The sequence below is a fragment of the Nelumbo nucifera genome, chromosome 2 (genome assembly GCF_055504915.1).
Source record: "Nelumbo nucifera cultivar China Antique chromosome 2, China Antique-T2T, whole genome shotgun sequence".
Classification (NCBI taxonomy): Eukaryota; Viridiplantae; Streptophyta; class Magnoliopsida; order Proteales; family Nelumbonaceae; genus Nelumbo; species Nelumbo nucifera.
Window position 1 is genome coordinate 34,224,629 of NC_142650.1, and position 121,896 is coordinate 34,346,524.

General features: G+C 40.0%; 4 protein-coding genes and 1 pseudogene across 6 annotated transcripts; 4 read left to right on the forward strand and 1 right to left on the reverse strand.

Moving 5' to 3' along the window:
• Positions 1 to 16,571: 16,571 nt before the first annotated feature.
• LOC109115087 (putative membrane-associated kinase regulator 1) lies at positions 16,572 to 17,656 on the reverse strand (annotated as a pseudogene). The gene is made up of 2 exons (XR_002022996.2): positions 17,552 to 17,656; positions 16,572 to 17,371 (listed from the first exon to the last, which is right to left on the reverse strand). The product of XR_002022996.2 is annotated as a putative membrane-associated kinase regulator 1 (transcript).
• A 347-nt stretch (positions 17,657 to 18,003) lies between these two features.
• LOC104603227 (VQ motif-containing protein 11-like) lies at positions 18,004 to 19,001 on the forward strand. Its single transcript, XM_010267201.3, has one exon. The coding sequence runs from the start codon at positions 18,025 to 18,027 to the stop codon at positions 18,724 to 18,726; it is 702 nt and encodes a 233-aa protein (XP_010265503.1). The 5' UTR covers positions 18,004 to 18,024; the 3' UTR covers positions 18,727 to 19,001.
• A 42,031-nt stretch (positions 19,002 to 61,032) lies between these two features.
• On the forward strand, positions 61,033 to 90,483 carry LOC104589849 (monogalactosyldiacylglycerol synthase, chloroplastic-like). 2 transcript variants are annotated; one of them, XM_088898448.1, is made up of 8 exons: positions 61,089 to 61,970; positions 62,056 to 62,232; positions 71,691 to 71,848; positions 71,940 to 72,081; positions 73,260 to 73,484; positions 80,331 to 80,393; positions 80,477 to 80,551; positions 90,100 to 90,483. In XM_088898448.1, exons 1-8 carry the CDS (start codon positions 61,470 to 61,472, stop codon positions 90,337 to 90,339), a joined length of 1,581 nt encoding a protein of 526 aa, XP_088754574.1. In that variant the 5' UTR covers positions 61,089 to 61,469; the 3' UTR covers positions 90,340 to 90,483. The 2 variants fall into 2 exon arrangements, with proteins under 2 accessions (XP_088754575.1, XP_088754574.1); XM_088898449.1 differs by lacking the exons at positions 80,331 to 80,393; positions 80,477 to 80,551 and having other exon boundaries at positions 61,033 to 61,970.
• Positions 90,484 to 100,471: 9,988 nt separating this feature from the next.
• Positions 100,472 to 101,152, forward strand: LOC104589854 (F-box protein At1g52495-like). The gene has a single exon (XM_010248291.3). The coding sequence runs from the start codon at positions 100,472 to 100,474 to the stop codon at positions 101,150 to 101,152; it is 681 nt and encodes a 226-aa protein (XP_010246593.3).
• Positions 101,153 to 117,198: 16,046 nt separating this feature from the next.
• On the forward strand, positions 117,199 to 120,862 carry ADAP (ARIA-interacting double AP2 domain protein). The gene is made up of 7 exons (XM_088898627.1): positions 117,199 to 117,529; positions 117,613 to 117,695; positions 118,020 to 118,108; positions 118,746 to 118,819; positions 118,895 to 118,945; positions 119,304 to 119,380; positions 120,073 to 120,862. Exons 1-7 carry the CDS (start codon positions 117,372 to 117,374, stop codon positions 120,573 to 120,575), a joined length of 1,035 nt encoding a protein of 344 aa, XP_088754753.1. The 5' UTR covers positions 117,199 to 117,371; the 3' UTR covers positions 120,576 to 120,862.
• The last annotated feature ends 1,034 nt before the right edge of the window (positions 120,863 to 121,896 follow it).

Genomic DNA, 121,896 nt, shown 5'->3' on the forward strand with positions numbered 1-121,896 from the left:
ATGAAAGGCCTTTAGAGATGTCATCTTATGATATTCCCTATTAGGGGTGTCAATGGTATTTGAAAATCCGATTTCGAATTTGAGATTCAAAATAATCGAATCAAATTCAGATAATTCGAACATCTAACCAGTTGAATTCAGATATCCTATTCATACCGAATAGCTAATCGAATTCAAATTTGTATATAACCTGATTCAATTCGATAAATATTCAAATTTGACTGATTATTTAATTCTTATATATAATATATATAAATTTAAATGTTTTATATAATTTATATAGTAATTGAATTGCATAAATAGTTTATATATTTATATACTTTATATTAAATAAAATATTTATTTTATATATTTATTAATTACCTAAAATAATTAATTAGTCGAATTCGAATTGAATATTTGAATATTTAATCGGATTCGAATTCGAATATTAGTTTTCAATATCCATAGGATATCAAATCGAATTCTTGTGGCGTTCCCTTTTGGAAAGGAAACAAGATAAGGGCTTATTAAAAGGGAGATCATTCAATCATCCATGGTCATCATGGCAATGATGAGCATTCAGCCATGATGGGCGTAAATAGCCACAAAAAATCTTTGATTTGGCCAAGCACTTATGACCCATGTATGACTCACATTCACATAACACATCACACACAATTAATCAAGAATCAACTTAATTCTTGTAAATCCCATATCCATTTAAATTAACACATTATTATCTCATTAATGGACCCAATTATCTAATAAAACTTTATCTTGGTATATAAGCCTAATTGTAAAAAGCAGTTTGACACATATAGTTGTCCATGCTGAAATGAACTTATCTTTCTTTAATCTAAACCCAACTAGGTTTAACAAGTGTGGATTGAATTAGTCTATGCAATGACCCATCAAACCCTTGGCCTAAGTCTAAAATTGATCACTTAATTAGTGATCTGAGGGATTGTTAATAGTCCCCAAAGAACCCAAGGTTCGGTCCATGTAAAGTGGACCAAAACTAGGTCAAATTAGGCTATGGTTTGGTGCCCAAAACATGCATAAATTCACAATCAAATAAGAAACTAATCAACAACATAATAGAATTAAACTAGGGTTGATAGTGTGATGGTCTGAATTTAATCTGAACAAAACGTAGGAGAGCATCACTATGTTCTTCACATCGATCACTTTCTCCATCACTCTGCGATCTTCGGCGAACATTTCAATGAAAAAAAGGAAAAACCCTAATTTCTAATGCTTACATCATGAAAAAAAACCTTAAAGCATATTTTCTAGAATATAAAAAGAATTAATTACAGACCAATAAATCAATATTGCATGGTGTGCTTTAAACCTACCACGAATAAAGAATTCGATCTCCATCACACTTTCAGCTCAAGAATTCAAGAATTCATACCATGGTGTGCTTTAAACATAATTCGATCTCCACCAATAAACAAGCTGCTCCACCAGTTCGACAACATACTAGTGTGATCCTTGTCAAGATAAAATCACCAAGTCTATCCAATAGCCAAGAATATTCAAAACTAACACGAGTCTCATAAGTGTCCAGTTCAATGAGTATTTCACAGAAAGCATACCAATAAGAACATGAAACAATAATGTACTTTTTTCATTCATTGATAATTATTTACATACATTAATCTAATTGGAGCTAAGGCATACACTACCTAATGCCTCCCTCAAGACAACTTTCACAAACTGGTAAGCTCCTCAAAGCCAATGCTGACATATTTACTTGGTATGCTACTGATATGCTACGAATTGACCTTTCCGTCATTACTCACAGGTTGAGCATGGACCCGAGCTGTAAGTCGGTTCCGCGAAAGAAGAGGAACTTTACACCAAAGTGTTGGAAAGCGATTGGAGATGAGGTGGGTAAGTTACTCAATGCCAACTTCATCAAAGGGGTATAATATTCTATTTGCATTGATTTCATAGATCTCAATAGGGTTTGCCCCAAAGACAACTTTCCCTTACCAAGAATAGATCGTGTGGTTGATGCTGGCACATGATACAATCTCCTCAGCTTCATAGATGCCTTCCTTGGCTACAACCAAATTAGAATGCACCCTAGCGATGAAGAGAAAACGTCCTTCATCACCGAGTACAATACCTACTGCTACAAGGTTACACCTTTCAAATTGAAGAATGATGAGGCCATGTACAAGATTGGTGAATATAGTGGTAAAGAGCCTTAAGGCTAACCAACACATTATTGACCTCGACAAAAACTTTGGCATATTGAGAAAGTACCACATGAAGTTAAAACCCACAAAATGTGCCTTTGGGGTCACCTTAGGCAAATTCCTTGGCTTCGTATCACTCAATGGGGCACCGAGGTCAATTACGAGAAAATTTAGACCATCATCGACATGGAACCCCACGGTCAATCAAGGAAACTTAGAAGCTTACAAGCCACGTAACAACCCTTATCCAATTCATGTCCCCATCGGTCGATAAGTGCCTACCCTTCTTCCGAGCTATCATGAAATAAAAGATTTCCAATGGTTAGAAGACTGTCAAAAAGCCTTGGATGAAATAAAGGCATACTTGGCCTCACCATCGCTACTCAGTCAACCAAATCCAAGAGAGACCCTCTACCTGTACCTATTGATGGGGGACAAGGCGATTAGTTAGTACTGGTCTGAGAAGACGAGGGGTTACAAAAGCTAATGTACTACATCAACAAAGTTCTTCATGATGTCGATACTAGATATGCCGACATGGAAAAGATAGCCTCCACATTGGTTATCTTGGCCTGAAAGCTAAGACCATACTTTCATGCCTATACCATAATAGTCCTAACCAAAGACCTCTGGTAAGCTAACAAAGTGGGCTATAGAGTTTTCGGAGTTTGACATCCATTACTAGTCAAGACCTGCGATAAAAGCACAGACACTGACATATTTCTTGGTCAAATGCACCTTCAACTCTAACAACGCCCCGATTCTGGAAAAACCTCGGCCCACTTGGACTTTGTATGTGGACAAATCCTCCAACACAAGAGGAAGCAGAGTTGGCATCTTCGGTTCAGTTTTCTTGCCTCCAACAACAAAGCTGAATATGAAGCCTTCCTTGTCGACCTACATTTGGCTAAAGACCTCAGAGTTGAGCATATGAAAACCTTTAGCAACTCACAACTAGTCCTGGATCAGGTGAATGGGGAGTACGAGACTAGAAAACCCGGTATGACCAAGTATTTGAGCAAAGTCTAAGGGCTAATCAGACAATTCTCACAATTCACACTACATCAGATGCGACAATCGAAAAATGCCTGATCCAATGCCCTCTCTAAGCTAGCCAGCTCGTTGGGTTCAACTCTCGGCTACATAGTATACATAGAAGATTTTGCATGCCCGAGCATTGAAGAGAATCAGGTGTACCCAATTCAAAGCAAGCCTTGCTGGATGGATCCAATACTTGCCTACTTATATCATAAGCAACTACCACATGATAAAAATGAAGCACTACAAATCAGATGCCAATTGACTTGATACATGATATTGGAGGATAGGATGTACAGGAGATCCTTCACATTGCCATATCTTAAATGTCTATGCCTAGACGAGGGTGATTATGTTTTAAGAGAAATCCATGAACGTCTCTACGACAACCATCTAGGGAATAGGGCCCTCGCGCAAAAAGCACTCATACAAGGATATTTCTGGCCTTCCATACAAAAGGATGTGATTCATCTAGTCCAAAAATGTAATTGATGCCAACGACATTCCAACATATCCCATCGGTCTATCATGATCCTTTCAGCTCTCAGTAATCTCCCTATCCCTTTACCAAGTGGGGAATGGACATTATTGGCCATTTTCCTCTGGCTACGGGTAACAAAAGGCACCTCATCTTGGTGGTCGATTACAATAAGAGCCATACAATTTTTTTGGAAGAACATCATTTACCGCTTTGGCATTCCACACATGCTATTCATTGATAATGGCCAATAGTTTGATGACTCTAAGTTCAGAAATGGTGTGCAAACTTTGGGATCACACAATAATACACCTCGGTCGACTATCCTCGAACCAACGACTTGGCCAAGGTAACCAACAAGACCATCCTAGATGGACTGAAGACTAGACTTGATAGGGACAAAGGTTTATGGGCAAATGGATTACCTAATGTGTTGGGCCTATAGGAAGACACCTCAGACAATTTTAGGAAAAACCCCATTCAACCAGGCCTATGGAATGGAAGATGTCATCCCGGCAGAAATCAACAAGACGATGCTTCGAACAGAGGCATACAACGAGGTCAAGAATAGTGAAGAACTCTGAAATAACCTTGACCTAGTAGAAGGTGTCCGAGGACATGCCTAGATCAAAGTTGTTGCTTACCAACAAAGGATGGCATGATACAACTCTCGAGTTAGGGAATGTCACTTAAAGAAAGTTTGTCCTTGTCCTAAGCCCAATCATTACTTTTACACCGCCCGTGCATATTTTACTTTTTCTTCCATAGTTTTGAGTTCCTCCCTCGTGAATTCCACCGGAAAATCTCCCTACATAAATTTGAGATCAGGATTTGATCTAATCATAGTTAATTTTGATTTCTCTCTAGTCTCTAGGAATGTTTAGTTTCCCCTTACGTTCATGTTTTTAATTTGAACTTCCTTTTTCCCTTTTGATTTTGTTTCTTGATTAATCCCAAGTGCTTATTTCCTAGAGGGGCATCTGCAGTTTTTATGACTTGGACTTGGAGTTTTGAACATGCTAAACTAACCATCCCCAAGCTTGATTTGAGGTTCTTTTTCCAGAAAAGCAAGAGATTAGTTGGTTCAAGTTCTAGCATATTTATAATATGTTGCTAACAACATCATGGTAATCAGCAATTTTGATAATGGCCAACCTTAAGAGTCACATAAAAAAAGGACAGTATCCTCTACAATTTTAGTACCTGAAATTGGCAAGAGCATGTGGGTAACTATTTTGTGCATGGGTCCTGCTTTGTTATAGGCAGATGGTGGGAATGTTCAGTGTTTAAGGTCTAGTTAGCATTTAATGGCAATGTAAGCTCGTTTTCTGCAATGGAAAGAAATGTTGCATGGATATTTTTGGATACCTAAAGTTTCTTTGGTTGCACTGGAGATATTGAAATAGCTTGGGGCATTAACTGAGCAGAAGGGGGAAAAACTTAGGTTGAATATATCTCATTATTTAATATTACAAATTTATACTTAAATCATCGCAGGCCTTCCATTTAATTAGCTTGTGCTTAAAGACAACAGATGCTCATAGCCAATTCCCACCATCTGCAATAAAATGCCCAAACCAGGATGCAAATGATTCACCAAAACCCAACTCATATTTATTAATTATCATGATTCATGACACCGGATTGTGTCATTTGAAAATAGTTTCATGGACTTTAAACCAAAATAAGTAATTAAAAAATGCTTCACGAAACTTACAAGTTGTGTATCAAAAAACAAACTTACAAGTTGAATTAGGGACATAGCTTGGTGCAATGGTAAAATATCAGAATGAATGTAGATGGTGTCTCATAAGGACCTTTGGTGCAAAATAAATACCAATGGTAGGCCTTTATCCAGTTCACCCTATCTAAGGAAACACTCCACAAGACCACTATTGGTTATTTGGTTAAGACATCACTTTATATAATTTCTTTTTTTGATAAATCATCACCTTATATAATTTTCGAAGATTGAAGTTTATGTTCATCACTATTTAACTGTTTTTTTTTTTCTTTTGTTACAAAAGAAATCAAGTAAACAGTTTGTTTATCGATTCGTATACACTTTTTTTTATTGGAAAATTAGATTTTGTACACTTGGAAGTGAAAAAAGGTAAACAGTCCAGTATGTTACTCAAAATCAAGAAGATAATACAAAGCTCAAAAAGAAAAAAGAATATCTCAAGCATATAATTTTTTTGTCTATTTTTACTAAAAAGGATAGAAAAGGGTGTTTCAGTATTCCAGTTCATGGTTGAGTTCATCTCTTGTCTAGTTCTGAAGAACAAAACCCTCTTTTATCGTCTATTAGAATCACAAACTTTCCCATTTTGTAGATACTCCAAAATCTTATGGAAAATGTTTCACTAATCAATTCAAGATTTTTAGACAAGGTTGTTAGTAAATATAAATTGGCTGAGATTGGGCATGAATTGCTGAGAGAATGCTTCAAACCAACAAAAATAAAAAATAACAGCATCAAAGAAGAAATACCTTAAGAGCAGCCAAAAACACAACTCTGCAAGTGAACCACAACTCTTTTCTTGATTTCCCTATGTTTTGAAAACAGAAATCTCATCAGCATGCTCCATGGTACATGGAAATAACAAAAAATTAGAGAGAGACAGATTAAATATTTGCATAGAGTTGCAGAAAAAAGGAAAGAAGAAAGAAGTAAAAGAATGAGGAGTAGGAGGCATACCTAAATCATACCAATGTACCACCTATGCTGGTGGAAATGAAAGCTTTACTTCTCTGTGAATTGAGACAATGTGAGGTGGATGGAGATACAGACTTGCAGAATGAAAGCAAAAGAGTGAGAAATAAGTGAGATTCTTTGAACACTAAACCAGTAACACATGACCCATATAAAACCTGTAGATCAATTGGGCTGGTTTGGATGGCTTGGGAAGCATGGTTTTTCTTCAAAAAACTTATAACCAATCAACCGGCATCATAAGTGATAACCAATCTGATAGATTTCCATCAAAATTCACGGGTGTTTTGGTTGTTCAAAGCCTCCCCAATATCATATCTTTTGGACATCATAGATTTTTGGGTAAAAGACTTAAACCTCCCCTGAGGTTTGTCCTAAATACTGAAACCTCCCTCACTTTTCAAATTGGACTAAAACCTCCCCTTTTAAAATTATATCTAACAAAATCATCAAAAAATCTATTTTACCGTGGTTAATTCTTCAAATATCTTAGTTTTTGACTCCTTTGATACTTGACTGTCTGAAACAAGAGAGTTTGTCGACATGTTTGTTCCTACTGTTACCATGTCTCTCTACTATGAACCCAAGCATGTCACCAACCCCCTCAAAGTTGTAGATTCTGGAAAAGAGGTTGCAATGGCGTAGTATGCATTTGGTACTTTGGCAGCACTGTTATTTTTTCTTTTTCTTTTTTAATACAATTGAGAAAGAAAATCCTCATGGAGCATAGCATGCCTTGTGTTTGGTATTGTTGTCATGAGTAATCTTCTATCTTTATCTTAAGGGAAATGGTATATGGGTGTATGGGGCGGGGGCTAGTCAAGACTCTCCCTGTTTTTGATTGGTATGCCCCTAATGGGTATGGATGCTCTAAGGTTGAGCCATTGAGGAGAATCTCCATTAAATATATATATATATATATATATATGGAAATCTCTAGCATACTACTTCCATGGGTCTTAATTTAAAATTTTAAAAATTTATATGAGGGGCAAATTGTTAACTTCTACCAAAAGAAAGCTCCAGGAGGTTGGTTTTGTAGCAGGTGAAGAGATAGTAAAACAGTAAAGGGCAAAGTTGGATTTTTAAAAAAAAATAGCCAATACATATCGTCATGTTCAAAAGGGATCTGGATAGAGTGTTAAAGGAGGGGAGGATTTTGTGTAATGGCATCACCTTATAGGGGAGGTGTTGTCCAATTTAAAAAGAGAAGGGATGTTTTAGTATTTAAGAGAAACCTCAGAGGAGATTTAAGTCTTTTATCCTAGATTTTTCCTTTTTTTGATAGATAAATGTGAGAGTGAGGAAAACAACTCACTTGGGCTAGGTTTGAAGTCACCACCCATCAAGTGAATGAAATAGAGGTGATGGGACCTCCAAAAATGATTCTTAAAAATACTTTTGGTTTAATAGTGAATCCAAAGCCTGAGGCACCAACTAACCAGTCTAGGTAAGACTATGGGAGAGGGAAAGGGTTAGGCACCCCTCTCCCAGGTCTGATAGGTGGGGCCACACGAGACATCAACGAGCATAAGTACAAATAACAATTATTCAGTTGACTATGAGAATAATAAAACAAGTAAGAAACAAAACATCACAAAATTAAACATTCTGGATTAAGAGAACATGAACACATGCTGCACACACTTTAAGCATAGCAGTGATTATCAACATCAATTGATAAAGCTACACAGAATAAATGGAACAAAAAGATCTACTAGTATTCATCCTACTTGAAGGAATTAAGAAAAGTGTTTGCAAAAGATTTTAATTCCCGATATCCATCCGAGCAGAGAGTGTGACACTACACCTTGCAGTTAGGGGAGAGGTCATTCTCTCACGAGCAGTGTTTGATCATTATGGGTCGAGAGGTTAAGTCTAAGAGACCATTAAGGGTTGATTACCTGATAAGCTTTATCTTACTTAAGTCCATTATCCTTGGGTCTTCATAAGATGTCTGGATTCAATGATCATTTAAATATAAATGTTAAACCCATTTTGAGCCCAAAGTGATGAGCTCAGGGGTTCATTGCGTTTGGTAGTGAATTTGGCTAGGCCTTTTCACACAGGTTGGGCCAAACCCGTGTGGACTTATGTGTGATCATTGTGGGGTCCTATGCCATACAAATCAAACCTAAATTGGCCAAGCAACATTCTTGGGTTGGGAGTCATATAGCTATGGGCCTAAAGCCCATAATATGATTAATTAAAATGTCACATGACAGTTTAAGTTGTCATGTAACATGGGCGAATCTGGGTTTGGAAATGGGTATGGAACATCTATTCTCTAAAGAGGATAAGACACATCTCTTAATAGAGTCCAGATCCAAATAAAGATATGGATAATTTCCTAATTTGATTAGGAGAAGTGCTCCATAAAGAAATAAAAGAAGAAGAACGCAAACTGATCTGAACAACCTGAAAATTCTGCTCTCTCTCTCTCTTCTTCTCTTGTTGCCCAAGAAACCCTAGTTCGACTATAGTTTTTGGGACTGATAAAGACCAGTTCTTCCTATGATTTTTGCAAGAAAAATTCAGAGAAAATTCGTGCTCACCTCCCTAGTTCGATCCAAACAGTTGGACTGCACTTTTACTGAAAACTGTGTTGCTAAACTGACTTCAACATCAAGCTGCACCATCTTTAGTGGAAGCTGGTTTTAGGAACTGATTTGGGCGTGAACTTCCACCTTGGGAGCTACACTTGTGGTATCCGGTTTCAGTGCAAGATCGACCATAGAAAAATGCAATTTTTCGAATTGCATGGAATTCGATTCCTGAAAGATTAAGAAAATTTTTGAAATTTCACCCAATCATTTAGCATGGTTCGGCTATCTATATGATGGATCCTAACCTTCCTTCATGTGAAAATGGTCAAAAAGAAAGAATATAGAGATGGACAGATTTGGGATTTTAAAAAATTCAGAAATATGTGACATCATATGCAAACAGATTTGGGTGAAGTGTTAACCCAAGGGAGGTTTTTGTCTGATGACATCATCCTACAGGGTAAATCTTAGTCCAATTTGAAAATAGAAGGGAAGTCTTAATCCAATTTGAAAATAGAGGGGATGCTTCAGCGTTTACAAGAAATTTGAAGGGAGTTTAAGTCTTTTACCATACATTTTAAGTGTAGTTGTAGGCCAAAGATCAATTGATTTCTCGTTCATCAATGTCTTCAATTCATTAAATGCTTTAGGACTTGGGGCTAAAACATAGACTGGGTCATGTGTTATTATGATTTAAGCGACTAATAATCCTAATAATCTCATATTAGGGTCCTTCCAATGCATTAATTTCCCTCAAATAATACCTTATTAACTAAGCAAAATGATATTCTTCTTGACTAGCATTTAATTGCCAAAAGACCAGAGCCATTCCTAATATTATTCATGTTGACTACGGAAGCCATTGAGACACAGCTGGAGGAATTGTCCCAAATGTATCCCCACTTGGGTGTTAGAAGTACATCCACTACTTGTCTTGCTTGTTAGTTAGTTTTGTTGCTTCAAACCAAACAGTGCAATTTCAAGAACCCCGTGAACTGATGCACACTGAATTTTGATATATATATTTTTAATTTACTTTTTACTTATTTTTTGAGTCCACATTGACTTAGTATACTGTTGAACAGAAATAACCAAATCAACATCTTTCAGGGGGTTTTCTCAAGTGTGAATTGTTTTTCTTGTTGCGAGTCCCAGAAGCAAAAATCAAAATAATCTAATTTGAAAACAATTGATTCTTAAAACAAAAACACAGAAACCACAATCTTGGTTGTATATGTGGTTTTGTTTGCAAAACTAAAACCTAAAAATGTGTTCTTGAATAATATATATTTGGTTTAAAGAAAATGTTTTCCTGTGGTAATTGATTTCATGTTTTATGGATCATATGTTTGTACTCCAAAATTCATTTTTGTATAGAAACCATTATTTTGATGATTTCAAAACCATGGATTGCTTTTTTAAAACAAAACCAACTTATTCTTAATACTTCTCAAAAACATGAAAACAGAAACATTCGTGTTGTAGCAAGCCCCCCTGAATATCCATCCATTTCTTAACACTATACAACACAAAAGCTTCATTAATCGATGAAGTTACAATCATTCCCTGGATCAGAGAATCTTAAGTGGGAACTTCTACTTGTCAATGATCGGTGGTGGTTCCCACATTCCATTAAATTGTACTGTCCCAGTGGAAAAAAAAAAAAAAAGTAACGATGGCTTGTTCACTTTTAATGGTTTACCTTGCAAAGTTACTTGTACTTGAATATAGCTAGGATGTCAATTGGATTGGATTCCAATGTGTGTCCATTATAAATGGATCAGGTCCAATCCAGTTCAATGAATATTTTGTAGCATTTTGGATCGGTCCAATTCAATGTCTGGACCATTCAATCTGTTCAAGTTTATTTTCATTTAGATTGGTTTCAATCCAAACTTGGTTCATTGACACCTATATTCTTATCTTATATTAATGGATCAGATATTGACTTAATCCAACCCAATCCAATATAAATTTATTACAGACAGATCGGGTCCAATCCAATCTAATAAATATTTTGGATTGGATTGGTCCAATCCAATATATCTTATTGGTCTGTCCAATCCGTCAAAATTGATTTTGGACTAGACGGGGTCCAATTCAAAACCGGTCCATTGACACCCTTAAATATAGATAATGGGCATTTGATGAAGGAATTCCCCCACCCAATAAATAAATTAAATAAAACCCAAACCAAAGAAATACAAATAACTTTCTTGTTGATTATTAGAAGATGTTCTTCCACTCCTGGCAGAAATACAAAGATGCATCTATATCTTGTTTCCTTTTTCTTCTTCTGCTGTTGCAGTCTTATCAAGAAACCATGCGGCCGGGTTTGATTTAATTGGGATTCTCAATTATTGATCTAAGCAATCAATGCCCTAAATTTTCTTTTACATATATTCCTGCATAATCATATGAGTTTGAATTAATCGAGGACTTGGTAGTTAGAACTTATGGGCTGGACTTATTCTTCTCTGCTACATGAACTCAAGCACACTTCCAATTGCTAAACCCTTTGAACCAGAATGTAGGACATTTGATTCCTCAGTGACCTGAAATCAAAATGAGAAAAAGGAGATGCTTAATTAAGTTTGGACTGTGGACCTGGAATAAGCATCTACAGGAAAGTAAAGCCTTAATAATGAGATAGCTGTGGTTTTATATTGTAGTGGACAAGTTGAGTCTGAGTCATAAAAGGACTAATGCATATAGGCATTCTTGTCATTGAAGATCAGACCAATAATGCCTGAAAATGGGTATGAACTTTATCTCCAACTGATTCTCTTTTGAGATGCTGTCAGAGAAAAGGGAAATTTTTTCTAGAGGAAGTTGGAAAGTAGATGTAAGGCATGTCGGCTCTCAAATAAATGATTGCAGGTGAGACATACTGCAGCATGTCTAAAGCTTGGGTTCTCTGAATCAACTATTGATGTATGGAACCAGATTATGATATTTGACAAAACCAAGTAGCTAGGGAATATATTATTAGGATGGTAGACAAGGATCATCACATATACTTTTAGCACTACCATATATGTGTATTTGTGTGCTGATCACACCTGCGAGATGCCTCCTTACATGCTGCTACTCATGCATGTTGATGAAGGAAACCAAAGGGTTTCATCTGTTTATTCGAATTCAAATTTGATCTGGTTATAATTGTGCCCCATGTGGATCCATCAAAAAATCCACTCTGATAATTTTAAAATTTTTATACTTACATTTACCTTAAAATGCTGTTTATTTAATAAGAGCCACATGTTGTGTTTGTCTATAGTGTAAATCTGAACCAGAGGTGCAACTTTTTGCATCATAAAACCGGATGCAAAGTTTACACCACATCCCTCCTACATCAATTCTCTCTCATATGACTTCACATCATCTTGCTTATTACCTCACTTTGAAACAAATAAATAAATAAACAAATAAACAATCCTCCTATTGCTAATTAGTGGGAACTGGGAACACACATCAATTTACTTCTCACAAACAAATAATGCAAAGTCAAATCTAAAACAAAAGTAATTAAACCAAAATCTACACTCAACATGTTTGCACTTTCATGCATTTACACTAAACAAATTCGCAGTGCAAATAAAATGAGCCATTTAATCAAATGATCATTTGATTATTAACCTACAACATTACAGTCATTTCTAGTTCATTTCATTAATAAAATATAACATTCTAATCTTTTTAGGTTCCGTTCGCTTTTTGGTAGTTATTTATCTAGGTAAATGCAATTATCAGGGTAAGTTTTTCCTGAGAAACACTTAGGAGTGGCAAATAGGTGGATCGGGTATGTTGACCCACTAACCCACCATGACCCATCACCAAACCTTGTTAAAGGGTCATAGCCCACCCTAACCCTAACCCGCCCATATTGACCCACTTGACCCATCCATATTAACACTTAACCACCCTCACCCATACTAACTCACCTACCCACACTTATAAATACAAAAATGGGTCGGGACACTCCGTATACACAAAATAATAAATTTTGAGAGAATAATCTCTCTCAAGACTGCCACGTGACGAAAATGAATCGGGTCAAACCGTATACCCAAAAATACAAAAATTGTAGAAAAATGCAGAAAATGCAAGAAAATACCAAAAAATTGTAGAAAAATACAAAAACAAAAAACTAAAAAATTACAGAAATTTAGAACTTTTGTAGAAAAATCAGAAAATATGCAAAAAATACCAAAACAATTGTAGGAAATGCATGAAAAACACCAAAAAATGCAAAAATTATGCAGAAAAGCACCAAAAATTGTAAAAAATACAAAAAATACCAACAAATATAGAAAATGCACAAAAATACCAACAAATATAGAAAATGCAGAAAATAACAAAAAATTGTAGAAAATGCAAAAAATGCAAAACTTTTATAAAAGTGCTTTCGCAAAAGTACTTTTATGAAAGTACTTCTATAAAAGTGCTTTCATAAAAGTACTTCCATAAAATCACTTTTATAAAAGTGCTTTTATGCTTTCATAAAAGTTCTTTCGTTAAAGTACTTTTATAAAAGTGTTGTGTAAAAGTACTTTTGTAAACTTTTATGAAAGTGATTTTATGTTTCGTAAAAGTACTTTAACAAAAATGCTTTCGTATAAAAGTACTTTTGTAAAAGTGCTTTCATAAAAGTACTTTTATAAAAGTGCCTTTATGCTTTCATAAGTATTTTCGAAAAAGTACTTTCATAAAGTGCTTTTGTAAAAGTACTTTCATAAATGTACTTTTATAAAAGTGATGTCGTGTAAAAGTGCTTTCGTGTAAAAGTACTTTTATAAAAGTACTTCGTATAAAAGTAATTTTGTAAAAGTGCTTTTGTAAAAGTCCTTTTCATAAAATTGTTTTTGTGAAAGTGCTTTTGTATAAAATTGCATGTGAACACAAGAGTTAATAAAATCTATTTTATTTCACTTTTAAGTTTTAATCTCAAAATAAAATGTGGCATGGTGGTTTTGAAGTCTAATGAGATGTGGCCACAGTAGGAAGAGGCATTAGTTCGAAAGACTACAACTTCTAATTTTTGAGACTTGACAAGTATTGATAGAGTTGACTTTGACCCAACCCATCCTGACCCTAATGGGTATCCTCGACCCAACCCACCCTGACCCTTGTCCGCTAACACTAATGGGTTACTTGACTCACCAATAGATTGAGCGGGCTTAGGTGGATTGGGTGGGTCAAATGGGTTAGGGTCAAGATTGCCAGCCCTAGAAACACTTGTCTGGGTAAGTGCATTTACCCATGTTCTTTTATTTCCCAAGTAAATAAGGTAATGGCCATTTTAGGCATAAAAATCCATTATTAAGAGGGGCATTTTTATCTCATTCAAGTGTTAGCAACTTCCCCCCTAGGTGAGAAATTTATTTACCCACTTAGGAGATAGGTATCACTTACCTGAGTAAGTGGTACCTAGGAAAATAAATTTTCCTTGGTCCCCACATAAATCTGACAAATGAACATGGGATTCTTGGTCAATGGAAACCAAAATTCCATTGGCCAAGTTTCCCCCCTCTCAAAATCCAAAAAAAGAATACCCCCTTAGTTTAATTTATTAATAATATTCAATATCCTCGTCCAAACAAGTTGAATGATTTATATTAAGGATCAAAATGATCAAATGGCAACTAATAACAAATTTGAAATACAATACTCTCTCTACTAGAGGCCCTTATGGAAATTGCTTTTGGTTTAATCTAATAATATATTTGGAATATTGAGCCAGTTATAACTAAACCTACCAAGAAGAAGATGATACTAATATAATTCTTTTCATGATGAGGTTGATTATTTAAAAGAAGGATATTAATATCAAATACTATATTACTTAAACAAATTTTTAATATTAAAGGCTTGTCCACCGTTGCTAGGCAACAATCATCATCTTCATCAAAATCATTATTCCAATTATATAGGGTTGGTTACATGGATCCTATTCTTTGGTTTTGATTAACGCCACATATGTTCATTGTTAAATTACAGACACTTCAAGCATTTCTTATTGTTTCGACCCATGTACTTTTGTCTAACCCTAATTCTTCTATCTCCTTTAAATTACAACATATCACTTATTCTTATGGGTGCTTTTAATGAAGTCTTTGCAAGTGACCAAAGCATCTTAGTCTATTTTTTTTGGGAAAATTCCTGATCTATACTTTTGCTTGAGTGACAATTTGGTCCCCAAACTTAAAAGGCGACAATCCAATACCTGAATTTTCAAAATGTGACAATCCAGTACTTGTCGTTAACAAATTCGTTCATCAGCCGTTAAGTGACATTTGAAAAGTCAAAAGTACCCTAAGAATGCAATCTAATTCTCTTTATCAACCATCCAAACATTGACGATAAAATGAACAGTCCCAAATTCTAGATTCTTCTATATAGTCATCAACCTTTTTGAATAGAAGAGGCTAGGATTTGGGACTGTTCAGTTTTTTTCAACGTTTGGATGATTGATGAAGAAAATTAGATGGCATTCGAAGGGCATTTTTTACTTTTCAAATGTCACTTTATGGATTATTAACGGATTTGTTAACGACAAGTAATGGATTGTCACATTTTAAAAGTTTGGGTACTGGATTGTCACATTTTGAAAGTTCAGATATTGGATTGTTGCATTTTAAAGTTTAGGGACCAAATTGTCACTCAAGCCAAAATATAGGGTACATCGGGAATTTTCCCATTTTTTCTTTTTTTTTTCATTTTATCACCTATTGTTGCAATGCTCCTCCTAGATTCCTTGGAAGAAGGGAATTCACATCTGCACCCCACAAATGCCCCACTAGGGAGATGTTTCCAATGTACTATGAGATGTGCATGTGGGGCATTTGTGGGGCGTAGATGTGGTCTGAGAAAGAGGGAGACAACAAACATCCCAAAGTAGAGATAGATAAATAGGTAGACAAAGATAGATAGATAGATAGATAGATAGAGCACAACCTTCCTAATACAATATTAGCAACCATCATTATTATTAGGGTAAATTACAAAGGACCCCCCTGTACTATGGGGTCTGTGACAAAGGCCCCCTTCTACTTTGTTTTGCGACAAAGACCCCCCTGTACTATGACCATGAGACAAAGACCCCCTTCTGTTAGCCTTTCTCCATAAAGGCATTATAATATTTTTTAATCCCTATATTACCCTTGTAATAACTATTTGGACAAGAGAGAAAACACTGTTCATCTTCCCGATTTCACAATCCTCATCCCTGTTTCTTCCTCCAACTTTTGCTTCATTTCATGCACTCGAGTCCCCTTGAAAATGAACGAAGAACCTTCAATGGCATCGGGAACATTTCAATTCTCATCCATAACAGGGAAGTAGATCCGTAAACGTAGATTGTCAGAAACGTCGAATACCCATTAAGCCAAATAAATTCAGAGCCCAAGAGCCCAGATCCGTATACGTAGATTGTCAAGCCAAACCAAGAGAAAATCGAGATAGGTTTCTCGTAGTAATCATCATCTAATAGTAGAAGAGATTTAGGTACATTCTTTTCTAAGAGACATCTGGTTTTAAGTTCTTGAGATTAGAAAGGAACAAAAATTAAACAGATTTAGATACATTCTTTTTGAGCAAAATTAACACTAACTTTCAGATCTAATTATTACTCACTAGCGTTTTGTTCTGATTTCTGAAGAAACACAGTATTTCCTTCGTGGGTATTTCAGGTTTCCAGAGAATACACTGTTGTTCTCTTTCCTCGTACTTGAAGCAGAGATTTCTTTGTTTTTCCCGGACTTCTCTGTCCTCATCGCCAACGAAGCCACTGTTACTATCGTCGCCGTCTTCTGTTGCTGCTGCTGCTTCTGTGATAACTTCTCGTATAAACATTTCACCTTTTTCAAATACTTCCTTATCACGTCCTTGGCCGACGCGCTCATCCGCTTCACAGAAGAAGGACCCTATACATTCTCTTGGTCTCTATGCTTGTTGTTGTCTTTGCGAAACACAGAATAGAACCTCGCCAGAGAGAAGTACTTGGATTTCTTGATCTATGGGCTCTGATGGTGATGATTGTGGTTGAGACGCTTAAACTTGTCTTCCTCGGTCACCGAGCTCGGCTGCGACGAATCACACTCAGTGAACAAGACGAGATCACCGGAAAAAGAGGAGCTGGAGTCATTGGAGCTGCAGGTCGAGTCTCGAGAAGCGGTGGTAGTGCAGTTGGAGCAAGATGAAGGGCTGGACGAGGCTAGCAGAGGAGTTCGAACCATGGAGAGGCGGGGGAAGATGGAGAGGGAGAAGCTGGCCCTTGTAAAAGAGCTTGTCGGCTGGACAGAGATTGGAGGAGGCCATTCGAGGGGATAGAAAGATGGTGAACTCGAAGTCCGACGAAGAGGTACTTCTCGTGGTGGCTTTGTGGAAAATTTCCATTACTCTGATACCAACAGAAAAAAGAAATGATTAGAATAGAGTAGAATAGAGTGTGCGTGAGATCTTATATATGATGACGATGAATAATAGAGAGAGAGAAATAACATAAAAGAAATTCAGACTTTTCAAGTTCTATTCTGGTCTCTTCTATTTATGAATTGACTGCAAGGCAGAAGAGGCATACCAAATGGGATCAAAGAAAGAGCAGAGATACACTCCTCAAAATAGGATAGAGAGAAATGAGCAGAATAAAAAATAACAATATATATAAAATCTGTATCTAGGCTTCGTCGCCTGAATCGAATCAGTAAGTGAATAAATTAAATAGGTTTTAAGTGAAAAAGGGCAAAAAAAAAAAAGAAAATAAAAAAAGTTTAGTAAAATATTTTAGTAATTTAAGATATTTCTCATCTAATTTAACGGTCAAGGAGGTCTTTGTCTCACGGTCATATTATAGGAAGGTATTTGTCCAAAACAAATTATAGGGGTCTTTGTCATAGACCGGGTCTTTGTAATTTACCCTCATTATAACTTTCTTTCTGAAACCTGATACCAACTTCTTCCCAACTCTTCTTCCGCTTGAAATCCCCAAACCACTCTTGTCCCCACTCTCTCTCTCTCTCCAAATCATCACCTTCTTCCTTTCTATATAAACAAATGGTCTTGTGTTTATTTCTTTCAGAAAGACTTGATAACGCAGCCCTGAAAATTCTCTGGTTTCCATTCACTGACCCATCACCACAGATCTCTCTCTCTCCCACACCCACACACAGGGAACGGTTTTTTTCCTGTCTTCTCTTCATCTCTCTTACACACATGGACAAGCACATATATAATATAGGGTCATCGCCGGCGATGGAAGCAACGCCAACAACGTTTGTGCAAGCAGACGCGCACACGTTCAGGGAGCTCGTGCAGAAGCTAACGGGAGCCGGGGAAGACGATTCTGAGAAACTCCCGATCACACTTCCAGCGAGATTCTCAGCTAGATCGTCGAACTCCAGCGAAGTCGTGGGCCCTCGTCGGTCAGCTTTCAAGCTCCAAGAGCGGAGACAGAACATAAGGAAGATGGAAATCAAGCTGGGCCTCACGTCTCTCCGCAACTCACCCACCTTCTCCCCACCAATTTCGAGCCCGGTCACCCCTCTGAGCTCCGACCCGCTATTCTCCGCCTACTTCCCAGGTTCCGGAAGCCAGTCTCCGTCGTCGCCCGCGGTGTCGGAGGAAGAAAAAGTGATAGCAGAGAAAGGGTTCTACTTGCACCCGTCACCGTTGAATACTCCTCGAGATTCTGAACCGCCCGAGCTTCTTCCACTGTTTCCTTTGTCATCTCACAAGCATCAACCTGGGGATCCTTAAAAAGTTCCTACAACCGTAGGTACGACGGAGAATTTTTCGGGTTCTGCATCTTCTCTTTTTACGATGTTTTCGTTTTTTGCCATTTTTGGTGGGTTCTGAGCACAGTTCAAAAACCTAAATTCTTGTTCAGGGTTTCTGTGTTTGATAAATATGGCTCATCGAATCCGAACTCCCAAAGAACTCCAATGGACGTATCATGATCTTTACGTTGGGAATTCAAACCAGCTTTCGTCGATTTTGCTTAAAATGATAAAATCAGCGCTTTGAACACTGAAGCAAGTCTAAAAATCAGTTCTCTCATCGATATCTCGTTAAAGAAAATGCTTTTCATTCAAATTGGGCAACAAAATCACTAATGTAATCACGAAGCTCAACGACTCAAACAGACAAACGGAAACAGTACTTGATTTTTAATTTTAAATAAATTAAAATTACAAAAAAAAAAAGTGAAAATAGGGGTATTCTGGCAACTTAAATAAATTTTGACTGATGAGTGATGAGTCGATTAAATCCATTTCTGAGAGAATAATGAAACCGTTGGAGCGATCCGCCTTTCATTTCTTTTTGAAATTCTGTGTACCGGGCCCCACATGCGTTCGTATTCGGTTTTATTGGGCCCCACAGGCAGAACAAGTCTCTGATGCTTCGGTTGGGCTATGATATCATTGTGAGAGACGACATGCCCGGTGTGATGTGGACCTTTTGGATTCTTTAGGGTCGAGACGGACGGCAGTGATCTGATTAGCCTGTCGGGGGAATACCTAGAAGCTCTAGTCCTTAGGTCACATGACAAGGACTATAACTCCGTGGCCCCTACTCCATTTAACGCCATCTCTCTTGTTGCTTTCATGAGTTTCGATATATCGATACTATACACGGATACAAGGCTTAGTGTATCCGTATCTACGCGTATTAGACCTGGCAAAAAGTTGTCAACTCAAAAAAACAGGGTTAGGGTCTCATATTTAACTATTCCAATGTGACTTGATAGGATCCAACCTGTTGGGTCATGTGTCAGCCCGCTGATTTAATTGTCAAATTTAATTGGGACTATTTATGTATTGTTAGAAGTTTTCATTCTTTAATTTTTTTCTATTTAGTCTTTTTATTGTTCTCTTTAAATTATTAAATGTTTACATTTTTTTATTTTATATTTAGAATTTTAAGGTTAATTCATTTAGTTTTGGCATTTTTCATGTAGCTTTTTTTTATTTTTTTTAATTTTAGTTATTTTTTTGGATAACCTGAACTGACCCATGGGTTAACCCTAACCCGACCATTTAGGGTTAGGGTCTAGCATTTGATAACCCAACCCGACTTGAAAGCAACCTGAACTGTCTTGACCCGACCCGAACCCAACCCACCCGACCCACCCAACCCAATTGCCAGGTCTAGTGCGTATCCTATGACTTAAGATCTAAAAATTATAAAATTAATTAATTTTATTTATTTTAAATGATTTATATATTTTATTTTATATATAAATTATATGTTAAAAATGAAAACATATTTATTATTTGACAAGAGATTATGTATATAAAAATGCTAAATAAATAGAATTTCCCAAAAAGATAATAAAATTTGTAAATTGTAATTATAAAAACTGAACTAATTTGTATGTTAAAAATAAATTATAAAAATATATTTATTATTTAAAAATAAAGATTATTTGTATAAAAATACTAAATAAAAATTTTTCCCAAAAAATGAATAAAAATTGAAAATTATAATTATAAAATTGAAATAGGGTGATAATTATTGTATGACATGTACAGCTTCCAAAGTTCCGGTATTGTTGATTGTAATGTTTCTCTTTATATAACCTATTAAAGTGTGCATTTCTCATGTATTTATCGAGGTTCAAATATCGATACGCCCGATACGTTGATAGGAGCATATCGGGCAAATCAATACTGCGTTTTTTACTTTTTTTATTTTTTACGCAACTGGTTCAGGGGGGCCGGTTTAGGGCTCCTCCACCCCCTGAACCAGTCAGACACCTGATACACCCACTGTTGGGGGGTATTGGAGGGGTCCCGGAACTCATGCCTTGGTTTATTAGAGGGAGTCAAAACTAGAAAGGGGTTAAGACTTACGAGAGATTAAAGAAAAAGGAGGGATTTATCGGGGAGAAGGGAGATTTTACAAACATTAACCGTGAGAGAGGGAGATTTAAAAAAAAAAATCTTATTAGAAAGAGCAATGATGGATTTTATTAGGGATAATTAAGACATGAGAAGTTTTTATTGTGAATTCTTATATATTAACAATTTAATTTAAAAATAACATAAACACATGTGTGAGAAAAATGAGAAGAAGAAGGTCCTTTTTATTATTATTATTATTTTTTTTGCATAGGAATTGGGGGTGGGGTAGAGCATGCATGCACATGAGGCCCATTGGCTAGAGATCAAATCAGGGGTCCGGATGTAGTAGGCACGTTAGGTAAGCACAATGAGTGAGCACCTAATAGCTGTGTGACACATGTCCCAGTTAATGCGTCTTTCATCCAAACGTTTTTATTCCATTTGATAGGAATGGTCTATTATTTTATTATTTTTGTTAAAATAATTAAAAATAAAAAAACAATGAAAAAGAAAAACCTAAACGTGTTGGGAGTTAGAACTCATTGGACTCTCTTCGACCTTTTATCGTTTAGGGTTCTCCCACCTCCGAACCTTCAGAGGTCTTCCTTTTTCATTATTTTTTATTTTTAATTATTTTGACAAAATAGTAAAATAGTAGATAATTCTTGTCTAACGGAACAAAAACGTTTGGTTGAAAGACACATTAGCTAGGACATGTGTCACACAACTATAAGGTTCTCACTCATTGTGGTTACCTAACGTGCCTACTACATCTGGAGCCTCAAATCAGTCCCCCACAAGATTGCCCCCCACAACATCCCACAGCACATCCCCGTTGTATATTGGGAACATCTCCCGATGATGACATGATCATTTCTGGTATTATCATCAAGAGATGTTCTCAATACACAACAGAGATGTACTGTGGGACGTGGGGGGCAATCTTGTGGGGGGGCTGATTTTAACTCCACTGGCTATATATGAAAAGCTGTCATATATGTGGGTTTGTCCCTACTGCAAGGTCATCAATCGAGAAGGAGATCTGTTTGAGCTTTGAGGTTGGAAGACTCTTGGCCTCCCTCTTTCCTATATACTATTATAGTGATAGATATAGGAGCAAGCTAGCTTCTTTTCTCATGGAGCTGATTATGGCTTTAACTAGTTACAAAATTTTAGTTTTATTTATTAATGAGGGTTTTAATTACATGTTTTGTCCTTATTTTAGTATTTTTGGTGGGCACATAATTTAATTAGCATACTATATGATTAGAACTAGAGGACACTAGCTTGAAAATTGAAACCCCTTAAACCATACACAATTAGCCATCATATACTGATCTGTGTAACTATGCTTCATATCCATGAATTCAAATATATTAATGCTGCATATATATTCTTAAAATCTAGTGCAATTTAACAAAAAAAAAAAAAGACTAAGAAGAAACATGCAAAATGACAGTGTCAGCCTAGAGCTTGGAAAGATAACTATTCCAGAATAGAGTGTGAAGTCCTCAGTTCTAATAAAAATATAAAACTTATTGAAGGAGAAGACGAAGGTACAAATGGAGAGATGATCAGGCTACAATACAAAGCTCACATACTATGAATCAGATCTTTGTTGTGTTTTGTTAGATGCCTATTACAATATTCTAGTAGTAGAAATTAACAACCGTGGCCAGTAAATATATGTTCATCATGATATTCATAAAAAGGCAAGAATTGATACGAGGTAAAGGCAAAACATAGAAAAGACAAAAGTTGTTATGTAGTTGATTCAAGGAAAATAAAAAAGAGTATCAAAAAAACAATTGAAAATAAATCACTTCTTTAAAAGGTAACAAAAAATCCAAAGAAAATAACTATTCGCAATCGAGAATTGGTTCAATACCCACAAAAAAACAAGAATTGGTTGGTTAATGAGACAAGGGCTCATTTGTGGTTTCATGTTTTTACCTATATGATAAGATAGATTTTAGTTCTCTTTGTGTTATATTTGTTTGATAGTGATAATTGTTTTTGCAAGTACTATGGTATAAAATTTTCAATAATAAATGCTTTCCATATTCCACTTGAGAATAGAGTTTTCGTGACTCGTATTCTTACAAGGTATTAATGGGCCCCACATAATGACTAATGTTTGTGTTTGGTATGTGTTAATGCTCAGTCCGTGATGAGGGTAGAAGTGGAAAGTTGGACCGGAGACCTTGGCAAAAGTGTCATTTGTGGTCATCACAAATAGGTATTAGAGACCACAAGGTGTGATTCCGTTGGGAGGAAGACTCCAACGATCAAATCAGTAAATGTAGAGGTGTGAGTTAAGAGAGAACTCTGATTGTTCAAAGAGGGAGTTGAGAGAGAAAAAGAGAAGAAGAGTTTGAAGATAACTTTGGTGGGTCAGGACTGTGGAACCAATAACGAGAACTTGTATAAATCCATGGGCCTCACCGTAAAGTAAGGATCCCATGCATTTTATTACTGACATGCAATCTCATCATTGGATCCACAGCCCGATAAACTGCTAAATGTTCAACTAAACCTTGTAATGGCTCCCTAGGTCGGTTTGTTTCATCCACTTTCGAGTTAAGGCCACGTGGTTGGCTGTTAGCGCATGACAAGTGCACGGGCATTAATGACCCGGTTAGGTCCCACATATACTGGGCATCTGTTATGGTTCCGCATGTTGTATTCAAAATGCTTGGCAAATTTACCAATTACCCTCTGTTCATGTGATGTGAAGTTACCATATTGGCCCCGAGGTGGGGCACATGTTTCTTATTGGCACGTATGATACAACTGCATCAACATCATTTTTGTTTCTACCTTAAACATTTTGGATTGATCACAAATTGGTGAAAAATGTATTGACACATCACATACATACGAGTCACTTGTTTATTGTTGAAATGTCAAATTGACATTAGGGGTAGAGACCTCAATCTCTAGCAATTTGTGTTGGTCAACCTAACAACAACTTAACCTAAAAAAAAACACAACCTAAAAGGAAATAAATACGAAATACATACTAAAATCTATAAAAAAATAAATAAATAATAGAACATTTGTTAAACTAAAAGGAAATTGAATTCCAGTTTTTTATTAGTTTGAGTTGATAGCATTGTTTGGGACTCTGAGCGCCCATGAGGGAGCAACTGAAATTTAGAAATCTTTCTCAAATATGATTAGGTGATGTTTGGGATCGATGTCACTTCCTGAGAGGCGTTTTCTCAGAAAATTATGTTGTATAAGCATGTTGTTTTTTCAGTAGGTGTTTGGCATGGATGTTGTTGCTTCAGAGATGTTTTTTGAGAAAACGGTGTTATATGCATGAGGGTTTGTTGTACTATTTTCTCAGAAAATGACTCCTTTTTTTGTTTGGCATCAATGTTGCCACATAGTCTATTTTTTTTGGGAAATAACACCGGTTTTGTTTGGTACCAGTGTTGTATAACCATTTTCAGCATTGGTCTATATTATCCAATACCCCAGATGGTGCCATATTGATGTTACATCATTGCATCACTAATAGCAACATGTTGTTTTTCGAGAAAATATTGAATTTGACATTTCTTCAGGCCACACTTTCCCGATTTCCAAGACGTGGTATAGAGCAACGTTTTTTTCTAAAAAAACAATACCAAATAAGTGGCCATTTTTTGCAGCACTGCTTTTTTCTGACGTGGCACCGATGTGGCATCGTTTTCTCAGAAAACAACATCAATGCCAAACACTGCCTCAAATTTTCTATTTGGTACCATTATTGTTGCGGCCACATAGACATTTTTCAATGCCACATCAATACACCATTTCTATAAACAATAGAAAAATGGGAAAGCACCAAAAAGGGCGTTTTCTCAAACCAAAAACACCTACTAAATGCTTACCTCAAAGATAGCTAAAGGGAGACATCGTTGATGAGAGACGTGTGTCTCCATGCATTATGGAAGACTCTCTAATCAAGAGAGAACCACATGCACTTAGTACTATTTCTCTTGTAACCAAATGTATTTTATCCCTGTTAACTTTTTGTTTGTTGTTTATCCATGTCTTATTCTTTCTATCTCAATCCCTATAATAGGGGCCCTCACGGTTTGGTTGTGGGCTTATTTTTGAAATCAAACCAGGGTTACCAGTTTTTTGAAAACCGGTAATCAAAATTGAATCAAAGTTGATCGGTTGACCGATTCAGTTAACCATTGGTTTGGTTCATTGGTTTTTTATTATTTACAATATATATTTTAGAAAAATATATAAATATATAAAAAAACTAAGACTATAAAAAAATATTATATTTAAAATAATAAATAATATATTATATATTAGAATATATATTTATATATAATGCATAAAAAATATAAAATATATATAATATACACAAATATACATAAAAATATATATGAATATATGTATACCGGTTAGTTCGGTTAATCATCAATCTTCTATTTTGGTTAACCAAAACCGAATCAGTACCTTCGGTTTTTTAAAATACCAAACCGACCGGTTTGGTTTTTCAGTTTTTCTTGCTCACCCCTACCCTATAAAGCTTAGTTGTACAATTACAGAATGATAAAGAAATATACACATTAATTTTCATGGTATTAAAGCCATGACCTGGGATGATGTTACATGGAAGAGAGCAATGGTTATGGAGCTCTTAGCCAAAAAAAAAAACTTGGGTTCATTGATGGCTTCTCAACCAATGTATCATACCGATCTTGGCATCGAGTGGACAACATGGTCATTTCATGGCTTTTCAATTCTTTACATAAAGATAGATTCTCACTGAGCAATGAACCTCATCTCTATTAATTAACTATAGAGATCCATTGCCATGATTCAATAGCAGACTAAAGTGAAATGGTCTCCTAAGATATCTCATGTTCTAGGTGCAAAAGTTCTCTTCTATCTAGTTGCTTCGTTGACTAGTGTAGTGTTCTCTCCCATCCTAATACCTAGGACCGTATGTTTTTTTCTCTTACCAGCAACAACATGCAAGTCTTCCCCTCCCTTTTGTTGTTTCATTTTCTCCCTCTTTTTCTTCCCTTCTTTCCCTCTCGTTTTGCATCTTCCCATCCTCTTTTTTCTTTCACCCATCCAGTTTTTTTCCCTGATGACCTTGTCCTGTATCATCTTCTTTGTCTCTCCCACTTGTGTCATCCCTTTCTGTGTGCTTCTTTTTTCCTTTTCCTATTCATCTTTTCTTTTCCTAGCACGCTCCCTTATCCCATGGAAGAAGGGGAAGAAGGCATCCCTAAAGAAAGTTATAACCCGAAGTTTAACAACTTAGGGACTAAATGGAGGTTTCCCCTAGTTTTTAAAATCCTTGCTACCAGGAAACTGAACCACAATGGTATGAGGAACATGTTCAAACAAAGTTGGGGCCCCCAACCGACATCTCAACATTAGCACCCCAGTTAAAGACCATTTTATATCTTCTTTGAACGAGTGAAAGATGGGGAGTTTTTTTATTAAAAAAGGACCTTGGTCCTTCATGCGAAATATGATAATCCATCAAAAGTTGGACAAAACTCTAGGAATATAGGAGATGGCCTTGGAACACTATGATATTTGGGTTCAAATACATAGACTCCCTTTAGCCCAGATGACAAAATCAATGGCACACAAATTTTCTACTACCATTGGGAAAGTGATAAGAGTCCAATCCGATCAATATTTCCATGGATGGAGGAACTTCTTGCACATGAGGGTTACTATTAATGTTCATATCCCCATCAAAATAAGTCAGGCCTTAATCAGGAAGAACAAAGCCCCCTTGTGGATTGAGTTCAAATATGGGTGACTTGGCACCTTTAGTTATGAATGCGGCAAGATTGGGCACGGTCAGAGAAGTTGCGACTTTGTCAAAGCAATGGTTGAAAAGGAAGAAGGAGAAGACGTCTTTGAGTTGAAGGTCGAAACAAATGATAAATATCAAATTTGTGAAAATTTTTGGCTAGGAGCTTTTGGGCCAAGGGTGAGAGTTGAATTCCATGAGAAAGTCAAAAACCGTAATAGGTGGTTGAAAGCAATGAAGGATTTTAAGACAAAAAAGGGGATCAGATGGATGAAAGATCAGACAGAGCGAGAATGGATGAAAGTGAATCGTCGGCAAGGAAAATGAAAAGGAGACCAATTCTGACTACACCAAAAGGTTTGCTGACTGATGGTACGACTGAGAGCTCTACGGAAAATATCCAACCGTCATTGGATCCTACGTCTCCCTTGCGCAATGGTCCAATACAGTAGGCATTGTCTTTTAGTGGCCCTAGGTCTGAGGTAGCAATTCCAAGGAATGGGCCATCCTAGAACAACTCAAAAAGGTACAATAAGCCTTTTCCCTCAGGTACTCTTCCCCCCTTATCCTGAAATTGAACACCTGTCTCAGCTCTTCCATTCAGCCTAGAGACGCATTGTTACCCAAATTAACCAAATCTTGACACATCTATGAAACACTCTTGGGGCCACCATTAAAATGTACACCTCGAATTTGGCAACCCAACCTACTTTTGATCCTAGTACTAGTAACCTTATCCCTTCAATAAAGCCTTACCCCAAAAAACAAAGCATGGACACCCCCCTAGAGAATAGTAGTAGGAAAAATGCCTAGAACTCTACCTTCATCCACTGACTCTACCTACGATCCAAACCCCCTAACCCAGGCCTCCTTTCCTTCCCACCCAACCGGGAACCCATGCCTTCACCATACTTTATCATAACCAATTGGCCGCTTCGGTGGACAACTAGAGCCATTGAGACCAATGCAAATACTATACTAGAATTGACAAGAATTAGATCGGCCCCTAGCAATTTGTGCTCTGAAATATCACTTCAGATCTTACTAACCTGTTCGTCTTCTTTGTGAGACAAAAAATAATTCTCAATGCCTACAAGAGTGCCTCAAAGCAACGGGTTTTCATCAATTCCATGTGGTTGAACCAATAAGGATTGTGGGTGGCATTATTTTGGCTTGGGAAAAGAACATTTTAGTTCAATTCATGACCTCATCTTAGCGGTATATCGACTCCATCATCTCTTTATCCTCAATCAATGATACGTGGAGATGCACCTTTGTCCATGGGGATCCTAATAGTAGCAAGTGTGGTTTGGTCTGGGGCATCTTAGAAAACATGGTTGCATCAATTCAACATCCTTGGTTTATTGGTGGTTGAATGCAATCTCTAGTTTATATGAAAAAGGAGGAATTGAGTTCATCACCCAAAGTATGCAAGAATTCATGAAGTTCATTAATGTCTGCAAGCTTGTTGATTTGGGAGCTTCAGGAACCCCTTTTACTTGGTCCAATAAAAGGGAGCACAACTAGTTGATTAGAGAGCAGATTGATAGATTTTTATCCTATGTTCTTTGGAGAACAAATTACCCGGAAGCCTTTGTCCTTAATGACATAGCTCATGGCTCAGATCATGGTCCTATTATTCTTCATACCTCCTCAAATCATTGGAAGGGTTTTAGACCCTTTTCATTTTCAAACAATGTGGGCAGATCATCGTGATTGTAAGAAAATAGTAGAGCAAGCTTGGATTTCTACCCACAATACTACATCTCCCCAGGTTACAATATTGAGGAAGAAATTGAGAAACTATAGGCAACTACTTCATAAATGGAATAAGCATACATTTGGTAACATCAGGGTTCACATCAACGCCATCAAGGATCATATTCTACTTTTTCAGTCTTCACAGTGGTGTAAGGAAACTGCTACTAAAGAAAGGGACCTCCAATCAAATTTGGCCATTGAGCTTAGAAGAGAAGAGCTTCTCTGGCGTCAAAAGTCAAGAATTCAATGGCTTCAAGAAGGGGATGGTAATACCCACTTTTTCTATAGATCCACCTAGTTGAGATGGCAAATGAACCACATTCATTGTATTAAAAACTCCAACAATATCTGGGTACTCTCAAAAACGGAAATCCAAGTGGTCATTTTTTATTACTGGTAATTTATTTGAAACAAGTAATCCAAATCTTCAAAACAACATTATTGACCAATTGGAAGAGAAATTTTTTGATGAAATGAACTTCGATTTCCAAAAGCCTTTGTCTAAGTAGGAAATTTATAATGTAATATTTTCTATTGGTCCTTTAGAGGTCTTGAGCCTGGATGGTTGTTTTCCAACCATTTTTTCCAAAAGTACTAGTCCATGAATGGTGAGGTCTTAATTGAGGAAATTTAGCATTGGTTCATTTCAAGGAAGGTACCAGAATTAGTTAATTTCACCAATATAACTCTCATCCTCAAATGGTCCAACCCTCAAGACATGTCTAGTTTTAGACCAATCAGTCTCACCAGTGTGGCGTATAGGGTGCTAGCAAAATGTCTGGTCGCTAGGCTTCAAGAAATTCTCCCTCATATTGTGGACTAAAGCCAATATGGTTTCATAAAGAATATATTCATTTCTAACAACATTTTGCTGGCTCACAAAACCTTCCACTCTCTTAGAACAATAACCCAAGGAAGGAAATACTACTTGGGGGTCAAGATTGATTTAAACAAAGCCTATGAGTAATTGGAGTGGAATTTCATTTTGAGAGTTTTAAGCAGTTGGGGCTGAACCAACATTGAATAGACCTTCTTCATAGTCATTTATAATTGGTGGAGTTCACATTTAATCTAAATGGAACACAAAGAGGTAAGGTCAAGCCATCTATAGGAATTAAGTAGGGGGCCCTCTATCTCCCTACTTGTTCATTCTAGCATCTTAGGCTCTTACAGTTGCCATCTCTCAAGCTATAAATCAAGGAGATCTCTAGTCGCTTTCAATTAGAAGATTAGATAGGCCAATTGTCCAACTTTATTATGTTGATGATTGTTTATTCTTTGTTGATGTTAATTTTTAGAGTGCCACAAAGATTAAAGAGATTCTAACTAGTTATGGGGAGGCCTCAAGCCAAACCATTAACTTAGCAAAATCTGAGTTAATCTTCAATAAAAATACCCATCCCAAATTCAGAAGAACATTTTCAAGGATAATGGGTATCAAAGAAAGCAAAAACATTGCAAAGCACTTAGGCCTTCCCACCCAAATTGGAAGAAATAAATCTCATATTTTCTCCAATTTGGTGGAGCGCTCAAGTGCCAAAATTTATTGTTGGAATCAAGCTTCACTAACTCAGGATGAAAGAGAAACTCTAGTTAAAGCAATGGCAACTCTAATTTTTCTTTTCTTTATGAGCCATTTCAAGGTCCCCCAAAGTATTTGTTGAAAGCTTAATTCTCAATTGACAAACTTTTCAATGAAGCCCTCTTGGCTAAGTCATCATGGACTTATGCAAGATAGTTCTTGTTCTTGGGCTACCATCATCAAAAGCATCTATTACCCAAACTCTTCTTCGCTCCTTTCTACCTTGGCTCCCAACCATCTCAGGGGTGGAGGAGTCTCCAATTTGGCCTAACCTTGCTTAAAGAGGGTATTATATAGAGGGTAGGGGAAGGAAAATCAATTGATCCTTGGATAGACCCCTGGGTTCCAAACCTTCCAAATGGGAAAATTAACACTCTCAAGCTGGCAAATTGCCTAGTGCATTCTGTTCAGGACCTAATTCTTGACATTCCAATAAGGTGGAACAATACTATAATTAGATCTTTATTCTCACAATCTAAAAGTGATGGCATTTTGAAGATTCCCCTAAGCTCTTCTATCTCAGAAGATAAGCCTATGTGGCAGTTCTCTAACAATGGAGAGTACTCAGTCTGATCTGGTTACCATGTTGCCTGGAAACTAGACTGCAACAGAAGTAATGCTAGGCGAGGCGCTAGTCGCACCCTATCTTCTCAGCTTTTAGAAAAAGTCTGGAAGCACCTTTAGAAGCTTAAGATCCCCAACAAAACCAAACATTTCCTGTGGCGTGCCTGTGTAGAAGCTCTAGTTGTCAACAAAGTTCTGGTTACAGAAAAGGTTAAATGTAGTGCTATTTGCTAGGTTTGTATACAAGTTGATGAAGATGTTATGCACTACCTCCTCAAGTGTGGTTTTGCAAGAAAAGTCTAGACTACATCCCCCCTTGGCATTTGTTCGGGATCCTCTTCAATGGAAAGTTTGGATCCTAAATCAACGAATTGTTTAATTTGGTTTAGAGTACCCCTTCTCTCCCTATAGTCTCATTTTCAAAGGCATGCATCCTTGTCATAGACAATCTGTAGGTTGAGCTTCAGTTCTGATCCATGAAGTCTCTCAAGAAAATTCGATCCCAAGACTTTTGTTGTTGCCTATTCACTCATTTGTTAATGGGTAGACGCTCCCTCCTACGGGATGGATCAAGATTAATTGTGATGCAAGATTCTCTCCTGTTTTCGGGCTTGCCTCATTGGCATGCATAGCTTGTTCGAGTTTGAGTGAGGCTCTTTGGAGCCAAGGCAGTTGACTGGAGTGCTCCTCTGCTCTATGTGCAGAAGCTTTGGCAATTCAAATGACATGTTTTAAGCTTCCTTTTTCATATTTGCATCAAGTGATAATTGAATCGGATTGCGAACAAGCGATAGATTCCATAATTAAGACTTCTTGGGTTTTCTCTCCCCGGGCTTCTATCAGGAATGATATTTTACCTTTCTCTACAAACTTTAATGTTTGTTTTGTTCACGTTAAAAGGGAGTAACAATATTTTGGCCTATGAGTTTGTAGGTTCCTTGGCCCGGGTGTGGGTCTTCCTGTTTCCCTTATGTTGTCGGGCTCTTTCTTAATGAGATAATTCACAGTAGACTAACTTAGTATTGGCCTACTACAACAAACTTAGGGTGTTATATGATGAACTGACTTCTCTCATTACATAGTCATCATGCACCTTGGAGCTCTTAAGGATACTACCTCTTACCAACAATAAGAACAAGTGATGCAATTCTTGATGGGGCTAAACTATTCTTTTCCCATGTCTATAGTCAACTCCTACTGATGGATCCCTTCCTAACGGTGGCTCATGCCTAGTGCCTCACATTGTAAGCAATTTTTTAAAAACCAACTAGGAGGCCAAAGCATTTTTTTCTCCGGGTTGCAAGTCATCGGTTTGATTGTCTGGGTCGAATGGGTCAGTGCCACATCAGTAATACATAAACTCATACATATATATACATACATACATATATATATATATATATATATATATATATATATGAAAAAAGGGATGGAAATAATAAAAGAACTCGCTTCGAGCTTGGGCTTGGGCCTGAATGTATTTGTTAATACATAGACAAAGCTTGGCCTAGCTCGTGAACAGGTCTAATATGTAGTATAAATGAGGAGAGGAGAGAGAAAAAATAAAAAGGTTAAAAGAAAAATACAATTAAAAAAAAGGAAAAGGACTAAATAAATTTTAAGCAATTTAATGGAATAATTGAAAGTGGAGAGAATTAGTGGAGTGAGTTATCGGGGGAGATAGAGTTAATGTAATGATTAATGGGGAGAGAAATTCAAAGGAGTTGTTGAAAAAGAGAAGAGAGAGTTAATGGTGTGTTAATGAGAGATGAAACTCACTTAAAGTTGATTGACTAAGATTAATTTTGTTCAATTTTATTTTAATAATAAAAATTAAAAAAAAATAGTAAATGGTAGGGGAGAAGAGATCAAAACAACCCACCACAAGATTGCCCCCCACAACATCCCACAGTACATCCCCACTGTGTATTGGGAACATCTCCCGTTGATAATACCAGAAGTGATGATGTCATCATTAGGAGATGTTCTCAATACATGGCGGGAATGTGTTGTGGGATGTTGGGGGGGGGGGAATCTTGTGGGGAGCTGATTTGAACTCAGGGGAGAAAGGAGAGCTATGCTGACATGGCATGTCTTGTTCTATTATATACTAGTGGGGACATGGGTGATGATGCACATAATTTGTCAAGAAAAAGTGAAACAACATAATTGATAATTATTATAATGGATGCAATGTTGTTTAAAATAATTAAGGGCAAATTTGTTAAACTGCGCTTAATTGATTAACTCTACCCTTACTGTTTATATATTGTGTTAAAGCACTCATAGTTTTCTGACAATTGTCTAAATCCTCCTTGTCACTAACATCCATCAATCCATTAACGGAAAGATGAAAAAGACTGTTCTATCCATTATTATCATTTAAATTTTCAAAATGAAATATAACCATTAGCCAATTGAAACCTCTGTGGTTCAACAACATCTATTGATGGAATTGTCGCTGCAGCTACTGTTAGTTATTTAATTGAGTAGAGAACGAAATCGCATCCGAGTTTGATGATGACCCGCTCACCGTGGAGATGTATAACCTCAATTCACATAAGTGGGAGATGTGTCAATCCATGCCTGTAATCATCATGGTCTCTGGCACCACCACCTGTCTCTCGATTGTCGTGTGCCAAATTCTGTGTTGGAGAAAATCTCTAGCGTCATTTGCACTTTCGCTCGGAGAAGAAGATGTGGGGAGGTTTGTTGCCATGTTAGAGGAGAAGTCATTAGTTCAATAGTGATAAGAGGAGTTGCAGATTTATAGTAGCAAATAACAACAAAAAAAAAACAATCAAAAACGACAACAAATCACTATTGAAACTCGTCTATGTTGGATTTAATCTCTAATGGGGTTTGATTGGTTAATTACATGACATAATACACCTACACACATGTTTTGAAAAAATAGCTATTCTCTTACTAAAACTAGTTTTAACTTCTCCCATATTGGAATATTACATGTTTTGTTTTGTGTTTTTTAATAGGATATGATTTGCACTCCTTGGAAATAGAAGAGGAGAGTATGGAGGTTTGCTACTACGCAACGTGTGCGCACGCATGTGTGCGGCGCAATGAAACGCCTTAGAGGTGCACTTTGCTCGCATGATTCGATCGGGTGTGATCAAGAGACACCATTCAAAATTAACTACTTTTTAAACAGTCACAATTCAAGATTTCTTCAAAAACTCTTTTAACTTTGCTAGTTGCAGATTCTCGTCCAAAGCTCTATTGCATCTTGGGAACGAATTTCTAAAGACAGTGTCTTTAGACGCGTCTCAAAGCTTATCTTCCAAGTTTCAGTGACCCCATTTTCTAACAAAGCTAAGTGGAAATAAATGCAATGTTTCCTTTGAATTACAAAAAAAAAAAAAACCATCAAATAGCCTTTGGTCCCAGCAATCAAAAATATATGTGGAAGCTCAAACTCCAACCAGTAGGATCTGGTTTCTGTCCGAAAAGCTATCAAATAGCCTTTGGCCTAATCTATAAAAAAATTAGGTTAAGAAAACGTCACCCAACCCCTATCAATTCTGATTGCTAAATGGCATTTAAAAGGGAAGAATGGAAAATCAATGGAAATTTCATTAACCTAGATCAGGGTAACTCACTTGATCTGAATCACAAAACATCTTGGCCGGATGGTTGTAGAGCTCGTTCGCTACAACTAAGTTTAAACGAAAAAAATAAAAAACTTGAAAAGAAAGTGAAGGTCAAGCAATAACGATTTATAGAAACCACTTTACCATGATTTGATAAAGATGGCGAAGAAGGCAATATCGATGGAGACAGAATCGAAAACGGAGTTAGAGACGTAGACGGAGTCGGAGATGGAGATATTATTCAATAACTACTGTTAATTAAATTATTAATAATTTTTACAATAATTATTAATAATTTATTATCATTAATTCCTAAAATTTCAGTAATTGGTTTCAGTCAAAGATATTGAAATTTATTACAATTTCAGATCATTTTTGAAAATTTCGTTTTTGTATTTTCTGAAAAATATTTATTACAGTATTAGATAATTATTTATTACAATTTAGATAATTATTGATTACTTTTTTACAGTTAATAATTATTAATAAATTATTATTGCAGTTTCAGGTAATACTGAAAATTTTATTTTTGTATTTTCTGAAAATATTCATTAAATTAGAAATTAGAAGATTATTTTTGTAGATTTTAAAATATTTGTAATATTTATGTATATATTTGCCTTGGTTACCCTGCTGACCTAGTAGGAAGTATATCATTAAAATAAATTTAGGGTAAAATTTTTAAATTATTTTTATGAATTAGTGAATTTGTTAATTATACTCTTACTGTTTAAAAATTAACTATGCTACCTTACTGTTTCTAACAATTGACTAATACTTCTTTACCGTTAATATCTGTTAATAATAATAAAAAAGATTATTTTACCCATGTTTTCCTTTAAATTTTCAAAAATCGGACATAATTGCAGCTACAGTATTTGGTTGATTTTCCAAAGGACTCTCTTGTCAGTTGGAGCAATCGTTCCGGCTACAGCAATCGATGTTGGGATTACACGCAGCGGTCAGCGGCGATAGCTCCCCTATCGTGCACAATCCATCTCTCTCCCTTTTGTCGCCAACGACAGATCTCCATGGTGTTGGGATTACCGACTCAACTCAATACGAACAATTTCCACTGAGAGATCTCAATATCAGAGAGTTTTGAATCGATTGAAAGACGAGAATATCAGCAAGAGCAAAGAAAAGGATAAAAGAGCACCTATCAGAATTTTACCAACCGATATAATCAGATCTTCAACGCCAGAAAACCAACTCATCAAACTCTAGACTGCGTTGGCGCATTCAAGGCCATTGTTTCTAGATTAAAACAAACTGAATCACAACCAGTAATGTCAGCAAGAGCAAAGAAAACCAATTCGTCAATCTCCAAACTGTGTTGGCGCATTCAAGACCCTTGTTTCTAGATTAAAACAAACTGAACCACAATTGATGATGCGCAATCCGGCCGGTCTTAGCTGTCCGCGATCTTGCCTCTGAACCGAGTAGCAGAGAACCTGAAACGGGGGAGAAGAGGAAGCTCCGGGGAGAACCCGGTATAAAGGCTCCGAAGCTTAAGTTAAAATCCTTCAAAGGCAAGATAAACCAGATAGCGCAAAGTTTGCATACCTCCTCTTTGGGGGTGGAGAGCCTTTTATAATCACCTCGCGCACTCACTCCTAGACTCCTATCAGGTCGGGAATGAGTATTTCCGTGCTTCTGTTAGTTTGGGCGTCATCGCCTCTGCTGGGGCAGAACCGTCACTACTCCTTTTGTTGGAGCCGTCTCTGTAACTAGAGGCAGTGGTGACAGGTGACGGTGGCAGGTGGTTGTTGGAAATGCGGCCGTCAAGCGTCAGATCCCAAGTCAGTCAGGTACGCTGCCCCTGGACACGGACTCCTTCGATGTCAGGTACGGCGTGGTTCGTCCAGTTCAATGCTCCGGAAGCGAAGTGCCTGGAGCAGTGCGTGAGGCAAAGTCTCGAGTTCGAATAAGGGGAGGCCCCGAACTGTCATAAGACGGGCCAGCTCGGGTCTCTGCTTTGTGTGACTCGGGGTCAAAAGGGAGAGTTCGGGCTCCTCGCAGGGAGTCCGATCACTAAGTAGGGAGCTCGGGCACCTTGTAGAGAGTTCGACCGCTAAGTAGGGAGTTCGGGCACCTTGCAGAGAATTTGACCGCTAAGTAGGGAGCTCGGGCACTAAGTAGGGAGTTCGGGGGCCTTGCAGAGAGTTCGACCACTAAGTAGGGAGTTCGGGCACTAAGTAGGGAGTTCGGGCCTGCTGGTCCCTTCCCTTTGGTGTTTGTACCCTCGGTATGCTATCTTGAGTGCCGAGCTACTTGCCTTTTTTGCCACGTGCCGTGATTTGCGAGGTCGGGCCAAATCTTCCTTCATCAATTGCCCCCCACTCCTCGTGCTAAGGGTCTTGCCCTGGCGCGGGGAGTTCGTAAGGTGCCAGGTAGATTTGTCCTGTACTTTGAATCTTGGTTCTGCTGGCGCGAGGTGCGTTGTCAGGGTTTCTTCGAGTGTCCATTTATGCGGGAAGCGTGTTGGCCTGTCTAAATGCTGATAGATGTGGCGGTGCGTGCGTTTGCTTCGAAATTTCAAAAGAAAAAGGCGCGCCTCTTGGGGGCGCTAAAGCGGGCGTTTTTTCAAATTTGAAATAGACGTGCCGCTGCCATTTTTTCTAAGGAGACGTGCGCTGGTGTTCCGTTAGTTTCGAAAAGATGCGTGCCGTCGCTGTCAGTTTCAGAAAGACGTGTGCCAATCACGTCTCGGGCTCGGGGGACGTGCGGTCAGTGCGGCCGTTGGCTGTTGGATTGGCTTTGATCTAAGCCATTGCCATTCGGTCATAGTGAGCATAAATAGTGGGGGGACCCCAGTTGTTGTCGCTTCTGTATTTCTCTCAAGCTCGCATCTGAGTCTCAGCTCGCATCCAGTTCGCGTCCGGGTTTTCTTTCAGTTCGCGATCAAGGTCTTCCGTTCGTCCGAGCTCCTGTGGTCTACAGCTTTTGTCCGGGTGAGTACTTTCCTGGGTCTCGTTACTCCCAATGTCTAGCTCGGATGGCTCAGGTAGTCATTTCAACGGGTCTGATGCAGGTTCTACGAACCAAGTTGCATCCCCCGATAGCCTTAGCGAGCCGGAGGTATAGATCGAGGAAGAGTTCGAGCCTGTAGGCCGTGGCGCTTCGTGTAGTTTGGCGTCCACCTCTCGCCGGGGTTGGGTGTTAGACAAGTTCGGCCCTTTGACCATGACGCCCGAGGGGCTTCAATCCCTCATTACTTATTATAACTTGCCCGGAGAGTATGCTTATTTTATACCTTCGGGTGGCTTTCCTTGGGAACATGGTCCTGATGAGATAGTAATATTCCGGGAGCAGCTCACTGCGGGGCTGCGATTGCCTTTCCACCCCCTCTTCGTGGAAGTCTTGAACCACTTCAGCGTGACAGCCGGCCAGCTCCACCCGAATTCCATTCGAAATTTGGTGGGGACAATCTCCCTTTTCTGTGATGAGAGCTTTCCGTTGGACTTGGAGATTTTTTCTTCAATCTTGATGCTTAAGAAACAAGCGGGTCCTCTCCCCGGGCGCAGACGGGCTTACTACCTGTCTCCTCGCCTGGGTTTTAAGCTTTTACATGAGCTCCCTAACAAGGTCCTAGCATGGAAGCGGGACTATTTTGGGGTGCGAAGTGTGCTGGGGTGGCCTTTTCAGACCGGGTGGGGGATGGCCGCTCCTGACTCCGGGGTTACGCGTGACAAGGAGATGGCGAAGGGCCTCCGGCAATGGGCGCGGCTTGGGCTGAGGTGCGAACAGTATCTGACGGAGGCCAAGCTCATTGCGGCCGGCCTGAGCTCGCGTAGGTTCTTCACTTAGCGACTCTTATCTTGCCGTCTTTCTTGCTTTTTACTAGCGGCGAACTTCTTTTCGCAGGTGTGATGGATTCGCGAGAGACCCGAGGTGGGCACTTGTTTCAAGGCATGAAGAGGAGAAAGCGGGTTGCCAAGCGAGCTCGCACCGAGGTGCCTCAGGATGCGGAGCCCGAGGTGCCGGGCTACCAGCCAGAAGATCCGCCCAGCGGGCCCGAGATGGTCCCTCCGATGCAGGAGCCGGCGGGGGGCCCTTATGCTGAGACTACATACACAAGGGCTCCTACATACTCTGGGGCTCCCGCTTACTCTGGGTCTGCTCACACGCGCGCTGGGCCCTCGGGCTCGGGGGCCCCGGGGGATTTCAGGAGTGTGTTGACGCCGACCCATGCTCTTCAAAAGAGCAAAGAGTCTATTTTCCCTGAGGAGGTCGCGGCGTGGACTGATCTCCCTCTGCATCAATGGCCTGCCGTGCCGTTACCCATGCCATGGTGGTAAGTGTTTCCCTTTCTTAGAGCTCTTTGGCTTTTGTTTTGTTGGTTATTTTGATCATTCGGTCTCTTTTGGTAGGTGAATTCTTCTATTCACGCTTTGGCGGCTCAGGTGGAGAGGAGCTCGAGGCAGGCGCGAGCTGCCGAAGAGGCTCATCGCGCTGCCGAGGAGGCTGCTCGTGTTGCTGCTCGCGCTGCCGAAGAGACTGCTCGTTTTTCACGGATCAGGCAGGCGAGGTCTTAGAGAGATGCCGAGGCCATGGGAGTGGTGGTGAAGCATATGGCGGATTTGAGGCTGGATCTGCAGCACCAGGTCGAGTATCTTCAGGAGGATATCAGGGAGTGGATGCAGATCTTTTCTCAAGGTATCAAAGATGCCAAGAAAATGGCCGTCGATGAGTACATTGCTTCGCCGGGCTTCAATGATCTGATGGTGGATTCGTATAGGAGGGGTTTTAAGCTAAGTCGGTGGATGATCCGGAATACGTATCCCGAGCTCGATGTAAGCGCCATATCCACTTCGCGCATGACTCAGGAGATGGCTAATGCCGCTGACGCCGAGCCAGACTCAGAGGGCGAGGCGGGGCCTTCGGGTTTTGTCGAAGTGCCTTCTGATGATGAAGAAATAACTCTGGGCTTGTAAAAAAATTTTTATTTTTTTTGTACTGCCCTACATTTTGGAATGGAATGATTTGTTTAAGTGTTGGTTATTCTCTCCCGAATTGAGCATATTTGCCGAACTTCATGTATTTGCCGAATTGAATATTCGTCCAGTCTGTTTTCTGCCTGAGTTAACCGCACCCGCGTGGACTGTTTTCTTTGCTTGCTTGTGCCGAGATTCCTTCGTTAGCTCGGCATCCTAGCCCGCAGGCTTTGGTGGTGATTTTACCCACTTTGCTTGGCGGTCTATAGGTAGTATCGCCTTAGGTTGACAATGTTCCATGCTCGGGGTACTTGTTTTCCCTCTAGGGTTTCGAGCTTGTATGCCCCCTTGAGTGCTTTTCTTTACTCTGTAGGGTCCTTCCCAATTTGGTCCAAGTTTCCCTACGCCGGGTTCGGGCACCATGACCTTACGGAGAACTAGGTCATTGACGCGGAAGTTTCTCTTCTTCACTCGCGCGTTATAATACCGAGCTACCTTTTGCTGGTAGGACGCAGTTCGGATGTGTGCGAGGTCTCTCACCTCGTCCGTAGGTCGAGGTTGGTGCGTAACTCATCTTCGTTTGTCCACTCGTCGTATGCTTCTAGTCGCAGCGTAGGTATTTCGATTTCCGCTGGGATTACTGCCTCGGTGCCGTAGGAGAGGTTAAAGGGGGTTTCTCTCGTGGCAGTTTTTTTCGTGGTTCGGTGAGCCCATAGAACACTTGGTAGCTCGTCCGCCCACAACCCTTTAGCTCGGTCTAGTCGTGCTTTCAGTCCGCGGAGGATGGCCCTGTTCATTACTTATGTTTGGCATTTTGCCTGCGAGTGTGCGATCGACGAGAAGTTCTGACTAATTCTCATACTTTGGCACCATTCTTGGAACTTGATATCCTCGAATTGTTTGCTGTTGTCGGAGATCAGTACCCGAGGTAGCCCGAAGCGACATACTATGTTCTTCCAAAAGAAGTTCTGTATGTTTCGGGCTATAACTATTGCTAGAGGTTCAACTTCTATCCACTTTGTGAAGTAATCTACTACCACCACCAAAAGAAGTTCTGTATGTTTCGGGCTGTAACTATGGCCCCAGAAGGTCAATGCCCCATTGGGCGAAGGGCCATGGACTGGTGAGGTATTTGAGGTCGGCAGCGGGCTGATGGTGGATATTGGCATGCTTCTGACACTTGTCGCATTTTCTGAGAAGCTCGATAGCCTCTATCTTCATCGTTGGCCAATAGTATCCTTGTCGAAGTGCTTTTTGGGCGAGGGCTTTGCCCCCCAGGTGCCCGCCGCACAAGCCTTCGTGAGTGTCGCGGAGTACGAGTTCGGCTTCGGTAGGGCGCAAGCATCGCAGGTAGGGGAGCGTGTAGGATCGTCGGTACAACCGTTCGTCTATTATGACATGTTTGGCTGCCTGGCGCTGCACCCTCTTGGCTGCGTTGCGGTCCGCGGGGAGGGTTCCGTCTAGCAGGAAGCTCGCGAGTGGGTCGATCCAGCTCGGCTATGCTTCAGAGACGGGAGCGACTCTTTTGCCCCACCGAGAATGCTGGGATGAGGTAAGTCCTCTACGTACACGGTTCTCATGGTGTTGTGGCTTGTGCTGGCTAATCGGGACAGGGCATCGGCCTCAATGTTCTCTGACCTCAGGATTTGCTCGATGAAAGTGACTGGAAGTTGAGCAGAGCCTCCTTCACTTTTGCCAAGTATGCAATCATTGTGAGCATGGACGCTTCATATTCGCATGTAACCTGGTTGACCACGAGCTAGGAATCACTGCAGATAACTACGTGCTTTGCTCCAACCTTGTGTGCTAGGTTCAGCCCGGCTATCAGTGCCTCATACTCCACCTCGTTGTTGGATGCCGCGAACTCAAAGCGTAGTGCGTATTCTAACTTTGTTCCGCTCGGGCCGCGTAGCACTATTCCAGCCCCGTTGCCCTGCTGGTTCGAGGAGCCATCTACGTGAAGGATCCAGGGCTCCTCATCCCAGTTCGCGCTTGGTCTAACCAGGAGAGGTGCTACGCTGGCTGCTACTTCACGGGGTTCGAACTCGATTGGTTTGGGAGCTCCGAGCTCGCCCGAACTGGGGATCTCGGGCTCGACCAACTTAGGGACTTCGATGCTAAACGTGCATTTTGCGATAAAATCTGCCAAGGCTTGGGCCTTAATAGCGGTTCTTGGCTTGTACTAGAGGTCGTATTTGCTGAGTTCGATGGCCCACTTCGTCAGTCGACTAGAAACCTCGGGTTTGAGTAAAACTTGACTCAGAGGTTTGTCGATCAGGACGATGACGGTGTGAGCCTAGAAGTACGGGCGGAGTTTTCGAGCTGCTATCACCAGTGCATATTCTAGCTTTTCTATCTACGGGTACCTTGTCTCTGCTCCCTGCAAAATTTTACTAACATAATATATGGGTCGCTGGACCCGGTCTGTTTCCTTTATTAGTACCGAACTGACCACCTCATCGCTCGCCGAGAGGTACAGTTCTAAGACCTCGCCCTCCTCGGGCCGGGCTAAGGTTGGCACACTAGCGAGGTAACCTTTTAGCTCGTCAAACGCGAGCTGGCAATCTTGGGTCCACTCGAACCCTTTGCCTTTGATTGCTTTGAAGAAAGGTAAGCAGCGGTCTGCTGACTTGGACATGCAGCGACTCTGAGCGGCTATGCGGCCGTTTAGCCTCTGAACTTCTTTTCCTTTCCGAGGTGGTCTCATATCTAGGATGGCTTTTATTTTGTCCGAGTTGGCCTCAATACCGCGCCGATTGACAATGTAGCCTAGGAATTTGCCCAAGGTGACGCCAAAGACACATTTGTTGGGGTTCAATTTCATGCTAAATTGACGCAGGATTTGGAAGACAGAATCTAAGTCTTGTATTAATTCTTGTGAAAATTGTGTCTTGACGACCATGTCGTCTACATAACACTCTATTTTTGTGCCAATCAGGGGCCGAAACAGCCTATTTACAACTCTTTGGAAGGTCGCCCTAGCATTCTTTAGTCCGAAGGGCATGACCTTGTAACAGTACAGGCCGAACTCGGTTATGAAGCTGGTTTTTTCCTCATCGGACTAATCCATCCGGATTTGGTTGTAGCCTGAGTAGGCGTCTAGGAAGCTTAGCAACTCATGTCCCGATGTCACATCCACTAGGCGGTCAATTCTGGGGAGGGGGAAGCAATCTTTCGGGCAAGCTCGGTTCAGGTCGGTGTAGTCGACGCACATGCGCCGCTTGCCGTTCGCCTTTTTTACCAGCACAGGGTTGGCCACTCAGCTCGGGTAATGGACTTCCCTGATGAAGTCTGCTGCGAGGAGCTTCTCGACCTCCTCATCGACCACCCTCCAGCGTTTTGGGGCTAAGTTGCGTTTCTTCTGTCTAACGGGTCTGACTACATGGTCACTGTTAAGTTTGCGAGTTATAAGGCCAGGGTCAATACCGGGCATATCGGCCGCGGACAATGCAAAAATATCTAAATTTTGAAGTAAAAAACTCACCAGTTTGGTCCGTAGGGGTTCCTCGAGGGAAGCACCGATCTGGAGTGTGCGAGCTGGGTCCGTTGGCGAAGTCGGGATTGCAACTGTTTCCTCTGTGGGCGAAGCTCGTTCCTCGCCTTGCTCCGCAGGCCGCTCCAGCTCGAGGTCGTCGGTTGCCTTGGTTTTTCCCTTCAGGGCGGCGACATAACACTTGCGGGACTCGAGCTGGTCGCCCCGCGCTACCCCCACACCGAAGTCCGTAGGGAACTTCATGGCCAAATAGTAGGTGGAGACCACCGCCCGTAGGATGTGCATGATCGGCCGCCCTATTATGGCATTGTATGGGGAGGGGGTCGCGACCACCAGGAAATCATGTTTGAGTCTGACCACACAAGGCCATGTGCCGACTTCCACAGGTACTGTTACTTTTCCGAGGGGCCTGACTTCCTCTCCGCTGAAACCCACCAGGGGAGTGTTCGCGGGCTTCAGTTCGCTCCTCTGTAGTTGTAGCTGGTCAAATGCTGATTTAAAGAGGATGTCCGCTGAGCTGCCCGAATCTACGAGTACGCGTCTGACCTCGAAGTCGCTGATCCTTAGTTTAATGACAAGCGCGTCATCGTGGGGGTAGCGGACTCCTCGCTCGTCGTCCTCCGTGAAGAAGATTGGTTCTTCGGTCTTTGGTCTCTTTGGAGGGTTCCGCTCCTCGAGGGCCGCTTCGCGAACTGAAGTCCGGGCTGCTGCCGAGGTGCACCCTACTACCACCGAATCTCCCACAATTACATGGATGGTTCCCCGAACTGGCCTCTCCACCGGAGGCTGTCGCTGCAATGGTTTGGCAGGCCTGCTGCTAGATTTGGGGGCATCCTTTTCGTGCTCCCCTGGCCGATCTGCCTTATTGTTATTATTGTTGTGTTGTACAAAGTTTCTCAAGTATCCGCGACGGATGAGCCCCTCTATCTCATCCCAGAGATTATTACACTGCTCAGTACTGTGACCATGGTCCCTATGGAAACTATAATACAAATTCTTATTTTTTTTGTTCGGATTTCCTTTTAGGCGAGGTGGCCACTGCACGTATGGGGCGTCCTTGATCGTCATTAAGATCTCGGTCCGCCTTGTGTTGAGTGGCGTGTAATCCGTCCGAACTACTAAGGGAGCTCGGAATGACTGGTTTGGCTTCGGCTCTCGGGCCGGGTTTTTCCGGTCGACTGGGTTAGAGGGCTCACCTTCCCTCTTTCTTTTCTCGTTCCCGCCCTCGGTTCGTTGGTTGATTTCTTCCTCTGTCCTCATGAACTTGTCCGCGAGCTTGAGGAATTCGGCCACGGTTGCGGGCTGGTTAGCTACCATGTGCCATTTGAATTCTTTGTGCGTTACCCCTCTTTTTGCTGCCGCGAGCTGCACCGTGGGGTCTAATCGTGGTATCTACAAGCATGCTTCATTGAATCGCTTGATGTAGCCCCGTATGGATTCACCTTCCCTTTGGACTACTCCGAAGATGCTTTCTTCTGCTCTGGGGCACCGTTTGCTGGTGACAAAGTGTGTGGTAAAGACCTGCACGAACTGAGCCTAGCACTTTATCGATCCGGGGGCCAGGTTCTTGTACCAAGTGCGGGCTACCCCCCTGAGGGTGGTGGTGAAGGCCACGCACATGCATGATTCGCTGGCCCTGGCGAGGTGCATTTGGGACTGGAAAGTGTCAACGTGGTCATTGGGGTCGAAGGATCCGTCATACTTGTCCAGGGGTGGGAGTTTGAAATCTCTGGGCAAGGGGACCGCCAGGAGTTCCGAGGTGAGGGGGGAGGGAACTGAGAGAATTGGAGCAACTCCTACCTCGTCCGAGCTCGTCTCTTTGCCTCTGAGCTCTGACAGGACACGGGTGGCGGTACGACGATTTCGCCGGTGACTTCGCTGTTGAGTGGGCCTTGTACTTGCGCTGCTGGCCTCCATGTTGCCGAGCTCGATGGGCCCGGAATGCTGGTAGTCTGCTGCTGCCAGTGCGCCGAATCGGTTTTCCATGAGTGGGAACTCGGACTTGGAGCGCCGAGGTGCCCAACCCACCTGCGAGCTGCGAGGCGGGGATGGTTTTTTTCTCTCTTTGGCCTGGGGACGAGGCCTGGCTATTAGGGGGGTTCTGGGGCCTGGAGGCCTTGCCTTGGTGGGGGCGTCCATCCTGCGGGGAGGCCTTGGCCGGCCTCAGAGCAGGGTGGCGAGGTGGAAGTAGTGGTTGGTTCAGTGGCAGTTGGGGGAACTGCTGTTGATAGTGATACTGGGAGATGTTGTGCAGCACTTGGTGCTGGTGAAGCTGGTGTTGCTGGAACTGTTGCATTTGGGCTTGCATTGCCCGCATGCACTGCATTAGGTCGTCCAATCGATTTTGGCTGGCTGCCAGGGGGACGGCTGTCGGTTCAATAAAGGTTGTCTCAATAGGGGGAGAAAAGGGGATGCTTGTGGCAGGAAGGTTTACGGGCGCCACTGCTTGTGGCGCATTCAAACTGGGGATTCCATCCACCGAAAGGGGGATGGTGAACTGCCCAACGCACACCACGGGAACTTGAAGCTGTTCTCCGGTGGTGTTTGTCTCTGTGCCGCGTTCGGCGTTGCTGGAAGAGGCCATGAGTGTTGGGTTTTTTGAAGAGGAAAAAGGGGTATGAGAGTTTGGAGGGAGGATTTTTGAAGCGTTTCCCACAGACGGCGCCAATTGATGATGCGCAATCTGGCCGGTCTTAGCTGTCCGCGATCTTTCCTCTGAACCGAGTAGCAGAGAACCTGAAACGGGGGAGATGAGGAAGCTCCGGGGAGAACCCGGAGTAAAGGCTCCGAAGCTTAAGTTAGAATCCTTCAAAGGCAAGATAAACCAGATAGCGCAAAGTTTGCATACCTCCTCTTTGGGGGTGGAGAGCCTTTTATGACCACCTCGCGCACTCACTCCTAGACTCCTGTCAGGTCGGGAATGAGTATTTCCGTGCTTCTGCCAATTCGGGCGTCATCGCCTCTGTTGGGGCAGAACCGTCACTACTCCTTTTGTCGGAGCCGTCTCTGTAACTGGAGGCAGTGGTGACAGGTGACGGTGGCAGATGGTCGTTGGAATGCGGCCGTCAAGCGTCAGATCCCAAGTCAGTCAGGTGCGCCGCCCCTGGACACGGACTCCTTCGGTGTCAGGTACGGCATGGTTCGTCCAGTTCAATGCTCCGCAAGCGAAGTGCCTGGAGCAGTGCGTGAGGCAAAGTCTCGAGTTCGAATAAGGGGAGGCCCCGAACTGTCATAAGACGGGCCATCTCGGGTCTCTGCTTTGTGTGACTCGGGGTCAAAAGGGAGAGTTTGGGCTCCTCGCAGGGAGTCCGATCACTAAGTAGGGAGTTCGGGTGCTTTGCAGAGAGTTCGACCGCTAAGTAGGGAGCTCGGGCACTAAGTAGGGAGTTCGGGCCTACTGGTCCCTTCCCTTTGGTGTTTGTACCCTCAGTATGCTGTCTTGAGTGCCAAGCTACTTGCTTTTTTGTCACGTGCCGTGATTTACAAGGTCAGGCCAAATCTTCCTTCATCAACAACCAATAAATCGATCTATCAGTTATTCACTTATTCTAAATTTTGAACTCGCGGAGCTTCATTCAAGATTAAAACAAATTGAATCGCATCAGTAAATCGATGTATCGGTTATTCACTTATTCTAAATTCTAAACTCGCGGAGCTTTTGAATTCGATCTGGTTGATCTCATTAGAGAGAGAGAGATTTCTCGGTTCATTGCCTGCCATGAGAGAAATCTCATGCGAATTACAAGTTTACAACCGCATGAATATTCGTGAAATGGTATTTGTACTCTCTCTCTCTCCCCTGTTCCACCGCCCTCTCTCTCTTCCTCCCTGCCTCCGCTCTCCTCTGTTCCACCGCTCTCTCTCTCCATTTGTAGAACCTTTATTAATGGTGGGTTTTGATTTTTATTGATACAACGGCGACGGCAGGACACCACCAAGAAAACAGTGAGAAATCACCGAACGTCATCGATGTCGAGTGGAAGGAGAGGTAGAAGAGGGAATCTGAATGAAGTCCTCCAGCCTGTGTCACAATAGAAACCGAAACACTCTTCCATCTCTCCTACCTGTAGGGTACTCTGTTAGCAAGAAAGTTCATGGCCGGAAATTCGGGTCAAGTTCATGAAGACGATAAAACCAATTGAACAAAAGTCTTCTCTTGCGATTGGAAACCTTCAGAAACATTCAAATGCGGAGGCACATTTGAATGATTTATGACGGAATATTAACGATAAAGTAAGTATTTGTAATTGTTAGAAACAATAGAGGTAGCGCTACCAAACATTGGGTAGATAGATAAATAGATAGATAGATATAAATATAGATATATATAGGAATGACCCCTTAATATACCAAGTAAGGGACCATTAATCTGAATTATTTATATTAGACATTTAGGTTAGGTTTTTTATTTGATTTAAGAGACTTAACATGTTTTATCTAAAAATGACCCCCTTAGTATCATTTCATTTGAAATTTACTGTTTGATTATAAAAAATTAAATTAGAAAAATTAACATGGGTCTTACATCTTTGTATTTGACAACCTATTCTAACGTGCTTTGTTTGAAAATCACTTTTAATTTATGTTGTTTTTAATATGATTTAAGAGATTAAATGAGGTCTTATTTGTAGGCAAAAAGCCAGAAACCCACTTTAATTGGTATTTACTATTTATTAGATAGATTTTTAAAAGCTAAATTATGTTATACTTCCAAAAAAGTTATATATAGTTTGCAATTAATAAACTATTTCATCTAAAATAATGAAACTCACACCATTTGTATTAATTGTTTAATCATTTTTATGAATTTCATTTATTTCTATATTTATCCATTTAATATTTTGAATATTTTTAAGTTAAATTATTTGTTTAACCATTGCTTTTGAAATGGTTATGCTTGAATAAAATTCAATTACTACCATTACATTTGAAGTGGCAACTTTTTAGGGATTAGGATGCTACGTGCTTGAATTTTAAGAGAGATTGTTTTTTTTTTTTTTTTTTTTAAGATTGAGAGTTTAACCTCTCATAAGATTATATCTATTGAAATTTCATAATGCCACATGTTTAAAGGGTGGGGGTTGTTGTGTGAAAGCCTTCCTTTAATATATATATAACTTGAGAATGACCTTGTACCAAGTATTGGGCTAGTATTTTTGATCATTTTTATTTTGTTTAAGCAAAAAATGTCTAGCTTTTTATTATTATTTCTTTATTTTTTAAAGATTATTTGTATTGTAATATTTAGTTAATTAATTATTGTTGTTATCATTAAGTATTTAATTAATGATTTTATTATCATAATAATTATTATAATTAAAATCTTTATTGTAAAAATTTAAAGATTAATCAAAATGTATTATTTACTTAATTAAAGATTAATAGTATTTTTAATTAGTAATGGTGATGATTATTTTCTTATATTCCTATTAATAATCAATATTTAATTTCTGAGCATTGTTGTTATAATAGATTTTCTAATTACACTAAATTCTTGTAGTTTACATACTTTAATGCACAACCAGTTTTTGAACCGTAGGGCTCTTAATTAAAATTAAACTTTGTTTGTGATTGAAAGTGACCACTTTGACAACTTTTTAGGAGTGGATGAGCCACTTTTGGGATGTTGTTTAATTAAATTGGAATCACCTATTCCTAGTGCCTGTTTAGTTCAATCAAAAATAAGAATCAGACTCTGACTGTTGTTGTTTGGTTCAACTAGAAACTAGAAGAACTTCAATGGTAGCGGTAAAGAAACAGGACAATCTAGAAGAAGAAGAAGAAGAATGGACCCACCTACAATTATCGATAGTTTTAAGGGAGAATGACCAATCAGCCCAGATTAGAATTTTATAGCCCCAAAGTACAAGGGGGATGCATCCTGACCATGAATTGATGCCAAATTCATGAGCAGGATGTGGTTTATAGGGGGGAAAGGGCTAGTAATAGGGGGGGCTGGAATTCAGAATTCTGCATCGTGTGTATACATACTTCTCCTAGTCTTAAAGGAGGGATTCGATAAGGTTGTTAGAGATATTCAATATCTTGGAGTTTGGATAAACACCCAATCAAGTATGGGAGAGAGCTTTAAGCTGGTTTGAGAGTACATTTGACACGACAATTTTCAGCAGTCTCATTGTTTAATGACTGGAATGCTCTGTTAACATTGCAGAAAAAAATATATAAATTAAATTTATGAATAAAACAAAATAACTGAAGAAGAGACATGCTTAGAAGATTTTCTGTTTATAGACATGCTTGGATTTACATTAAAATACAACAAAGAAATAAAATAATATTATTGGATGACCTATAGAGTGTATGAAGCCAAGAGGAAAGAATAAAAATTGTGGAGATAAAAAGAACTCCAATAGCTAAGCAAAAAAGAAACCAAGAGGCTAATAAAAATTGTAGATAGCAGAAATATCTAGGTTGCTGATAGTGGTGAGATTCAGAGATGGATTGGGGATAGACTCCAGACATTTCGTTGAGATCGATGACCTGAAACTTCTCTTCGTTGATGAATTTCTCTATTATGTTCACTTCCTTAACTCCGTTTTCACATAGTGTTCGTACATCATGATTCTACTTTCTGGTTTTTGATATTTACAGAAATCAAGAAATTGAAGAGATGGGATTGGCAGCGGCAGCGGTGGTGGCTGATTTGGAAGAAGACGAAGGATGGTCGACGACGGTCTTATATAACTCACCGGAGATGGGGTTGGTTGACAGTTGTCTTATTTCACCGGAAATGGTCTCGACATGGAGGTTGAAGGAGTTGCTTACACACCTTCAAACTTTAATGGAATAAGGGTTGGATCCGAAAAGGGTGTTTGCTGTCAAAAATAAAGGGTAAATTTCTTAAACTACCCTTATGATTTAGCTAACTGTCCCACCGAGTTGTGCTCACATCCGTTGTGTTGTCATGCTGAGTCACTGTTTGAGCTAGGTCACGCCTACGTGTACCTGAGCTACGAGGTCGGGCCAAATCTCCCTCCATCAATTGCCCCCACTCCCTGCACTGGCGGCGGTGACCCAGCGCGGGGAGGTCATGACGCGCCAGGTGGATTTGGCGTCGGTGTTTTGTGCTGCGTTGTCGCGCGTTCCGTCTAGCTGTACCGGTCTAGCGCCTGGCTTGACCAAAAAGGGATTCGAGGCATCCGGGTTACGCGCGGACTTCACGCGACTTGGACTTCGCGGACGTAAAAAATGCGCTAAATCATTTTCGCCTCAAAGAACCCAAGGTTGCGGCTATAAATAGGGGGTCCCCTGGCCATTTTCTTCGCCACAAAGCTTTCATCGTTAGCGTTTGAGCTCGCGCCAGGGGTTTCTTAGCTCGGGTCCTCCAGTTCGTTATGTTCTTGCAGTCCGGTTGCGTTTCCTTGGTGAGTCCTCCCAAGCTCCCTTTTCCCTTCTAGTTCGCTTCTTTCTGTTAGTCCAGTATGTCGTCTAGTGTAGACAGTCTCATCGACGAGCCCGAGGTAGGTACCTCGGCTCGGGATGTCCCCTCTGCTACCCAGCCATCCGAAGTACGGGTGGCTTCGGGTCATCTGGCGTCTACCTCCCACCGAGGTTGGGAACCAGATCAGTTCGGGCCCTCCATAATGACCTCGGAGAGGCTTCAGGACCTCATACAGAGGTTCCGCCTCCTTGCCGAGTACTCATATAGTCTTCCCACCGGCAACTTCCCATGGGAGCACGGTCCCAATGAGATCGTGATATTCAGGGAGCAATTGATAGCCGGGCTCAGACTTCCACTTCACCCTTTAATTGTTGAGGTGTTGGTACACTTTAACATTACCCTGGACCAACTCCACCCGAACTCCATACGGAATGTGGTGGGGTCCATTTCTCTTTGTTTTGACCGTTTCCTTTCCATAGATTTAGATGTTCTTAGTACGATCTTGGCTATAAAGAAGAGCGCTTCGGGCGCTCTCCCCGGGCATAGGCGGTCTTACTACCTGTCCCCCGCCCGGGTTTTAAACTCATGCACAAGCTCCCGAGCAAAGTCCCAGCTTGGAAGCGGGACTACTTCGTAGTCCGGAGCAGCACAGAGTGGCCCTTCCCCACTGATTGGAGGATAGCCATTCAAGACCCTGGTGTCATCCTGGACGGGAAGACCAAGAAGGAGCTCCAGTCACTGGCTAAGCTTGGGTTGCATTATAAAGACTTCACTTCTGAGGAGAAGCTCGTCCGAGCGGGCTTGAGTCCGGGTAGGTTTTTTCCACTTCGGCTTTTCCGCTCATATATTAGCTTTGGGTTACTGATGTCGTATTTCACCGCAGGTCCCATGGAGGCGGAAAAGATAGACAACTAGAAGCTCTTCCACCAGATGAAGAGGAAGAAGCGCGTGGGGTCCCCACAAGCTTCAACCGAACCTCGACTTCCGCAGACTCCTGCTTCGGGGCCCGATGTGGTAGCCATGCCCGTCATCAACTTGGAAGAGGGGGTTGTGCTTTCGGGGCCCGAGGTGATGGCGGAACCTGCCGTTAAGCCCGTCGAGCCCGTTGCCGAGCCCACCCGACTTTCCAGTGAAAGCGTTGCCGAGGCCAACGCCACTGCTGCCGGAGCTCACCCTGCCGACGCTGCCACCGAGACCTCCAAGAGTTCCACTCACGATGTGGAGATGACGGCTTCCAGCTCAGAGGGTCAGGGGAGCCAAACCGTCCTAAACCCCCAATGCAGCCTGAAGAAGAGTGAGCTGGCTTCATACTCGGGGGAGGTCCGTGAGTGGGCCAAACTCACTCCTGGTCAACTTGGCGCCCGAGCTGCCACTCATACTATGGTGGTGAGTCCCCCCCCCCTTTTTTTTGTGGTCTCCCTCTTACCCGGTTCTCCTTTTTGCAGGTGAACTCCGCCATTCGCGCCTTAACCCTCCAATCAGAGCGACATCTGAGGCGGGCTCTGAAGGTTGAGGAATCATCTCGTGCAGCCCATACTGAGTTGAGGGCAGCTCGTTGTCAGGTTCACCACTTGGAGAGCGATGCCACGGCTCAAAAGAGTTTCATTGAGGTGTTACTGTCAGAGAAGAGAGAGCTGGCTCGAGATAAAGATAAGTTGAGGGCCGAAGTGAACGGTCTCAAGGTCGGTCAGGAGGCCTTAGGGCTCGAGGTGAGCAGCCTCAAGGCTGAGCAGGATGCTCTGAGGCTCAAGGTACAAGGCCTCAAGGAAGCGAAGAGGAAATTGGAGCACGAAGTGGGGTACCTCTAGGAGGATATAAGGGAGAAGATTGCAATCTTCGAAGGTGCTCTTGAGGAGGCCAAGACCCAGGCCGTCATTGACTACATCAACTCTTCGAGATTCGACGATGTGATGACGGAGGCCTATTGTAAGGGCTTCAAGCTCAGTCGGTGGCTGATCAAGCACCTCTACCCTGAGTTGGACACGAGTGCCATTACTACATCGCGGATTACTAACGACATCGTGCTTCAGTCAAAAGACGACCCTGATTCCGAGGATGAAGGTCCCGAAGATGGAGCAGAGGATGTCGGTCCAGACACTGTCTCCGAGGGGGTCCCTGATAGAGGCTGCAAGCCCCCGAAGTAGTTTGCCCTTTATATTTGTAACTTAATCTTTTTCCTTTCTGAACTGTGAATGTACTATCCTGAGCCTTTGAGCTCGGGTAAAAACTCTTGTACCTGAACTCTCTTTTTAATGAAATACAGTTTCTTTCGAGTATCTCTGAGTGCGAAAATACTTCTAAGTGTGAGTGGACTTCAAGCTGGTCAATTTAATGTATAGGTTACCTGAGCTGTCAAGCCACCGGGCTGGTGCTAAGGGTAACTAAGTGAAGTTGTGTTACTTCGGGTCGCACGGGTTACCCTGGACTATCAGGTTACCGAGCTGAGTGAGAACAACAAGGGTATAGGCACCGTAGGGTTCATACCCGAGCTGTCTTTCCCTTAAGGGTTAAAGATAACCAGGTTTTTGTTAGTTTGCCATGCCGAAGTGGCAACTGGGGCTTTCTTGTGACCTTTAGGCTTAAGAAGGGACCCGTAGTCTGTTCTTGGATTTCACCCAGACCAAAGTGGTGACTGGGGTCTTCATGCGATCCTTAGGCTTAGGGAGGGACCCGTAGTCCGCTCCTGTGTTTTACCTAGGCTGAGGTGGCAACTGGGGTCTTCTTATGGCCCTTAGGCTCTGGGAGCGATTCGTAGTCCACTCTTCTAACCCTTACTTTCGCCCGTGCCGAAGAGACGGCTGGGTCTTATGTGCCGAGGTCACGTTAGCTCGGTATTCTGGCCCTTAGGCTTGGGGAGTGGCTCGTGGCCTACTCGATTCTTTACAGATAATATTGTCTTAGGTTGACAATATTCCATGCCCGAGGTATTTGTTTACCTTCGAGGGTCTCGAGCTCGTATGTTCCTTCCCCGTGCACTCGTTTCACTCGGTAAGGACCATCCCAGTTGGACCCGAGCTTGCCAGCACCGGGATCAGGCACCATAACTTTACGAAGGGCCAGGTCGCCAACGCGGAGGTTTCACCTCTTGACCCTGGCGTTATAGTACCGAGCTACTCTCTACTGGTAGGCTGCGGTCCATATGTACACGAGGTCTCTTACTTCGTCGAGTAGGTCGAGGTTGGTACGTAGCTCATCTTCGTTTGTTTGATCACTATATGTTTCTAGGCGCAACGTAGGTACTTCGATCTCTGCGGGGATCACTGCTTCGGTGCCGTAGGTGAGATTGAAGGGTGTTTCTCCCATGGCGGTCTTCTCCGTGGTCCGGTAGGCCCAGAGGACACTGGGTAGTTCATCTGCCCACAATCCTTTAGCTCGGTCCAGCCGTGCCTTTAGTCCACGGAGGATGGCTCTGTTAGTGACTTATGCCTGACCGTTTGCTTGAGGGTGCGCGGCTGAAGTAAAATTCTGTTGGATCCCCATGTCTCGGCACCAGTCTTGAAATTTGATGTCCTCGAACTGCTTGCCATTGTCGGAGATCAACACCCGAGGTAATCCAGAGCGGCACACGATGTTCTTCCAAAAGAAGTTTTGGACATTTCGGGTTGTGATCGTCACGAGAGGCTCGGCTTCTACCCACTTGGTAAAATAGTCCACTGCCACTACTAAGAACTTTCTTCCACCCGTTGCTGGCGGGAATGGCCCAAGTAGATCGATGCCCCACTACGCAAAGGGCCACGAGTTGGTGAGATACTTGAGGTTGGTAGTGGGTTGGTGGTGAATATTGGCATGCCTTTGTCATTTGTCACATTTTCTGACAAGCAGTGGGTTGTTGGCCAATAATACCTTTGTCGGAGTGCCTTTTGGGCGAGGGCCTTGACCCCCAAGTGCCCACCGCATAGACCCTCATGGGTGTCACGGAAAATGAGCTTGGCTTCAGTGGGTCGCAAGCAACGTAAGTAGGGGAGTGTGTAAGATCTCTGGTATAGTTGTTCGTCTATCATGACATATTTGGTTGCCTGGCGCTGCACCCTTATAGCTGCATTGCGGTCTGCTGGGAGGGTCACGTGTAGCAAGAAGCTCGCGAGCGGGTCAATCCAGCTCGGCTCTGCTTGAACAACGGGAGCGACCTCCTCTGCCCCCCAGAGAATGCTAGGCCGAGGCAGGTCCTCTATGTACATGGTTCTCATGGTGATGTCGCTGGTGCTGGCTAACCTGGACAGGGCATCGGCCTCAGCGTTCTCTGACCTAGGGATTTGTCTGATAAAGTGTGATTGGAAGTTGAGTAGGGCCTCTTTGACTTTGGCTAAGTAGGCGATCATGGTCGGCTCGCGAGCTTCGTACTCGCCGGTAACCTGGTTGACCACAAGCTGGGAGTCGCTGCAGATAACGATGTGCTTGGCTTTTACTTCTCTGGCTAGAGCTAGTCCAGCTATCAACGCCTCGTACTCCACTTCATTGTTAAATGCCACGAACTCGAAGCGTAGCACGTACTCCATATTCGTGCCACTTGGGCCGTGCAGAACTATTCTAGCTCTGCTGCCCTGCTGGTTTGAGGAGCCATCTACGTGAAGGATCCAGGGCTCCTCATCCCAGCTCGGGCTTGGCCGAACTAGGAGAGATGCCACACTGGTTACTACCTCACGGGGCTCGGACTCGACCGGCCTGAGAGCTTTGGGCTCACCTGAATTGGGAGCCTCGTGCTCAACCGGCCTGGGGGGCTTCAGAGCTGAATGTGCACTCAGCGATGAAATCTGCCAAGGCTTGGGCCTTAATGGCAGTTCACAGCTTGTACTGGAGATCGTACTCGCTGAGCTCAACGGCCCACTTCGTTAACCGACCAGAGACCTCGGGCATCAGTAAGACTTGCCTCCGGGGTTTGTTAGTGAGAATGATAACAGTGTGAGCCTGGAAGTACAGGCGGAGCTTCCGAGCTGCAATTACCAGTGCGTACGCTAGCTTTTCTATCTCTGGATATCTCGTCTCTGCTCCCTGCAATACTTTACTAACATAATAGATGGGTCGTTGGACCCGATCTATTTCCTTTATTAGTACCGAACTGACCACTTCATTGCTCGCCGAGAGGTACAGTTCTAAAACGTCACCCTCCTCGGGCCGGGTTTAGATCAGCACACTAGCGAGGTATTTCTTGAGCTCGTCAAACGCGAGCTGACAGTCTCGGGTTCACTCGAACCCTTTGCTCTTGATTGCCTTAAAGAACGGTAGACAGCGGTCCGTCGATTTGGACATGAAGCGGCTCAAGGCAGCTATCCGGCCATTCAACCTCTGAACCTCCTTCAACTTACGGGATGGTCTCATGTCTAAGATGGCCTTAACCTTATCTGGGTTGGCTTCAATGTCGCGACGGTTAACAATGTATCCTAGGAATTTACCCGAGGTCACACCGAACACACACTTGTTTGGATTCAATCTCATGTTAAATTTACGCAAAATTTCAAAAACAGAATGCAAGTCTTGTATTAATTCATGTGAGAATTGGGTTTTGACGACCATGTCGTCTATATAGCATTCTACTTTTCTATTGATTAACGGCGCAAACAATTTATTTACAAGCCTTTGAAAGGTTGCCCCTACGTTTTTCAACCCGAAGGGCATAACCTTGTAACAGTATAGGTCGAATTCCGTGATGAAGGCAGTCTTTTCTTCGTCCGCTGGGTCCATATTGGTCTGGTTATAGCCCGAATAGGCGTTCAAGAAGCTTAGCAACTCATGCCCTGAGGTCATGTCCACCAAACGGTCGATTCTGGGGAGCGGGAAGCAGTCTTTCGGGCAAGCCCGGTTCAGGTCGGTGTAGTTGACGCATATGCGCCACTTGCCGTTGGCCTTCTTTACCAGGACGGGGTTGGCTACCCAGCTCGGGTATTGGACTTCTCTTATGAAGTTCGCTGCGAGGAGCTTCTCGAGTTCCTCGTCAACCGCTTTCCACCGTTCCGGGGCTAGGTTGCATTTGTTCTGTCTAACGGGCCTAACTACAAGATCAGTGTTCAGCTTGTGAGTTATGAGTTCGGGGTCTATACCGGACATTTCTTCCACGGACCATGCAAAAATATCTAAATTTTGAAGTAAAAAACTTACCAGTTCGGATCGTAGGGGCTCCTGGACGGAAGTGCCGATCTGAAGCGTCCGAGCTCGGTCTGCTGTTGAGGCCGGGACCGCGACTGTTTCTTCCGTGGGCGTGGCTCGCTCTTCGCCTTGCTCCGTGGGTCGTTCCAGTTCGAGGTCATCGACCACCTTTGTTTTCCCTTTTAGGGCGGCAACGTAGCACTTGCAAGACTCGAGCTGGTCGCCTCACGCTACTCCCACACCGAAGTCTGTTGGGAACTTCATAGCCAAGTGGTAAGTGGAGACCACCGCCCATAGGACATGGGTGATCGGTCGACTTATTATGGCATTGTAGGGAGAGGAGGTCGCTACCACCAGGAAGTTGTGTTCGAATCTAACCACACAAGGCCATGTGCCGATCTCTACAGGTACTGTTATTTTCCCAAGGGGGCATACTTCCTCTCCGCTGATGCCCACTAAAGGGGTGTCCGTAGGCCTCAGATCGCTTCTCTGCAACTGAAGTTGGTCAAACGCAGCTTTGAAGAGGATGTCGGTTGAGCTGCTTGAGTCCACGAGTACGCTTGTCCTCAAAGTCGTTGATTCTTAGCTTTATTACGAGTGCGTCATCATGGGGATAGTGGACCCCTCGCGCATCGTCTTCTGTGAAGAAAATTGGATCTCCCGTCTTCGGCCGCTTTGGGGGGTTATGCTCTTCCCGGTTGACCTCACGAACTGACGTCCGAGCTACTGCTGAGGTGCAAACCGCAACGATCGAACCTCCCACTATCATGTGGACGGTCCCCCGAACTGGCCTCTCCTTTGGAGGCTACCTCTGCGGTTGTTCGGCCGGCCTGCTGCTGGACTCGGGAGCATCTTTGCTGTGCTCCCCTTGCCGACCTGTTCTATTACTATTGTTATTATTATTATTTTGTACAAAGTTTCTCAAATATCCGCGATGGATGAGCTCCTCTATCTCATCGCGGAGGTTTTTACAACTCTCGGTACTGTGACCGTGGTCTTTGTGAAAACTGCAATACAGACTCTTTTTTCTTTCATTGGGATTCCCCCTCAGACGGGGTGGCCACTTCACGTACGGGACGTCCTTGATCGCCATTAGGATTTCGGCCCGCTTCGCGTTCAGTGGGGTGTAATCAGCTCGGTCTGGTGCGGGAGCTCGGAACAGTTGACCCGACTTTGCCCCCCAGACTGTTTCTTTTTCCTTCGGGTGTCCCCTTGACTGGAAGGCTCTCCTTCTCTCTTTCTTTTTTCGGGTGCGCCCTCGCCCTTCTGGTTGATCTCCTCTTCAGTGGCTATGAACTTATCTGCAAGCTTTAGAAACTCGGTTATGGTCGCGGGTTGGTTGACGACCATGTGCCACTTGAACTCTTTGTGCATCACGCCCCTCTTGGCTGCAGCAAGGCGTACGACGGGGTCCAGGTACGGTATCTGCATACAAGCATCGTTGAATCGCTTGATATAGCTCCGGATGGACTCTCCCTCTCTTTGTGCCACGTTGAAGATGCTTTCTTCGGTTCGCGGGCACCATTTCCTGGTGGCAAAGTGGGACGTGAAGGCTTGCTCGAACTGCACCCAGCTTCTTATTGACCCGAGTGCCAAGTTCCGGTACCACGTGCGGGCCGCTCCCCTAAAAGTAGTGGAAAAGGCCACGCACATGCACGACTCATTGGCTTGCGCCAGGTGCATCTGTGACTGAAAGGCATCTGCATGATCATTCGGGTCGAACGACCCGTCATACTTATCAAGAGGGGGGAGCTTGAAATCCTTGGGCATTGGGACTACCAGGAGTTCGGAAGACAGGGGGGCCGGAACCGAGAGGAGGGGAGCTTTGGCTTCGGCCGAGCCTACCTCTTCTTTTCCCATGAGCTCGGGCAAATCGCGGGTGACAGATTGGCGAGCTCGGCAGCGGCGTCTCTGCTTCTTGATGGGCTTGACATTCGTGCTGCTCACCTCCGCGCTGTCCAAAATGGTTTGCGCAGTGAGTGGGCCGGTCTGCTGGTGGTGGCTATGGATAGAGGGGTCCTGCTTGGAGTCTGTTGTCCGGATCTCGAACCGGTTTTCAAGGATCGGGGTTCCTACCTTCAACTGTCGCGGTGACGTAGACCTGCCGAGCCGGGGTCCTCCTGACCTGTCCGCCCGCGGCGAGGTCGGGGTAGCCTGTCTCTCCCGTCTGCCGTGGGGGGAGGCCTGATTTTTTGGGAGATTTTGGGGGGCCTCTCCTCGGCCGAAGTGCTCGCTCTAGCGGCGAGATTTGGCTTGCTGCGAGGCTAGGCGCTGAGGCGAGAGCTGAGGCTGCTGAAGCTGAGGTTGGGGCAGCTGGGGGAACTGCTGCTGATACTGATACTGGGAGACCTGGTGCAGTACGTGCTGTTGATAGAGTTGAAGTTGTTGGAACTGTTGCATTTGAGTCTGCATGGCCCTCATGCACTGCACCAGGTCCTCCAGCTGGTTCGAGCTGGCCGCTGGGGGCATGACCGAAGGTTCGGTGAACGTCGTTCTAACTGTAGCAAGGAGTGGGGCGATGACAGGTGCCATTGTGAGAGGCACGTTCAAGCTGGGGATTCCGTCCGCTGAGAGGGGGACGGTGAACTGTCCAATACAAACAGTAGGAAGCTGGGGTTGTTCCCTGGAGTTATCCATTTCCGTGCTTCGTTTGACGTTGCTAGAAGAAGCCATGAGCGCTGGATTGTTTCAAAGAAGAAGAAGGAACTGATCGAGTTTGGAGGGAAAGGCTTTTTGAAGTGTTCCCATAGACGGCGCCAAATGATGTAGCACAATCCGGTCACTCCTAGCTGGTGCTCGCGTGGCTCCTGAGATGTACCTGAAACGATAAGAAGGAGGAAGAACTCCCGGGGGGTTTCCCGGCGGGAACGCTCCGATGCTTAAGTTAGTACTGTGTGCAAGAAGCTAAAAGAGAGTGAACACTAAGAGTGCAGGTTGCGCTAGCTATTCCAAATGCCCTGTTCCTTGAGGATAAGTTCCTTATAGCTAAATTCCGTTGCTCTGGGCCCTCTACCACAGCCGTTACAGGCAAAGCTGAGGTGGCACGCGCGGGGCCGTCGTGCAGGATACGTGTTTGTCAAGTGTGGGACGCCTTTCTAAAGGTGGCAGGCGCAGCGAGGGGACATGCCTGCAATTCACAGGTTTGTCGGGTACGGTGGTCGGGCAGGAAGCCCTCCTACGGCATACCGAGCTATTCTCCTGCGAATCCCCCTGAGCTGGGCCGTCCCTTGAGTGACGGGCTGCCTGCAGCTGGTTATGTCGAGCTAGCCGACCCGAGGTCTTTGTGTCTCGGGGCGTCCGAAGAAGAATCGGTGCATTCTTGCTTGGGAGTGGCCCGAGGTTCATTGGGAGGAGCTCGGGTCTCAAAAGGGGTCAGGGTGCCCCGAACTCGGGACCCCCCGAAGTGCCTTAACCCCGGGGAGGAGGTGCGGGCGAGGCGGCTTTCGATGAGTAGTTTACCTGTCGAGTTGCCGTGCTGAACTCGGTGGGACCTCCCCACCGAGTTGTGCTCATGTCCGTTGTGCTGTCATGCTGAGTCACTGTTTGAGCTAGGTCACGCTTACTTGTACCTGAGCTACGAGGTCGGGCCAAATCTCCCTCCATCAGTATATATGTAATATAATTATGGGTAAATTACTAAAACCCCCTGAAATTTTTAGTTATTGTTGAAAACTCTCATAAAGTTTGATAATTTCAATCACCTCTTCTAAACTTGATGACATAGTTGCATGTAGATCTCCTTTGCTAAAATCTTCTAAAAATAAGCATGAAAATGTCCAAAATATGCATATAGCTAATTTCGACCAAGACCCTTTGTTTTCAAATTTTCTTCTCATATCAAAATCTAGCCCAAACCATTTCAATTTCTTTTTGAAATTGATTTATTTTCAAATTTCACTTCATATCAATCATTCAAAGGTAAAGTTGTAATTTAAGTTCTCTATTTTTTGTTATTTATAATATTTGAATTAAATCGAAAATGTGATTGAAATAAGAGGCAACCCGGAATGCATGGCGTTCTCTCCAATGTGCGGTTGGAAAGCAAAGTTTTTAAAACCGATCTAGACAATAAACTGGTCAGGGGTCTGGTTCCCGGATTGAATGGTTCGACCGTTTAAATCGAACAAACAGACTGTTATGACAAAAAAATAAAAATAAAAAACGGCCAACCATTGAACGGTTTGAATGCCTGAATCAACAGTATGCTTACCAAATCAACTGTTTTGAGGAAAATAACGGTTCTTGAGTAAAACAGAACCGATCACCTAACGGAATCCTGATTTTTTCGGTCAAACCATCCGGTTCGATTTGATTTTGAAAACCATGCCGGAAAGGACAGATGTAAACAACTTACTCTTGTACAGGTTGTTTCCAAGATCAAACCAATTATTAAATTGCAAATGCAACAATCTAACTCTTTGCACCAACGCTCACAGACAAATAATCAAATGTAAATACAATTCTAGAAATTTCATAATTGGATATGGATTGGATCCGATCCTGGTATATCATTTGCGTATGGCGCTTCAATTTGGGCCGTTGGATGGATGAGAAAAAAAAGGTCTAAACAATCACACAGGTATGTTCATCATCGTATATACAGATGGAGATGGTTTGGTGTGAAATCCACCAGAAAAGAAACGAGGATCTGGATCCCACTACTGCATCTGCATGTGCATCATGTGGGCGGCATTGATGGTAAGATGGTTCATTACCCACTTGGTCTCTTTCACTATCCATTCAGATTTTACATTCTTGCACAAAAATCACATGATCAGTTGATCTGATCACCTGGTGAATTATATTGTGTAAGGTGTCTGATAAACTAATATTTCTGTCGTCTTTTAGTTATTATTCTCTTGATATACTTGGCCACTCATCTAATGCCATCCGTTTGATTGGCCAAGGTGTCTGATACCAATACAAGATGACTTGTGAGTGTTAAGAAGATCCCAATCTGGCGAAGAAATGCTTCCTCATGTGGCAAAATTTTCACCAATAATCCTTTCATGATGAGCCCAATCACTAATCTACAAATTTTCTCACCTATTTTAGGTTTTTATTTTATTTTATTAAATTTTCAGCTTATCACATCATCGCACATGAAGGCCGGGAGGTGGCAAGATTAGTAGGTAGCCTGGTTTTCTTTTCTCTGTGCAGGAACCTTTTGTAATTTGTAGTTTTGTACAATTAAAGAATCTCGTCTGTACCCCGAAATCCACTCTCTGTGGTTGCTGTCCCGCCACTGATATTTCCTCAACCACTTTCCAATTCCCTCCCTCCTGGGCTGTCGCTCTCTAAATCCACTTCTTTGTCCATTGGCTCTTCTCGCTTCCTCTTCTTGTAATCCTTCAATTTGTTTTCTTTACAACGAGAAGACTTCCATGGATTGATGGGTTAAGTTCTGATAGCAACTCTAAGCCTCTAACCCGTAACAATGCGTACTTCAGCTGTATCTCAAGAGCCCATGAATTTTGTCGACGTTTTGTACAAGTTGGATTGTTTTCCCTTGGATTCTAGAGGTTTTTACCACTTAGGTTCTAATGGGTACTGCTCGATTTTGTCGAGTTTCTTGCGCAGTGATGGATTTGGGGGTCTGGCTGGGGAGAAGAAGAGACCCAAGGTGGTGGCTTCCTTGGGTTTGAGCAGGGGTGTTTCAAGGGTACAGAGGATTTGGAATGAGTTCAATAGGGCTGTTAGGATGCACTGCGAGAGGATCCCAATTGGGTTTGCTTCCGTTGGTGTGTCTACTGGGGAGAACGGGTTGAGAGAAGATGGATGTGGTGTCCTGGAGGAAGAGGGGATGAACTTGAATGGGGTTGAGGCGGTGAATCCAAAAAGGGTTCTGATTTTAATGAGTGACACTGGTGGTGGCCATAGAGCTTCTGCCGAAGCTATCAAAGCGGCCTTTGATGAAGAATTTGGAGATGAATATCAGGTCAGTTCGACTTGGCTTCCATCAATGTAGGATTTATTCGATTATTTTCTGATAATGTTGAGTGTGTTAAGAGTATATGGTGCAGGTCTTTATTACGGATTTGTGGACGGACCACACCCCATGGCCGTTTAATCAATTGCCCAGGAGCTATAGCTTTCTGGTGAAGCACGGACCACTCTGGAAGATGACGTATTATGGATCTGCTCCGCGGTTGGTGCATCAATCCAATTTTGCTGCGACTTCGACGTTTATAGCTAGGCAAGTCTCTTCTTCCCTTTATTTAAATTCTTACATTTAAATCTTGTGATGTCATTCTGTATTGGCATCGGTAGAGAAGCCTTGTTGATTAACAACTGAAACACAATGAAACCCGTGTATTAGCAGCTTACAGAACAAGCCCAAAATTAATGATGTCTTTACTCTTCCGAGAAGAAATATATGTGAGAATAAGGAACTTCTATATAGCTACGGGGTAACATCTCTGAATTCTTAGGAAATTCCATCCAGTGATTCAATGATATAATATTGTAAACATAGTTTTCAAGGTGCCAAGGCGACTAGGCAATGGTTTTTTTTTTTTAAGTAAAAATCACATATCCTAGGGTAGTTCCCTAGGTTCCATAACCAACTTTCTTTAATAACTATCCATAATTTTCATAAGAAAATTATAAACTTCATGTTTAAGTCTAGAAAATCAACATATTTATGAGAAGAAAAAGAAGGAAAGAAAATAAAAAAAATATAGGGGCTGAACCCCTATTTTTGTTATAGGAAAAGAAAAGAAAAGGTGGAAGAAGAAGGAATGTGTTGATTAGACAAAATTTTAAGTTCATCCCTGATAGGTCCTAGCCAAAGCTAGAAAGGAAAGACTATTCTTCTTAAGGTGAGAATAAAACCGTAAGGTTTATTTAACTTCCAACTGCCCATCCATGTGGTTGGATGGTGCTTAAATACAAGAAATTCTAACTGTCTACCACTGAGATAGCCTCAAAGTAAGGGATTAGCCTTCTAACTACATAGCCGATCCCTATGCCATCTCATAATAACAAATTAACAAGAATAACAAACTAACCTATTTGGCCGATTCTCATGCCATGTCAAACTAACAATCAACAACTTAACAACCTAACTTCTTAACCGGTTCTTGTGGCTAGCAACCTGACCTCCCTGACCGATTCCTGCTCTACTGGGCCATTGCATGGGCCATGCATGATGGCTTTTATTCTACGTATTTTGGGTTGCGCGTAGGCACCCTGTTCGACCTTCGTGGCCCATCATTGCCCCCATCTTGCAGATGGACCTTGTCCTCAAGGTCCAGATTGATGTACTTCTCGCGCAGCTCTTGAGAATTTTCCCATGTGGCATCTTTGTTGGGAAGATTCTTCCATTGGACGAGGCTTTCTTCCACGAAGGTGGATCCTTTCTTCACCCAGCGGGTATCCAGAATGGCTGCCGGTTCTGTGACAAGTTCTCTATCCTCATTTATGGGCAGTAACTCGGTGCTAGTGGCAGTGGTTTCGCCCACCTGTCTTTTGAGTAGGGAAATATGGAAAACTGGGTGGATGCGCGAGCCTTCGGGAAGTCGAAGTTTATAGGCCACCTTGCTGATTCGTTCTTCAATTTGGTACGACCCATAATAGCGACTGGCCAGCTTGTGATAGGCTCGCCTATGAACAGTCTACTGTCGGTACGGGTGGAGTTTGAGGAAGACCAGATCTCCTACTTGGAATTCCATGTCTCTTCTTTTGGAGTTAGCCATTTGGGTCATGCGGTTAATCGTTGCATGTAGGTTGATTTTGAGTTGCTGCAAAATGGTATCTCGTGAGAGCATGGCTTGATCTACCTCTTCTACCGGGGATGTTCCGCCTTGGTAATTTGGAATACGAGGTGGTGGTCTTCCATAAAGGGCTTGAAAGGGCATCATTCCGATAGAGGAATGGTAGGTGGTGTTATACCAAAATTCTGCCCACGGGAGGAAGGAGCTCCACTTTCGAGGTTGTTGGAAAACAAAGCAACGAAGATACTGCTCTAGACAACGATTGACCACTTCGGATTGTCCATTAGTTTGGGGGTGATAGGCGGAGCTCATGTGCAATTTGGTACCGGACATTTTGAAGAATTCCCGCCAAAAGTGGCTGACGAAGATAGGATCTCTGTCGCTAATGATTGTCTTTGGCATACCGTGGAGCTTCACAATTCCTTCTATAAACCTTTCGGCTACTAATTTCGCCGTATAGGGGTGTGGTAAGGCCAAGAAATGAGCTGATTTAGTAAGACGGTCTACTACCACAAAAATAGTGGTTTTACCCTTGGAGGGTGGTAGACCTTCTATAAAGTCCATGGTAATGTCGTCCCATACTTGGCAGGGAACGGGTAATGGCTGTAGTAGTCTTGCTGGGGATAAAGTGTCTGCCTTATTTTTTTGACAAATGACGCAAGAGGCCACGTATTTCTAGATATCTTTATACATGGAGGGCCAATAGAGCTGTTGTGCCATACGCTTGTATGTTCTTAGTACCCCCGAGGTTCCACCATATGGGTAGTCATGAAATTCTTGTAAGAGGGTAGGGACGAGGTGGGATTGAGGAGGGATCACGACCCGGTTTTTGTAAAATACCAGTCCATTCTTCCATGTGTAGGGAACTCTAGGACTCTCCGTTGCAAGCTTGCCGATGCGGATCATGTAAGGGTGAGTGCTGGCTTCTTTCTTGACGGTGTCCCACAGAGATGTTTGAGGAATAAAAAGAGTATTAAGGCTAGGACTGCCTAGTACTCTAGATAGAGCATCTGTTGGACACCCGTCCAGGCTTGTAAATGATCTCATAGTCATACCTGAGCAGTTTGGACACCCACTTCTGTTGTTCTGGTGTCCCAATGCGTTGCTCTAAGAGATACTTGAGGCTGTGCTGATTGGTTTGGACGTAAAATTTTCGGCCCAACAAGTAAGGTCGCCATGTCCGTATTGCCTGAACAATGGTGAGCATCTCTTTGGCATAGGTGGACCAAGTTTGTTTGTTGACGCCCAGAGCTCGGCTCATGAATGCTATGGGTCGTTCATGTTGCGTCAATACTGCTCCAATACCTGCCCCGGATGCATCTGACTCAATGATAAAAGGCTCATCAAAATTAGGCATTGCTAGCGTGGGGGTCGTGGTCATTGCTTTCTTCAAGGCTGTAAATGCCTCTTGGGCTTCGGTGGTCCATCGAAATTCACCCTTTTTGAGAAGATTAGTGAGGGGTTGAGCGATGATCCCATAGTTGCGGACGAACTTCCTGTAATATCCTGTAAGGCCTAAGAAGCCGCGCAAGTCAGTAACATGAGTGGGTTGAGGCCATTTAAGCATAGCCTCAATTTTCCCTTGGTCTACTTTGACCCCTTGGGAAGTGACAATGTGTCCCAGGTACTCCACTTCTGGCTGGCCGTATATACATTTACTAAACTTGATAAAAAATTGGTGATGCCTTAAAACCTCAAAAGCTGTTCTAACATGTTCAAGATGCATGCTCCAGTTGGGGCTATAAATAAGAATATCATCAAAGAAAACTAGCACAAACCTTCGGAGATAGGGACGGAAAACATAATTCATAATAGCCTGAAAGGTGGAAGGTGCATTACACAGGCCAAAGGGCATAACCAAGTACTCATAGTGACCATTGTGTGTGCGAAATGCCGTTTTATGAATGTCATGTGGGTGGATCCGTACCTGATGGTATCCGGACCGTAAATCAAGTTTAGTAAAGGAGGCTCCATATAGTTCATCTAGTATATCGTCGACAGTTGGAATAGGAAATCGATCCTTAATGGTCACGGCATTGAGTGCCCTGTAATCGGTACAGAAACGCCAAGTCCCATCCTTCTTTTTAACTAGCAAGACAGGGGAAGAAAAGGGACTTGTGCTAGATCGTATTAGCCCCAACCGTAACATGTCCTGTATTTGTTTTTCTATCTCAGCTTTTTGGAAATAGGCATACCTGTACGGGCGGACATTGACGGGTTCCGTTCCTTTTTTGAGATTGATGCGGTGGTCGATCTCTCTCCGTGGTGGCAGCTGTGTGGGCTCTTGGTAGAGGTCTTGTATTCGGCCAGTAGTTGCTGCATATCTGGGGGTAGTTGTGGTGACACTTCTTCCGTGACTGCTTGGAGACAGACGGCAAATAGCGAATGTCCCTGCTTTATCCCCTTTGAGATTGCTTTGAAGGATGCAGGCTGAATCGGTTGGTTGTCGATCCCCTTCAACAGCCGGTGTTGGTTGGCCCAAGAAAACTCCATCGTCATTTTCTTCCAATCACATGCCACTGTGCCCAATTGCTCGAGCCAATGGATTCCTAGTACCATATCCAACCCAATCAGTGGTAAAGAATAAAGCGTTAAGGTGAACGGGATACCTTGTAGTAAGACGTGCACATTTTCAAATCTTCCTCGGCACTTAAGGGGTTTGCCATTGGCTACTTTGACATTGAAGGGCTCGGTAGGCACTACCGGTAATTGCAGCAGTTCGGCTATTCTGTTGTTGATGAAGTTTTGGGTGGATCCACTATCGATAAGAACAATCAGTTCGTGGTATCCTACCTTGGTCGTGATACGCATGGTTCTAGCCGTCTCCGGTGAGTAGTAACAGCTGCGGCCCCTTGCATTTGTGTTCGGGCCCAAATTTCTCGTCGCAGTTGAAACACAGACCTTGAACATGCCTCCTCTGCATCTCTGTCCAAGAAAGACGCTTCAGTGATGTAGTCGTCTTCGTCTTTGTCAGGAAAGAGTCACCGGCGGTCCTGGTGGCTGTATGCAGGGTCTTCTCATGACGACGCAGCTGTTCATCCTTCATTCGTGCCAGGCTGATAGCTTCCTTCAAGGATTTCGGTTTAAACATCCGAATCCCGTCGGCTATGTCCGTTTTGAGACCTCCCATGAACGTACCCACCAACGCCTTTTGGGTCCATCTGTGCACCCTATTGCCCAATCTTTCGAATTCCTTCTGATACTCCTGCAGAGACTCCATTTGTCGTATTTTTGATAACGACTCATCGAAGTCTTCGCAGTCAGTTGGGCCGAAATGAGCCCAGAGTTCTTCTACAAAAATCTTCCACGTTACCTCCTTTCTGTCTTCGCGATAGGCCCGACGTAACCATTGCCACCATTGGTTTGCTTCTTCAAATGGAAGGAGGCGAGTGATACCTTCTGTGGTTCCTCGGTGTGCTGGTATTCGAAGAATTGGTCAACACGGGCGAACCATTCGGTTGGGTCATCATCGGAATACTTGGGAAACTCGAGCTTGGCTAATTTCGAGGAGAACATGGGTCGTCCTTCTTCTGTATTGTCACGAGAAGGTCCGGAGGAGGACTGTCCGCTGTGACCATTAGCGTGGCTCAGAGATGGTTCCTGCCGAGTCAACAAGGCTTCGGACATCCTACTAATAGCTGCCTCGAGCTGGTGTTACTTGTCATTAACACCTGACTCGAGCCTGCTCAAATTTGCTTGGAGTCCCTCGAACCCAGCTTCCAAACTCTCTATTCTCTCTTTGTTAGTGGCCATGGTGCCTAGCTCTGATACCAATAATAGGTCCCAGTCAAAGCTAGAAAGGAAAGACTATTCTTCTTAAGGTGAGAATAAAACTGTAAGGTTTATTTAACTTTCAACTACCCATCCATGTGGTTGGATGGTGCTTAAATACAAGAAATTCTAACTGTCTACCACTAAGATAGCCTCAAAGTAAGGGATTAGCCTTCTAACTACATAGCCGATCCCTATGCCATCTCATAATAACAAATTAACAAGAATAACAAACTAACCTATTTGGCCGATTCTCATGCCATGGAAAACTAACAATCAACAACTTAACAACCTAACTTCTTGACTGGTTCTTGTGGCTAGCAACTTGACCTCCTTGACCGATTCCTGCTCTACTGGGCCATTGCATGGGCCATGCATGATGGCTTTTATTCTACGTACTTTGGGTTGCGCGTAGGCACCCTGTTCGACCTTCGTGGCCCATCAATCCCTCACTTATTGGTTCAGATTTTGAAGTCATTGAGGGTTCAATACAGAAGTTAGCAATGTTTGTGTTGATTAAGCCCTAACAAATAAGAAAATAATAAAAATAAATTAGTTCATAAACACAAAAAATGAATATTTTTCTTTAATAATGTCTATTTTATAATTATAATCTAAAAAAAATAACAATATAAAAGTATTTTATTACACAGTATGCAAAACTTCTTGGCGACTGGGCGAGGCGAGCCTCTAAGGGCGCCTTGCCGCCTAGGCGGTCGCCTTGACAATTATGATTGTAAAATTGATGAACCTTCTAATTGTTATTTTGATTTGCACAATTTCATGGTACACAGTGCATATTAACCATGTTGATGTCCCAAACAATATTCCCTGGATTCCCTAACCAGCGCACCACCTTGGAATCCCTTCAATAATCAAGTTGTCCACATTCATATGTCCCCAGTTATCTGCACTCCTTAAGTATGGCATGGAGTTCCTGTCCCTAGAACCATGCTTAGTTTAAAAGGAAAAGACCGGAAATTTGTTAAATGCTGGATTTTAAAATTAGCTTACCTTTTGGTAGCTTGAAAGGTATCATAGCAACCAACACATTCTTTTCTAGTTGACACCTAGAGGCTTTTTCTGTCTAGAATAGTTCTATAGTATGTCTTTTGGTGTAATACCAATGAACTCGATACAGAAACGAATAAAACACAATTTTCTTAAGTGTTAAATTTTAACATTAGATAGCTGATGGATGTTATAACAAGTCCTTGGAGTACATGGCAGTATGGTTAGGATTTATGCTTGACAGATTTTGCAGTTAAAGTTTCCAAGACTTCATTCTATGCTTGATTGCACGTTCCATGCAATGTTCTACATGCTCTCATCTGAGTCATCTCTAAAAAGAAAATAAAAATCAGTTGACAGCTAGATGACAACACAAGTGCATGTATTTTTCTTTATATTTAATCAACTTGCAGAGCCATTTCATTCCTCCTTTTAGTTAGGTTGAATTATTGGTGCAAGCCATCTATTTTCTAATACATATAACATGAATTCTTCCATAAAGGCATAAACTCTCTTATCACCTATCCAGATTGTCATTTTGTTCTTCCTTTTAATGAAATTTTCTTTTTTTTACTTATAAAAAAACACTCTTAAATTTGATTTTTTCTATGTGAAAAGTTTAGTCTCTATGATGTAATGTATTGTGTCTTGGATCTTGGATTTTTACCTGTTTGTGTGGTCAACAAACCACTTACAAAATTCAAGAGTTCATTCTTAGAATATATAGGTTCTTTTATAGGCTGAAAGTGATGAGGAGGATAGTTCTGGGGAGGAGCAGGAAAAGAATTCATCTCTTTCTTCTTTCTTAATATTTTTTTTCTTTATTTGTCTTAAAAAAATATTGTAATAGGAGTTTACTGTTTCCTTTTTTGATTGTTTATTTGTTGTTTAATTCTCTAAATCAAACAGCTGGCTTATAGGGTCTTTTCTTTGGGTGTTTAGTTATGTTGTGAGAGCAGTATGGTCTCTTGGCATTCTTTTCAAGGGGCGGATATTGACCTTGAGACGCTAATACCAAGCTTTTCTATTTTAGCTGATTTTTAAACTAAGATCATTATCAGTAACTATATTTTGTGAAATTGAGATAAACTCTTGACATGTACAACTTTTGTATAGTATTATTTTTTTGAAGATAAAAGAAAATTTATTAAAAGAAAAAGAATTACAAGAAAGGCTATAAGCAATCACTCGAGAGAAAAGTCAACCCAAAGAAAAAACTCAGAAGGAACTAACAAAAGCTTTGATAGCATAAAGACTAATCCTTCTATCAAATCCCCACACATAAAACAAGAATACATTACAACCCAATAACATTAAAAAGCCTGCCCAATATCTGTCAAGAAACCCAACAGAAATTCTAACCTCTCCGAAATGGACATGACTTCTTTATCTCTTCTCTGTTCTTTTGAGTGTGTTCTTGTTTTTTTTTGATTGGCCTTTTGGGTTTCTTAACTAACTTGATTGGCCTTTTGAGTAGCACTTCCAAACAAAGGACCTTGGTAAATTAAAATATTTCTTGGGGATAGAAGTAGCAAGGTCTAAGAACGGTATTAATTTGTGTAAGAGGAAGTGTGTTCTTGATTTGTTGGAGGAAATAGGAATTCTAGGTGCTAAACCAGTTGAAACACCTATGGAACCAAATATCAAATTGAGTAGTGATGTGGGTGAGGAGTTTGAAGATCCCGGAATGTATAGGCGGTTGGTGGGTAAACTAAACTACCTAACCATTACTCGGCCAGATATTTCATTTATAGTTAGTGTGGTGAGTCAGTTTATGCAAAATCCTTGGGTTCCACATTGGGATGCAGTTTTAAGGATTGCAAGGTAATTGAAGGGAGCTCTTGGTTGTGGCTTGTTATACAAAAGTGGAGGAAATATTGAAATAGAAGGATACACCGATGCTGATTGGGCTGGTTCTGTATCTGACAGAAGGTCCACTACAGGTTATTATACCTTTCTTGGGGGTAATTTGGTGACATGGAAGAGTAAGAAATAAACAGTGGTGGTAAGAAGTAGTGCAGAAGCTGAATACAAAACCATGACACATACAACTTGTGAGCTATTGTGGTTGAGAAATCTTCTATAGGAGATGAGGTACTCAATTGACACTTCAATGAAGCTTTATTGTGACAACCAAGCTGCAGTCCACATCTCTTTTAATCCAATTTTTCATGAGAGAACAAAACATATAGTAATTGATTGTCACTTTGTGAGGGAGAAGGTGCTAAGTGGAGTGATAGCCATTGCATATGTTAACACAGGAAATCAATGGGCAGACTTATTCACCAAAGGGTTGAGTCAAGGAAGAGTGGGCTACATATGTAACAAGTTGGAACTATATGATATATACTCACCAGCTTGAGGAGGAGTGTTAGTGTCGACTGTATAGGAGTAGTTTTGTCAATTTGTTTATGTTTGGTGTGAGGTGTCATGTTTAAGTTAAGTGATGTGTCCCATACTTAAATAGGGGCACAACTGACCTTTTGTTTTTCATTAGAAAAGTATAAATACAATCTGACCGACTAGAGAGAATAGAACTCTCTCTAGTTCGAACCAGTTTTTCCTTCTCTCTTCTCTTCTCTTCTTCTTCTCTCTCTATCCTTTTTAGTTTTCTGCTACTGTTATTGCTTACTGAATTCTGGTGCAGGTCTGAACTTTATCATTACCCAATGTTGTTCCCAGCTATCTGGGGTCTTGGGAAGGGTGGACTGGATACATTCTAACCATTGGCATTTTTTTTTTGCACAAAGTGGCCGTTCTCAGACTCAAACCTGCATTCTCACACTTGACTGACCAAGATTTTACCAATGAACTTTCAGACCAAATAAACCCTAAATTAGATTTCAGATTTCTAATGTTTCAGTCCTGGCAATATAGAATAAGCCCTACATTTCCTCCTCAGATTATTCTCATGTAATCCCAAATGACATGATCATACTTCTTCAGTCTAAACTCTAAAGTCATGGCCTATTTCCTTCAACTGTTTTACATCATCCTGTATTTTTACATAAACCACATGTGCTTAAATTTACTGTAGTGTATCCTATATATGCATGCGTTTACAAAACCTTGTTTCTGCATCTGGCTGCGGTGACTTGATAAGTTCCATGAACCTTTTGATACATGTCTGTTGATTCTATATTGTATTTCTCTACAGAGAGGTTGCAAAAGGACTGATGAAATACCAGCCAGATATTATTATCAGTGTGCATCCCCTGATGCAACATGTTCCACTTCGTATACTGAAGGGAAAGGGTCTTCTGAAGAAGATTGTATTTACAACAGTTGTTACAGATTTAAGCACTTGTCATCCTACATGGTATGATCTGCATTTGTATTTAGTGTTCCTCCAATTGCTCATTTCTCTTGTAAATCATGTCCATCTTTCATTTGGTCATTGTTTTGGCCAGGTTTCACAAGCTTGTCACAAGATGCTACTGCCCAACAACAGAGGTGGCAAAAAGAGCATCGAAAGCTGGCCTTCAGCCTTCTCAAATTAAAGTTTATGGCCTTCCTGTGCGACCTTCTTTTGTTAAGCCTGTTCGACCTAAGGTTGACAGCCATCCTTTTTGAATTGCCTTTGATTCTTTTATTACTCATTCTATCCTATGTATCTTGCATAACAATTTTTAGTAAGGATGGCTAAGATATGTTGGGCATATCATAAGGACAATTTACCGTTTCCATATAAACTGATGCTATAAATATCTCAGGGGCTTGGCAGCCTCTATTTAATGCTTCTTCTAGATGTACTGCATCTTGCTAATATTATCAGGTCTATCTTACATGCTTAGCATACTCAGCTCAACATGATATGATACTAATGATGACACAACAAATCGATTCACTATAATGAACCTCATAAATGTTAGGACTTTCATTTAGCTGACAGGTAACAAGTCTTGAAGAATATGTAGCTTAAAAACTAAAAGGACAGTATCAATATAACAGACTGAGATATTCTTATCTGCAGTCTGTTCCTTGGATTTTGAGAATTGAAGAGTCTTACCCACTTTTCCCATCCCAGTCCTTATCGATTCCTGTATTTTGGCATCTTAGTTATCCTGCCCTATAATAATATTCTTTTATCAATAACAAGAGGTTTCCTCTTGAAAAATAACAAAAAGAAAATATTGAGCACAAAGAAATGCAGAGGCTTGTGGCCTCAGACAATGGGGGACAATAATAGTCACCAAGAAGCAGCAATACAAAGTTAAAAGTTTAAAACAACCACTAAAGTGGAAAACAACAAACCAAAGATGTACAATTGCTCTGCAATGCTGTAATCCTGTAATCTTTTCAATTCTCTAATGAAAGTTACCGTTTCCTATAAAAAAAATGCTGGTCCTGGAATAGCTCAGCCCTCAGCCCTCAGGGAATTTTTTTTCTAGAAAGATCATCGTTAAGTGACTCGGCCTCAATGGTCCATAATTGGTCCATAATGGGTGTCTCTAATCAAACAGATCACTAGCTTGGAGTCTCCTGCTTCCGTGATCCTCTCAAACTCCATGTAGAGAAAATAGAGATCTGACTGACCTCCCCATTGTGGACCTTCTTTTGGTTAATATTACTACCTGATCTATCACATACATTTGACATGATGAATGTTGAAGAAAGGGTTATGACAGTGGATTTGTTTTGGCTTAGATTTTGCCATCTTAGATTGTTACCTTAAATTTGATTGATGTATATGTTGTAAACATTTGGCCTATTTTCTTATTTATAACTAGGTTGAATTAAGGAGGGAGCTGGGAATGGATGAAGATCTTCCTGCTGTATTACTTATGGGAGGTGGAGAAGGCATGGGTCCAATTGAGGCTACTGCTCGGGCGCTTGGAAATGCATTGTATGACAAAAATCTTGGGGAACCAATAGGCCAAATTCTTGTGATTTGTGGCCGCAATAAAAAACTTGCAAACAGATTATGTTCAATCAACTGGAAGATTCCTGTTCAGGTATGCTTTGGGCTTAACTTCTATAAAGGGCCTCTGTTACAACTTTTACCATTTAAAACCAGTTCCTCTTTACCCTGTTGAAATTTTAAATGAATCAAAATTTCAAAGTGAAATTTGGGTAGGTAGTAATGTGGTTGCATCATTTTAACATTATAATATTTTATTGGGGTTGAGGTCTGACCTGCTGGAAACTGACCTGAACTTAGACTGAGTTGAAGTTACTCAACCTGAAGCCAAGTAAGTCCTTGCTGGTTAGCAAGGCCAAAATGTCAGACCTGAAACCAATATTTAAACTATATTGAGATTTTGAGTTTGAACTATAGAGAACACTGATCTGGTCCCCACTGTGTTCGTAGGACAGTATGTGCAATTATTTGTTTCAGTCATGTTAGTGTTAGTTGGTGGTCAGCTTGTTATTTCAGTTGTTATTTATTTCAGTTTGTTATTTGCTTTATTTGTCATGTAAGTATTAAGGGCAGATCTGTCCTTTCCTCTATGTACTGAACATAACCTATAAATACTAAGAGAGTGGCGGCGGCAGATTAATTGGAGAATCTGTCCCTCCTTTCAAACCTTTGTGTTCTCCTATTCTTCTCCTCTCTTTTCTTCTTTTCCTTACTTTTCTTCTACCTTTTTTAATCTGAAATCCATTAGGATTCAAGGCTGATTGTAGTCTTGATCGCCTACTTGGTATCAGAGCCTATCTAGGGCTTCTCATGTGAGTCTAGTCCAGCCGACCACATGAGAACTATCTAGGGCTGGAAGTTTATAAAGAAGTGTTCATTGGCTGATTCTTGGAGGTTACCAGAAGAGTTTAGCAGCTGTTCGAAGACTTGGCATGGCTTGCAGAGTGTTGGTAACTAGGAAGAATCAGAGAAGGCTAGGGTTCAGGCAACGTTAGAAGGTAGCGAACAGAATTCTCTGGGTAAGTCTTATTTATTTTCTAGAGATTGCTATCAGTCAAGATAGGTTGGACCTAGAAGGAGCGGCCGAACTGTTTTTAGGGTTTTCTCTCAGAGTTGATCTATTCTAGGGTTTGACATTAACCCTACGGCAAGACCTAACTGTTGGGCTGAACTCTTTTATCTTCTTGGAAAGTGTTCGTTTTAAGGGTTTTCTCTCAGAGGTGATCAGTTTTTAGGGTTTCACATTGACCCTACAGCAAGACCTAATTGTGAACCCCTTGGAAAGTGCGGCTAAGCACTTATTTCTGACCTACGATTAAAACCCTAATTCTGTTCTAGCATCTCAGATTGCTCTCTAAGCTGGTTTCAGACCTGTCTCTTGGTTCCGAGCTCTTTTAGGGGGTGAAAACTTGTACGGACTGCTTGGTACTGTGATTGCCGATAGGTTTCAGATCAGATTTACACTGGTTTCATGCATATACTATGATTGCCGATTGGTTTCAGATCAGACTTGCACTAGTTTCATGCATATACCGTGATTACAAATTGGTTTCAGATCAGACCTGCATTGATTCCATACTAATTTCTGATTGTGATCGACTGTTCAAGTGCTGTTTTCTGTTGTAGTAACCCTAATAGTTCGTAACTACTGATTCTTGACCAAGAATGGAGTTTAAAAATCAGGGAGAAGGTAGTTTTGGGAACAACAGTTATGGTAGTGTATCTGAAACTGGGTTTCAGATTACAATTGTGAGATTTGACGGGTCAAACTACTTGGAATGGGCCCAATCAGCCATGATGGCTATTGGGGGAAGGGGAAAACTATGTTACCTCTTGGGAGATGTGAAAGAACCTTCCAAGGAGGATCCAATGTATACCAAGTGGGTTCAAGAGAACTACTTGGTTATGACATGGCTGTGTAACTCTATGCAGCCACATATCAACCGAAATTACTTGTGGGCAAAGACAACCAAGGAGATATGGGATGTTATGAAAGAAACCTATTCCCAACCCCTTAACGTTGCCAGAGCCTATGAACTGAAATGTGAAGTGAATAGTCTTAAACAAGGAGAGAAACCAATTCCTGTCTACTTCTCTACCTTGAAATCCCTGTGGTATGAAATTGATCATCTAGAGACTCTTGAGTGGGAAAGTCCCAAAAATGCACAGACTTATAGAAAGCAAGTCGAGACGAATAGGGTATTTGAATTACTGGCTGGCTTGAATTCAGATTATGACATTGTGAGGCAACAAATACTGACCATAGATAGTGTGACCCTCTCTCAAGCATACTCCCTGGTGCATAGTGAAGAGACTAGGAGGAAAGTTATGATGCAACCTCAACCCTTTTCCCCAGCCTTGGCAGCTGTTAAACCTAAGTTAGGGGGTGACACAGAAAGGGACAAGAAGAAGGAAGACAAATGGGATTTGGTATGTGAACATTGCAAGAAACCCAAGCATACAAAAGATACTTGTTGGAAGCTGCACCCTCATTTGGTCCCAGCAAAACTGAGAAATAAGAAGGGTAATGCTCATGTGGCTATGAATAATGATTCAGCATCCTCGTCAGGCACAAAAGGCACACCCCTAGAGACCTTAGCCGCGGTTCGGGCTGCCCTAATACAGTTGGAAAAGGAAGTTGGGAGTTCAGCTCAGCCATCTCAGTCACCATCAGCCCCTGCCACATCTACATTTGCACATTCAGGTACTCGAGCCTCAGCCTACCATGTTTCAGCTCCAAGTAATATTGAACACTGTTGGGTAATAGATTCAGGTGCATCTGACCATATGACTAGCTTGCCATCCTGGTTCACTACATATCACTCATCCCCTGGTAGAGATAAAGTATCCATTGCTGATGGCTCTCTTGTTCCCATTTCTGGCAAGGGTGACATCAAGTTATCTGATACCATCTCTTTATCTTCTGTCTTGCATGCTCCTAAGCTTGATACTAACCTACTTTCAGTTAGTAGTATTACCAAACATATGAACTGTTCAGTAATCTTTTTCCCTAACCGATGTGTTTTTCAGGACTTGGAGACGAGGAAGGTGATTGGGACTGGCCGTGAGACGAATGGGATCTATCTGCTTGGAGAGAGTTCTCGTTGGGAAGAGCCAATGGATAAGAAGTCCTTTGTTTCTCAATTTGTGAGTCCGGTTATGCTTTGGCATAATCGATTAGGTCATTTATCTTTCCGGTCTTTGAAGAGTCTCTTTCCTACTTTATTTGAGTCTGTTGAGATGTCGAAGTTGAGATGTGAGAGTTGTGAGCTTGCCAAACACTGTAGAACATCTTATTCTTTGAGTAATAAAAGGAGTAATAATTCTTTTGATATTGTGCATACTGATGTTTGGGGGCCATATCACATCCCTTCTATGGGTGGGTACAGCTATTTTCTGTTGTTTGTTGATGACTATACCCGGTTTTCTTGAGTCTATCTAATGCGTTCTCGAGATGAGGTTCCCGCTCTGACCCAAAACTTTCATCAGATGATTCTAACCCAGTTTGGGGCCAAAATCAAAATTCTCAGATTCGATAATGCAAAAGAATACTTTGCTAAGCCATTAACTTCTTACCTCCTTAATCATGGGGTTATTCACCAGAGCACTTGTCCTCATACACCACAGTAGAATGGGGTTGCCGAAAGGAAGAATAGGCACATCTTAGAGGTGGCTAGAAGCATTATGTTTACTTCCAATGTACGTATTCGCTTATGGGGTGATGCTATCCTCACAGCAGTATATCTCATTAATCGGGTTCCTTCCCGGGTCCTTGATATGAAACCCGCTTTTACACTTCTATACCCAGACGAAGAGTCGTTTACTGTTCCTCTTAAAACCTTTGGTTGTACTTGCTTCGTTCAGCTTCTCGGGCCCCATCATTCCAAGTTTGACCCTAAGGCCTCCAAATGCATTTTCCTCGATTATGCACAAACTCAAAAGGGTTATTGCTGCTATGATCCTGTTTCCGGGAGGAAGTTTGTCCATGGACGTCACCTTCTTTGAGGAGACACCCTATTATCTTAGGGTTTCTCCTCAGGGGGAGAGCAGTGAGAGTGGGGATTTGGGTCTTTTTCCTCAAGGGGAGAGCAATGAGAGTGGGGTTAACACATCTGAGGCTGTTCCTTTACTTATTCCATTGGGTGATGAAGGCTGTAATGGTGAGGGTGGTCAGAGGGATCGGGAGTTGAAAGTCTATCACAGGCAATGCAGGCAAGTTGATCCCGGTCATCGGCAGTCCAGGCCAGCTCTAGTTCCTTCTACGGCTCTAGATCCAGGTATTACAGTCCTAGGGCCCACTGAGACACCTTCCACTGTTGCCACTTCCCCTCCTGCGGATGACCTTGACCTCCCTATTGCCGTCCGTAAAGGGAAATGGCATCGCACCACATCTACAGCTCACTGCATTTCCCAGTTTTTATCCTATGATCACCTATCTCCCTCTTACAGGTCCTATCTCACTTCCATTGCCAATGTCCCTATTCCCAGAATAGTGCAAGAAGCCTTATCAGTTCCAGAGTGGAAAGATGCAATGCAAGTTGAAATGGATGCCCTGTTGAAAAATAACACTTGGGAGCTAGTTGACCTACCCAAAGGAAAGAAGCCAGTTGGATGTAGATGGGTATTTACTGTGAAGCATAATGCTGATGGCTCCATTGAAAGGTACAAAGCCCGGCTGGTTGCAAAGGGGTTCACCCAGACTTATGGTATAGACTACTTGGAGACTTTTGCCTCGGTAGCCAAGATGACCACCATCCGAGTTCTATTATCCCTTGCAGCAAGTTATTCTTGGCCCTTGTTCTAGATGGATGTTAAAAATGCTTTTCTGAATGGAGACTTACAGGAAGAGATCTACATGCAGTTGCCTCCTGGATTCTATGATACAGAGACAGGTAAGAAGGTTTGCCAACTGAATAAGGCATTGTATGGATTAAAGCAGTTACCTAGAGCTTGGTTTGATAGATTCAGACTAGCCCTTGGAAAATTCGGTTATGTACAGGCCCAACCAGATCATACACTGTTCATTAAAAGGGTGGACTCCTCTTTGACCTTGTTTGCTGTATATGTGGATGATATTGTAGTGACAGGAAATAATAGTAGTGAGATTGAGTCCCTCAAATAGCTCCTTCATCAAGAGTTTGAGGTGAAAGATCTTGGTGCACTACGGTACTTTTTGGGTATTGATGTTGCTAGATCTAAACAAGGGATCTTTATCTCTCAGAGAAAATATGTTCTAGATCTGTTGGCGGAAACTGGAAAGTTAGGTGTCGAGCCTGTTGATACACCCATTGAACTGAATCACAAGATCAGTGCAGAGGGCGGGGAGCCTCTTGAAGACAAAGTTATGTTCCAACGGTTGGTTGGAAAGCTCCTATATCTCTGCCTCACTCGGCCAGATATCAGTTATGTAGTTAGTGTTGTCAGCCAGTACATGCATTCCCCTAGAACTGCTCATCTTCTTGCGGCAGAGAGAATATTAGCATACTTGAAGAGATGCCCGGGTAGGGGTATACTGTTCAAGAACGATAATCACATGAAGGTGGAGGTCTATACAGATGCTGATTGGGCTGGGAGTGCTGATGACAGGAGGTCTACCTCTGGATATTGTGCCCTTGTGGGAGGTAACCTTGTCTCTTGGAGGAGTAAGAAACAAAGTGTTGTTTCCCGCTCTAGTGCTGAAGCTGAATAGAGGTCAATGGCTAACGGAGTGGCTGAAATTCTATGGCTGAGATCACTACTTGAAGAGTTGGGTATTGATTATGAGAAGCCCTTGATGCTGTATTGTGATAATCAGGCGGCTATTAATATAGCTCACAATCCGGTGCAGCATGACAGAACTAAGCATATCGAAGTTGATCGACATTTTGTCCGAGAGAGGGTCTCATCACAGGAAGTGTGTCTCCTGTATATCACATCCAACATGCAGCTCGCAGATATCCTAACCAAGGCTGTACCAAGGAAGAAGTTAGAGGCAGACCTATCCAAGCTAGGAATGATAAATATCTATTCCCAACTTGAGGGGGAGTGTAGAGAACACTGATGTGGGCCCCACAGCTGTGGTCCCCACTGTGTTCGTAGGACAGTATGTGCAATTATTTGTTTCAGTCATGTTAGTGTTAGTTGGTGGTCAGCTTGTTATTTATTTCAGTTTGTTATTTGCTTTATTTGTCATGTAAGTATTAAGGGCAGATCTGTCCTTTCCTCTATGTACTGAACATAACCTATAAATACTAAGAGAGTGGCGGCGGCAGATCAATTGGAGAATCTGTCCCTCCTTTCAAATCTTTGTGTTCTCCTGTTCTTCTCCTCTCTTTTCTTATTTTCCTTACTTTTCTTCTACCTTTTCTAATCTGAAATCCATTAGGATTCAAGGCTGATTGTAGTCTTGATCGCCTACTTGAACCATTTCCTTCCTTTTTTATTTCTTTGGTCAGTGGAAGTGTTTCTTTTGTGTGATAATAGCTTGTTTAGAGATGGTAGTGCCAATTAGAATTTCCATGTCTGTTTATATTACCATAATTGCAAATTGCTTAGATCAGTTTGTTTCGAAACTCCCATGTCAATGTTTTCAAACCAGATCAGACCAGATGAAATTGGTTGAATCAGAATGGATGCATTTCCAGTCCAATGAGAACTGTGGATAAACTGGAAAATTTGAGGTTGAACTGCTGGTTGAAATGGAAAAAACATTCCCCCTTTCTGTTTTGATGTCTGGTCCAGTTTCAAGCCATTGGTCTTATCCAGATATATGGTTAGTCCAAGAGTTGCCTCCAAATAAGTGGTCAATATTGGTCAATGGTGGGGGAGGGGGGAGGGGGCAGTTGCATGGATGACATTCAAACTTAGTTCCTTATCATCTCACTGGACTACATTTTTCATCTATTACCTCTTTTCATTCAAAAAGTGGTTGTCTTATAGTAGAAATGGAATTCATTTTCAGGTGAAGGGATTTGTCACTAAAATGGAGGAATGTATGGGGGCCTGTGATTGCATTATTACAAAGGTAAATCTGTCGTGGATTTACTTGTTCTTCTCTTTTGAAAAATTTTCATATTTTTAGTTATATTTGTAATATGGCATCTGCAGGCGGGACCTGGGACTATTGCAGAAGCAATGATACGGGGCCTCCCCATAATTCTCAATGATTATATTGCTGGACAGGTAAGTTTGTTGGTTTTACTCTTATATTTTCTTGGGCTCTACTTGGAATGTGGGAATGGATTTCAAACTGGATTGCAATCTAATTCCTGTCATTCAAATGTCAACTTCCACTTGGTTATTTCAGTTCCAGTAATATGCAGAATTCAAAGACTAAAAATATGTATTTTGCCTAATTCATCCCCTCTGCAGAAATGGGCTCAAACTATGGAACATGTAGACTTGTGGCCTTGTGGAATTTATCCCCCCCCAATTCCACTGTCTATTCCAATTCTGCTCTGATCCAAGTGCAACCATAGTTCCAAACATCATGTTTTGGCTAGCTTTAATTGTACAAATTTATACTCTGATTGCTAGTAAGTTTTTACCTTCCATTCAAATCATAATTTCTTTCAAGGGAAAATCCTCACTCATAGATCACAGAGTCACAGTGATAGATAGGTCTAGATGTCTTTAAAGACCTAAAGCAAAATAGATCAATGCTTACCAAGGAAATTGTGAGAGTTGGCCACAAGATGTATGAGTTGGCACCATTGCAAAAAATACCAAATGCAAATATTTGCTCAAATTTGTTCCTTTTAATCCAAATTGTGGGTTTTAAGTAGAGATTTTATACTATCTCCAAAGAGTCTAATAGACTCGTATGCATATGTGAGACTTCAAAATAAACTCATGCTTAAAAGAAAATCTGCCTTAATTTCAATGATATACTTTTGAATTTTGACACATTACAACTTTACAAAGGCAACCATCATATATACAAAAAGAGAATAAAAAGAAGATAGAAAACCTTAATGGGTTCTTTTGTTGGCTTCTGTTGCCATATAACAAAATTCTATGTTAAAAAAAAGATAAGAGTCTTATTTTCACCGGTGATCTGAAATTAGGGGCGGTTGACCCAAAGCATTTTACACCGCTTAAGGCTTGGACCTTCGAGCTGGGCCCATTGAAATTTTAACAACCAACCCAAGCTTGAAGAAGTTGCACCCCTATCTGAAATAGCTGCCAGTTTTCACTGCTTTGCCTACAGCTAGAACTGTAAACAGACCAGATTTGGACTGGATTTAGATATTTTGTGATCTGATCCAGTTACCTAGTTTACAATATCAAGGTTCCATCTGAACAGGGTTGAATTGAATTTATATATGTTTTATCTTCAATCAAATCTCTTTCACAAAACTTGAATCTACAACTTCTTAGTTAAAAAACACAGTTAGTTGGATGCAGGTTACATACACCAATTTGTTAATTATGTATTTGTTTAATCTTATGGGATACAATTAATGTGGATTGGAATTTGATACAATTATAGACAGATTTACCATTACTTTTTGGATTAGTAGGTTTATATCTGAATCAATGATCCAATCCATTTGATAGCCCTATGGGTAGTGCATAGCATTTCATAGATTGATTCTTATTACAGTTAGCAGCCATTGCTTGGTAGATGGTAAAATCCTGGATGACAAGTCTGAGAAGGCTTGTTTCCAAGTCTGAGAGTAGCCACTTTATGCAGGTTAGGTCTATATCCAGGTCCACCCTTCCCAAGACCCCAGATAGCTGGGACAAACATTAAGTAATGACCTTGTGGCCTTATTATAGTTATTGATGGAGTGATTGTGCAAATCTAAGCTCATTCAGGAGGCCAATATTCTTTTAGAAGTTAGATTCTCTAATAGAAACTGTTCCTGAAGGTTCCCCTAAACATGGATGGACCTAGACTGTTAAAGGAACATTAGTGAAAGTTTGACTTGAATGAACCTCCAAGATGGCTGCTGAACCACGACATTCTTTTTAAGAACTGGATAGAGAGGAGATGACCTCACAATATATACTTTATCTACAAACTAGATTTGTTAACCCCTTTCAAATTCCTATAAATTGACAATGAAGATGCTCGAGACCATTCACTATGAGTTGGTAACTTTTACCCTCAAAATTTCATTTATTCTCTTTGCCCAAGATGACTCCACAAGACAATGGTATCTTGAAGTGCATACACAAAGCAAACTTGAACTGATCCTACAATATCTTCCTTTATCTTCTCTAGCATTGCACCATCAATGTATGGTTGTTTTCTAGAGCCTTCAACTGATCAAATTTCTTATATCCCTGTTTGCGTCACTATTCTATTACAAATTTCTTGTCCCTGTCTCAACAACTTAAAATTCTGCAAATTAAGTGCATTAAAAACTGAGATGATAATAGCAAAAAGTTCAACCTCTTGTTGGTTTGTTCTGGAATAACAACACACTGGGGATTTGGAAATATGGAAATCTTATTAGGGAAGATAGAAAACTGGCTTGAGAGAAGAATGGAAAATATGGAAATCTCCTTTCTTGCTTGAGAGAGAAGAGAGTCCTTCCATCCTATAGTTTTTGAGGCCACTCTTTCGTTAGTGTGATTGAACAATTGACACTTCCGAAATTTTGAACCTTGATAAAAAGAAGAAGAAGGTGAGAAAGATGGGAGAGGAGAGGAAGTACAAGCTGGCGGGGAAATGGAGACTGGAGTTGATCATTGAAGCCAAATCTTTCCTGTTTGAGCAGGGAAGGACAAAGGGGAAGGCTCACTTGAAAATCAGAGAAGGGAGCAGGGCGACGATTCTCCTACCAGAGGAGGCCTGTGTGTGGTTGAAAGGTTTTGTAGATGGAACTGTCAATTCCTTACGGGAAGAAGGTTGGAGAAACTCGTTGACCTGTGAGAACAAGAGATTCGAATCTGTGCTAAAAAGGAATGGAAAAGGGTGGTTCATAATGGTTTTCAAACTCTTTGGTAGTAACAAAAGGCAAGTGTTGTGTATTCCAGAAGGCCTGAAGCGGAGAGGGTGGGCTTCCTTCGCTTTTAATCTTCAGGCTTTTCTCTTGGAGGTTGAAGGGAGAGTGGAAGAAGCCCCTTGCTTGAAGGATTGTCATCTTTCTGTCCTGTGTAATCAGGTGCCCTGCTTTAAGCATTACCCTGGAGTTTTGGTGTCCAGCTCGATTGTCCTCCGACGAGTAGCTTTGGAAGAAGGGAGTGGGAGCTGGGAGAAGAGGGTGGTCCTAGTGGCAGACAAGGTGATAGAAGATTGGATGAAAGTTTTAGAAGTAATTGCAGAGAGGTTGGTATTAGATGAAGATGTAATGCTGCTGCCTTTTGCTGAAAAGAAAGCTTTATTAGATATTGGAGATAAGAAATTGATCTTCATTACTTTCCTTGTAGAAGGAAGTTTGATTCAAGCCCAGAATTGGGCTCCAGATTGCAACGAAGTTGAATCTAGAGCCGGCAGCTTCTTGATTAAACTTCTTGGTCTTCCTTTCAACCTTTGGAATGATCAAATACTGAGGAAAATTGTTAGAGCGTTGGGTGGAGATCTGTTGGAGGTTGACTTAAGAAACCTGAGAGCTGTGGAACTTAAGGTTGTTGGGATCAAGCCGGAGAACTTGCCGCGGGCCTTCGAAGTTCTCTCAGAAGGTGCTTGGTACAAGGTCTGGTTAGCTTCAGAAGATGAAGCCTTGCTTTGGGGAAGACGAACAGAGGTTGAAGGAACTGATGAGTTTGCAGGTTGGTGTACACGTGGCCTTCAGGGGCTGGCCGGAAAGCCTGATGTGTGTGGGCGAAATACAGAGGAAGGGGAACCGTTGCAGGGGTGCCCCAAGTCTCGAAGCTTTCCCCTTAAGGCTTCTAATTCAAATTTTTTTGAAGAGGGGTTGTTTAAAGAGGGTGGCCCGTCCTATGCTGACGTGGCTAAAATGGGAAAGAGTCGTTTGTTCTCAAAGTCTTTCTCTGAACCGGCTTTAAGGAAGGTTGGGCTGGACGGGTCAGTGGGTGAGCCTTCACTTGGTTTTAAAAGCCCACGTGACAACTTAAGTCATCACGTGGGGCGGGGCAGGCTTGGGGCGATGATAGATGGAAACATTCATCTATCATCGTCCAGGTCTCACCCTCTCGACTGTGGAGGGGCTAAGTTGGCGAGCAAAGTAGGACGCCGTCCTCTGTGCTGGGTTCGACGGACAACCGGCGACGCGCAAAAACACAACATTTCTGATCGCCCGAACCCACGCTATTCGAGAGGTAGAATAGAAGAGAAGGAAGAGGCTGACCAAGGTCGGATAAGCTATGACTCAGATTCTGAATATGATGAAAGTTCGGAAGCCTGTGGGAGTTTAGGCAGTGCGATAGATGAAGCTCTATCTAAAGATCAGAACAGGGATCCTTTTAGCTTGGATTGTTTGTTCTTAGGGGATTCGGTGGGGGAAGGAAAGGAGGAGGGGGAGGAGCGGGTGAATGATCTTAACCCAAATCTGGCTGAGCCCCCCCTAGTTCTAGTGCTTTGCAAGAGGCCGAAAAGGAGGTAGCTCGGGTCTTCTCAGAGCTGAACAACGATACCTCACAGAGAGGTACATACTTGGGTACAGAAAGGGGTCATTGTGTTGATACAACGACAGGGATTTTCTTCCCCCAACTCTGGGAGACAGAGTGCTCTAATTTCTCAAAAAAGAAAGTGACTACCACTCCTTCGCCTTTGCTCTCTCCTCACTTCTCTGCCTTAGGTAAATCCCTCAACTCTATCAATATAGTTTTGGATATTGATGAGCGCTCTGTGTCTCTTGTTCCAGATTCTCTTCCCAACGAAGAGTCGGAAGCCCTTGGTCTGAAAGCCACGGTGCGTCTACAAGGGGGGGAAGTGGGTGAGGAAACTTGCAGAGAGACAATAATATGGGAAATCTTAGAAAGCCTTTTGGGTGAAGTGGAAAGGAAGGAATTGCAGAGAGGGAGCCTGGAGGGGACAGAAAGGGCTGTAGTTAGAGGTAATGTGAGAAGGAACAAGAAGTTTCCTAGGAGTGAGGAGAGTGTATCTTTAGAAAAAGAGGAAACTAATGGGGAAGAGTCAGTTGCAGAGTTTGTGAAAAAGTTGGGGTGCAAGCTAAAGAACCCGAATGATCTAAAAGCCTACATGCAAAAAAAAGAGGACAGCAAGTTGAAGTTTAGAAGGCTTAGTGAAGTGGAGAGGTTAAAAAAAGATATTGAGGGGGACAAGAAGTTTGAAGTGAAAGGGATTAGAAGAAAATGGTCTAAATAGATCTTGGAGTAGTTAGGGTTAAGGCCAAGAGTTTTCAATGAGAATCCTAAGTTGGAATGTGAGGGGGTTGGGCAGCATTAGGAAGAGAGCAACAATTAAAGAGGTAATTAAGAAGTTTAATCCGGATGTGGTAATGATTCAGGAGTCCAAAAGAATGGATTTTGATTGCAGATGGGCATGGAGTGTGTGGAGTTCTAGGGGTATAAAGTAGGTGGCTGCTCCTTCGTGGGGTTCCTTAGGAGGGATTGTGACCCTGTGGAAAGAAGAGATACTCTTAGCTGTGGAGGAGCTAATTGGAGATCATTCTGTCTCCCTAAAGTTCAGACAGGTGGATGATGGATATGAAAATGTGTATGGCCCCAATGACTATAGGTAAAGGGAGAAATTATGGGAAGAATTGAGTGACATTAGAGGCCTCTGGGATGGACCTTGGTGTGTGGGAGGGGATTTTAATGTAGTGAGATTTATGGAGGAAACCAACAACCCCAGACAGAGAGTGACAACAAGTATGAGGAAGTTCAACCAATTTGTGGACTCTTTTGAACTCAAAGAACTAACTTCACTTGGTCCAACCTTCAATCAAGGCCAATTTGCTCTAAGTTGGACAGATTTTTGTTTTCAACAGATTGGGAGGAACATTGGGGCAACATTACTTCTAGGGCTCTCCCTAGACTTACTTTAGACCATTGGCCTATAGTGTTGGTCAAGGAGGAAATAAGAGGAGTAGGGCCTACCCCTTTCAATTGAAAATATGTGGTTGACTCATTTGGGTTTCATTGAGAAGATCAGAGAGTGGTGGGAGCAAGCTAATCCGGTAGTTGATTGGGAAGGAATGAGGTTCCACAAGAAACTCCAATACTTAAAATCACAATTAAAGGAGTGGAATAGGCTGGAGTTTGGAAGATTAGAAGAGAGAAAACAAGTTTTGGTGGAGCAAATCGAGGATTTGGACCTGAAGGAAGAGAGAGACCCCTTTGGAGAGGAAGAAAGGAAGTTGAGATGGGTTTTGAGGAAGCAGATGGAGGACATCTTGGTTAAGGAGGAAATCGGTTGGAGGCAAAAATCCAGGTGTAAGTGGCTAAAGGAGGGAGACAGAAACACAAGGTTTTTCCTTTCAGTGGCAAATGGAAAGAGAAAGAAGAATTTCATCTCTAATTTGGAAGTTGATGGAGCAGTTTTGTCCCACCTGGCTGAAATTGCAGAGGCTCTAGTAAACCACTTCAAATCTATTTTTAGAAGGCCTATGAATGAGAGAGTGTGGTTGGAGGGTTTGGATAGGCCGACTCTAAGTGCAGAGAAGAGAGAGTGGTTAGAAAAAAGGTTTGATATGGAGGAGGTAAAGGAAGCAGTATTCTCTTTGGATAGGATAAAAGCTCCGGGTCCAGATGGGTTCACAATGGCCTTTTACCAGGATTGTTGGGATATTTTGGAGAATGATCTTAGTTCAGTTTTTGAGGAGTTCCACAGGAGGGCGTAATAAACCCGGGCTTGAACTCAAATTTCATTGCCTTAGTCCCAAAGAAAAAAGATGCTTCTCAACCTAAGGATTTTAGACCTATTAGTCTGGTGACTAGCTTGTACAAAATCATTGCAAAGGTGCTGTCTCAGGATAAAGAAGGTGCTCCCCTCTATTATTGCACCCAACCAAGGTGCTTTTGTGGCGGGAAGGCTTTTGACTTGGTTGATTGGTCTTTCTTGATGGAGGTGTTAAGGAGTTTTGGTTTTGGTGACAGATGGTGTAAGTGGATCTGGGGTTGTGTTAGGACTTGCCATTATTCTATCCTGCTGAACGGGACTGTGGTTGACTTCTTTCCTGCGTTGAGAGGTCTAAGACAAGGAGATCCTCTTTCCCCTTTTCTTTTCACCCTGATTGTTGATGTGCTTGGGCGATTGATCCATAGAGCAGACTCGAAGAATCTGATAAGAGGGTGGAGAGTAGGAAGGGAAGAGGCTCCCTTAATTCTTCTACAATTTGCAGATGATACTATCCTTTTCTGTGAAGGAGGGAACTTCAATTGGATCCAGAATCTTAAGTTGACAATACAACTTTTTGAGCAGATATCTAACCTCAAGGTAAACTTCGATAAGAGTTGTGTGGCGGGAGTGAATGTAAACGAAAGAGACCTAAGGGATTTTGCAGGTGAGCTAGGTTGTGCAATTACGGACTGGCCCCTGACATATTTGGGCCTCCCTTTAGGAGATAATCCTAAGAGTATTAGCTTTTGGGCTCTGGTAGTGGAGAGGTTTGAGAAGAGGCTAGCGGCCTGGAAGAGAAATTATCTTTCTTTAGGTGGAAGAGTCTCTCTCATTAGGTCTACCCTAGCTAACCTACCTATCTATTATCTGTTAGTGTTTAAGATCCCCTTAAAGGTTTCAAATCTTTTGGAAAAATTAATAAGGAACTTTCTCTGGGAGCCTGGAGAGGAGAAGAGAGATCATAGGGTGAATTGGGAGGTGGTCTCTAGGTGTAAAAAGCTAGGAGGTCTTGGGATTGGTAATTTCAAGAAAAGGAATATGGCTCTACTGGGGAAGTGGTTGTGGAGGTTCTCTTTGGAAAGGGATAAATTGTGGACTAAGATTGTGGCTAGGATTCATGGGCTGGAAGACAATGGCTGGGATCCTGGAATCTTGGCAAGGGCTTCAGCTGCTTCTCCTTGGAAATCCATCCACAATCTGCTTCCAGTTTTCTCCCCTTGGATCAGGTATGGTCTAAATTCTGGTAACTGAATAAATTCCTGGGAACAGCTTTGGGTCGGGGATTCTCCTCTGAAAGACCAGTTTTCTTCATTGTATGCTCTTTTAGACTTGAAAAATGAACCCATATCTTCTTTCTTGGTCCCTTCAGCCTCCACTTCTGGCTTTGGATGGAACCTTGGCCTGCGTAGGGCAATTAGGGATACAGACTTGGATAGCTTGGTAGCTCTGCTAGCCTCCCTTGAGGGTGTCTTCCTAAACCTTGCTAAGGAAGACACCAAATTTTGGACCCTTTCTAGCTCTGGTACCTTTTCTTGTGCTTCATTCTTTGAAACCTTAACTCAGCCTCCTATTCCCTTGGGGTTGTCCTTTCCAATTAAGGAAATTTGGAGCAGGCCTATTCCTCCTCGGGTTGGTTTTTTTTGTTGGGAAATTTTCCTGGAAAGAATTAACACTTTAGACTTAGTTCAGAGAAAGAGACCCAACTATTGTCTACTTCCTAATAGATGTGCTCTTTGTAAAGCTGATGGGGAATCTGACTACCACCTCATGGTCTCTTGTAAGGTTGCTAAAACTGTTTGGGAGTGGGTTTTCTCCCGTTTTGGGTGTTCTTGGTATCCTCTGGAGATAGTCCAAGGTTTGTTTTTTCCTTCTTTTTTCAGTTGGCCTAAGAAGTGAGGGAAGACTGTGGAGGTGTATTAGGGCAGCGGTATGCTGGTCTTTGTGGGAAGAAAGAAACTCACGCATTTTTTCTGACAAGGAAAGGACTTTGGAAGATTTGTTAGATCAAATCCTTTTAAGAGCTGTCCACTGGCTAAAATCTTTGGAGTTGTTTTCAGATTTTCCTATGGATGACTTGCTAAGAAACTGGAAAGAGATTGCTTCCACTGCTAGATGCAAGAGGACTCTTTGTCCGTTCTGGTCCCCTCCCCCCTCGGGCTTTATAAAGCTGAATTTTGATGGCAGCAGCGCAAGGAATCCATGGCCCTCTGGGATTGGAGGAGTCTTCAGGAATGAGGAAGGGATTGTTACTGCTTTATTCTCTGGTCCTATTGGAGAAGGTGACTCTCTTAGGGCTGAGATCCTTGCAGCGCTTGAAGGTATTCGAAGAGCAAAGGAATTAAATATTAGCCGCTTGATTCTGGAAGGTGATTCGAAGGTGGTGGTTAGTTGGTTGAAGACAGAGCACAGTGGTTTGTGGAACTTTAACAATGAAAAAAAACAGTTCTTATGGCTGGGTAGGGACATTGAGATTCAGTACAACTGGGTGAAAAGGAGTGCCAATTCATTTGCGGATGGGTTGGCCAAGCAAGGAGTGAATAGGGAGGCTGTTTTTTTGGGCTAGTTTTTAATATTTTTCTTTGCATTCCCTGTGTTTTCTGTTTTTGGGGAGCTAAGTTATTTTATCTCCCCCTTTGTATACTTATTCCCTCTCTTCTCTTAATTTAATGAAAATGATGTTATTGATAAAAAAAAAAAAAGGTTCAACCTCTTCTAAATTTCACTTGTACTAGACTGTTGTGGGTTCTAATCCTACCTGTCAAAACCATTTAAAATACTGGAAATTTCAAATAAGCAACCTTGGTTTCCTAAGGAGCATACTTTCCTGTAAAGAACCACCGGTTAGAACTTAAACCAATAAACTAAGAAAGATGTTCGTAGAAATAAATCAAGTAGGTTCATATGCACAATATATTTATTTCCGGTATCATATGCATGATATATCTCGGTTAGACTTCCGATATGTTTTTCCTGCTAAATTTGAGCATATTCTGATTTGCTTTTAACATTGCAGGAAGCGGGAAACGTGCCCTATGTGGTGGAAAATGGATGTGGAAAGTTCTCAAAATCGCCAAAACGAATAGCCAATATTGTTGCTCAATGGTTTGGTCCAAAGACTGATGAGCTTAAGGCCATGTCTCAGAATGCATTAAAGCTGGCAAAGCCAGATGCAGTTTTTAAGATTGTTCATGATCTTCATGATTTGGTGAGTCCAAGGAGTTTGCTTGTATCCCAGTATTCTTGTACGGCATAATTTTCTTCTGCGATCAATTTTGCTGGTTCTTTTTTTTTTTTTGTAAAATGTTTTTTTGATGAATCTTTTCTTCTTCTTCTTCTTCTTATTATTTTTTTTTTGTAAAATGTTGTGGCCAAAATAAATCACCATGGTTCCTTGGCATTTTCTCTCTACTCATCTCCTGACCTGATCTTTGAAGTTTATTCTGCTTTGTACAACTGAAACCCAAGTACCCAACCTATCATCCTTGCAAGTTGCAATTTTGCAATTTCCCATTGCTTGAAACTGATACGAGCCTTTACAGGAGCCCTGGGGTTACAAATCACTTATAAACCTGCTGACGTGGCCATCATCCTAATCGTCATAAAGAATGAATATCAAAGGCTGCAAACTGTTATAACAGTCATTACAGTAATCATCGTTGCACATTATCGTGACCCATGATTGTAATCATTAGGCTTGATTGACAGTTGTATCGGCTTCCCATATATAATCAATCAATACTGAAATAAAGGCATTGGACGATTAAACTCATTTTCTTCTTCTTCGGTGATCTTTGTGATTGTTAAAACCCTCTTTGAGCGGTGCTTCAGCACCACAGCTCGAGGTCAGATACAAACTTGTTCCGGCAATGGGAAGGGTTTGTATCAGAAACATCAGTAATTATTAATTACCTCATTAAACCGTAAAATTCAAATAAAATGTAAACCATAAATGAAAACACTTGAATGAAGAAGGTAAACCATTGTCTTCTGTTGCACGTTTCTGTGCAGTTTGTCAGCGGAATTACTCTTAAAAAGTGAATTGGGTTCTTAAAGTGGGATAGGGCTACAAGTTGGGCCGGGTTAGGTCGGGTTGAGGCCAACCCTAGCCCCACCTTAAGTTTTAAACCCCCAACCCTAACCCTAACCCTAACCCAACCTGACTTATTCAACCCTTACCCTAGCTAAATTCCTTCAACCTTAACACAATCCGAAGCCAGCTTTGGGTTGGGCCCAACCCAACCTTCCTTTCATCCCTTAAAATCTTGTAAAACTTCTTAATCTCACATATTAACTAAACTTTCACTACATATATTAAACCTATGTTTTATTAGTATTTGTTGATATTTTTATTGGTTTTCTAAGTACAAAATTAAAAAAAAAAGTGTTTGAAATGACTACAGTTTATTATAAGTTATGATTTATAATAAAGAGGAGATAAAGAATAAAATATTCAAAAAACATAAAATATGTTATTAAGGTTTTGGTATTTTCAATTAGGATTAAGTGAAGTGATTATCTTAAAAGAAATAAATGATAGTATGTGGTGGGGGCCATATAACTATCGTGCATTTAAACAAATCAATGTATGATCAAGGTTCAAAGTATCGATACGTATCGTATTGGGAGCTTTCCGATATGCCCCTACAGAGGGTGTATTGGGGTTTCGACCAGTTCAAGAGGTGGACGGACCTTAAACCGGCCCCTCTGAATTGGATTTAAAAGAACTAAAAAAAAAAAAAAACTATTGATACTGTCCGATATGCCTCTACCGGGTGTATACAACTTGTTTGGGTTCTTGGCCTGGCCTGGGATGTTTTTTAGGGCCGAAGTTTCTTTGTTTGTCTAGGGTGTGTACCTGGGGAACTCTCCTCATCCTTTTGATGTATACAACTTGTATGCCTTTTTTTCTTTAATATACTTCACCACTTTTCAAGAAAAGATAATATTCTTGTTATCTCAACAAATCAAGAGCAACCTATCATGTAAAAGATGTAGACAGATACACCTTTACTGGCTACAATATGAGGAGTCTTGTTTGCGTATCATCGAACAAAGTTCACCCCTCTAGGTGGATATGATATGAGTTAGCCATCATGGTGGAATGTTGTGACCCACCAACAAGAGAATAAGAGATTACTATTTTTTTTTTCCACATCAACTTCAATATCAATACAAGATAACTGTAATTGTTGTAACAATGAAATGCCATGACACACAGTTGGAGCTTCATCAATATCCAAGCTGCTGCTACGTTTGATGGGATTAGCTCTTGCCAAACTAAGGTACCCTTAATGGTGTCGAAGTACCAAACCAATTGGACCAATAATCAGATTTAAAAGCCGCATCTACAACTATTTTTCAGGGATGCAACAGCAACAATTAGCTTAAGCCAAGCAGTGGGATGACTAACAATCGTGGAAGCAGTACTCATCTAGCAACAAAACATCCATCATCATCTGACTTTCACAATAATAAAGGTATGATCAAATTGTACATGCTCAAACAATTGAGTGTGTTTGAAATACAATATATGCTTCATGATAATTGCACCCCTTAAAAGCCATCCATCGGCAAAAGTGTAGGCTGCAATATCTCTACACCACCGCACAACAATATATAAGCTCTTTGACATTATTAAGAGGCTACACCGTAAGTCTCAAATAAAGCCATGAACCTACCTAACCAGGCCGCTTGGGCATCAAGGCAATACAGTAATAATGTAACACGTGAAGAAGAGTTCCATCAGCACTATTGACACAATGGGAAACATGGATTAATGCGCAACCAGTGTTTTTATTACTACATCAAAGGCGGGATTGATGGAAATAGTTCTTCCACCAAATGCATTTTATCTCCACCCATGTGTTGGCCTCCTGGAGTAAAAGATGTAAGGGTCCGATTGGACCAAGCAATTCCCCATCCTTGGAGAGATATTTCCAGAAGTTCCAATTCAAAAATAAGGTTACAAAATTCACAAGAACCTTTCTAGTAGTAGTAGTAACCTTGGAGGAACTAGGGCCTTGGCATCAATCACCACAGATTCGTTCAAAGTCTCCAATATGCAAAGGGAAGATTACCATGAAGCAGTCGTGATTTTTAAATTCAACCAATAATGATTTCTCTTATGTTTTAAAAACTGGCCATACCCAAAACCAGGCATCGAAGGATGTTTGGTAGGATAAGAGGAAATCTCGAGGAAAGCATACATGTTGGCTTATAGCAAAAGGTGACATCTATTCCAGATTTCCAAAATAAAGCTACTCCTTTGGCTTGGCCTTTATGAGGAATAATGTAAGAGTTAGCATATATAAAGCCTTCTCAAACAGAATTTTGGTTTCACAAAGAAAGATAAAATCTAAGCTGTATTTGGAAACCAAATTCTGGAATCACTTAAAACTACCTTGGGGTAGTTACCCGCTCGATTGTTTCAGCTCAAGCTTTAAAATGTTAGTTTGTGAGATGGCTATGGCATATAAACTCTTGTATATTCTTCACTATCTTTTACCTTGATTGCATACATATGATCATCAGAACATTTGAAAAATATTCAACTTGCTCAAAAACTTTAGATATATGACAATGGTACAAGTGTATCAATTACACAGTTGATTTAGCTGTTGAGACATTGGATAAAGACAAATTAATGTTATTTATTTATTTTTGAAAGAGTAAAAGCTACTTCGAAGTATAAATGGTATTTCATGCTTGATTGGACTGAGCAAACTGAAAACTAAGGCATTAAGATTGTTTTCAAAAAAGAATTCAAATATTATAAAAATCATTATGGCCCATCCATACAAAAAGTTTGTAACTTCCAACCAAAAATGAAATTTCCAATTATTTTGTGAAAGAATTAACTTAATACTTAATTTATTGTTCCATTAAAAACCATCTCCACAATGAACCTTAATACTCTTCCCATAAATTCACTTGGTTGTGCTTGAATATAAGAGTCCAACTTCTCATAAACCTTCCTATGGTATTCCCAAAGTATACCCTACAACATTATAACCAACACCAATGGGTGTGTTATGAGTTAACATGCAATAGATATATGCTACATGCATAGAAGAAATATGGTATTTTGATTAATTTAAATCTAATAGCATAATATTGTGCTTAGGATGCAAAACTAGCTTATTAGTACTAGGCAAATATTATATAGTATCTTAGTGTAAAAATGGGAGCCATTGCATAGTGTATTGGTAAAGCTTCAGTCTAGCTAGAACTATGAAAATGTAAGTTCATGTCTAAGAGCCAGCCACTTTGTGCATAAAAATAATGCTAAAGGTTGGGTGGCGGGCTTCTTATCCCGATACTAAAATGGAATCCTAACCAATTACCATTATACAGTTGCACTATACACGTCACAATACTAAGAAAAGAATCAGCTTAGTTGGGTTTCAAGGTCTATTTTGTGTTGATTGAAATGTTTTAGAATAAAACAAAGATGGTGTGCCGGAGATCATTATTGGAAATAAAAATTGGCACAAAAATGATCATACGTTTTTCTAAATTATGTTTTGTAGTGCTCGGGAGAACGAATTTTTTTATGTTCTTTCTCACTCGGCCTCTAAATCAATGTTTCTAAAAAGGAATGGAGATGAACATTACTTGGAAGGAATGAAGAGAGGTGAAAAAAAAGCTTGTTGGGAAGATTGGTGAATACGTTTGAGGAATAGAAAGTTATTGCGGTTATTAGGGAAAGAAAATGTTCAAAGACGTAATAGAGTACTCTTAGCTAAAAAGGGGAATGTGGCTACATATTTGTAGTTCTATAAGACATTCAAAAATATAGGTTGCATCGAGCAGCCAATGTATTTTGTTTTACATTTAGTGTGTGTTTTCTTCCGTGGACGTTTTATGATAGGTGTTTATTAAAACGCCATCATAATATTGCCAAATCAGCATTTTTCTCATCATATTCATCTGTACGATTGATATTTACAAAAGTGAGTATTGATTTATGTGCACATCAATCATTGGGGGAAGACTCATTTTAATGCTTCCCCCAATGGTTGAGCATTTATTCACTAAAACGCTAATGTGGTGCCTAGTTGTCAATAAACGGTTTATTAAGTACTCTAAGTTTTGAAGACAAATCAAGTACAAACATTTATTTGATTAACAGAGGGGTTGCATCTGCCCCCCATGGATTTTCCCCCCAAAAATGTCCCACAAAACCAGAACGTGACACGTGTCATGAAACATTCACACTAGGCGAGATGCATGTGAAAACAATTTGATGCCGTTTCCAACACCCGCATTAATGAAACACACACCCAAATGGGTTTCTTCTCCCATTCTTCTCCATTCACTTCAAACTAAAAACCCTGAAACCCTTGATTTCGCACGCTTTCATAATCCACCCACCGATCGAGTTTCGTCGGCTGACAGATACTGGTAGGAGTTAAGTAGTCTGTAATGTAAGTTTTTCTCATTTCTTTTTTTTTTTGTTTTTTGTTTTTTCTCATTTGTTTTTTAACATTCACAGATCTAAACCCGCCAGAGTGGGAGCCCCCTGACGCCGCTTTACACCCCCTTCGATGACCCACCGGTCGATGCCAATGACCATACTGACAGGAGGTAAGTCTTTTGTAAACCACAAGGAAACAAAGCTTTAATAGCTGACAATAAGACAATCATAGTACTTGGAACTTACATTACAGACTACTTAATTCCTGTCGTCGACCGGCGGAACTTGATTGGTGGGTGGGCTATGAAAGCGTGTGAAATCAAGGGTTTCAGTTCGAAGTGAATGGAGAAGAATGGGAGAAGAAACCCATTTGGGCGCATGTTTCATTAACAGGGTGTTGGAAATGACATCGAATTGCTTTCGCACGTGTCTTGCCTAGTGCGCGTGTTTCATGACATGCGTCATGTTCCGATTTTATGGAACATTTTGGGGGAAAAATCCTTGGGGGCAGATGCGAACCCATAAACAAAAAGCTATACCAAACACATACTTAATGCTTGGGAGTTCTCCATGTAATGTTGAGGGATGCCACATGGCTACCTATATGTAGAAGGGTTGGTATGGGGGAATGGAGTAAGGAGAGACAGTTAAGAAGGAAGCAAGAAGGAGGGTTTAGAGAAAGGAGAGGCATGTTGATGTAGATTGATTTGCGTTATATATAAGTACTAGCGGGGACTCATGCAATACATGGGATTTATTAAGCGAAAGCTAAGTAATAGAAACACATAAGAGTATATAATTGTTTTATACTTTAACATTTTTAATAATTAATAATTACTTATATTTTATATATTACTTTTAATATTTTTTACAATATAATAATAATAATAATAATAATAATAATAATAATAATAATAATAATAATAATAATAATAATTAATTTCATCTAGGGTTCATCAAATCGATGAAACTCGATTGGTTTTGGTCGGTTTTCTAATATTTTCGATTGGTTTTGGTTCAACAACTTCCCAATCCAACCAGGTTGGGTCTTTTGGTTTGGCAATTTGTAAACTGACCAAAACTGAACTTACTTGACCATAAATATATATTAATATTTTAAATTTTAAATATAATTTTTTAATATATAAAAATGAGAAAATTCTCGTACTTATTAGTCTAAAGACTAAACTATTTTATACCATAAACTTAATTTTTAAAGTTTAAATCTTTTCAATCGATTGATCAAACCGAAAGTCAACCCACACCGATACAAAATCGAGTTGGACAGTTTTCACTAATGGTAAGTTAGTTTTGAGTGACCAACTCCCTAACCTAACCAAGTTGATTTGGTTAGCCAAATAGTCTGCAACTGAACCAAACCACCCCATGAACACTCCTAATTTTAAGTAAATTAATAGACTAATCTCCAATAGATAACAATTGTTTAATCTCCAATAACTATTGACAATTTATAACAAAGATACACAATTATTGGAAATAAATTTATAATTAAAATACAATAAATAACTAATATAAATACAATAATTATAAAAATATAATAAATATTAAATTAGTCAATAAATAGTGTAATCTCAAAAAATACTTGAACCTATAATATATATTAATCAATAAATTATAATAAGAATACATAATTACTGAAAATAAATTTATAATAAAAATAAAATAAATACAATAAGTACAATAAATTAAATTTAAAAAATTAAATAAGAATAGTTTAATCTCTAATAACTTTTGAAAATTTTCTGTTAAATAACACAATAAAAATAAATTTATACACAATTAATGAAAATACATTTATCACAAAAAACAATAAATAATTACTAAAAATACAATAAATATAAATTTTATTATTTATAAATATATAAAAAATATAGATTAAATTTTTAATATTATTTAATACAATTGTTAGTTGATATACCTGAAATTAGTTATTTACAATATTATTTAGTTATTTAAATAATATCATTATTTAATTTTTTAAAATATTAATTATTTGTTGAATTTAATAATCTGAAAAAACTAAAATGTTTACTATTGAATTCATAATTTCATTATTAATTTGTAAATATTAAATTATTATTAATTTGAATATTATGAATTCTATTATAATTATTTTTCTAATTTTAAGAAATTTTTAAATTTATTACATAATTTCATTGTTTTAACTATTTAAAATTTACTTATGTTAAATATTTTATTGTTTTTAGTTATTTGAATATTTAAATAATACATTAAATATTTAAAGTTTTTCGTTAAATACTTTGTTATATAATTATTTAGCTATTTTTAGAATTTTGTTATTTCAGATATTTAGTCATTTAAATATTTAAATAATGTTTTGTCTTTTAGTGTTAGATTTTCATTATTTGAATATCATTTAAACTGAATAATCCATAAAATTATAATTTATATTGTTAGTACATAATTTTGTAAAAATATAAAATTATTAATAATATAAATAGTATTAAATCTATTATAATGAAATTTTTTGTTTTAATAAATATGTAATTTTGTTAAAATATTTAAGTAATTATTGAAATTTTAATTCTTACTTTCTTTAATTATAACAGTATGCATTGTATCAAACTTATCACAAGGTGCCAATTGGCTAGTTGGTAAGGCCTTTGGTTGGTTGTAACTTGTAAGAGAGATTTGGGACCAATTAAATCCCGTCTTTGTATTTGGGGGATGGGTTACCACTTACCATGGCCCGATGGGTTGTGCATCCCATGAAAAGAAAAAAGAAATACTATCAACCGTACCAGCATAGATGCCACTAGACCTGTTCATGGGCCGGGTGGCCCGACAGGCCGGCCTGACCCCCGGACGGGCTTGAACATGCTTATAGGCCCGCGGGCTTAAATTTGGGCCAAAAATCCCGGCCCACAATAAATTTGAGTCAAAATAGCCCGGCCCGACCTAATATTAAACTTAAATTTAGTTATGTGATTATGTCCATTTGAATAATTTTTTTTTATTTAAGAATGTAAAATTGTATTTTAAAATATAAAAGAAAGGGAAAAATACCATCTTGTAGGCCCATTGTTCATTTAAATAGAACAAAAAATACTATTTGAATTTTTAATTCTAATTTGAATAGGGAAATTTGTTTTTTTTTAAATTAGGTCGGGCTTCGAGCTCGGGCTCAGGTTTCGGGCTTTTTACCAGGGCCGGGCTCGGGCCCAAGTTATAAGCCCGTTGGTCAGGCCGGGCTCGGGCTCAGGCCTAGTATCTTTTCATTAGTGACAAGTGAAAGCCCGGCCCGAGCCCGGCCCATGAACAGGTCTAGATGCCACCATTCTAAGTGTTTTTTTCCAAGAAAACAATTATAACGTTCCGAGTCTAAATAACACCTCATCCTCTTATCTCTAATAACCAGTGAATGACCCCATACTAAGTACAGAGAATCGTTATTAATTATCATTATGAAAATCGTTATTAATTATCATTTTGAATTAATAATGAGAAACATTATCAGCAATTAGTTAATATCAAATTATTATTAGTGAGTTATTATTATTAGTAATTAATAGCTGAAATTAATTAATTAGAAGTCATTAATTATTATTAGTACCCCTCTCTTTCAAAAAGTTGACTCATCATCATTGTCATCATAAATGACAACAACTTGATAAATACATAATTTGATAAAAATAGGGAAATATCATTAATTTATTATTTTATCTTTTGGAAAACTGAATAAAAGAAAAATAAAATGGTTAGCATTGCAAAAGAAAATTTATTTGAACTTTTGCAAAAAAAATTCTTGAACATAAAAAACCAATTATTCAAAAATAAGGTCATTAATCAAAGAGTAATTAAAATTATTCAGTAAATAATAATTTTAAGAAATTAAAATTAATAATTAATTATCTGTCCAAATAGTTTTAAATAATTAAAATTTTCTATTAATTATTAAAAGAAATTATTTTAAGTAATTAATTATTATCAGTGAATAATTATTATTAGTAATTAATAGCTAGAATTAATTAATTAGAAGTAGTTAAATGTAATTAATTAGTAATTAACAATAATTATTATTAGTAATTAATAGTTGTACTTAATTAATTAGAAGGTAAATATTATTAATAATCAATAGCTGGGATTAATTAATTAATTTAGTAGTTAACAGTAATTAATAGCACAATTTCTTTTTTCAAAAAATGATTAAAAGTGGGAGCTTCTCACTTTTCACAACTCTGCATGGTGGTGGGTATAGTCTGGTTTTTTTTTTTTTGAACTATCACTAATAAGAATTTGACATATGTCTAATTCATTTTGTTTATATATTAGAAATTCCCCCAAAATGATATTAGATTAGAACTTCCCCCAAAATGACGGATGGCAGCACGCAGTAACATATCCCATCACAATCGGATGTAGCTGTTAGGAGTTTGTTATGCTGTTTGTTTATTTTATATACGGCCACCAAATTAATGAAGCAAGTTGATCAAAACCCAAAAAATTAAGCATAAGGCTAGGCAGGATGGAGTCGGCAGAAACGTTGTTGGAGATTCTGTTGAGATGTCCCTGCAAATCTCTCTTAAGATTCAAGTGTGTATGCAAATCGTGGTGTTCCATGATCAATGATCCGTATTTCACCTACCGACACCTGCAGAAACGAAAGACAAGACAAGAATCCATGCACTTGATGTTCCTTCATGGTCAGGTAGATGGGTCAGTAGTCCTGTATTTGGTCGATACAAGTAGTTCTACTTCTCCTCATGTATGGCAGCGTACGACCCTCGGATCGTACCGCAATCAAAAGAGTCTTATGATCTTACCATCCGTCAATGGTCTGATATGTATGTACGGAGATTTTATTTTCATTATCAATCCCATCACTAAACAAATTGCAACCTTCCAGCCTCCATGTCCTCGTCCAGATGTTTTAAACCATGAAGTAGCTATTGGCTTTGGATTCGATCCACACACCAAGCAATATAAAATGGTTCATGCCATTTGTAGGAACTACAGGGGAATCTTTGTAAGCGATGAAGATAACCTAATTTACGAATGCCGAGTCTTCACTCTGGGTGGTGGTTCTTCTACTACTTGTTCATGGAGAAGGATCAATCCTCCCAGTTATCCTCTGCGTGACATGAATTCTGTCTATTTGGATGGAAAGATATATTGGATTGGTGATTCTCGACGCTGCAGCAGATTTTATCCGCTAAATGATTTGATGGTTGTTTTCTTTGATGTTGGAAATGAAACGTTTGGAGATTTTCAACCTCCAACTCTGACTTCTGGCCTCATGTACTCAAAGTGCTTGGTGGTGTTGAAAGACAAGTTGTGTTTTGTGGAACTCTGTGTGAATCAGTTAGATATATGGATGATGGAAGATTGCAACAAGCATACCTGGACCAAAGAGTATGCCATCATCGGCTTGGAGAGGTATGATATTGCTCCGGAGGTACCTAGCCCTTGGATGTCCAGATTGAAGTGGACGGCATTCCCCATGTACATTCAAGAGGAAGATGACATTGTATTTTATATATTCCCTCCCACGGAAATTGTATCTTATAATATCAAGAATAACAAGGTGTCTACACTTTTGAGGCTGAGGGGATGTCCTGCCGGTGAAGGTCAAATCGTGCATTTCAGGGAGAGTTTGGTCCGTTTTTGATTGTATATATCCTTTTCTTCATGTCTATCTATTATCTATTATGAGTTTGATCATGAATCAAGATCCTCCTTCTCCTTCTCCGTCAAACTACTTTGGCCTGATCCCTCGTCACAGGGTATGTAGGCAGCCCCTCTGAGGTCCAACCAATACTTCCTCTCTTTCTTCTCCTTTTCTCTTTACCATTGCATCCAGCCAAATCGTCATGCTTTTAGGATATAAACCATTACCTCCATGAGCTTACAATTTCAAACACCACCTTCAATGTTTGGTTATTGTCCTACTTATTTTCTTCATTTTTAAGGTGATTATTATCAATTGATTGAACATTATCATTGTTAGATAGTGTGTATGCACTCAACTTCAGCTAATGTATTGTACACACTTTTCTTATGAATAAAAGAACGGTTCTTTCATGTGTTATTAGGTTTTTCTAATAAATCCCCTTAATTCATTTTAGAATTGTGTATGACACAACATAATTGTCATAACATGGACTTAAATCTTCACAACCAATTGATACACTTAGGGAAGTCTATCCTAACATGATTGTCATACTCACACTACTCAAGGTGGTAGAGAAATGGGTTTCAACTGCTAGGGTTGTGAACTAAGTTGTGAGAATGAATGTTTACAAGAAACATTGAATTAGACCAAACCTAGAATGTTTTTAGACTTTTTGATAGGTCGAACAACTAGGTGTTGTTTTTAATCCCTAGAGTTGACCTTGATATTAGATTGAGTATTGGACTTGTATGTCTTTGATATGATAACTGGTGCAATCCTTCTGGGATCAAATACCTAAGTATGTTAGCACATTTGAGGATGGTATGCCGATTAATGATCAATGTGATAGTTTATACTACTATGTTAAGAAATAGAGTATAGTTTATAGAGAGTCCTGAATCTACCATAATAGAATTATCTGAATCATTAATGAATGGTGTTGGAAGTTTGCATCATATGTCATAAAGACAAAGAGAGAAAAAGTATTTCCCTTAATGTGGTGTCAAGCATTATTAGCAAATCAGAGATTAATTCCAAGTGATTAATTGGTTTGTATTGAATTGATTATAACATAATGGATTGCACCAATAGACTTGGGTCTTAGGATGGTAAGGTCCCAATTAGTTTTAAGTGTTTAGACACTTAATGAGCTTGATAACTTAAGCTCATAACAGTTATTATCAAATTAGCCTTGTAGACTAATTAAATAATTAATTAGGCCCACTTAATTTACATAAAGCATGTGACATTTGGGCTCTCCCATTAAGTTATGGGTCCCATGCCATACAAGTTGTAATCTCCTAACTGGTTGAGTATTTTCTAGAATTATTAAAATGCTAATAGATAACTAAAAGTATCATATGAAAATCACAGATAGATAAAAGAGAGGGCTCTTGTATCCTTCCATGGTCTATAAATAAAGAGTGGTAGGTGGGGATCCAAAAGTGCAAGTTCTCTCCACTGAAATCGGTATAGCTTTATGATAACTTTTTAGCTAAGGTTTTTAACCCCATTCGACCTAACCTATTAGCCAATAACTCGTGTGAAAGGTCGAACTTTGTTGTTGTAAATTTTGGAAAAGAAATCCAATACCGCAAACACATCCAGTTGCACTATCTTCAACTAGTTACAATGATTCAGGAAGATTCAAAACATTTGATATTTCTTGGTCCAAGAACCCAAACAATTAGAGGAGAAAAGCCAGTTTCCTCTCCTGTGTGGATTCAGCATTAGGGTATCTATAATTTATTTGGAAATTCTAACTCTCTAATTGCTGGAGCTTTGCATAATATGATTATTAAATGATCATCTTTCAGTCATCTTCCAATCACTATGATTCTAGATTCCTCCCTCTCTCTTGCTCTTTGACTCTATCTCTTTCTTTCTCTCTTTAGTTTTATTTTTTCGTTGTTTCATAGTTTTCATACATTTTTTTTTCTATTTCAGGGTTTTAGGTTAGATCATCAAACATATGAGACCATGATGGAAGGTTTTTAGATCAAATTATTGAACACTTGACACCACAAACATTAATTGGTCATTGTTATTAGATGCAAGTTAATTAGCCTTTAGAAACTCAACTGGCATGTTCATGTTTTGAAAATTTTGCTATATTTGTTAGCACCCAATTTTTGCTCGGTCCCTTCACCCTACATTTTTGTACCCTCCTCTTAGACCTTAAAAACTTAGAAATACAACCAGATCAACTTGAGACTTTCCAACATCCAAAATGCCTTCCTTTGACACAATCCACAAGAAAAATAACAACATTGAGATCAACATCAACATTCGATCAGACACCATCCCCAGACTAGAAAAACTACAACTTAGTTACACATCAATATTCCTGACTAAACTGCAAAGATCCATCGTTCGTCATACCAACTTCCTTTCTAACGGCCTCCGATCTATGCAACATTCAAACTCCAACTTCTCAAAAACAAATCCAGCATGCCCATCACCTCAAGACCACTAGGAAGCAATCAACTAGTGAATCTCATCACAAATCTACGATGATCAACCGTAAAAACATCAAGATCCCATTCGGATGGCCCAGATTGACCATATATTTCTCAGGTCAGAACCATCCACTTGATTGCTCACCCTAATCCGTGCCTACCTACCAAATTGTAGCTCAAAATTCCCTCGCTTAACCCCCATCAAGCCTAGATCCTATTCCAACAAATCTCATTAATTAGAGCCTACCATCCATCATCCCAATTTCACATGATAAATCAGACCTTACCATTATGTTCAGAGACCAAAAAAACCCTAGCATGTCAAATCTCATGACCAAACACCTCCCTTTGACCGTTGAAAAAGTAAGATTCCATTTTGAACCCTTTCGTTGATTGGAAAACACAAGCTAAGACCATGATCTGAAGCAATCAATCCACACCTCTGATCAAAGATCCATCACTTCCATTTGATTTAGAACGTTCAAAAGTTCCAACCCACCAAATTTCATCCCAAAATTCCCCCGTTTGACCCTTCATCAAACAAATATTCTGTTTCAGCAAGCTCGTTGATCCGAACTTGTCAGCCATAGATCTCAATCATCCTGACCCCATTTGTCTGATCAGACCTCACCACTGTGTTCATAGAACCAAAAAAACCCAGGACACCAAATGTCATGACCAGATTCATCTATTTGGCCATTAAACTAGAAAGATACCATTTCGACGCACTAGATTAAATTGCTACGTCATCTGTCCCAACCTAAAGTCTCAAAAGGGTGAAAATGATGTCAGACCCATTCTTGACCCATTAAAACACTTGTACCAATCAAACAGAGCTTAATAGACCCAAAAAGCTTTAAATACCAAATAGACCCCTACTTAAAGCTAAGAAAAAACAACCACATTTAAAAGTTCATCAAATTTATGTTTAGCCACTGTTAGCCCCAAATACAATACTGCAACGCCTGGCATGTCCAAATCTCCCATTGGACGCACAAAACTCGTAAAAATCACCCCCAAATCGAATAAAATGTTTAACCAAACAAGAAAGCTTGACTAGACACCTATTTCTTTGAGGAATCTTTACCTATTTCAGTGAAAAAACTTTGCTCAGTCACAGACACTGTAGCTGAGCTAATTTCAGACCCATTTCCTTCAATTTTCTCTATAAATAGAGGCCCAGCTCGAGCTTGGGGGGAGGACCTGAGAGGCAACCTGAGGAAGGGATAGAAGAGAGAAAACCTGAGGGAGTCTCCTAGAGAGAGAGAAAGAGAAAAAGGGAGCTTTCACCCAACCCATACTACCTCTTGTTCACCTGAAACTCGGAAGTAATCTAAACCCCATATTTCAAATTCGCCTCATCCATTTTCAAGCAGAAGTTGCTGCAACCGAAAGCACTCCCTAGCTCAAGAACCCATTCAAACTTTGTTCTACCTCATTTCGATTTGTTGGAAAACTCCTGTCAAGGCACATATGAAAGGTAAGTTTTTTTTTTAGTTTTTCTAAGTTACTTGAGGTTCTGAAATGTTGGAGAACCATTGCTTGCAATTTCTTCTTGATAGAGAGTAGAGACAGATAGGCAAGGGTCTTAGGGAAATTAGTATCTAAGACCCGATAACATCACCTCAAAATCGGTCTTAGGAGGAGTTGAAATCATGTTCCTCCAGATTTAAGAAAATCTTGCAACCATTTCTGTTTTCTTTGAAAGAAATTGAGCCTGGATAACTCCCGTGTTGGGTTGCAATAGCAGCTTGGAGAGAGGGGTGCCTAACACCCTCCCTCTCTCAATCCTTTGGACCCGAAATCTCTCGGTTGTGTGCCTTTTCCATGGAGGACGGAGTCACTATCAAAGGCCTAAACCGACTCTATTCAAACCCAAAAATGAGGGCCCATTTCTTCTAAAAAAATGGGTGGCAACTCCAACTCTTTGAGCCGGTCATGAGCTTCTCGGATCTCACAATAGTGTAGATTTTCATAATGAATTTTTCACTAAATCAAATTTGAGCAAGATTCAAATCGGATATATGATAATTATATCACATCGAATTTGAGCTAGAATTATGTGCAACTTAGCAAGTAGAGAGCGAAGCCAAATGATCTCTGAAGTGGAAGGGACAATACTCCTATACTTGGACTCCATGTTGGAGTGAGAAATAGTGGACTTGGATAAGGTCCAAGATAAATGTAGAAGCCAATATGAAACATCTTGTCATCTAGACAACCAACCTAGTCAGCATTTGAGAAGGTCGAAAGATGGAACAAGGAAGAGGAGGTGAAAGTAAAACCAAGATCAATTGTTCCCTTCAGATATCATAGGACACGCTTAAGAGTGTGGAGGTGATCTCAAGTGGGTTCATGTAAGAATTGCATAACTTATTCGTTGTTAATAGATTTCAGGATGTGTAATTGTGAAGTACTGAAGTACTACAGTTTGTCCATATTCTATGGGATTGGCAAGTGGACAACCAGCAACCTTGGAGAGGGAGGAACTAGCAGCCATAGGAGTGGTAACTAGCTTGTCAAAGGTGGGGGTGTAAATGGATCAAATTTGAATCGAATTAGGCAATATCCAAATTATTCAAATCTGATTAGAAAACCCGATATCCAAATTCAATTTGATATTCGACGGATATTGAAAATTAATATTTAAATTCAAATTCAATTAAATATTTAAATATTTGATTTCATTCGAATTCAACCAATTAATTATTTTAAGTAATTAATAAATATATAAAATAAATGTTTTATTTATATAAAGTATATAAATTTATAAATTATTTATAAAATTTAATTATTTTATATGTAAATTATATAAAATATTTAAATATTATATATATTATATATAAGAATTAAATAATTAGTCAAATTCAAATATTTATCGAATCGAATAAGGTCATATCTGAATTCGAATCCGATTAACTATTCGATATGATTAAGATATCCGAATTCGATCGATTAGATATTCAAATTATCTGAATTTGATTCGATTATGCTAAAACTCAAATTCGAAATCGGATTTTCAAATACCATTGACACCCCTGGTCAGAGGCCGTTTGCATATTATGGAGCAACTATGTAATGTATTTGTGCTAAAAAAAGTGAAGTGAATTGCTAGTATGAAAAACTTCAATCCCAAGAAAGTATTGAAGGGATCGCAAATCCTTGAAGGAGAAAGCACATCTAGAGAGGAAACGAGAGAAAAGACATTAGCAGAATCGGACCTTGTGACAATTATGTCATCAATGTAGATGAGAATCGAACAAGTGTAGCCTCGAGTGAAGAACATCATACAAATAAAGAGGAATTAGAAATAAAGCTAAAATCTCAAAGGAAGCCATTGAGCTTTTGAAACCATGTGTGGCTACTCGAACATTGTACCAAGATACAATGTAGGAAGATGTTAGGATTTACCCCGCACATTCCCAGTTTAACCAGCCCTTCACCAATTTTTTGATGATGATATTTTGTAATTTTTGGGCTTAAAAAAAAAAGAAAACAACCAATACCCCAAGCAAGGCAACTAGAAAGAAGAATTAGCAACAATTCTAACTACTAGCTATTAAAATATGTGATCCAAAAATGCATGAACAAGGATCATATATATACATGGAGAAATAGAAAAAAAAAATTGAATTTGTTAGGTAAATGCACTATTAAACTCCTAAATGCAAAATGGAAAGAAATGACTTATCATTATGATCGGGATTAAATCTGAAGAGAAATGCATGTTGAATCATGTATGAATTTCATTATAGAAGCTGATGGGTGATTAGAATAGGTCAAAGATGATAGATTTTGACTAATGCAAAAACTCTGGAATGTGGCCCAATACTTATGCCCGAACAGTGAGAGACTCCATGATTCATGAGCTGGCCGAAGTCCAAATTAAAGCAAAGGGATTATTTGAAGAAAAACAAATTCTGTCTATCAAAACAATGAAAAATAAAATAAAATAAAAAATTTCATAAGTATGTAAAAAAATGCTTAGGAGTTAGGGTATTAATTCTAGTGTTATGTAGTTTAAATATATGGTTCTAACTTTAACAAAAATGAAAGAGAGCCTTCTACTAAAACGAACAACTAGACAGAGGACACCGAATGTCTCAACATAGAGAGCTCAGAGCTAATAAGCTTCCTACTTTTGAAAAATGATGGTTTAATAAGACAAAACTACAAATTGAAAAATTAACTAAACAAGAAATGTTGAGCTTGGTCAATTTCCAAAACTACATTGGGGCCCACTTAGAATCTTAACAACAAGAGTCATATTTATCTATTAATATAAAGGCAAGGATTAACAAGTGCCCGTCTTGCTACTTTATTGTGTGATGAGGATGCATGAAATAAGAAACTAAAGACAAGATGAATTAGCTAAAAATCAATGAATCTAATTTCAACTAGTTATCATTCTGGATTTTTCTGTAACACTCTTTCGAACTTGAAGCTTCACTCCGCAACTATCACACACCCTACGAGACAAATTGAAACAACTCCAGGACTCGAAGCTTTTCTTCAAGGGGCCTATGACTCAGATCTGGAGACGTGTGAGGGAGAGTGGTGAGAGTGGGGTTATAGAGGTGGGTTCTATCATGACTAAAGGTTCAGTTTGGAAAGAGTATAAATGTAAATTTGTAGAGTGTGAGCCAAAAATATAGTTTTCAAAATTGGATCGGGCCGGAAAAATTGGGAACCGGTTACTCTGTTTTCCCCAAAAATCGGATTTTCCTCTAAAACCGTTGATTTTGGTCAGCAAACTGCTGAACCAGGTGGTTAATCATTCAAACGGTTTTGACCATTTTTCATTTTGTTTGAAAAATGAAAACGATTAATCATTCAAACGGTTAATCATTCAGAACGGGCCGAACGTTCAGTTCGAACGATTAAACCGTTCGACCCAATAATTGAACCCCTGACCATGGCCAAAAATAACAATACCATGGATGATTTGGAGGAAACTGGCTAGCTGGACACAATCTTTCTTGGGCAACAATGGGGTATGCTAGTTGGACACAATCTTTCTTTAGATATAAGAATATTGGACTTGTGGATTAACAGTAACAGTCTTCACTTCACCCAAGCCTTCCCTCTTATTGGGCCTGAAGTATAAGCCCAACCTGACCTATGTAAACGCATGCATTGGGCTACAATAATTATTGATATGTTGTCCATATAATTTAAGGAGTACACACACTTAGCAAGTCAAACTAATGGAAACATATATAGGGCAACATAGAGGATGGCTGGCTAAATTGCTTCAACAATCAATGGAGATCTTTCCACTTTACTTTTCCCTCTTTTCTTCTTTTAATTGATAGAAAGGAGGTTAATGGTTAGTTGTTAGAGGATGTAGAGTTGTAGACAGGATGTGTACTAGGTAAGGACCCCTTACATTACAGGCTTGAATGTGCATGTGCATGGTCATTGTTAGATGAAAAGTATAAACCATGTTATTATTAATGTGAAGATGAAAATCTTTGGCAAGGACAGCTCAGGCCTATATATCATTCAATTGGCCGGCAGCTCAGTTGAGGACTCTCTACCTCTAATTAATTAAGCTGATCTAGGAAACCATATCTTTGTGTAGAGAGGATGAGAGTAACTGATTGAACAGATCCAACTTTGAATAAATAAAGGGAAATGAAATTCAGAAAGAATATCTCTCTTAAAAAGGGAATAATCTTCATATATATTACCTCTTTTTGGTTGATTTTAAATTTATTGAAACTCAACAAATAAAAATTGAAAAGAAAATTATGCTAATTACTTGTGTTAGCTTTGAAAAATAGATTATATTCAACCATTAATCACATTAGGAATATATGTATCATATTTTTCTTTTTGTATTTTTGTAGGTTATTTTGTACCCGTACAGAAAGAAAAGCTAAGAATCATTCAAATGAACTCATCTTAAAATACATGATCTTCAAAGTTGGGAATGGGAAATATATTGTACCCTAGAATCTGTTTTTCCTATGGTTTTTAAACCATGATGGTTGGCCCGTTTGGCTCGAAAACCGTCTAGACAATCGGTTTTGTTTTATCCCAAATCTATCATTGACCAGAAACTGTTGAATCAGTCAACGATCCTCCCTACAAGGGGCTGCCCCACAATGTCCCACAGCACATCCCTGCCGTGTATTGAAAATATCTCCCGATAATAGTATCAGAATCGATGTTATCATCATCGGAAGATGTTCTCAATACATAGTGAGAATGTACTATGGGACGTTGTGAGGCGGCCCCTTGTGTGTAGGAGATGTGAACTCGAAATATAAACGCTAAAACCTTATGGACACAGGGTTTTAGTCTTTTTAGAGGATAAGAGCATTGCCAAATGCCAAGACAAACCCCATCCTTTGACAATAAAAGTCAACTATCAACTCTAACGTGTGGGCAGCAGGAATGGGCCAAAGACCTCCTCGGCTCCTCCTACAAATCTTCATTTCCTTGCATTCTCTTCGTAAATGCCTTTCTGTTATTCTCATAGCCCAAGTTTTTATCTTCACATCAATGCTTTAATGAATATAAATATGTGCATTGGAAGAGCTTTTACTTTCAAATCACGAGTCCATAGACTGAAAGTGAAGGCCTAGCCCATCTTCAATGGATCAAGGCACTAGCCACTAGGCTCTTAATTAAAAGAAACTTGTTAAAAAGCAATGAATCTTATCAAAGAATTCGGACAGTATCTTCCAAGTTTTAATACACCATGTTGGCCCAGTATCTTCCTGTTTCCACAGAGAATTCGGACGAGGGTTGTTCAGCGATTCTCCGAAAACATTGGGGTCCGACTGCAATTACCGAAGAATACCGGTTGCCCTCATTCCCTAGATTCAGACAAGATGGCCTCAGCCCTTTACAGAAATAAAATGGGTGTGTTTGTCAATGGGCTGGGTCAGCGTAAATCGGGACAGACTCGCATGTAGGGCTGTCAATAGATCGGGTCTATGGATAATGGTTTTGATTTCATGATTTTGTTTAGATTAATAATTATATTGGATCCGTTCTAGTTTTTGACTATCCTGAATTGCTTAAGACTATCATCAACAATCTTAGTTTCACATAAAAACAAAAAATCAGGATACCATTACAAGTCTGATCCCTAAGACCTCCAACTGCGGCATATCAGTTACACCCATGTAGTTTCAGCCAAGGTTCTAAATATCGATACATCCAATATGTTGGTAGGGGTGTATTAGGTGATACTGATACTTTAACCGGTTCAAGGGATGGTTTAAGGTTCCTCCACTCTCTGAACCGGTCAAAACCTTAATACACTCTCTGTAAGGATATATCGGGATACTCCCAAAATGATATATATCGATACTTTGAACATTGATTCCAACTACAAATTCTTATAAAACACCTCGTGGTTGTTTAGGGCCAGCCACCTCTGCCCTTAATTCCAACAAAAAAAACGCGAGTTTCAAACATATCAATTTCCTTCCCCTCAATCCCCCAGGAAAACTACAGACAGAAAAACAAGAACAAAATAAAGACACAAAATAGACTATACAAAAGAATAACAATCAAACGAAAATACTACACAAAAGAAATAAATAGTACTATAGCCACCATAGTTACAAACACTATCCTTGAAAAAATACCAACTATACTACATACTCAAACCATTACCCAATTCCTGGATCCGAATACCCTAATCCACCCTTTGCCTCTTACCTAACAACAAAGACTTTCCATGCAAACTCTTCAAAGTAGTTTCCAAATTTGCCTCCAAGTCTTTATCAAAATTTTCTGTCACATTATCAAACCCATCATCAAAATGCTCTAAACCCCCACCACCACATCAAACTACCACCATCATCAGAACAATCCAAAAAATCTCTAGAAGGTACCAAACTAATATCAGTGTACTACCTTGAATTCTGACCCAATGCAATCCCACTTCCAGAATCAGATGCCACAATCATCATTCACCAAATTCATCTCCAATGAATTACATAATAATAGACTTACGCCATTTCTCTCTGGAAACAAGCTCTATTTGGAGTCAAGGACCTGGAAAGTTCATAGTTTGTTTGACAATTAAAGAAACTATCCATATTAGAGGATTCAAAACAAAATGGCTTATTATAGTTTCTTGAAAGATGACCAATCCAATCACAAATGTAACAGACAGGAGGCAAGTGTTCACATCTAAACACTGCCCACAAAGTCGGCACAACAAAAGCTCCACATTTTAAAGGTTGGTCTACAGAGATACCGACCTTTAATATAATAACCACTATTCTAAACATGATACGCATGACCAATCCTACTCTCAGTCATCAGCCCTATTTCATTACCAAACAAATCATGAATCTAGACCCTCACATTTGCCTCCTTTAAGGTGATAGATGGCATAGCACTACCAAAAGACCAATCATGCAAAAGGACCCATTGCTAAATATATAGTAACATGGTCAAAACAACTTGAGCCCCTAAACAAAGCTCAAAAGTGACCTTTCTACAAAGTAGAGGGTGTCAATTGGACAGGATTTGGTCCAATCCGATCCAGTTCAAATTGATTTTGGACTGGAAAACCGGCCCACTGACACTCTTACTACAAAGGGAGTATCATCACACCTTCCTCCGATGATATCCAAATGGCATGCAAGGCCTCAAAAGGAATCACCAACTTAGGGAAGACTCAACCAATTTACATAGTACCGCAACTTATCAAATCTCTACCTTGTATCTACTGCATCAACTCCATAATCCTTACCCCCTCTGAAACCACTCCCTCAAAAGCATAGTACAAGTCTTGCATGCATAGTATCCATTCCAAAACAACCAATAGAAATAACGAAGAGAACAAAAGAAAGAAACCAACTTCAAATAGTAAGAAAAGTTCAAAAAGCAAAAACAGAAGACAAAAAGAAAAGAAAAAAGCAAAATAAAAAGGGACAGAAGAGAAAGAAAACAACAAGAAATTCCACCACCCAGGGGATAAAAGACCCATCGGGGAAACCAATCAACCAACAAATAAAAGCAGACACCTTACAAACCAAAAATAGCCTTTACCCAGGGTCAGAATTTTTAGGCCCCTTTTTTGTCATTTTTTAACATTGATAAACAACCCTCTTTTAAGTCAGCAGATGGCATTCCTCTTTAATTTTGATGGTGACCCAATTTGGTGGCTTTTGCAGCGAAAACATATGATGCCTGATTCAAAATTCTAAGTAGATTCAATTTTTTGTTATTATGCATGTTTGTTTTGTTTAGTTGAAGTTCTTTTAATGTTTGCATCCTGCTTTGAGGGTGTAATGACCTTTTCTTTGTTATTAAAATATTATAATTCTTGTCTTATGATAAATAATACTTTGCATGTATATTTTAGTTTTGTTCTTTTATTCATGTTTGTACATAACTTGGGAGGACATTTGGAAAGTGATTTTAGGAAGATCTTCCAAAAGTTCAAGACCTTAAAAGATCGATGAGCTTTCATAGATATATCTTCAAAGACCAAAAACCATTTGATTACAATTTTTTTCAATAATCTCAAAGCTAGAAGGACAAAAGACCGTTTTGTAAGCATATTTATAAGCTCCTCTTACATACATGTAAAATGTCATGTGTTGGACAAAGTAACATATTCAAACATATAAATAGGACTCATGGGTCCCAGTTATACATTTACCTATACAAAATATTAAGGTAAGACCTACTCTTGCATTTTCCTATACAAGATATCAATGTAGTCCCCATCTATACATTAAGATATGCGGTTATCACTTATGGGCGGCCTACTCACACGTTCCTATACAAATAAATCAATGTAACTATTTTTAACAAATAACAAACACTATTTCAATACCTGCAACTAATTTAACATGAATAATTCTTTTTGACAAATAATTCAATACAAACAATCTAATACATGTCTTCAAATAAAAACACAACACATCTGAAGAAAAAATACTAATTATGTTGCCCACCTTCTAATGTTCTTTGACTGAGGGCAAATAACTCTCAAGTAGTAATGTTTTACCATTCAAAACATGATTTCATTTTGCACTAGTTTCATCTATCTACATGCTTGGAACTAACATCAAGTGTTTTTTGGAAAAAAAAAATTGTGGAGCATTCTCTCCTCACCTTCAATTGGTGTTTTTGGTACAAAGAAATCATTTCATTATTTATCTTATGTACGTGACAACCTAATGAAGTTGTGTAACACAAAATATATAAAAACAATTCGTATTTTTTTATGCATTAAATATGATGGCATCAACTTCAAAATTAAAAATCTGGTTTTTAAGACACCAAAGCAACACTCTATAACATTTCTTAACAAAGAATTTACATAGTTGAATTTTTCTTCAATAGTTTAGAATGACTACTTCTTTCCATGAAGTCTTTTAAGTGATACCTCTCAAAACAGCAAGGGAATAAGAACCCAGACATGGTTGTATATCTTGAACCAACCTTGTACTTAGACTTTAAATCTTGAATCTTATTGTTAAAGGCCTTTGTATTAAACTTCAAACCAAGTTTAGTAAAAAAGAAAGGCATTTTTAGCTTCATTCCATGCACTTGCCTTCAAACACCTTACAATCATCCTGTCTTTTTGGACTTGTTCAATCAACAAATCTATGAAAATGCTTTCTTGGTTTAAAGTCTAATTTGCTTAAATAATTGGTGCATTAGTAGACATCTACAATGGTATCATTCACATACCAATAAAAAAAAATAATGATTTGCAAGAATCGAAAGGTATAAACAAATAAAATTTGTTCATGCATACTAACATTCATTAAATGGGTGAGGAAACTACACCTGCTACGGTTATGTCCTTGAGTAGGCTAAACCAAGTAGTGGACTAGACCTAGGAATGTTACCACTTTTTAGTGAACCAAGAAAGGAATAAATCAATTTGAATTTATTTTTTGTGAAAAATCAAAACTTATCCAGGTGAGGAGTAATTTTCTAATGCTTACAATTTATAAACTCCACATTAATCTAGAAACATCTCTATCTATAGTACTATTAAAAGTATGAATGAGAGAGTATGGGACTTTTGTTTGATTAAGATACCCCTATTTTTCATTTGATTTCTTTCTAATTGTGAGAGCAAAAAAGGTAATTTGAACTATTACTTTGCACCTCATTTAATTCGATCTCATTATGTCTTTTTATATTTAAGGTATTAACTCTCATTTATCTTTTATTAAATCTTATTATTGACTAAAATACCCTTATTTATTAATTTGATCGCTCTCTAATTATAAGGGTAGGTAATCATGGTTCAAAGTATCGATACGCCTCTGCGTATACACATGGAATTAACTTTTTTTTGTTTTTTATTTCAAATTTTGGTTTTTGGGAGTTAAAAAAGGTGACCCAAAAGATACGATACGATACGCCCCCGTATCGGGTGTATCGTATCGATTTTTTGAACCTTGTAGGAAATATAATTTGAATTACTACTTTTCACCTCATTCAAGTCACTCACATTAAGTCTAACATTTAAGGTATTAACTCATTCTCTTTTGTTGAATCTTATATTTAAGCTATTTTTTATCATCAGTAAATTCTATCAATTGAATCTATATCCAATACTTTTAACAATATAAAACATATGACTTTTAAAATGAAATTGTTCAGAGTAATTTAACCATCTAAGTCAAAAGGGTCAACCCATGATATCATATTTAAATAATAAAACTTTTAAAATAGAAAAAATAAAAAATGAAAATATAGAAAAATGAGAACATCTCTAATATATATTAATCATACTAAAGAAAAATAAGTGTAATAAATAATAATTGTTCTTATTGATGTTAACAATGAAAGACAAATTTTAAAACTAACCCAAAAATGAAATTGTTTTCGTATTTGGTGGCGTGTCAACAATTCAACCTTTTGGGTCAAGTATGTCAACTCTTCATGTCAAAGTTAAATAATAAAATTTAAAAAAACATCAAAACACGAAAAATGAAAAAAATAGAAATATCGATTATATTAACATTATTAAAGAAAAAAATTGTGATAGATAAGAATTTCTTTCATTGGTGATTGAAATGAAATACAAATTAAATTTAAAACCATCTCAAAAATGAAATCGTTTTCCTATTTGGTGGTGTGTCGACAATTCCACCTAAGTGAAATGTGTCAACACTTGATATCATAATTAAATAATAAAAATAAAAAAGAAATAAAGAAAAGAATTATGAAAAAATGCATAAATTTTATAGAAAAATGTGAACACATCTCTAATACTTCATATATATTAGTCATATTAAAGAAAATAAGTAATGAAATAAATAAGAGTTATTTTTATGGATGATGGAAATGAAAGATAAAATTTAAAGCTAACCCAGAAGTGAAATTGTTTTCCTATTTGGTGGCCAAGTCAACAATATAATTCAATTTTTTGTATCAAATGTGTCAACCATTTATGTCATAAATAGATAAAGTATGTGTTTGATTCCGTGGGCGTTTATGGATGGGCCGCTTATTTGTACTTTTTCACTTTAAACATTTCTTGTTTTTGTTGTTTGGCTGGGCATCACTTTAAATGTTTTTTTACTTTTCACCTCAAATAATACCCATTAAAGTGCGTCGCATCAGCATTTGGTTTCAAGAAATGTTGGGGCATTGGGGAAACAATAATTTAACGTTTCCCCAAATGCCCCATGCACAAAAATCAAAGTATTTTAGTTTTCTACCATTTATTTGATAAACGGTGAAATCAGACAGTTGTTTCATATGCAATAAATGCCAATGCCTATGTGGCACTGATGTGGCGGCATTTTTTCAATAAACGCCCACAAAACCAAACATATGCAAAAAAGTTAAAAATATAAAACACTAAAAATTTTGTAGAAAACATTTAGACACATCTTTAAAATCACTAAGAACTATATTTATACACATAAATATAAAAACTTATAGAAAAAGTTTAGAAACATATTATCACTACCATCATCTAATTGCCATGTATAATTTATAAAGCACCTATACATACATTAAAAATATATAATTTCGGTGATAACAAAAATAAATACATAATTTCGGTTGTCTTTTTTTCTTCTTTCCCCCTTTTCGTGTGGGCAGAGCTGATCTTTTACCAACAAAACATGTTCCAACCCTCTACCAACTTCATCTAACACTACACATTTCACTTAAACTGGAACTGGAACCCACCACAAAAGTAGGACCTATGCCATGTATGAGATGTGTGGTATGAAATGATGTTGGTAGAGGGTTGGAACATGTCTTGTTGGCAGGTGATCGGACTCGTATTGGGGGGAGGGTTGGCTGGAGCCACTGAATCCTGTTAAAAAGGGTTGAATTCGGTCCATAATGGAAAAATAATCCGAGCCAATATCCTCTTGGGTCTAACCTAACCGTGAAAAAGGACCAGGCTAGCCAAGTCCTTGGGTTGGTGGGGGCCATGGTAGGTTAATCCTGGTTGAATTGGTATCCCCCAGCCCGATCCAAGACTAGACCTGGGAGGAGTTGGCCAACCTGGATACTGAAAGGTTTAGTTCTGGCCAACAATTACCAGCTAAGAGAGAGAGATGTAGGAGGGAGGGCTGAAGAAGCCCAAATTCTGGGAGAACCCATTTCGGTGTTAATATAATAGGAAGAATAGCACAAATAACAAGCAAAGACAAGAGAGAGAGAGAGAGACTACTCCCAATCCCAAAGCCCCAACGTCTGTCTTTAAAAAGCTCTCCGTTGGAGGGCTTAATCGTCTCTCCAACATATCTTCTTCTCTATTTCATTTCTCCACTGCTAATTAATCTCCGATGGCAAAGATGACACACCAAAATCAGAGAAACACCGCAAACAGCAACAATTGTAATGGTAGCAACACCATACCTGCAACAAAGCTGAAACGAACCAGGAAGAGTGTCCCAAGAGACTCTCCCGCTCAACGTAGCTCAATCTACCGAGGAGTCACGAGGTTGAATTCTGTTCATGGATCATTCAAATTTTCCTTCTTTTCTGATCAATTCTTTACATATTTTTAACTTGTCATTGTTTCAGGCATCGCTGGACGGGTCGATATGAGGCTCATTTGTGGGATAAGAATTGCTGGAGTGAATCTCAAAAGAAGAAAGGAAGACAAGGTTCCTTGATCATCTCCTGTTGCGATTACATTCTTCTCTTTCTCTTCCATGAAATTGAATTAATATATCTCTCTCTCTCTTTTTTTTTTTTTTTTTGCTTTTCCTCCAACTGGGTTTTGTGGCGGATTCGAATGAAATACAGTCTATCTTGGTAAGTACAACATTTTTTCGTGTTAAGTCAAACAAAAACGGTATTAGTTCAAACATTCAGGCGAAAATTTGAAGTTCAAGTGTTCAACCCAAGAACATCCAAAAGGATTTCATGTTTCTGTCTTGAAACATGATATTTGTTGTCTGAACCCAGTTGTGGTTTTGGCTGCTCAGGAGCTTACGACGACGAGGAAGCAGCAGCACATGCTTATGACTCGGCAGCATTGAAGTACTGGGGACAAGACACTGTACTTAATTTTCCGGTGAGTCTATTCTCATTCCTTTAATGTGTTCAGTTCTAATCTTTGGCTCATCCTTCTGAATGAGTCCGGCCGGGTTGGCTGGAGACAAAAGTTAGGGCTGCAACGTGGAGCGGATTAGCTTGAACCAGCCCGAAAATGTTAGGTTTGATCGGGTCGGGTTGAAGTTTGAGTTAGGGTTGAAAAGCATGAATCCAACTTAATTTTAGGTTGGATTAAGGTTGAAACCTTGACCAATATATATATATATATATATATTATATGTCAAAATTTTGAAGTTACATGCAAGGATTTTATCATAGGGAATATTCCGTAACATGGTCTTGTGAAAACAAAAACAATTGTCACATCAGCAAAATTGTACTGTTTTTGTTGATGCTGCAACTGATTTTGTTTTCAAAACAAAACCAATCATATTGTCAAACACCCTCTTAATGGTGCTAAAATAATAACATTTGGCAAAAGGAAGTAGTGAAATGAAGCCAACCTGAATTAAACCTGATCCTAACCCAACATAATGTTTCAAGGTTGGATTTGGGTTAGGCAACTGCTCATTTGGTTAGGGTTGTCTTAATCAGACCTAACCTGAACCAACTTAATGTCATGCTAGTAATGGTTTAATTGAATGTGATTACCACAGTTATCGACATACCAAGAAGAGCTAAAAGAAATGGAAGGCCTGTCCAGAGAAGAATACATCGGATCATTGAGAAGGTAATTTCAACAGTTACTAAAAAGAAATCCAAATTTGCTGAATAACTGAGGTGTTTATATGGATTGAATTTTCAGGAAAAGTAGTGGGTTTTCCAGGGGAGTCTCAAAGTACCGTGGGGTTGCAAGGTAACTATGGAATTAAATGAATAGCAACTAAAATCTATTTAGAAATCCCCTCTAATGTATATGGAAAGTTCCTTCTGTAAAGTTCCAACTTTTCATCAAACTAACAGTGTACTTCACAAGGACTATGGTACCTACTTTACATTCAAAACATAGGACATTTGGCAAGGAACATTTACTCACAGCTTCACATGTTAGGTTTTCTTTCTCTTTTTTATGTTTGTCAATTAAATAGATTTGGAACAGGAGAATTATTCAACCAAACAGCAAGGCCAAAGTACCCCAACCATGCATAATAGCTTCATGACATCAACTACTTCTCTATGGGATTCTGTATTGATAACTGATGTTCACTTTGCAGACATCACCATAATGGAAGATGGGAAGCTCGGATTGGCAGAGTTTTTGGTAACAAATACCTCTACCTTGGGACATTTGGTAATTCCTTCTAAACCCTTTAATTACTTAACAACCTCTCTCTCTCTCTCTCTCTTTCTCTCTCTCTAATCCTATAAGTTAGATTACTTAAAAAGGTTGTCTCTCTACACCCACCCATCCACCCAACAAAACACATATACTGTGTTTGGTTAAGTAGAGCTTTTACTCATTCCACACCCACCCACAAACACAGAAATTGAGCTTAGTTTGGCAATTCTTTCAGCCATCCCACCTTTTTTCTCATTTTGGTAAGCTAGAGCACAACTACCTGATAGACAATACCACATTCCCATAAGAAATAAAAATTGTAGGATGAGAAATTGAATGACTTCTTGACACCCTTTTCTGCAACAACTGAAACAATAGCTGGGACCCAATTTCCTATAGGCCGACCTTGGATGAATTATCCAATGACACGTGTCATATAATATATAGTGCCACTTGTCAAAATGAGAGTCCAATAAGACCATGCCCCATTGCAGCTTTGCTGGTTAATACTTAGTTGGAGACTGGTGATATAAGTAAATTTCTAGTTAGTTGGGAGAGAGATCAACAACTCCCAACGGCTATTTAAAGATTTCAAACTTCCTGCAATAATTTCTGTTCAACCCCCCACCTCCACCGAATCTTCTAGTTAATTGGTATTTTTAATTCCCGAATTACCCCTAACATTTCCCTCTATTTCCCTGCAGCCACCCAAGAGGAAGCAGCAGCTGCATACGATATAGCAGCTATCGAGTACCGGGGACTCAACGCCGTTACCAACTTCGACATCAGCCGTTACATCAAGTGCCTCCGACCCAACCCCGATAACCCGGATAACAACCCAAACCCGAACCTTGACCCTATTCACGAGCTTGGGTCTAGCTTTCTCCACCACCAGGACACCGGCGTGGGCGAGCCGGCCGTTGCTCAGCCGCGACCAACCGGCAGCCCCACCGCCTCGTCGGCACTGGGGCTGTTGCTTCAGTCATCGAAGTTGAAGGAGATGCTCGAGAGGACGTCGACGGCCGACTCCCCGTCTACCCCGCCGGAATCTGAGGCTGACCCGCCTCGGTGCAGTTTTCCAGATGACATACAGACGTACTTCGATTGCCCCGATTCCGGAAGCTACGCCGACCTGGACGACCTTATTATCTTCGACGATCTTGACTCGTTCGTGCCTTCGATCTATGAGTGTGAATTGGATGGTTAGTGGAGAAACTCAGCGATTTATTCTGTCCTTGATGTTTGATTAGGGAACAAAATTAGGGTTTAGAAATCATAAACAGGTTTTGTCTGTAGAAGAAAAGGACGGTTGGACCCGATTAGAAAGAACAAGAGTAAAAACAAGAAAGAGAAATCCTGTTTGCAGGGTTAAGCTTGCCAATTATTGTTTTCTTTTTTGGTAAACAATTCTTGGTTCGTTTTATATACGTATAGACAAATTAGTTTTTTGATGACACATGTCAATTTGAAGTCGTCCCCTTTTAATTTCTCCCATTTTTTTATTTTTACTTCGTTGTTAAATTGCAATTTAGATGTATCTTCCTTATAATTTTTTGGTAAATCTTTTTTAGCTTATAATTTGATTTCCTGTAAATTTACTTGTTACAAAATATAGAATGCACCAAATAAGTACATTTTATAAAGCATAAACTAATGCTCTTAACATGATTGGTTAAGAAATGATGTTTGAAGTTAAAAGGGGCGAGAAGGGTTAGGGTTAGAATTAAAAATAATAAATAAACTAATATTTTACATATTAAAAAAAATAAAAATATATTATGAAAATCAATTATACATATTGAAAAATTATATATAAATTAATATTATAAATACTATAAATAAAAATATTATAATTCTATTTATTTATATTATAAATTAATTAATACAAAAAAATAATATATTTATATTATAAATACAAATATATTAAAAATAACATTTCATTATAAACTCAATTAGGCTCACGAACCACTCAATCTGGGTATTGCAAAGTTCGAAGTCAACTCAACAAACTATTTGACTCAAGTTAAGCAAGACCAAAAAGCAATTACAAGTTTGAGTATTTAGCCAGCCAAGCTCAATTAACTTGCAATAGGTTTGGATCGCTTACACTCCTATCTGACCTCATACGTTGGGCCAAGGCTTGGACGATGCTAATGAGATAGGTTTTAGGAGTGTACTTATTTCCTCCATTTATGACATGGTTTTTAAAAACGAATCGGTGATCGAATTGGTCAGGGGTTTGGTTACCAGTTCGAACGGTCTGATTGTTCAACTCGAATGGTTGGCCCATTCTGACCAAAAAGTAAAAAAATTAAAAAAAAAAATTGGAAAACGGTTAAAACTGTTCGAACGGTTAATCGGTTGGTTCAGCGGTTTGTTTATCAAAATCAATGGTTTTAGGGAAAAAAGCGGTTTTGGGGGAAAACGGAACTGGTCAGGTGACTAGTTCCCAGTTTTTCCAGTTCGACTGTTCGGTCTGATCCAGTTTTGAAAACCATGATTTATGATACTAAGCAATGAGAATGTGA

Excerpts from the sequence above, each read along its gene's own strand:
- LOC104603227 (XM_010267201.3), top strand. The coding sequence starts at position 18,025 with ATGGTCTTGTGTTTATTTCTTTCAGAAAGACTTGATAACGCAGCCCTG.
- LOC104589849 (XM_088898448.1), top strand. The coding sequence starts at position 61,470 with ATGCGTACTTCAGCTGTATCTCAAGAGCCCATGAATTTTGTCGACGTT. Across the intron at positions 71,849-71,939 it reads AGCACTTGTCATCCTACATG|GTTTCACAAGCTTGTCACAA; the intron begins GTATGATCTGCA and ends TGTTTTGGCCAG. Across the intron at positions 80,552-90,099 it reads ATGATTATATTGCTGGACAG|GAAGCGGGAAACGTGCCCTA; the intron begins GTAAGTTTGTTG and ends TTAACATTGCAG.
- LOC104589854 (XM_010248291.3), top strand. The coding sequence starts at position 100,472 with ATGGTTCATGCCATTTGTAGGAACTACAGGGGAATCTTTGTAAGCGAT.
- ADAP (XM_088898627.1), top strand. The coding sequence starts at position 117,372 with ATGGCAAAGATGACACACCAAAATCAGAGAAACACCGCAAACAGCAAC. Across the intron at positions 117,696-118,019 it reads AAAGAAGAAAGGAAGACAAG|GAGCTTACGACGACGAGGAA; the intron begins GTTCCTTGATCA and ends TTGGCTGCTCAG. Across the intron at positions 119,381-120,072 it reads CCTCTACCTTGGGACATTTG|CCACCCAAGAGGAAGCAGCA; the intron begins GTAATTCCTTCT and ends ATTTCCCTGCAG.